General features: G+C 45.6%; 2 protein-coding genes across 7 annotated transcripts; one reads left to right on the top strand and one right to left on the bottom strand.

Moving 5' to 3' along the window:
* Positions 1 to 27,956: 27,956 nt before the first annotated feature.
* Positions 27,957 to 115,253, top strand: ACAN (aggrecan). Of its 6 annotated transcripts, XM_082198233.1 has the most exons (20): positions 27,957 to 28,332; positions 57,678 to 57,756; positions 68,886 to 68,962; positions 70,055 to 70,441; positions 71,589 to 71,763; positions 73,194 to 73,321; positions 76,381 to 76,674; positions 77,971 to 78,453; positions 79,272 to 79,446; positions 82,120 to 82,247; positions 85,591 to 85,884; positions 86,980 to 87,159; positions 88,047 to 90,494; positions 91,101 to 91,214; positions 98,591 to 98,704; positions 105,637 to 105,795; positions 106,601 to 106,683; positions 107,957 to 108,101; positions 110,769 to 110,951; positions 113,753 to 115,253. In XM_082198233.1, the coding sequence occupies exons 3-20, from the start codon at positions 68,893 to 68,895 to the stop codon at positions 113,839 to 113,841; spliced, it is 5,649 nt and encodes a 1,882-aa protein (XP_082054359.1). In that variant the 5' UTR covers positions 27,957 to 28,332; positions 57,678 to 57,756; positions 68,886 to 68,892; the 3' UTR covers positions 113,842 to 115,253. The 6 variants fall into 6 exon arrangements, with proteins under 6 accessions (XP_082054359.1, XP_082054360.1, XP_082054357.1 ...); XM_082198234.1 differs by lacking the exon at positions 57,678 to 57,756 and having other exon boundaries at positions 70,058 to 70,441; XM_082198231.1 differs by lacking the exon at positions 57,678 to 57,756.
* Positions 115,254 to 120,381: 5,128 nt separating this feature from the next.
* Positions 120,382 to 135,769, bottom strand: HAPLN3 (hyaluronan and proteoglycan link protein 3). The gene is made up of 4 exons (XM_082198755.1): positions 135,551 to 135,769; positions 133,315 to 133,683; positions 126,079 to 126,381; positions 120,382 to 121,997 (listed from the first exon to the last, which is right to left on the bottom strand). The coding sequence occupies exons 1-4, from the start codon at positions 135,705 to 135,707 to the stop codon at positions 121,717 to 121,719; spliced, it is 1,110 nt and encodes a 369-aa protein (XP_082054881.1). The 5' UTR covers positions 135,708 to 135,769; the 3' UTR covers positions 120,382 to 121,716.
* Between the last annotated feature and the right edge of the window lie 8,410 nt (positions 135,770 to 144,179).

Genomic DNA, 144,179 nt, shown 5'->3' with positions numbered 1-144,179 from the left:
TCTGCTTCACCATCTGTGGAGCTGCCTCTCTCCCTGCTGGGCCCTTCTCCAGCATCATTTGAGAGCCTTCCCTCCGCCTCTAGCTCTGATGTCAGTTCCCTGACATGAGGTTTTCTGCTTCACCTGCCACAATAAATTGACTGGCCTTGGGAGTTCTGCACCTTGGGACTGTGATGGGGGGCCATTTGCTCCTCTGCCACAGGGGGCAAACTGTCTTAGGCAGTTGCTATGTGATCCCTTTAACACTGGATGTGAACTCAGGATCTCCTGCATACAAAGCATGTGCTCTACCACTGAAAGGATTAGAAGAGGCATAAGGCTGTTTGGGGGTGAGGAATGACTCTGCAAGAGAGAGACCCACAACCTATAAATGAAATATTTTGGGGCCAAAAGAGGTTGATTGTGCATTGGCTACTTAGCAGGAAGAAATGGCTGTTTATTTGTATTTAGTGTTGTACCTTAGATCCCGAACGCCTTGGTACTTGAACGTTTTGGCTCCCGAATGCCGCAAACCCAGAAGTGAGTGTTCCGGTTTGCGAAAGTTCTTTGGAGCTTTAACATTCTGCACCCAATCAGAAGCCACACTTTGGTTTCCAAACATTTTGGAAGTTGAACGGACTTGCGGAACTAATTCCATTTGACTTCCAAAGTACAACTGTATTGTATATATTTTTAATTTTTATATATGGATGTTTTATGATGGCCTATACAGTGGTACCTTGGGTTACATATGCTTCAGGTTACATACGCTTCAGGTTACAGACTCTGCTAACCCAGAAATAGTACCTGGGGTTAAGAACTTTGCTTCAGGATGAGAACAGAAATCGTGCTCTGGCGACGCAGCGGCAGCAGGAGGCCCCATTGGCTAAAGTGGTGCTTCAGGTTAAGAACAGTTTCAGGTTAAGAACGGACCTCTGGAATGAATTAAGTATGTAACCAGAGGTACCACTGTACTTGTAATGCCTAATAAAGGTTTGGCAAAGTGGAAGTAGAATTAGATTGTGCATTGGAAAGTGTTGGGCAGCAAACAGCTCTTGCAGTCATCAGAGTGCAGGGAGGGTGTCCTAAAGCTGTACAGCAGAAGTTCACTGTTAAGCAAGCAGGCCAGGACTTCCTGTTCTTCTCTGAAATGGGTGTCCCAGGAATTGCGGTTTCCCTGCCAGGTTCTTGTGGACATCAGCTTCCTGGCTCAGGTACCTGAGACAAGACATCCAGAACTGCTATCCACCCCACTCTGAAGACGAAGAGCGGCTGAACCATTGAGATCAGCACATTTTGCACTTCCTTGAGAAATTGTTTCTATGTAAATACAACCACACTCTTCATTAGGAGGATTGATGGCAAGAGCTTGAACCTTGACGTCTGATCACTGAGGCCCAGCTATCTCGAATGAAAACCCAGAGGCACACTATGAAACTAAAAAAAAAGTTAATGTTGAATTTTCCCTCTGCTTGCTCAAGATACAGGCAGCAGTGTCGCTGGCAGGTCCCCCAAGGCACGGCTGGCCCAATGCATTTTGCTGCTTGAGGCAAATCAGAAAATGGTGTTCCCTGTGCTCTTTCCAGTGGCAGAGCTGCCTGAGGCAACTGGAGGTGGCCTGTGTGCTAAAGATGACAAGGAAGAAAAAAGGAGATCAGAGAAGAGCAGGCAGCAGCAGAGTGACCTTCTTGCTCAGGGGGTGACTGGGATGGCAGTGGCAGAGGCTCCTATCCGCAGCCAGAGGAGGAGTGGCAAAGGCATGTGAGCAGGGCCAGATTTACCGTATTTTTCGCTCTATAAGACACACTTTTTCCCTCCTAAAAGTAAGGTGAAATGTGTGTGCGTCTTATGGAGCGAATGCAGGCTGCACAGCTATCCCAGAAGCCAGAACAGCAAGAGGGATCGCTGCGCTCCCTCTTGCTGTTCTAGCTTCTGGCTTAGCCGTGCTCTGTCTCTTCCCCCACCTCCCAGAAAAGTGACGGGCTGCCCTTCTCCCTCCTCAGGGAAAAGCCTGTAAGCACCGCACACACGCTCCACGCGGCTCATGAAAGGGAGCGCAAGGCAGAGCCTGGGATGCATACAGGCTCTGCTCAGCGCTCCCTTTAAAGAATATTTTTCCCCCTTGCATTCCCCATCTAAAAATTAGGTGCGTCTTATGGTCAGGTGCGTCTTATGGAGCGAAAAATACAGTAGATGAAGAGAGGCCCTAGGCTACTCCACTTGTGAGACCCCTCCTCGTCCCCCACCCTCACAACTCGAAGAAAATGGAAGAGTGTTAGAAACAAAACTGAGCAAAGGCAAGGATGATGACGGGTATTTAAAATTCTGCAATTCACAATTTCTCCTCTAAAGGACATAAGATATTATTGTTAAATACCATGGTGACTTTTAAAAGTTGCATAAAATTAACACTGAAAAACTTTTGCAATAACTGAACTTTTTAAACCTTTTGTGGAATAAGCATTATTTTTTAGGAAAATGAAGTTGTAATGTTATTCTTAAAAAAACAACTGTGGAGCTACACTGCTCTGCGTAGCTCCTGCCCTGTCATTTGATAGGGTGCCCACTTGCCCTCCTTCTTGACATGGAATGCTCTCTGTTGGAGTCTCCAGGTCCAGTACAAAGGCCATAAGAAGGGAGAGCAGGGACCTTGAAGTTCCCAACAGCTGTTAAGCAAGCAAGCAAGCACACAGGTCACCTTTGTCACAGTCAGGACGCCAATGTCCTGGCCAGGCCTGCACCCAATCTTGTTTTTGTACAATCTTGTTTGTTCTCAGTAACCAAAATTATATTATCAACATAAACAAGCAGAAAAGTTGTTTTCCTTCATTTGCAAGGAATCGTACAAAACAAAGTGGCACTAATAAAAAAAAGTTCCAGGGTGGCAACAGAAAGCAAACTAAAAATGTTTTTGCAGTTCATCAAAACTATCCAGCAATATCAAGTTATAGGAAAACTGGTGCTATTAACAGTAATCCTTCTAGTTGGTAATTGGTTTGGCAACTTCCATGCACATGATGTGCGATGCTAATTATTTCCCCAAAGAGTTAAATGATAACTATTCAGAGGCATCTACAGTTGCAAATGGCAACAAAATATCTGTGAAAGGAAGAGGAGCAGGTTTGCTCAAGTGTGTTGCAGGTAGAAATACTGTTTGTAATGAAGTGAGTGCATTAGTTTACTTGCTCGAATTAACAAATGAGAAAGTTTTGAGAATTTAAATTCTAGATTAAAATTGATTACTTAACTGAGAAGGGGATTGTAACAAATACTCTGGGGCCTAATTTGAATAGTAGAGTGCCTGGAATCTGGTGGGCAATCTCATCCTTTATTTCCACACTGTGGCTGCAGACCAAATCACCTGTCAGGAGAGTTATGAGATTCAGGTGAGGGTCAGATGCCTTGTCAATCCCAGCAGGTATATAAGAGGATGGCCACCTTTGCCCTGGCCAGACATTAGCACTAGATTTAGACATTAGCACCCCTAGATTTAGAGGCCCGAGTTGCCTTGCCCTTGCATGAAGTCTTGGGTTTGCAATTTGGGGAGAAGGGAGACTGCCCACTGGAGAGTGGGTGGGCTGGCGAGGCCCCCTAGATTTAAAGGCCCTAGGCTTCAGCCTACTTAGCCTATACATAAAACCAGCACTACACATGAGGATGCTCCTCCCTTTCCAGATTTGCTGTGCCTTAAAGCTGTCCCCAGCCTACCATCTGAGGTGACTGCCTCAGCGGGGCTAATGGGCGGGTTGGCACTAGTTCAAGGATACATTCCAGTCAGGTGAAAGCACTTGAGAAATCTATGCAGCAGGGCTCTGAGGGAGTAGCCTCTGAAGATTTTTTGAGGGCCAGATTAGAGAGGCCTGGAGGGCCACACTTGGACCCCACACCTGAGGTCTCTTACTTCTGACATGAGGGAGACCACAAAGTAGGGCCACATTCAGGCCCCAGGCCTAAGTTCCCCACCCCTGGATTAGAGAATATGGCCCAGCCCCTAACAATAGCTTACATGTCCTGATATGGAACCAGTCATGCCCTCCACCCAGCCCAGTTGGTTAACATACCCTCCAACATTTCTCCCATGAAAATAGGGGTGTCCCATTCCATAATGATAGATTTGCTATTTACACCCCATACATCATATTGGGTTGCCCCAGCCATGCAGAGCAGCTTCCAACATATATAAAAACATAATAAAACATTAAACATCAAAAAACCCTTCCCTATACAGGATTGCCTTCAGATGGAACAGGGGTTGGATAACTCCATACCCTCCAACATTTCTCCAATGGAAATAGGGACACCCTAAGGAAAAGCGGGACATTCTGGGATCCAATCAGAAACCGGGACGGCTTCTCTAAATCAGGATGTCCCTGGAAAATAGGGACACCTGGAGGGTCTGGGTTAGAGTGTAGAGTGCTGATATGCCAAGGTTGCAGGTTTGATCCCCATACGGGACAGCTGCAGATTCCTGCATTGGACTAGATGATCGTCAGGGTCCTTTACAATTCTACAGCTCCGGGTTTGGGAAGTGGTGTACAAATTCACCTCAGACAGATCCTGCAGGACGTATGTTTGAGGATGTATGAGGTCCAGCTCCGAGGGCCTTCTGGTGGTTCCCTCGCTGCGAGGTTACAGGGAACCAGGCAGAGGGCCTTCTTGGTAGTGGCACCCTCCCATCAGATGTCAAGGAAATAAACAGCTATCTGACTTTTAGAAAACACCTGAAGGCTGCCCTGTTTAGGGAAGTTTTTAATGTTTGATGTTTTAGCGTGTTTTTCATATTCTGTTGGGAGCTGCCCAGAGTGGCTGGGGAAACCCAGCCAGATGGGTGGGTATAAATAATAAAATCATTATTATTATTAAAGAGAGAGAAAGCTGACACCCAACTTACTGTGAAGCAGCAAAGCGGAGCTGCTGAGAGGCCAGAAGCAAGCACGTAAAAAAATATCCAATGAGTTGGCATTGCTCTTACTTTTCGAACTCCACTTTTGCTCTTTGGGAATCTTTTCCTTGTTTCTGCCAAGACTCCTACCTCAAAACTCCAGACATGAAAGCAAACTATGTGGCTTGGAGGGAGAAGTGGGGATGCAGACACTACAGCGACCCAAGTGTCTGATGTTCATGCACACAGTCTCACCCTAAAACATACCAGGAGACCAGAGATGGACAGGAGAAGAACCTCTTTGTTAGCAGAGAAGAAGTATTAGCGACATCAAGGCCAGTGAGTCCCACAGAGTGTGCTAGTTTGCCATCATGTACTGCAGTGGGGGCTGTTCTATGGGGTGCAGACTAGAGGGTGACACTATCGGCTTCTGGCTCTGGCCTGGTGGAACGCTCTGTCTCATGAGACCAGGGCTCTGCAGGATCTGATTTCTTTCTGCAGGGCCTGTAACACAGAGTTGTTCCGTCAGGCCTTTGGCTTGGAATCAACTTGATCCCCTCCCCCTCTTTCCTTTTTCCTTTCTCCTTCTGTGATGGAATTCCTATTTGGGGACTTCCCTGGCTTTTTTTCTGGCCGACGTAGGACCAGTCTGGATAGTTGGCCTTGGTGAAGATTTGAGGTTTTCATCCCCAAAAAGTTTTTGATTTGAGTTTCTACTGAAATGAGGCTTCGTTTTAATGTATTTTAATTTTGTTTTTAAGTTGTATTTTAATCAATTGTTTTTATACCTGGTGTTAGCCGCCCTGAGCCCAGTCTTGGCTGGGGAGGGTGGGGTATAAATAAAAATTATTATTATTATTCCTCCTCCTTCGTAGTCTCAGTGTTGCCCCTTGTAGAAATCAGCAGGGAGGAGAATGGGGTCAAAATGAGAAATAGTAGATTCCACCTGTCGTTGGCTGCAGCGCCCCCTACTGTTGGGCTCCCTGCCTTCCATCATATCAGTCCCAATGGACATCAGCCACCGCTGCTGAAGCCCACAGGCAGAGAAGAGTATATCTGGTACCTCACTGATGCGAGGGACAATCCTCTGTTCTTTGCACACAATCGTGATGGAGGCCTCTTGCAAAAAGCAACCCCCTAATACCCAGCAGATGTATTGGGCCAATGCTGTGGTCCATTCTGGCTCAGTTCATCTCAGCACCTGGAAGACCTACCTCACTCCCTTGAAGGGTTCCTTTCTTGCAGCCTGAACACCACGCATTGTCCTTCTCCTCCAACCACTTGCAGTCTGGAGTCTTTCTCCCAGTTGCTGACGCTAAAAAAAACAGGCTTTTCCTTGTTCATTCTCTTGCAATTTCCAGTAAAGCGCTCTTCGCACAATCTCTCTGCGGCTGTTATAATTATGTGCGAAATCATTCTCCCCCATAAGGAAAGGAAAACAAAATCAACATACTAGAAGCCTTTCTCTTGGCAGGGCCTGGGGGACTGAGCAAAGAGAAAGAAAGAAGGAAAACCAAAGAAAGATGCATTGCAGCCTGAGCTGGATCTGGACTAGCTCAATAATGACAGAGCTTTGTATGCTAAAGGTTCCAGGTTTAATCCCTGGCATTTGCAGATAGGGCTGAGAAAGACCCCCCTGTGTGAAACCCTGGAGAGCCATTGCCAACCAATCAACTAGATGGACCAATGGTGTGCTTTAATACAGTACTGGGTTCCTCCTTACAATGAGAGAGCTACAATTATTATTCCCATATTGGCCTGAATATAAGTCGCATTTTTTTTCAAATTCTGACTTAAATTCGCGACCTTACAAAAATTGGCTTTTATAATATCTGTAGGATTTTCTTCTACATTTGCCATTTATGGGTGTGGTTGGCTGCAGAATTTTAAGGGAGCGGCTTATATTTGAGTATTGTCTTTTTTTCTTCCCCCCACCCCTTGAACTTTAAAGGGGTGGCTTATTTGCAGGTGCGGCTTATATTCAGGCCAACACATTATCATCATCATCATCATCATCATTATCCAACTCTTCCTTCCCCAAAGAACCCAGGGCAGCAAATGGATTACAATATAAAAAGAAACAATGCTAAAACAGATTAAAATATCCTAAGAACAATTGCAAACATCTAGAACAGTGGTAAGCAAGGTTTACCTTGCCTGGGCCAGTTCACTCCAGCGGAGATCCCTCTGTGGGATGGATCGCATGTGTGTGTGTAATTGTGCCTGCCTGTGATTTCCGGCATCTGCGTCTGAGCAAACATGATTTCCAGTGCCGCGGAAGCAGGTTCCTGCACTGTGCTGGTTTAGCACAGCATGCGGGGACTCACTGAGCAGGTGGCTCGGTTCAGGGGTGGCTCGTGGGCCACTTGTGGGCCATGGGCCTTAGGTTGCCGACCCCTGGTCTAGAAGCAGCTACAAGTAAAAACATATTTCCAAACAGTGATCTCAAGATTGCCAAGAGCAACACTCCTCAGCCACGCAAGGCTTGAGCAAACAGGGATGTTTTCAAATTCCTTATAGACAGGAACACCTCACTAGGAAGGGCATTTCACAACCAGGGAACCACCACTGAAAAGGCCCTGCCATCGTTTGGCACCAACCAAACAGCGGCCATCATATTTTACACAATATTTTTATTTCTATATTCCACATTCTACAGATGATGGATTTTTCCGTTCCTAATAAATAGGTTCATTTGGGACATCAAGTCATAAAGAGACACCAAGATATAAAGAGAATCACCGAGTCATAAAGAGAAGGATCTCTTAGGCATCTGGTTGGGTCACGTCAAGGACGCTTGTTAGCATCTATGCCACCTTCACAATTTCAGGTTTCCCAGAAGCTTTCGTATGGCCATTGTGGGAAGCAGGAGGCAGGACATGATGGAACTTTGATTTGATCCTGCAGAGCACTTCTTGTGTTCTTACTTATTTTGCTTGGCTGCTATGATTCAGTAATGAACTGTCCATTATCTAAGACTATAAGAAGATAAGAAGTGAGAGTTGGACCATAAAGAAGGCTGATCGCTGAAGAATTGATGCTTTTGAATTATGGTGCTGGAGGAGACTCTTGAGAGTCCCATGGACTGCAAGAAGATCAAACCTCTCCATTCTGAAGGAAATCAGCCCTGAGTGCTCACTGGAAGGACAGATCCTGAAGCTGAGGCTCCAATACTTTGGCCACCTCATGAGAAGAGAAGACTCCCTGGAAGAGACCCTGATGTTGGGAAAGATGGAGGGCACAAGGAGAAGGGGACAACAGAGGACAAGATGGTTGGACAGTGTTCTCAAAGCTACGAACATGAGTTTGACCAGGCTGCGGGAGGCAGTGGAAGACAGGAGTGCCTGGCGTGCTCTGGTCCATGGGGTCACGAAGAGTCGGACACGACTAAATGACTAAATAACAAGAAGAAGAAGAAGAAGATAAGCAGAGCCTGCTGGATCAGGCCAATGGCCCATCTCGTCCAGCATCCTATTCTCACTGTGGCCAACCAGATGCCTGTAGGAAGCACACAAGCAAATCCTGAGCACAGCTACACTCTATGCTCCTGCAGTTTTCATTAACTGGCATTCAAAAGCACATAGCCATCAATGGCTAAGAGTCATTGATAGCCTTGTCCTCCATGAATTTGTTGAATCCTCTTTCAAAGCCATCCAAGCGGGTGGCCATCACCAGATCTTGTAGCGATTTCATAGTCAATTCCATAATTTAAGTATGGGCTGCCTGAGTAAGCACTTTCTCTTGAAAGTCCAGAACCTTCCAACATTCTGCTCTCGACAGTCAACCTGTGGCAGCGCACCTGCCATTGTGATAGCCTGTGGTCTGGAAGACATCGCCTGACCCTGGAAGGGTCCACTTGATTAGTAGGGGAACTGGTGGGTAGATGTTCCTGCTTTGCGGACAGGGAAGGTGAGACTAGATGATCTATTTCAGGTTTCTCCCAGCTCTCCGAGCCTATGAATCAGCATCCTCAGAATTCTTCTGGCGTAGTTCATTTGGTGAAGAGCTGCAGTTTGCAGGACCTATCCCTGTTCACAAATATTGACATTGCAGTCGGTGAGTCCAGTGCTAGGAATAACATTTCTAAGGCTGGCTTTAATCTGACAAGCCTTTCAGTTAGTTGAGTAGCAAGAAGAAGAAAAATCAGTTCCACTCCCCACTCAACTCATTACATCAGCCGTTTGGACATGAGGGTGAAGAACTTCTGATACCAAAATTCTCCCTCAGGCAATTCTTAAAGGGCTCAGATAAATCTTGTTGAGTTTGAACTATACGGTGTAGTTCAGACTTTCCCAAACTGGTACCTTCATAAGAAAAGCTCTGCTGTATTTGGCCAAAGATCCACCTAGTCCACCATCAGTTATCTCAGTGGCCATGGGAAGCCCACAAGCAGGACTTGAGTGCAATCGCTCTCTTCCATTTGTGATTCTCTGCAGTTGTTATTCAGAGGCAATCCTAAACTGAACTGAACTGCGTGGGCTAGCTGCTTCTCTCCCTCAGTCCCCAGGCAGCCAGGCCAGGCTGGGCCACCGATACCACTGGAAACTGAGATCCAGCGCCGAGGGCCTTCTGGCGGTTCCCTCATTGCGAGAAGCAAGGTTACAGGGAACCAGGCAGAGGGCCTTCTCGGTAGTGGCGCCCTCCCTGTGGAATGCCCTCCCATCAGATGTGAAGGATATAAGCAGCTATCTTCTCTTTAAAAGACATCTGAAGGCAGCCCTGTTAAAGGAAGTTTTTAATAGTTAATGCTGTATTGTTTTTAACACTTGATTGGAAGCCGCCCAGAGTGGCTGGGGAAACTCAGCCAGATGGGCGGGGTATAAATAAATTATTATTATTATTATTATTATTATTATTATTATTATTATTATTATGACTACATTCAGTCTCTACTGAGTATGTGTTCTGATTTGATTTCAGGCCAGTTATACAACTTTGCACTTCCTCATCACTTTCCTAACTGCAAAAAAATTAATAAATAAATTCACACCATACATTTAAAGCACATTTAACACTTGTGGCTTCCCCCAAAATAACCATGAGAACCGTAGTTTATGCCTTTCAGAGCTACAGTTCCCAAGACCATTAAGAAACCACTGTTCCCATTATTATTCGAGAGAACCCATGTGCTTTAAATGTATGGTCTGGATGTGCCTTAGGGCAATTGATGACTTCAGTCCACTTTAACTGAGCAAACCTAAATCTCCTACGTTCCCTTTAATCCCTTCAGCAAAAGAATGACAGCCTGGAGTCACCCTCAGCGTGCCTGTGTAGACAACACCATATTCATGTGAATATGTAAAGCTTTGCAGAGTAGCAAGGAAATAACAAGAGACACCTGGGGAGTGGAGGGCTTTATTATTAGGACATTATTCATCTGTTTTCTGACCATTTGTGTGTATGTCCCGATCTTATAGTCTTGGTGGAAAAGCAAATGTTCTGTGTGCCAAGTGACACATTCTAGGCTTGGGTCAGAATTCCATTAAAATATTCCACTAAACATATTGGGAGGGGCAGATCCTGTAGCCAGTGGTCCCTTCTACAGTGAAATGAATAAGGCAAAAGATGATGGAGGGAGGGAGGGAATATACTAAGAATATACCCAACGCGGGAGGTAAGTGAGGCATCTGGCTTCTTCTCCCTCTAGCTGTGTCATGGTCTGGAAATGTGTTGGACCACTACACTTTCAGGGATCATTTCTATAGCGTCAACCTGGAAAAGCGTGCTCAAAAACTGTACTCAAAATGGTCCACCTAGTCTAGCATTCTGTTCTTACAGTGGCCAACTGGATGTTTGCAGAAAACCTTCAAGCAGAACCCAACACACAAGCCCTCTTGGCCTCCTGCTGTTTCTAGCAACTGGTATTCAGAAGCATACCACCACCGACGGTGGACGCAGAAGATAGCAATCACCACTAGTCAGTCGTAGCCTTGTCCTCCATGAATTTCTCTAACCCTCTTTTAAAACCTTACAAGTTGGTGGCCCTCACTGCCTCGTGTGGGAGCAGGCTCTTTAGTTTTAACTATGCAAAAGGTGAAGAAGTACTTTCCTTTGCCTGACCTGAATCTTCTAGCAAAATCTCTTGGGGAAGGTAGCAACAAGATATCTGAGGGAAGCTTATTTTGTGGGGGGGAAGCCATATCTCTAATCTTCCATGGAAACATGTGGTGTTCAAATGCAGCCACTATAGTAAATTGCAACATTTTCCTGGCCAACTGTAAAAGTAAAAGGACCCCTGACCATTAGGTCCAGTCGCGGATGACTCTGGGGTTGTGGCGCTCATCTTGCTTTATTGGCCGGGGGACCCGGTGTTTACTTCCGGGTCATATGGCCAGCATGACTGAGCCACTTCTGGCGAACCAGAGCAGCGCACGGAAACGCCGTTTACCTTTCCGCCGCAGTGGTACTTATTTATCTACTTGCACTCGAAGTGCTTTTGAACTGCTAGGTTGGCAGGAGCTGGGACAGAGCAACAGGAGCTCACCCCATCACAGGGATTCGAACCGCTGACCTTCTGATCAGGAAGCCCTAGGCTATGTGCTTTAGACCACAGCGCCACCTGCGTCCCTCTGGCCAACTGTACTATAGCTTAATTTATGCCAGTGGCCTGGGTAACACCAAACTGTAAGGAACCAATCCTCCCATGAAGAACCACGAATGAAGTAGGGGTATGATTTTGCATGGTTTTCCATTCCACCTTGTACTCATCGCATGCAGCACTGATTCTGTTACACCACAGTTTGTCTTCTGCCAAAAATGACATTATGTGTCTTGCTGGCCTCTGTGGTTCAATTACATAAATTACACAGTGACTTTCTCATTACAGTGGTACCTCTACTTACAGACATGATCCGTTCCGGGGTGCCATTTGCACCCTGAAAAGTCCGTAAGTAGAGCGCCACTTCTGCATGTGCACATGATGCAATAGAGCGCTCCTGAGCATGCGTGAAGCACGCAGAACACTTCTGCGCGTGGCGAAACCCGGAAGTACAGTGGTACCTCAGGTTAAGTACTTAATTCGTTCCGGAGGTCCGTTCTTAACCTGAAACTGTTCTTAACCTGAAGCACCACTTTAGCTAATGGGGTCTCCTGTTGCTGCCGCGCCGCCGGAGCACGATTTCTGTTCTCATCCTGAAGCAAAGTTCTTAACCCGAGGTACTATTTCTGGGTTAGCGGAGTCTGTAACCTAAAGTGTATGTAACCTGAAGCATATGTAACCCGAGGTACCACTGTATACACTTCTGGGTTTGCCAGGTTTGCAACCCGAAAATCCACAACATGAACCTAACGCAACTAGAGGTATGACTCTACATTATTCCACCTCACCCTCTGAGAATTTGTCACTTGGTCCGTCCCTGCTCTGCCCTCTTCATACCACTTCTGGTTCTGGGAGACCAGCTTCTCCTCCTCCCCAGCATCCACTTCTGCCTCTCATTCTGGACTGCTCTCTGTCACAGACTTCCTGCTCACTTGAATCATGTTGCCGGTCCAGCTTCAAACACCTCCTCTTCCCAGTCTTCTCTCTCTTCTCCTTGTCACCCTCCAGTCCCCCGGGTGTGAGCCTTCTCCCCTTGGGGGTTCCCCAGCAATGCAGTTCTCCAGCCAAGAAATGTGTACAAAGAGGGACATTTGATCATGGGGGGGGGGGGGGCGGGGCAGGGGAGGCTGCCTAAATCCAGTTGCTAGTCATCATCATTGTTGGTCCCTCCAGATCTGTGGACCAAAATGCCAATCGCCCATGGCTGTTGGCCATGCTGGCTGGGGTTGATGGGAAATGTAGTCCACAACATCTGGAAGACACCATGTTGGGAGTGGCTGCCAAGACCACATAACACTGGTCCTGAAAGACCTACATTGGCTTCCTCTTTTTTTAATATAATTTTTATTAACAAGCCAATCAAATCACATCACATTAATTCCAAATTGCACAGCCGAATTTTTAAATTTTTGTTGGGGGTACCAGCCTCCATGGTAGAGATGGTATTGTCGGCCATCTTACAATGCACCCCTAGCGCCGCCGCCCCCCCGACCTACATTGGCTTCCAATACATTTCCGAGCACAATTCAAAGTGTTAGTGCTGACCTTTAAAGCCCCAAATGGCCTTGGCCCAGTGTACCTGAAGGAGCGTCTCCAACCCCATCGTTCTGCCTGGACACTGAGGTCCAGCTCTGAGGGCCCTCTGGTGGTTCCATCACTGCGAGAAGTGAAGCTACAGGGAACCAGGCAGAGGGCCTTCTCAGTGGTGGCGCCCACCCTGTGGAATGCCCTCCCACCAGATGTCAAGGAAATAAACAACTATCTGACTTTTAGAAGATATCTGAAGGCAGCCCTGTTTAGGGAAGCTTTTAAAGTTTGATGTTGTTGCTTTTTTATTATTTTTATTGGTGTTCTGTTGGGAGCCACCCAGAGTGGCTGAGGAAACCCAGCCAGATGGGAGGGGTATAAATAATAAATTATTATTATTATTATTATTATTATTATTATTATTATTATTATTCCTACTCTGGCCCATAACTGATCATGTGCTGCCTCTAGATTGGATTATGGGGAAAGGGAAATGAATTGCCACACTCATGGATGTTCCTGATCACCCAAACCTTTTCATCACAGCCAGGTTTAACATCATATGTGTCATCCAAAAGTACTTGTCAGTTGACAAATTAGCCTACCCAAATTGACCTTATATAGACCAGGAACTATGTGTACTTGAGAAGCAATTCAGAAGTCTACTCCCCTCCCCCCCAAACCCCCCTGTAAATATCAGCTACCCACTCAGAGACCAATGGAGAAGAATTTCCTTTCCACCCTTTCATTTTTCTGTTCTGTTGTGCTGAACTTGTTCCTCACTATGTTTGGATACACTGGAGGGAACTTGTGGTTATATGGGGAGGTAGGAAAGGGAATGTCCCACTTCCTGTTTCATTCCTGTGTCACCATGTCGGAAAGGGACAGATAACAACATGAGGTATGCAACCACTTTAAGCAATGTTCTTCAGCTGAAAAATAAGTAAATAAATGACTCCCACCACATGATCCACTGATCTAACGATCTGCTGGCCTGCTATTCATTCTGTGTCCATCATACTGGTTTTGAATCCTTACAAAAAATGAAAAACTCTCCAGATGGAATTTCTTTCCAGACATTGGGGTTCCAATCTTTCCCCCTGAAATGGTGGGATAGTTTTTTGGGGTGTGGAGTGGGGAATGAGGGGGGCAACTGGGGGACACACTGTATGCTTTGCATTCCTTTTTAAAGGAGAAGGGAAGGGAAGTGAATTGAACTGTTACCTGCTTGGCAGGGGGTTGGACTCGATGGCCCTTGTGGTCTATTCCAACTCTATGATTCTATGATTCTATGAACTGCTCTCCCTCCTTCAGTTTCTCCCTCCAGGCTATGTACACACCAGACACGACTTCCCTCAAGGAAGCGTGGAAACCGTAGTTTCCTAAGAGTGCTGGGAAACATAGTTCTATGAGGAGTAAATAGAATTCTTTGGGGAAAGGCATGTGCTTTAAATGTTCTTTAAATGCATGGTGCATAGACAGTCAGAGACAGTGTGAGCTACCTGCTACTGTCTGGTTGGCCACTATGAGAACAGAATGAGGGACTATATTTGCCATCTGTCTGATATAATAGGGCTTTTTCTATGTTTTTTAAATGCTGACTTCTTCCCAAGGGATGAACAGCTGGTTTCTTGAAGATGGACTTCTGGCAAGTGATGGGCTGCACCTCACAATGGTTGGGAGAAATGTTTTTGCCAAAAATCTCAGAAACCTCATCAGGAGGGCTTTAAACTGACTAATGTGGGGGAGGGAGACAGTGCTCCTGAAGGTAGGAGTCTATCAATTAATGAAGATGATCATCCAAATGTCATAGACCAAGTGGAGCAAACAGCATGCGGACCTAGTGGAGGGAGGAAAAAATCCTTAAATAAGAGACACGGGGGAATGATTAATGGACTTCAATGTCTGTACACTAATGCGCAAAGCATGGGAAATAAACAAGATGAGCTTGAGCTCTTGGTACAGCAAACTAAATATGACATAATAGGCATCACTGAAACCTGGTGGGATAAGTCCCACGATTGGAATGTAATAATGGGGGGATACAATCTATTTCAGAGAAACAGACCAGACAAGAAAGGAGGAGGAGTGGCGTTATATGTCAGGGGTGTGTATACCTGTGAAGAGATCCAAGATTTAGAACCTCAAAGCCAAAGTGAGAGCATTTGGGTCAAAATTAAGGGAGAGAAGAATAACAGAGACCTCATTGTGGGAGTTTACTATAGATCCCCAAGCCAAACGGAGGACATAGATGATGCCTTCCTGGAACAGATGGCCAAGCATGCAAAAGGAAGGGACATAGTAGTAATGGGGGACTTCAATTACCCGGATATTTGTTGGACGTCAAACTCAGCCAAGAGCATAAGGTCAAACAGATTCCTCACTGGCCTTGCAGACAACTTCATTGTCCAGAAAGTGGGAGAAGCAACAAGAGGAACAGCCATTTTAGACCTGGTCCTAACCAATGTTGATGACCTGGTTAGTGGGGTAGATGTGGAAGGATCATTAGGCGCGAGTGATCATGCTCTTCTGAAGTTTACTATACATCGGAAAGTAGCAGCCAAGCATACTAGGACTCAATTTCTTGACTTTAAGAAAGCCGACTTCATAAAACTTAGGGAAGTGCTGGGTGAGATCCCATGGACAGCAATACTAAAAGGAAAGGGAGTTCATGATGGCTGGGAGTTTGTTAAGAGGGAGATACTAAAAGCACAACGTCAGGCAATACCAATGAGACGGAAACATGGAAGGTGCCTAAAGAAGCCAGGGTGGCTATCTAAAGAACTTTTAACTGAATTAAGATTAAAAAAGGATGTGTACAAAAAATGGAAAAGGGGGGAAACCACCAAAGAGGAATTCAAACAAATAGCCAGCACATGTAGACACAAAGTCAGAAAAGCTAAAGCACAGAATGAACTCAGGCTTGCTAGAGAGGTTAAAAGCAACAAAAAAGGCTTTTATGGGTATGTTCGTAGCAAAAGGAAGAACAAAGAAACAGTGGGGTCACTCAGAGGAGAAGATGGTGAAATGCAAACAGGGGACACAGAAAGGGCTGAACTCCTCAATGCCTTCTTTGCCTCAGTCTTCTCCGATAAAGAAAACAATGCCCGACCTGAAGAATTTGGAGCAAATGATTCAGCAAAGGAAACACAGCCCAGAATAACTAAGGAGATAGTACAAGAATATTTGGCTAGATTAGATGTATTCAAGTCTCCAGGGCCAGATGAACTGCATCCAAGAGTATTAAAAGAACTGGCAGATGTGATCTCAGAACCACTGGCAGTCATCTTTGAGAATTCCTGGAGAACAGGCGAAGTCCCGGCAGACTGGAGGAGGGCAAATGTTGTCCCTATTTTCAAAAAGGGGAAAAGAGAGGACCCAAATAATTACCGCCCAGTCAGTCTGACATCAATACCAGGGAAGATTCTGGAGCAGATCATTAAGCAAACAGCCTGTGAGCACCTAGAAAGGAATGCTGTGATCACCAATAGTCAGCATGGATTTCTGAAAAATAAGTCATGTCAGACTAACCTGATCTCATTTTTTGACAGAATTACAAGCCTGGTAGATGAAGGGAATGGGACGCGGGTGGCGCTGTGGGTTAAAGCCTCAGCGCCTAGGGCTTGCCGATCGAAAGGTCGGCAGTTCAAATCCCCGCGGCGGGGTGCGCTCCCGCCGCTCGGTCCCAGCGCCTGCCAACCTAGCAGTTCGAAAGCACCCCCGGGTGCAAGTAGATAAATAGGTACCGCTCACCAGCGGGAAGGTAAACGGCGTTCCGTGTGCTGCGCTGGCTCGCCAGATGCAGCTTTGTCACGCTGGCCACGTGACCCGGAAGTGTCTCCGGACAGCGCTGGCCCCCGGCCAATAGATGTGAGATGGGCGCACAAACCCCAGAGTCTGTCAAGACTGGCCCGTTCGGGCAGGGGTACCTTTACCTTTACCTTTAGATGAAGGGAACGCAGTGGATGTAGCCTACCTTGATTTCAGCAAGGCATTTGACAAGGTGCCCCATGATATTCTTGTAAAGAAGCTGGTAAAATGTGGTCTTGACTATGCTACCACTCAGTGGATTTGTAACTGGCTGACTGACCGAACCCAAAGGGTGCTCATCAATGGTTCCTCTTCATCCTGGAGAAGAGTGACTAGTGGGGTGCCACAGGGTTCTGTCTTGGGCCCAGTCTTATTCAACATCTTTATCAACGACTTGGATGATGGACTCAAGGGCATCCTGATCAAATTTGCAGATGACACCAAACTGGGAGGGGTGGCTAACACCCCAGAGGACAGGATCACACTTCAAAACGACCTTGACAGATTAGAGAACTGGGCAAAAACAAACAAGATGAATTTTAACAGGGAGAAATGTAAAGTATTGCACTTGGGCAAAAAAAATGAGAGGCACAAATACAAGATGGGTGACACCTGGCTTGAGAGCAGTACATGTGAAAAGGATCTAGGAGTCTTGGTTGACCACAAACTTGACATGAGCCAACAGTGTGACGCGGCAGCTAAAAAAGCCAATGCAATTCTGGGCTGTATCAATAGGAGTATAGCATCTAGATCAAGGGAAGTAATAGTGCCACTGTATTCTGCTCTGGTCAGACCACACCTGGAGTACTGTGTCCAGTTCTGGGCACCACAATTCAAGAAGGACACTGACAAACTGGAACGTGTCCAGAAGAGGGCAACCAAAATGGTCAAAGGCCTGGAAACGTTGCCTTATGAGGAACGGCTAAGGGAGCTGGGCATGTTTAGCCTGGAGAAGAGGAGGTTAAGGGGTGATATGATAGCCATGTTCAAATATATAAAAGGATGTCACATAGAGGAGGGAGAAAGGTTGTTTTCTGCTGCTCCAGAGAAGCGGACACGGAGCAATGGATCCAAACTACAAGAAAGAAGATTCCACCTAAACATTAGGAAGAACTTCCTGACAGTAAGAGCTGTTTGACAGTGGAATTTGCTGCCAAGGAGTGTGGTGGAGTCTCCTTCTTTGGAGGTCTTTAAGCAGAGGCTTGACAACCATATGTCAGGAGTGCTCTGATGGTGTTTCCTGCTTGGCAGGGGGTTGGACTCAATGGCCCTTGTGGTCTCTTCCAACTCTATGATTCTATGATTCTATGGTCTCTTCAGTCCTGTCATTTGAAAAAAACAAAAAACTTTCTAAGCCTATTTGTTTCAGGTAACAGTTTTTGGAAGAAGGAAAAGATTTGTCCTGGCTGGATCTTCTTTAAAATATTGTTGAGGGTGGTTTTTTTTGGGGGGAGGGGTGTCATAGAAGCATAGAATTGTAGCATTGGAAGGGACCCAGAGGATCATCTAGTCCAAGCCCCTGCAATGCACTAATATGCATCGTTTCCTGCTTGGCAGGGGCTTGGACTCGATGGCCCTTGTGGTCTCTTCCAACTCTATGATTCTATGCAGCTTTCCCTTAAGGGGATCAAACTTCAACCTCGGCATTAATAGCACCATGCTCTAACCCAGTCTGGATTATATTCATGGGTTCCTTCCAGGTCTGTAATCCTGCATCTGAGGTTAGAATATATACCAGGATACCCATGAGAAGAGTTTGGCCTTGGCTGGGCAGATAAATACCTTCATTTACATGTCTAAAGAAGTTGCTCTGTTGCCGGAGAGACTAATGGGTGGGTCTTTTCCCATCTCACCTGAATGGCTTGTCATTCTAGAGAAGAGAATTACAGGTGGGGAAGAGGCTATGTGTGTCAGTTTTAGCTGAAGCTGGAAACTGGAGACACCGATGCATGTTTTGCTGTGAGCCTAATGGAGAAGCAGTATCTGTTGGGATGTTAATGCTGTGAGCCCTTCCATCCTATGCTCAGGCTGTATATATGCTTAAATAAAACTATGTATCCCCAAAGACATAGCAGCCTCCATTGATCCTCATTCCAAGAAAACCAAACCCTGGGTAAGCACAGGTTTTCCTGGAGTCTCCTGCCATTTGGAGATTATGGCATGTACCACTGTTATTTATTTTTAAAAACCTGATTGATTTATTTTTCAGATCCAATACAATGCTACATTACAAGTCGTATGCAATGTTTGTAATACTTGGAGCAGACCTACTGAAATGAATTGATGCAACTCCCCTAGGTTGATTTATTTCAATGGGTTTACTATGAGTTAGGGGTCAGCAAACGTTTTTGGCAGGGGGCCAGTCCACTGTACCTCAGACATTGTGGGGGGCCGGACTATATTTTGAAGAGAAAAAATGAACGAATTCCTATGCTCCACAAATAACCCAGAGATGCATTTTAAATAAAAGGACACATTCTACTCATGTAAAAACACGCTGATTCCTGGACCATCTGCGGGCCGGATTTAGAAGGCGATTTGGCCGGATCCGGCCCCCAGGCCTTAGTTTGCCTACCCATTGTTAGAACTTAGTTGGAGACAACCCTATGAAATTTTATGTCGGCATTCTTGTTTGTTGCCTTGAGAGGGCTTCTCTCCTGCCTCATCCTGGGAAGGCGGTCTATAAATACAGCGGTACCTAGGGTTACGTACTTAATTTGTTCTGGAGGTCTGTTCTTAACCTGAAACTGAAGCACCACTTTAGCTAATGGGGCCTCCCGCTGCTTCCGGGCCACCGGAGCACGATTTCTGATCTCATCCTGAAGCAAAGTTCTTAACCTGAGGTACTATTTCTGGGTTAGCGGAGTCTGTAACCTGAAGCGTCTGTAACCTGAAGCGTATGTAAATAAATATAAAATATATAAGAACGGAGTAGACATGTGATGGAACAATGCCTCTGTTGAGCTACCTTCAGCCCTCACTTCGTAGCTATGGAGAGAAGCATTTCATGGGCACAAATATCCAATACAGCAAACGCTCTTCACCTGAGGTAATCCCACCATTCATCTCCAAGGTCAACAGAGAGCTGTTTATACAGTGCTGAACTAGGAAGAAAATTCTGGGAGAAAAGTCAACAAGGGAGATGTCGTGTGTCCGCCTGCACAAAAGACACCATTTTCTCCTACTTACCTGGTTCATCTAGTGACGGGGCAAACATAAAATTAGCCCTGTTTTCATTTGTTCATTAGTGCCAGTCTTTGCGCTCTCTCTCTTTCTGAGTTTTCAAACCTATGAGCCAAAATAAAGACAAGGGAGCAGCTTGATGAAGAGGTGAACCACAGTGACCCCTCAGAAAACCGCTCTCTGATTAGCTGCTCCTACATTCAGGGAGCCTGGCTGTGGACTTACCTAGCAACAGTGGTGGACAGTGACAAACAGCCATTTTTGATTTCCCACAGTACCCCTAAAGATAGCATGACTCTGAAGCATTGTGGGAAACAAGGACTCACACAGGAGTTTCTAGGCAGGTGTTGATGCTAGTAGGCACTGCCAGGACCTCAGCATCTGCCCAAGGATTCCAGGTGCTAAAACCAGGCCTATGTTCAGCCCAAAGGAGTGTCACATCCACAAAATAGTGGGATGCAGCATTGACAAGGTGGATGTGAGATCTAGTAGGGCCTAGTGGTCAGTCTGTCTCTGGCCTATGCCGCTTCAGATATAGGTAGCTGCGCTACTTTGGAGAACAGCGCTTATTAGATGGGGCCTTCTGTTGGAAGGGTTGTCTGATACTAGTCCAGATTAAAGATAAAGAACTATAAGAAGGGAAAGCTCGGAGGTGGAGCTTGAAGTTGCCCATCAATTGTTAGCCATATCTAGAAAGCAGACAGAGCAGCTGTACAGGTCTCCTGGTCTTTTCTGTTATGGTGATATGAAAAAATACTGAGAACCTGATTGATGTTGTGCTTAGAATGTTGTTATTTATATCTCTCAACCACTGAAACCACCAAGAGCTCTTCTATAATGCTTTTTTAAAAAGGCTCTATGCCAGTGTCTGGCATATGCCTGTATGGAAAGGTGTGTCTTCAGCTGGTGCCTAAATTGCATAAGTATTGGTACCAGCAATTTTTCAGAAGCAATAAAAAGACACAGAAACATTTTTCCAAATAGAATAATGGGAATACCTAGAGAAGAAGCAAATGTTGGCCTGCAATTGTTCTGGGCTTGGAATTATAGTAAAGAATAATGTTTAATATTGGCATAGCATTTCTGAGTGTTTGATGCACGTCATGTGAATTTTGTAGTTGTAACCCCTTAAACCACAGAACCTAGGGCTTGCCGATCAGAAGGTTGGCGGTTTGAATCCCCGCAATGGAGTGAGCTCCCGTTGCTTGGTTCCTGCTCCTGCCAACCTAGCAGGAAGGTAAACGGCATTTCCATGCTCTGCTCTGGTTTGCCAGAAGCGGCTTAGTCATACTGGCCACATAGCCCGGAAGCGGTACGCTGGCTCACTCGGCCAATAAAGCGAGATGAGCATCACAACCCAAGAGTCGGCCATGACTGGACCTAATGGTCAGGGGTCCCTTTACCTTTACCTTTAACCCCTTATGAAAGCCTTGCAAGATAAGTGGGATCACAGGAAACAGGGGAAGCTGTCTTATATCATTGATCCATCTAGCTCAGGACTGCCTGCACTGACTGGCAGAGGTTTTCCCGGGTTTCAGATAGCAGTCTCTCTCCAAACCATACTTGGAGATTCCAGGGATCTTCTGCATGCCCTACCACTGAGCTGAGGCCTTTATTATTCCCTATATTGCAAATGGGAAGGACTGGGGCTGAAGCGAGCAGCATCATACCACTTGAAACAGTCATGGCTTCCCCTAAAGAATCCTGGGAGCTGTAGTTTGATGCAGAGTGTTGCTAGAAGATCTCTATTCCCCTCACAGAACTACAATTTCTAGAGTGGTTCAACAACCAATCCCTCATCCCATGGAATTCTGGGAATTGTGAGGGGCCCTCCTAACAACTCTCAGTACCCTTAAGGGACTACAGTTCCCAGGATTCTTTGGGGGAAGCCATGACTGTTTCAAGTGATGGGGCATTGCATTAACTGGGACGTGAGAGAGTGTGTGGTTTGCCTCGGGCCACCTTGCGAGTTCACAACAGAGGCAATGCTTGAACCAAGGATCCGAACCAGAGCTCAGACGCTTTGCTGCAGCAGTCACCAAGCTGTGTCTTGCTTTTTCCTCCTGAACAGAACCTGATGAGTAACTGGAAAGATACAGAGAGAAAATGAGGGACAGGGGGCTGGGAACAGCTTCTAAATAAACCCCGCTCTGTGTAAGCAAGGCCCATCCTTCCTGGAAGCCTCCGCTTTTATTTTTGCCAGGTGATGAATAAGCCACAATATTGGGGTGGTGGTAGAGAGGGAGGTGGGAGGTGGGGAGGGGAGAGGACTGTGGCTGTTTACAACTAACCTTGTAAGAGATGCCCAGTCTACGCAAGGAGAAGGAGCCTCATTCAGAGCCAGCCGCTGCAGGTTAAATAGGTGCATTGTCCCGGGGGCAGCAGGCTTGGGCCAAAGCAAGGCTACCAAGCTGAGGCTCCAAACTGCCAGGCAGCTAAAAGGGGAGGGATTCGGCCGCTCCCAAATATGTGCATGAAGCTATTGCTTGTGAAATGAAGAACAGGGAGAAATTTGGGTTTTGGGTTGGGCTCTTGGGATGCAAGGACAGAAGAAGAGATGTGTTGGATCAGGACAACGGCCCATTGCAGGGGGAGCCAATGTGTTGCCCTCTGGACCCCAACTTCCAGCAGCCCCAGTCAACGCAGCCTGTGCTCAGGGGTAGTGGAAGCTTCTAGAAGGAACCACGTTGGTTACCCATGGTCCAGCTCAGCTAACAGTAGAGAAGCAGAAGCCACCCAGATGCCTTTAAGCTGCCCATCAGTAGGCATGAAGGCAATGGTCCTCCTGTGTCATTGCTACCCAGCACTATTCTATAGTCATACTAGGAGCTTCCAAATAGCCATTGCTAGCCTTTTCTCCATGAATTTGTCTAACCATTCCCCTTTAAACCCATCTAAAATAGTGGTGGCCCTAACTATACCTATTGCCAGTGAATTCCATACATTATGCTGTTACAAAAGTTGGGTGACTCTCCTTCTCTCTGCCGAGTGGTAACAAGATTTCAGGGGGTTCGGTACTCATCCAGGGTCTGTGTTCCTTTGGAGAATTGAGACACAGCAGAGACTGCTGCAGCTTTAAGAAGTATGGTTTATTCACCTATTTACATCTTCATTCTGTATGGAGGGAGTCCAGATCTTACAGCATAGTCATTTCAAGAGTGGCTCTTCCCTCACAGCAATGCAGCTAGCCTTCAGCCAGCCTGCCCAAGATGGATCCCAGTCATTCTTCTTCTTCTTCCTCTTCCTCTCCTCCTCCTCCTCCTCCTCCTCCGCCTCCTCCTTTCTCTCCAAGGCAAAATATTCCTCTCAAATGGCCCATTAACCCCATTAATACATTTGCTGCTCTTCAAAAGGCCAGCCAGGCTGGTTTGCATAAACCAGCCCTGGGATTCCCTGTCCAGCACAACTCTGCAGCTTGTAGTTTCATCCATATCCCAATTAATCTAAATCCTACCATTTATTAATTTCTAGGGCATAGCCCCCGCCCCAAATGATAACAATGCACTGACGCACAAGTTCTTTTCAATTCGTGAAACTGTTCAGATGGGCAAGGTCTGCAGAATATTTGGAGGTCTGGGAATTGTGGCTCTGGGGGGAGGGTCTCCTAACAATCCCCAGCATGCTTAAAAAACTACTGTTAGAGTGGTACAAAAGTGCTTTAAATGTGTGGTGTGGACATGAGCCAAGTCTCTGTCAAAATCCCGGCAGTTACAGTTCCCAGACTGTCTTCAAGGGCAGCCCTACACAAAGACCATTTTAGTAATCTAAAGTAGCAGTAATCAGGGTGGGCATGAAGCTAGGACATGGCCAGGTGTGGGGTTTTTTTAGAAGAGGCAACAGCTGAAACACCAGCTGGCACTGAATAAAAGCCCTGCTGCTGCCACTTGGACATCTGGTACCAATGCTGATTTCAGGAGTAACTCCTTCCTTCCCCTCCCCAAACTTGTGAATGTGATCTTTGAGGGGAATGCAATTCAACAGAGAACAGATTGTATATGGGCACTCAGATCAACAGAACCCCAGCCAAGAGCATTTCACTGGCTGGACAGGGGTGGGTGAATCTGTCCATTTCGGCTTCTGTCCATTTCTCATTCCTAAATTCCTCTCTCTAAATTTCTGCATCAGTTTGCAGCAGATGTTTTCTAAAGCCCTCGTGAAAATTTGTCAGCATTTTAGTGCAAGTTTCTCTGAACATATCCGTCTTTCTATGCAGTTGGACCCATGTTTGCAAGCAGTTTCTCCCAATACAATGCATTTTTATACGTTGTTTTCATTAATATATGCATTTTATTATTATTTTTTCATTAGTTGGCTGGAGAACCACCTCACAACATTTACATTCATCCTGAAGCAAAGTTCTTAACCCGAGGTAATATTTCTGGGTTAGCGGAGTCTGTAACCCAAAGCGTATGTAACCTGAAGCATATGTAACCCGAGGTACCACTGTACTGTTTTTATCGAGTGCTTTTGTTTAGAAAAGCCTATCCAGACATGTAGAATATTGATGAGTTTTTATTTGGTTTCTTAGCTCACTGATGATTTTAAATATGTTTTGAATGTGTTTAATAGTTGCTTTTCACTGATAATTTTATTGTTTCCTTCCCTTGGTAAAGCACTTGGAGGTTTCATGACAATCAAGCAGTATATAAACCTTGTGAATTAAATAAATTGGATCCAAAAATCAAAACAAGAGGGAAGAGCAGAGTGTCAACAAACTGCTAATGTCTGTTCAGAACAAATTATACTTTGCATCCAGAAAGTTCAGCCCTCGACATCTTCAGTGAAAGGGGTCAGGTAGCATGTGAAAGACCCTCTGTCTGAGACCCTTGAGAGCTCCTGTGAATCATTATAGTCAATACTGGTCTTGACAGAGAAATACTCTAACCTGCTTTAAGGCAGTTTCCCCCATGTCCCTGTATTGAAACTCTGCAGTTCTTGGTGGCTCTGTTTTACAATATTTTTATTTTCTGTTTTACAATTTAAAATACTCATTTTACATCCTTAAGATATCAGTGACTTCCCTTCTCTTTCCATTGTTCATTTTACATATAATAAATCCCTGCATATTTAACAAAAACTATACCGGCGGGAAGGTAAACGGTGTTTCCGTGCGCTGCTCTGCTTTGCCAGAAGCGGCTTAGTCATGCTGGCCACATGACCCGGAAGCTGTACGCTAGCTCCCTTGGCCGATAAAGCGAGATGAGCGCCACAACCCCAGAGTCAGTCACGACTGGACCTAATGGTCAGGGGTCCCTTTACCTTTTTATACCATTCAGTATTCCATTATTACATCCCTCAAAACTTGTTTACAGTGTTGTACTGTATTTATCTTAATGCTGCCAGCGTTTTCAGCTGTACACAATTATTTCCCATAAATTCAATAAATGTTTTGCAATCTTCTTTAAATGTGTGCTCTTCTGGTTCTCTTATTCTGTATGTTAAGTCTGCAAGCTGTGCATATTCTGTCAACTTAAGTTGCCATTCCTCTTTGGTTGGGACCTCGCTCGTTTTCTATTTTTTGGCTAACAAAACATGGGCCACAGTAGTAGCCCATAACCTTTTTTGACACCTGGGAATTTCAGTCTGAATTATCCCCAACAGAAAGGACTCTGGTTTGGGGGGGGGATTACTTTTAAACATTTTTTTCAATTCATTATGGATCATTTCCCAATACTCTTTTACCCTTTTACAAGTCCGCCACATATGAAAAAACGTGCACATTTAACTACTTAAAATGCACGAACATATTTATTTCAACTGAAATGAACAGTGGTCCTTCCCGTTGCTTCTCACTGAAGCATTTGTTGCCACTTTTCCATCCATCACAAGTACAGTGGTGCCTCGCAAGACGAAAAGAATCCGTTCTGTGATTCTCTTCGTCTAGCGGTTTTTTCGTCTTGCGAAGCAAGCCCATTGACTGATTAGCGCTATTAGCGGCTTTTAGCGGCTTTTAGCGGCTTATCTGCTGATCGGATCAGCTGATAAGCGGCTTAGCGGCTTAGAAAAAAGGGGGGAAGGAAAAAAACCAGTAGGAACTTGCAAGACATTGTCGTCTTGCGAAGCAAGCCCATAGGAAATTCGTTTTGCGAAGCACCTCCAAAACAGAAAACTCTTTCGTCTAGCGGGTTTTCCGTCTTGCGAGGCATTCGTCTTGCGGGGCACCACTGTACGGCGCTTCCAACCATATTCATTCATTGATTCATTTGTTTTAGAAAATAGTAACTGCAAAGGTATAGAACAGGGATAGTACTCTTTATCTGCCCCTCAGAACTCTCCCCAGGCCACAGCCCTCACTGGCCCTGCCTCACACACGCCCCCAAATGTTTTTGCCTGGCTGGAATGTGTCCTTGAACTCTAATAAAGAACATTGATAGACAAATATATTACAAAAGTCATGCGCCGCCCCCACTCTCTGCAAGATTCATGGGGGTTCCAGGCACTCTTCCAGGATCTGTGTTCCTTTGGAGAACTGAGACACGGCAGAGACTGTCGTAGCTTTTAGAAATATGGTTTGTTCACCTATTTACACCTTCAGTCTGCATGGAGGGGGTCCAGATCTTACGGCATGGTCATTTCAAGAGGGGTTTGCACCCCACGGCAGTGCAGCCCTGGAGTCCAAGCCATCTCTCCCAGCCAGCCTTCAGCCAGACTGCCCAAGATGGACCCCAGTCTCTCTTCTTCCTTCCTCTTTCCAGAACACCCTTCTAAAAGCTCTCTTTTCCTATCACCTCACACCCAATTACCCTGGCACCCCACTCTCTGTTCACATCTCATGGCAAAGGGGGCAGGCGAAGACAGTTCCCGTGCATTGCCAATGACCAGGTGGTTTTGCATAGGCTGGCTCAAGAATTCCCTGTGGCTTGTATTTCTCCCTTCCCACATCCCAAATAATCAAAATCCTAACACTTATTAATTTCTAGGGTTTCAGGGGAAGTTCCCGCTCACAAATCCATCACAATATACATGGCACCAATTCTTCTTGCTCCCTTCTCGCTGCATCTTCCTAGCAAGGTACCATTTCCCACTAAGTTCTGTTCAGGACCAGCACACGACAGGACAAACTGAATGGTAACCTCAGCAGAAGTGCCTATGGGCTTGGCCAGTGTCTTCCCACTGGAGAGGCAGTGTGGTGTAGTGGTGAGAGTGTCAGACTAAGACCTGGGAGACCGGGGTTCAAATCCCCACTCTGCCATGAAGGTCACTGAATGACCTTGAACCAGCTCACAGCCTCTCAGCCTAATCAACCTCACAGGTTATTGTGGGGATTAAATGGAGGCGGGGATAGAACAATTTAAGCCACCTTGAACTCCTTGTGGGGACAGAGGGAGGTGAGGTATAAATGCAATAAATGAATACTAATTAATATTCTGTGTCTGTGTAGCCGGACGCCTGCCAATTGCACCCTAACTGGAATCCTCTGAACTTTCCTCTCTTCTGCCTGTCTTGCATGCTTTGGGTGACCCCCTACGGAAGATGCTCCAAATATTTATCCTGACAGCTCCCTTAGCCAGCCTGCAGCATTATTGACTGCATTGCAGGCACCCTCGCCCTCATTTTCACCCACTCGTCTTGCTGAGAGATTTTAATTAGATATATCTCGATTCTCTCTCCCCCCATCCCCATTTTTGCACAAGTCCTGCTTCTCTCTTTAACCTCATTCCTTATATTCTTCCTTACTTTCAACCACTTGTGGTACATAGTTTGGCTGCTCTCTCTCTCCCTCCAAACGGCTGTTTTGTTTTGTTAAAAAATAAAATAAAACCCCCAATTTCCCGTTCTCCCTATTCAGGACTTTTGGTCATCCTTTCTTTTTCTTCTGCCCCCCCATTCCCCCCCCAAAGAGGTTTGGCTTCTCTTTTTTCTCTTACAGCCCTCCTTTTGCTGACTCCCACCACCCTCCTCTTCCCCACCCAAGCTCCTGTCTTATTTTTCATGGATGCCTGCCTACCTTGACTCAAACTTTTCATAGGAGGATTCAGTGCCTTTAGCAATCTGCCAGCTATAGCAAGAGGTATCTAAGGAGGGACAGGAGGAGCCTGGAAGTCTCTTTTCACAGCCAGTAGCAGCTCAACGTGGGCTGTTGCTTAAAATCTCTCACCCCCACCCCTTCGCTCTTTTGATTTTTTTTCCTCCTTCCAAAAAATCAACCTTGCTGCTGCTGCTGCTTTTGCTGCCACTGCATGAAAGGAACCTGACGTACCAATAATTTTGATTTCTTCTTGGGAGGTTAATAAACCAGGGAGGGGGGAAAGATCTATCCACAAAACAAAAGCAGGAAATCTCATCTGGAGGCTGTGAAGGGGATCTACAAGGGATCGCCGGACGTTGTAACCTCTTTCTTAACACACAAGAATCCTTATTGCTTTGTTAGGTGTATGGGACTTAAATTCTTGAAGCACTGAATTTGTTGAAGGTAAGCATGTATTTTTCCTTTTTTGCTGTTAAGTATTTTATTTTTAACCAAGGTGGGATGGATTGGATGTTTCCCCCTAGAAGCCCGAGGCAGTGGTACCTTTGAATGGCATATGCTTGGAGCATTGAACAGTGTTGAAGGTTTCATGCCATGCTTGTAGAATTCCTGGAGGGCTCTCGCTGACCACATCCTTGGCCAGATGAGCTGTCAGTCTGATTCAATGGATTATGTATGTGCAGGAATGCAAGAATATGGGTTGGTTTCGACACCCAACTTGTTGTAAAAAGTTGCACCCCAGAAAAGTTTGCTCATGTCAGAGAAGCGTGTGCATGTGCGATGCCCACTGTTGCCAAGCAACCAAGAAAAAAATCAGACTCTGCCAGCAACTCAGTCTGTTGAAATTTCAAGGAAATAGATCTATAGTCCGAAGAAGGGCATTGCCTAGTTTGCTTGCTAAAACAATAATAATAACAACAGACTCTGATTATAATGAAAGAATAGCTGGTGCACAAGACGTAGAGTAGGGTTAGGGGTCAACCGCCCAGCCCTCTCCCCAATAAATTATGCCATCTGAATACAGACGGCACTTTAGTGGAAAATTTATTCTGCAAGCCTCTTGTTTTCCATCAGAAAAAGTTTCTGTCATTGTCCCTCCCTACTCTACCCCAGACAAATATCATCTTATTTTTATTTATACCATGCCATGATCATACTTACAGCACCTTGTAGAGTTACATGGAATAGCAGCATAGATGGGTTCCTGTCTGCAAGGAGCTTACAATCCACATAAATCAGAATGAGGGGGAAATGAGGAGAGAATGAATGCTGACAAATGTAATCGATGATTCTGAAATCCATTCATAAAGCAGGATTCAACTATTTGTTTTTGATCATGAAACAACAGCATTTGTACATCTCCATCTTTTCAAATCTTCAGCTTGCCTCACGAAATTTGCTTCCGTGGCTTTGGCTAAATTCAGTGAGAACAAATTGTATCCAGTCTATTTTTGCTCTGTGTTAGTTCATTCAGATGTGTTCATTCATAAATCTGTTCTCTCCTGCCTCCTCATCATTCTGTAATTTTTATTTTTTTAAAAACAGCAACACAGAAACAAATCTGCATTTTGTATGCATTTTACTCTAAAAATGCATTTCTTGTATATGTTTTATTTCCAAAAAGCACTTTATATACAGCATGGAATTTTTTTTTTTTGGGGGGGGGGTTGAGCCGAGAATTGTATAACAAAATTCAGAGAAATGTGAAAAGCCAATGACAACTATATTCTAATATGCCTATTAGTTTAGGAAGTCCACATCAGAACAGTTTGCTTAAAAATGTAGACCAAGTTAAAGCGTCAAGCATTTGTATATGGAATAGCAGTGCACAACGACTATGGGGTGAATTTACCATAGCTCGGCCTAAGTTTAGAATTGGGCTGCAATCCTAACCATATCTACACAAGAGGAGGAAATCCTATTGAAATCAATGGGGTTTACTCCCCGTTTAAGTGGGTTTAGGATTACAGCTTCAGCTTATCACATAGGCACTTCTCACTCTTTCTTCCATGGAGTTGTGAGTGGCGCGCATGGACTCTTCCTAATTTTTCCTCACAAGAGCTCTGCGAGGTAGGCCACCCTGAGAGATAGGGATTGATCCATTGTCATCAAGTGAGTTTCGTGGCTCAGAGCCCGTGTCCTCAGCCCACTTCCCAAGCCCACACTGCCTGCCTTGGTCAATGATGACTCATAAAGCAAAGCACTGATACCAAACAGCAAAATTACAGATTTGCTAATAATGTATTTGCAAACCGTTCTGCAAAACTGGAAATTACAGAGCTCACCGCTGTTGAGCAAGATTCAAAAATCGCTATGCTGCAAAACCAAGAATTATCGGATGTGTTTGCACTTTGATGTCACCTCCTGGTATAATCTGTCTGTGACTTCCATTATATGTGAGGGTGATTGTGTAGTTAAAGAGGCTGTAATTACCATAGGATTGTGTGGCTGGTGAGCTCAACACTAGTACAAATGATGGATGAATGGCTGCAGGAAAGGAGGGGGGAGTATGTTTGTCCTACATTCTAAAATAAAACTTAAAAAAAAATCAATAGACTTGGGCAGCTAACAGGGATTTGTTGCTGTTGAAATATGGTTTGTTGCAAGGTCTACAGTGACTTGGCATTCTTTTAAAGTCCAGGGATCTGCTTAGAATCTCTAAATACCCGCCTTCCTTTTGAATGAATGCACAGAAAGTGCAATTTTTCCAAGCTGCGGTTTCACGATGAAAAGAAAGTGTCGTTTCTACATGGAGACTGCTTTTTTTCTTCTTTCAACCCCTTCATTACTCATGGAAGTTTGCATTTTCAACCTGATGCCAAAACCTCACATTTTCCCCCTACCCTATCCAGTTAGAAAGTTTCTTTTCTCTATGGCTCTATTAGTCTTATTTGTTTTTTTAAAAAAACGTCTTAGACTTCTTCCAACAGTGGTAACACTCAGAAGGAACATAATCTGTTTTTTTTTTAATGGTTAAAGCAAATTGCTCACTACTACAAGTCAGTCCAAATTGACTGTGTAAATCGTAAAGACGAGTAGGAAAAGTTATCAGGTGCTTTTAAAAAAGCAATTGTTAAATCCATCAGCATTGCCCACTAGTGCTTTGAAACGATTATTGGGAGGGTAACAGCAATTTAGCCAAATGGTGTTATTTACTAAGAAATTGTATATCACTGGAATGAGGAGGAAGCATAGAGAGATCCCTTAAGGTCTTTGGCCCCTGTGCATATAGATTGAATTCCCCCTTCCCACTTTCAGGTTTGTCTTAATAGATAGGAGGCAACTCTGTGGCAGTAGAGGCAGGTCCCACTGCTATCGCAACGTTGTCCCAAAATGCCTGGGAGAAAATGCACTGAAGAACCTTGAGGAACCTGTAAAATGAACCAACACAGTTACCTTTCTAGGAGTATGCAATAGCCAAGTGTATCTATGGGAGAAAAGTCATAGTCTGTGCTAATAAATATCATTGGGATGCACTTAAGAAGAGGGCCAGTGTGGAGCAGTGGTTAGAGTGCCAGACTAGAACCTGGAAAACTAGAGTTCAGATCCTTCCTCAGACATGAAGCTTGCTGGGTGACCTTGGGCCAGTCACTGTCTCTCAGCCTAACGTACCTTACAGGATTAAACAGTGGTAGGAGGACTATATACCCTCCTTAATTAAAGACTTAAATTTTGATCTGCTACTTCAGTGACCATAATGCCTTGGGAGGAAGTGGACAGGTTTTGCACCAGCCCTGAAACAGCAATGAAAAAGATACTTACCAGTGTCACTGAGGTAGGATATTGTTTGTTGCGTCCTTACTACAGAGGACAAGCATAAGTTGTGAGTCTTTTGACTGGCTCTTCTGAAAGTGGTCCATGAGACCAAAGAAGAAGAAGAAGTCGTGGGTCATGTATATGGGGCCTAAACTTTATTTCACAAAGAGACTGGATGTGTACAAAATAAGGATTTAGTTTTTGGCCTTGTTGGGTCACACAACCCAGCCAATACGCAGCGCCGGATTCTTAAAGAAAAATGAATAGTTTTTGTTACATACAAGAACATGTAGACACTGGGGTTGAGGGGGTGGGACAGGTATGTAAAAGAAGACTTATTCACACCTCCATTTGCCCTGCCATTTTGCCCCAGGAACACTTATGGTATAGCACCGAATCAGAACAAATGGCAATCCATTTTTCAACAGATTGCTGTTTGTTCTGATTTAACGCTAAAGAGTGCGTTTTCTGGGGGAAAGCAGCACAGCAAAGGCAAAACCACTCAGACCTGTGCTTTCTAGGCATGAGACAAGTGGAAGTACGGACAAGCCCAAAGAAATGGTGGAATAAAATAATAACAATAAACCAGCGGAGCAAATTTCACTTTTTCTTCATTGAAGCATCAGGTTCTGGTGAAAACAGTACACTGAGGACTTTGCATTGGCCCTGCCAGATCTCTTCCTACTCCTTCCCCTGGCTTGTCTAATTTTCCAAATTTCCAATCTCCTAATTTATATTGGCTCCTCCCACATTTTGCCCTTGCTCGGCCCCCTGATGCAACAATCCTTCAGGCTCTGAAGCTAGACCTTTGCCTTGGCTTTTCCCTTCCTGGACCCACCCACTAGATCCACCCCTTGATCTCCCCTCAAGAACCACCCCCCTTACTGCCCCTGCTTTGCACCTTCCTTGAGTGTTTTATGCCTTGCTGAAATGTATCCTTGAACTCTAATAATGCTTCTTGCCTAGGCAGAGGATAGAGACAGGCAGTGCTTTCTTCTGGTGGTACACAACAATATGCAGTAGTATCATCTGGGGTGGGGAGAGGGAAGGAGGTGGGAGGGCTCTCAGACCCCATCAGAGCATGACGCCTCCTTCCCCAAGCCTGGGAAGTGTTTGCTCAGCTTAGGGGAGGAGGCACGATGCTCTGACAGGATCCTGGAGCCCTGCTGCCACCTCCCAAGCCAGGCAGGGAAGGCCTCTTCACCTGGGCAGCAATGGGAGCCAGCATGGTGTAGTGGTTAAGAGTGGTGGACTCATAATCTGGTGAACTGGGTTCGCTTCCCCGCTCCTCCACTTGCAGCTGCTGGGTGACCTTGGGCTAGTCACACTTCTTTGAAGTCTTGCAGCCCCACTTACCTCACAAAGTGTTTGTTGTGGGGGAGGAGGGGAAAGGAGATTGTTAGCCACTTTGAGACTCTTTAAAGGTAAAGGTAAAGCGACCCCTGACCATTAGGTCCAGTCATGGCCAACTCTGGGGTTGCGGCACTCATCTCGCTTTATTGGCCGAGAGAGCCGGCGTACAGCTTCCAGGTCATGTGGCCAGCATGACTAAGCTGCTTCTGGCTAACCAGAGCAGTGCACGGAAACGCCGTTTACCTTCCCGCTGGAGCGGTACCTATTTATCTACTTGCACTTTGATGTGCTTTCAAACTGCTAGGTTGGCGGGAGCAGGGACCGAGCAACGGGAGCTCACCCCATTGCAGGGATTCGAACTGCCGACCTTCTGATTGGCAAGTCCTAGGCTCTGTGGTTTAACCCACAGTGAGACTCCTTAGGGTAGTGATAAAGTGGGTTATCAAATCCAAACTCCTCTTCTTCTTCTTCAATGCCCTGGCAGGTGGGTGGTCAGGCAGGGGAGTGTCAAGCAGCTCACCTGCCTTCACCACCCAGCCTTGGCATCAGGCCACGCCCCTCCCACATGTGCTGGCCTCGCCCCCTGCTTGCTGGTGAGTACTAGCCCATTTTTTCTAGAAAAAACCCCACTGGGGACAGGTATGTGTGTAGAAACTAGACTACTGTATAAAAGTAAAAATCGCTTTCATTGCTCTGCTCACTTTTGCCTCCAGCCAGTGTCCACCTCTGGCATGTGGCCCCCAGAAGGTTGTGCACATGGTAATGTGGCCCTCAGACTGAAAAAGGATCCCTGTTGCTGTCTTACAGAGACTTCTGGGAGATGTAGAAGAGCAGGAGTATCTATAAGAGAATACACTACATTAGATCAAAACCTAAGCCCACTCTTACATTATTATTTTTCTAAAATGCATATTTATATAAATGAACTGGATCCTTAAAATCGTATTTAATCTGGACTTCAAATCTGGAGGGTCACCAAACAGCTCATGCACTTAATAGCCGTCATCTCTGGAGAAGGTTTGACATAGAAGTGTAGCCTCTGCTTCCCCTATCTCCTTGCTCCTGTTGTCACTGGATGCTTCAGCAGTTGTAGCTGAATCAGAATTATGATGAGGAACCTCTGCATCTCCATACTCAAGCTGGTACCCGAGGTGGGACCTTTTGCAGATGTTCAACATTTCTAATTACAACACTCCCATTTTCAGGGTTCATATGCTCAAAGGAAGCGTGCAATCTGCTCCTAAGAATCACATGGTGCTCATGTCTACAGGTTGGCTGAAATTTATCACCTGCAATAGTACTAGCAATGTTGACCAGGTTGTGGGGCACCTGAACTACATCTCCCATTGGACCTAGCAAGCATGGTCAATGGCCAGTGGAGATAGGAGTTGTAGTTCACCAATGTCTGAAGTGCCAATGGTTCCCCAGAATGGAAGCAGGCCCACAACTCTGATGCTGTGTCCTTTAGCCCTTTGTTTTGCATCACTATATTGTTTCACCTTGTCCTGGTTCTGCTGGTGAGCACAGGAAGTTTGGTGCATGGATGGGCACATCTGTCAGTTTGGAGAACATCTCAGTTCCTCATTTTTCCAGTCTTCCATTCTCCACATCAGTGTGTGATTGACTGATTGATTGATTGATTGATTTTTGATCAGCATTTTAGTGCAGATTTCTCCTAATACATACTTTTTTTCCTTTGCAATTTTGCAAGGCAGTTTCCCCTGGTATGATATATTTTTGTATGGTTTTTTTTTTTTTTTTTACTAATATATGCATTTACATGCACACTTTACTTGGCTGGAGAACTGCATTGCAAAAACCTGGAGAAGTGCCAGCTTTATAGGATGACTCTGCTTCGGTTTGTGTGTTGCTTTAGAAAGTGCAGATTAGGTAGGTTTGCCTTCAAATGAAAACTTAATCAAATTTCACCCTGACCCTAGTTTGGTATGAATCTGACAAGAAAAATGCAATCTGGGAAATGTCTCCTCTGAAATTCTGCATGAAGTAGGTCAATAGGCCATAAAGATCTTTAATAATTCTATTTTCCAATTCTGCCTTTCACAGTGAGCTGCTTGTAGGGTTTTCTTCAAACAGCAAAGGAACACCCAACCCAGATCCAGTCCCAAATCAATTTGAGGCATGGGGCAAATGTTCAATTGGGGTTTTGAGAGGGGCAGTGGCGTAGCGTGGGGGGTGCAGGGGGGGCCGGCCGCACTGGGCCAACATCTGGGGGGGCGCTCGCACTCGCAGCTCTCTGCCCCTACCTGGCTCGAGTGCTAAAATCCACGGGTTAGGGGGCGCAAATTACTTGCCTTGCCCCGGGTACTGACAACCCACGCTACGCCACTGGAGAGGGGGATGGAGATGCTCTACCTCCTTCCTTGCAGGGAACGTGCTTGTGAATTATCACCTGCATCCTGCAGGATTGACTCCTTTGCTTACCAGCTAGTGAGTGGAAGTCTCAGTCCTGCTGGAGTCTGCTTCCCCAGCCCATTCCCTGTGGTGGAACATGCTGGGGCTGCCTGCCTCTCATTCCTGCCTGACATTCTGCCCCTTGACAGCCCCAGATCACTCTGGGTAGTCCAATGTGGGGTGATTTGAGGCTGTTTCCACCCAACTCAGGAAAAGCCTGGAGCCCCTCCCCCCCATTTGAGCCTGATTCAGTTCAAGATTTGGGCTTTGGCCAAATCTGGTACACAGCCCTAATCATCAGTGACTTGAGCACAAAGGTTTGGAGTACATGTCTCATGCATCAATGCCTAGTTTGGTCCAAGGATGGTGTGCTAACTGAAGAGGTCATGTTGGTTGATCATCATGTGAAGGTTGGGTCCATCCATAATCAGCACGTTCCTGATATAGCGTTCCACATCAGAACCCATATTTGGCCAATAAAACTTTGCACATAGAAGTTGTTTGGTCCATAGAACCCCATGATGCATCTTATCATGAGCCACCTTCAATCAATTGCATATCTTAGATTCAGGTATAGCAGCTGCAGCAGGCATAACAACCCGCTCACCTCTTGACAGAACATCCTCATGGACGGGAATTTTGCCAGAGGCAAAATTGGTTATTTAATAAGATGTATACACCACCAACCACAAAATCCTCCAAGCAGTTTACATGCTTGAAAGGGTGCATCTAGGTGGGCACTGTCTGTGTGATCAGTTGCCAGATTGAATAATATGTTTCAACGTAGCGAGAAATACATCCTACTGATATCTTTTCTTCCAAGAGATAGTGCCTTGAACCACAAAATACACATGTTGACAGCCTTAACAAGGAGTTTCACCCCATTTCAGAGAGTGTAAGATGTAATAATAAAATCAACTGTGTTGGGCTTCCTAAAGCTGTGTTTGTTAGTACAAGCATAGTGTTGTCATCTCCCAGTGAGATGCTGAGTTCAAGATGGTAAGACATTGTTTTTAGTTGGTTGAAGCAGGTGTATGAGTACTTTGTGATCAGTCAGCAACACAAAATGATGTCCCTCAGAAGCAAGCATTGCAATGTTTTATGAACCATACATGCCACCGAGTTTTATGTTCATTCTGTGAATACCGCTTCTCTGAAGTAGAAAGGGGAGCAGCTGGCATTTACTACAGGTTTACAAGATTCAGCTGGTTAAGTCTGTAGCAAAATGACTCTTAGTCCAACAGCACTGTCCCTCAGTGTTTGGTACAGTGGTACCTCGGGTTACATACGCTTCAGGTTACATACACTTCAGGTTACAGACTCCGCTAAACCAGAAATAGTGCTTCAGGTTAAGAACTTTGTTTCAGGATGAGAACAGAAATCGTGCTTCGGCAGCGCGGCAGCAGCAGCAGGCCCCATTAGCTAAAGTGGTGCTTCAGGTTAAGAACAGTTTCAGGTTAAGTACGGACCTCTGGAACGAATAAAGTACTTAACCTGAGGTACCACTGTACATGAAGGTTATAATAGACAAGACAATGGTCCTAGGTTGGTGCAATTTTCAGGTGCTGAAAAGCACTGTCACTGTAGAACAGTTCAAGAAAAGCCCATTTTAGTCCAGAAAGTGGTTCTGAGATACCTACATAATTGGAGAGTGGGGGGGGGGGAGAGAGAGAGAGAGAGAGAGAGAGAGAGAGAGAGAGAGAGAGAGTCAGAAATTGCCTGGAAGGAACACAGAAATTTCAGATTCTTAGGTTTTGGAGTCTTTAAGAACTAAAGACTCCATTGCAATCTGATTCACTGACTCTCCCTTCTGAAAAATATGTACAACAAAAGCAGTCTTCTAGGCAAGTAGATGTTCCCCATGACCAACATACAACAGTATTTTTCTATGAGAACTGTGCTTCCCAGTAACCCATAAACATGAATGGATGGAGCTGAGCATAAGTGGTTTTTGTTGTTGTTATTTGTGGGCAACAGCCTTAATTGTGTGGTAAAGTTTGGCACTAACAAAATTCACTCCCAGTATCAAACACCATCTCTGACTGCTTCCTGTTAACTTCCACACTTCCTTTCCCTTTGTAATTCATAAAATAAACCAGGCGCTCTTCCTCCTCCTCATTTTCAGTTGCCAAGGCAGCTCATACAAGTTTGTCCAGGGCCAGCCCTATCATGAGGCAGAGTGGCACAGATGCCTCAGGTGGCAGATGCTGAGAGTCACAAAGTAGGCAGCTGTGTAGCCAAGTGATCTGTCCTGTCAGTCCCTAAGCTAGCCTACTGCCCTTAGGTGCAGTGAAGGATGTTGTCCCATGTTAAAAGGAAATGCCTGTGCTGGTGGTAAGGAAGGCATATTGTCCTTTGCCTCAGGCGGAAAAATGTCTTCGGTTGGCCCATGACTGCAGTTAGTCTGCATCTCTGCCTTTTTTTTTTGTGAGAAATCCAAGTTCGATGTCCACTTTATTATTTGCAATATAAACAAGTAGCATTTGTTGTGCCACACTGCTCTCAGGGGTGGTTCAGTTATCATTAACATTATCATTATTATTACCTACCCTTCAGCCTAAGGTCCCAGGGTGGGTTACAACAATTAAAACACAACATTAATATTTTAAAAAAACAATTTTATGTAAAATTTAAAACAACAAGCTACAAATGTCCAGTTTGGTTCTCTCTCTTTCTCATTTTTAAAATTCAATTCTCCACATTTCTTCAGCAATTTCTTTTTCAAAAAAATCCTCTTGAAATTCTACAGCATTCTCTTAATAAATACATTTTTGTATGCGGTTATGACTTTAAATGCAAACCACATTTAATTTCTCCCCCGTCCCGAGTGGCAGCCAAGATTATCAGAGCTTGTCTGATTTGTATCCTGGGGTGTAGCATCCCTTGTGATTGCTACATTGCTGAGTGACACAATTAATGGACATATCTGCAGTCACCACACATAGCAGCCATTAGGCAACTTTATTCTTGAACCCTTTCATACAACCTGGCCATAGTAATTGCCTTCACTGGTGGTTGCTCATCCTGCTGCAGAAATTTATAATGTAATCTTTTGTGGATGCATTTTCCCACCACCTGATTCCTAAATCGTATAAGCTTCCAATTCTCTCTGCTACCATGATTTAGCTAGTTATCATAGGCATATATAGATTTGCCCAGAGCTTGTATTAGGTGTCCAAATTTAAATATTTCAACCACAACATTTGTGTAGTGAACTACTTACTGAGGCAGCTCTAGATTGTGCAAATTGGAGGCGGGGGAAGTCAGTTGTAGTCAATCTCCCAGAAACTGTGAGAGTGTTGCCCTTCTGAAAGCATCATTTTTCTTGTCCAGTTTGGCAGTGATTTTATAAAATGTCAAAGAGCCCATCGATAACTTATACTCAGTATATAGTCATACAGGATATAGTCATTAGATTCTGGAGCAGCATGACCTCAGTGAGCCATGAGGACACAGTGTTCCTGAATTCCAGCTTTGTCACCAAGTTGTAGTGTCTCTTTGAGGCTTCTCTAAAAATGACATCTAAGGCCACATGAAAGGAACTTTTGGCCTTCTAGATGCTGCTGAACTACACCTCCCATCAGCCCCAACAAGTGTGGCCAATGGCCAGGGATGATAGGATTTGTTGTTGAGCAACATCTGGAGGGCCAAAGGTCCCCCCTTGGCCATGCTTCTTGGTGCTGATGGAAGCTGTAGTTCAACAACATCTGGAGGACCATAGGTTTACCACCACTACCTTAGACAGTGCATTGTTTTGACATTTTTATTCCTGTAATGCTTCTTCTAATCTCTAGCGCTTTTGTAGCCACCACCACCTGTTCCCTCCTTCCTTTTACTTCTTGTGTCCCTTACAGCATCAGTGGGGAGCTTCCAACCCTTAGCCATAATTAGACCCACAAGGCCTTTGCCTGCAAGTGTTTTGGGGGCAAACTACAAATGCAAGTAGATAAATGGGTACCGCTCTGGAGGAAAGGTAAACAGCATTTCCATGTGCTGCTCTGGTTCATCAGAAGCGGCTTAGTCATGCTGGACACATGACCTGGAAGCTGTACACCGGCTCCCTCGGCCAATAAAGCGAGATGAGCGCCGCAACCCCAGAGTCGGCCACGACTGGACCTAATGGTCAGGGGTCCCTTTACCTTTACCTTTATACCCTCCTGTCAGTCACCTGATCTCAAATGACATTAGCTGTGAAGAACCATTGCCTCCAATCTAAGCACTGTGTTAACTTTGGAGATAAGGGGCGGTGCCCAGTGGTCTCTGTGTGCTAGTGCAAAGGCTCTTGAGCTAGCAGAAGAATGAGTTTTGAGGAATCCAATGCAACAGTTGTGCTAGCAGACACTTGTGGTGTAACATAATCTATTGCACAACAGAGCTACAAGCAAATTGCTTATGCGTTCTCTTGTGCAACTAATGTTCTGCTGGCACCAAAGCATTTTGCCAAAAGAACAAGTCAAAGTCACTTAGCGCTACATTCGATACAACCCAGTGGGTCTTTGATCTTAGAACTCAGCACCAGAGTGCTAAGATCAATAACCTTCTGTTATTTGTGTCATTTTCACTCACACCAAGATTAGCTGCCTCATTATACATTGCTGAAGGTTCTCCCCACCTGTTCTATGCTTTTTGGTTTACTCCTCAATAGTCTCTCCCATTTATTTCAAAGCCAATAGGGTGTTAAGGAAACATATATTTGAATAATGCTGGCTGTTCAGAGCATACCTCACAAGCTTCAGTGTGTGAAATAACATGATGCCCATAACATAGTGCTCTAGTGTGCACACACACACACACTCACTCACACATGCATGGATACTAGAGTCAACACACATACATTACTCACTCAAGCATTTAAACTCTAGAGCAGAGGTGCAGAGCTGGATTTGGCCAGCCGGTCAAAAACTTATCTTCCCCACTCATTGTGGGCCAAGTTGAATAGGTTGCCATTTTCTCTCCATGTGATTTGAAATCAAAGCAGGTGGACAAAGGCACAACATTGCACTTTGCAAGTCCCACAGACAGGTGATCATAGGTTATTAGGAAGCCCTGGGCAGAGCACTTTAGAAGCCCCGATGATCACCTGATTGGTGGGTAGGGAAGGAGAAAAAAATTAGGATCAGTACACATTTAAAGTCTACTTTGTCAAATCCACACCATGCAAAACGAAACACGGTGATCCTTCAAAATTCACACCAACCTGAATTTTGCGTTGCAGTTCTCCACCCAACCAATGTTTACCAAAAACATGCTTATATTAGGGGGAAGTGTGCATAAAAATGAAGATAAGGGTGGAAAGGAAATACAAAAATGCATTGGGAGAGATTGCATTGCAAAAAATGTGTATGTTAGTCAAAACAGCATATAGGAATGTGGTTTTTATGGGAGAAATTCACACTAAAATGCTGGTGAATCTTCTTGAGGATCTTTTTTTTTAAAAAAATCTGCTAATTGATGTGAAAGTGTAGAAAATTGAATTTAACATTGGGGAAATTAGAAACTGACAGATCCTTCCAGCCTTAATAGAGGGGCTTGAAACACACTGTGTATGGGGCCTTACACAGGTATTGGCAGGTGCTGTTCATCAGTGCTGTCTGCAAACCCTCTTTCAGCCAACACCTGGCATTAGGGATAGAGCAGGTGGGCCTGGCTTAGCCAGCATGGTCTAAGCCAATATGGATTAGAGGTTCCCCACAGCTGCTCTGAAGAAAGGTAACTTATAGGAAGCTGCCTCGTACTGAGTCAGGCCTTTAGTCTACCTAGCTGAGTATTGTCTAGTGACGGACAGTGGCTCTCCAAGTTTCAGGGAGGGTTCTTTCCTAACCCTAACCAGAGATGCTAGGGATTGAACCTGGGATTGAACCTGGGAACCTAGGGATTGAATCTGCAAAGCAGATACTCTGCCACTGAAACACAAGAAACTCATATTCATAAGGCTAACCAGACATCACAAAACAGCCAAAACAGGAGCAGTGATGAGAAAGGATGCAGGTGGCGCTGTGGGGACGCAGGTGGCGCTGTGGGTTAAACCACTGAGCCTAGGGCTTGCCGATCAGATGGTCGGCGGTTTGAATCCCCGCAACGGGGTGAGCTCCCGTTGCTCAGTCCCTGCTCCTGCCAACCTAGCAGTTCAAAGTGCAAGTAGATAAATAGGTACCGCTCCAGCGGGAAGGTAAAAGGTGTTTCCGTGCGCTGCTCTGGTTTGCCAGAGGCGGCTTAGTCATGCTGGCCACATGACCTGAAAGCTGTACACTAGCTCCCTTGGCCAATAAAGCGAGATGAGCGCCGCAACCCCAGAGTCAGCCATGACTGGACCTAATGGTCAGGGGTCCCTTTACCTTTACCTTATGTTATATAAAGCAGTAGGTATAAGGTGGGAATAAAAACAGCATGGAAGTGAGGGTGGGGAGTCAACAATTTTCAGAAAAACATGTACTGAAATATAAGTAAATTTGTAAAACCTGTGAAATCAATTTAAAAAAATTATGTCCAAAACAGGAGCGATGGCTTACTAGAAAATTGACTGTAAAAAGAAGTATGTATTCTATTTAGGCATTCAGAGAATGCATGCAACAAAGTATAGACAGGGTATTGTGGGAGTGTGTGCCAGCCCCACTGCAACATCCCTGTTCCCACTGACCAGGGCCACCCCAATACATTTTGGAACTTGAGGGGGAATCCTATAATGGTGCCCCCTTCCCACCAGGAAAGAAGGGGTCAGGGAAGATCTCTACATCAGGAACTAGGTGTTGGGGGAGATCAACATTGGTATCTGCTGCCCCATAGACCCTGCTGTCTGAGGCAGTGATGTCACCTTGCCTCATGTGTGGGCCGGTCCTGCCACAACCTTCTTGCATTTAGCGGGGCAGCCTGAAAGCGGGGGTTCTTCTTGGCATGTTCAGCTGGTCAAACTAAGAATACCCTGCTGCAATCAGGACCCAGATTGTGGAGAGAATTGTAAGCTAGTTTACTCAAACGCATGAAGAAAGTTCCTTCAGACCTGCTACCTTGATGTGCAGAATTCAGAGGCAGAGCCATCAATGTACACGAGACTTTCCAGTGATGTAAATCAAAACACCAGTCCCTGCCCCCATGCTCAATCTGACACTCTCCAGTTGCTTTGAATGGCCCAGCTACCCACCATCCCTGAAAACTGTCCATCCTGCTTCGGAGAAGATACCAGGTTGGGCAGGGCTGGTCAAAACAGTGGGAGAAAAACCACAACAAAGAGTGATGTGATTAGTACCACTCTAGGTTTCTCTGCTTCTCAGTCGGGGCTGGAGCAGAAGGCTGAGAGCCCCAGTAGGTAGAGCCCGAGCCAATGGCAGACAGAACCAACTTAATCTAGAATCATAGAATTGTAGCATTGGAAGGGACCCCAAGGGGCAACACTGAAACGAAGGAGAAGGACTGGTTGTAAGTAAGAAAGCAGGCAGGTGCAGGCTGGCTGGCTGAGGAGAGGATGAGGCAGGTGAGCCAGTGACCCATTTGCTCTCATGCAACTGCCTCTACTGTCTGTTCCTATATCCCATTCCTCTCCTCCCCCATTTTTTTTTTTTCATGCCCCTGTGATCTCCCAGCCTTGGTCCAGTATACTTGAAGGAGCGTCTCCACCTCCATCGTTCTGCCCGGACACTGAGGTCCAGCTCCGAGGGCCTTCTGGTGGTTCCCTCACTGTGAGAAGCCAAGTTACAGGGAACCGGGCAGAGGGACTTCTCGGTAGTGGCACCCGCTGTGGAACGCCCTCCCACTAGATGTCAAAGACAAAAATAACTACCAAACTTTTAGAAGACATCTAAAGGCAGCCCTGCTTAGGGAAGCTTTTAATGTTTTATAGGTTACTGTATTTTAGTGTTTTGTTGGAAGCCGCCCAGAGTGGCTGGGGAAACCCAGCGAGATGGGCGGGGTATAAATAATAAATTATTATTATTATTATTATTATTATTATTATTATTATTATTATTATTATTATTTCAAATCCTGGGGGAACCAAAATACCACTGGGCAAACCCGAGCAAAACATTTGCATTTATCCCAGCCTCTATTATTTGCCCATTTCACGTGAGCCATACAGTGTAGGTTTCCTTGGTGCAATGGTGTGTGTGTGTTTTATTACTGGCACAGTCCCACCTAGATTTCTCGAGAAGAGGCACATTTGTATGCAGCCACCGTCAGCTTCTGAAGCACCTCCATACCGTTTCGAAAATAAACAGGAGCTTTCATAGGCTATGAATGAGACATCTTTTCTGTCCTGGTGCTCTAACCTGCCCATTCCCTTGTTACATTGCAGAAAGGTGCCTGGCCACCGCAAAGTGCCACCATCCCCAAAATCTGTCGCCTCCCTCTCCCTCCTCCTCCTCCTCCCGCCAGTCCCTCCACCACTCAGCTCCCGTGCACCAGACAAACCGGTCACTGTGTGTGTGTACCCTTCGCGGCCAGCTTCTCAGCAAGCAGCAACAAAAGCTGTGTTCATTGCAAGGCCTGGACCACATACGGTGCCAGCTTTCAGCTTCTGCAGAGCAGCTCTGAACATTCAAGGTCCTTTAAAAAGAGCAAGAGTTGGGGCCGGAGCAGGGGTTAAGGAGAGAGAGAGAGAGAGAGAGAGAGAGAGAGAGAGAGAGAGAGAGAGAGAAGGTGGAATGAGAAAGAGAGTTGTTATATATTAAATTAACTTGAGCACCATGTAACAACGGAAACTGCACAGTTTGCTTTTTAAGAACTCACTGCCTCCTTGTGCAAGACCAGAACAGATCGCCCTGTGTGTGTACGAGCCTGAAGTTCTTCGGTCTTCCATCCATCTGTGTGTACAAGGGGGAGTGGGTGTGAGTGGCTGCCTCTGCCTTTCCCTCTCAATGGGCTTACAGTGTGAGATGTATAGAAGCTTTTTTGTTGGGTTCAGGAATAGATGGGCCTTTTTATTTTATAATGGGAACTATCCACCTCTCTCTCTCTCTCTCTGAGTGTGTGTGTGTGTACACACACACACTGGTGCAATACATATGTTTGTGCGTGCAAAGTGTTTTCTCAACATAATATGATCACATCCCTTTCAGGTTCAGGTTCAAAGGGGGTACAGGGAATTCAGAGTAAGATTGAGATGGCTTCTAACACAATTCACCCCCGCTACACACATGTACACTTTACTTTAAATCTCTGTGCAATGTAGGGTTGTTGTCAACAGACCACAGATTGAAGGGTGGCGGGGCTCAATCCACCCACTGTTTATTTAGCTTTGGACCAAAGCCAAAGGAACCATTTGTGCGGTGGGCTCCACCTCCCAGGACCCAATTCAACCTGGGCTCCACCCCTATCTCTACCCACATACTGGAACTTTTGATTTCAAGAATGAGCAACTCTGATTTGATCCACCCCAAGACTCAGCAAGAGGTATATTCAAGCTTCTCTCTTATTTTGCAATGCCAAAATATGCCAGTAGTCCTCGTGTCTGTCAGGAGAACAAGGGAAATTGTGTTTTCCAGTGTTCCTGGCACCTTGCTTGTGGCTATAGGTCCTGACGAAGGGCGGGGGGGGGGGGTAAAAAACCCCTTCTTCATCAATCTTTATCCAATAGCTGTCTAAACAGTCGGAGAAAGGAGAACTGAGTCCTGGACTTAAATTCCAGAATATTATATTTTTTCGGTCCTGTGGCTGTGTTAGATGCTAACATGATTATAGCACAAAAATGTTAAGTTTTCTCTTAATCTGGAATTGTTCACGCTCATCCTCCACATGCTGTTTTCATCCTAGATTGAGTCTAGGTGTGCATTCATACACCTCATTGCCAGGTCAAGCTTACACCTGTTTTCAAATGGACATACTTCAGCGTAATGCAGAATCAATCTGCAGTGAGCTTTACTATTCAGAATGAAACCAGTTTCACAAGAAACACATTTTAGGGACAAAAAAAATATGCAATAGATCTAGATTGTGCGAGGACAAGCATTCAGTCTTCGTGGATTCTAGAATAAAATTTTATGTGTACACAGCCTATATTTTCCTTCCCAGCTGTTTAGAACTCACTCTATAGAAAAATCCATAAGGGGAGAGGGAATGTTACATCAGAATGGAAACCCGGCTGGATCCTTAGGAGAGGCCAATGAGCAGGAGAGAGTTTGTCATATGCTCATACTTCATAGATCTGCATTTCACGCACATGTTCTTCCATCCGCAGGAGTCATCCCTGCTTGTTATTAGATGTCTTCTAAACACTGCATTAGTCAGAGAAGCCTTTCAGACCTGAGATTCTTTGCCAACCAGCTTGTACTGAATTACTTGAGGTTTTTAGTGTTTTTGCTGTGTGCCTCCTTGTGATATTTTTATATGAAATTATGGTTTATAAATGTTTAAATAAAAAATAAATAAATGGAAAGGAATTCAAAGACATCCACGAGGAGGCAGTGGCGTAGCGTGGGTTGCCACGCCCGGGGCTGTGGGGAGGGCAGGGAGTGGGAGGGAGGAAAACAGACAGAGTATATATTGTAGGCACAGAGATAAAAAGAGTCATTATGTTGTCTAGAGAGGTCAGTTCCTGGTTCACAGGAAGCACGATGGAAGTGCAGCACCAGATATTGAGGCAGCACCAGGTGTTGAAATTTTGCGCCCCTAACAATGTTGCACCAGGGGCAACTGCCCCTGTGCCCCCCCCATGCTACGCCACTGCAAGGAGGGGAATGAAGGACTGGATAATTTTTATTAGCATTACTCAAATGTATATGACTTTCTTGCAAAAAATTAATGATGAAATAGTAAAGCTCTCACAGAGCAAGCTTGGACCCCAACTGCACAATACATTTAAAGCAGTACCATGCCATTTTAAAGTCATAGCTTTAAAGAATCATGAGAACTGTTGTTTGTTAAAGGTGCTGAGAGTTGTTAGGAGACCACACTTCCTCTCACAGAGCTAGTTTTCAGAGTGGTTCATCAATCAATCTCTATTCCCTAGAAACTCTAGAAACTGAAGATCTCTGGCATCATCTTCCCTCTCAAAAAAAATAAAAATATGAATGTTGGGGACTGTAGTTTATCCACCACAGTGCTGCACATCCCAGCACTCTTAACAAACTACAGTTCCCATGATTCTTTTAGTGGTGAGGAAATGTGCTTTCAAGTATGATGTGCGTCTTTTAGAGGCGGACTTGTAGTGGGTCAAGGCAACATGATCTGTGTCTCAGGGAGGTTGTGAGTTTGATAGGCCTGCCTTGTGAGACTTGACACATCTCAACATGCATGGCAGAACTAAAGTTGCCTTAAGGACTTTGGAGGGGGGTGTCTGGTAGATGAGCGATTTGAAGAGGTGTGGGATTTTGGTGACAAAGGAGGCATAGAGAGCCTCCAAGGGCAGGGCATTTTCTATCCATCCAAGCTGGTGCCAGTGCAAGGAAGGCAAACAGAGAACTATTTGTGAGTCAGAAAGGCCTGCCTGCCTGCCTGCCACAGACAAGATGTTTGTGTGGCAGGAAACTAATGAGAGACCGAACATTGGCTTTTAACTTGAGGTGTGGCCATTTAAACCTGTTCCGTTCATCTGGCGTGTGGTCTTGTTTAAAATGCAAATGTGACTCATTCTGCTCTTTACTCAGGAACATGCTGACTGGAAAATAACTATTTTTGAAAAAACTGAAATAAGTGTTGCCAAGCTAATCAGCCTTTGTGCAAGGTGCTAGCATGTGATATGGTTCACATAGCCACCGCCATCTTGCTTTGTGAAGTAGTGAAGCCTGTGACGATGGTTACAGTCTGGTTTCATTGATATTGTCCTATAAAAATAGGAGGTTATCGTCAGGGCCGTCTTTAGCAGATGCGGCGCTGGGGTGCAAATATCTGCTCAGCGCCCCCAAATTACCACGGATGGGGGGCGAAGCTTCACACTGCCAGCCATGGGAGGGGGTGCACAACTCTCCCCCATGCCACTATGGTTGGCGGGGCACAGCTGGCAGGCATGCAGGGAAAGGGGAGGCCACCAGCAAAGCCCCACAGCTCCCTCACTCGCTGGGGCACCCCCTGAGAGGCCAGTGCCCTGGCGCAACGCACCACTAAGCCGTATGGGAAAGATGGCTCTGGTTAACATCATGCGGTCCCTAGGGGAGGACTTCTGGGGCCTCATCAGAATCCAGTTTTTTTGTGAAGTCAGGGCAGGGCAGGGGGGCAAAAGAGAAGGTGGGTTTTAAAACAGTGGATTTCAACAACAGCAGAGGTTTGAGTAATGTAGGGCTAGAAGGGGAAAGAGGAGGTACTGGGGGCTTGAAAGAGCTGTGAGGGGTGTTGGTGAGCAATGTGAGCAGGGGCAGCAGCCTCTGGTGTGTGGAACAACACTGATGAGAAGCACTGGCCCCAAAGGTCCATGCTCTGGCTTCTTCTCACGCCAGCATCTTGGGATGCTTTTGATGAGAGGCCCCAGGCCAAATGGGATGAGTTGATGCTGTGGCTTCCTATCACACCAGCATCAGTCCTTGGGGCATCCCTGATGAGAAGCCCCAGGTCAAATGAGATGAGTCCATGCTCTCCAGGGCTCTGGACAGAGGTCTCTACCAGCCCGGAGATGCCAGTGGTTGAACCTTGGACCTTCTGCATGCAAAACAGAAGCTCTACCATTGATTGTATGGTTGTATGTTGTGACCCACCATAAGCTCATCTATGCTGAAGGTATAAATGAATCACTGAAATAAAAATGCCAGTCTGGAGGCCAGCCTTCACCAAACTAGTGCCCTCTAGATGCTATAGATTACAAATTCCATCTGCCTCAGCCAGTACAGCTCATAGCCCCTCTTGCAGAACTACAGTTCCCAGAGTTCCATGGGGTGGGGAGAAAAAGGCTAGTTAACCAGTCCTCTTTAGAAGGAAGGATTGCATTTGGGAGAAATTTTAAGATAATCAAGCAACTCATTCATCACATGGGCCATACAAGATGATAGTATTACACCAGAAGCAAGTAAAGATTTATTAGGCCAGAGGTAGGGGGATAAGGTTTGTTAGCTCATCCTAAGTTGTTACCTTGGGATGATTATACTGGCACAACTACTGATATGATATGGACATGGGAAATTAACAGCACACTAAAAATATCAAGATTACCTTTTGTTTTGGAAGGTTCTCTCCTTGTTTGCTTTTCTTTCACTTTTGCTAAAACTTGGGCACTTCAGCTACAGAAGCTGATGGTTAGAGCCCTGCTCAGGAATGCTAAAAGTGGGGAGGAAGCTGGGGCACACTTCCAATGCCCCCACCTGTGCCATCTCCATGTCAAACAGTCCCACATTGAGAAGGAAGGTTTGAAAGGAAATTTGAAGGGTGTTCATAGCTGAAAGTGCTTAGAATATCCCCCATGATCAGAAACCGTACTGTATCAGTGCTCCTGGTCACAGCAAGGATTCTAAGCACCTTACAATCTGCTTTCACATTTTCCCTCTCGGTGTGGGAAAGTTTGAAGTCTAGCCAGAGCTCAGTGAGGTATTGGGGGGGGGGGGGTATCTGTATGTATACACATTTGCCTACCCTCTTTAAACCCACATGCATTCACCCAAACATCTGAAGAAGACTTAAAGGTAAAGGTAAAGGGACTCCAGACCGTTAGGTCCAGTCGTGGCCGACTCTGGGGTTGTGGTGCTCATCTCGCTTTATTGGCCGAGGGAGCCAGCGTACAGCTTCCGGGTCATGTGGCCAGCATGACTAAGCCGCTTCTGGCGAACCAGAGCAGCGCACAGAAACGCCATTTACCTTCCCGCCGGAGCGATACCTATTTATCTACTTGCACTTTGACGTGCTTTCAAACTGCTAGGTTGGCAGGAGCAGGGACTGAGCAACGGGAGCTCACCCCGTCATGGGGATTCGAACCACCAACCTTCTGATCGGCAAGTCCTAGGCTCTGTGGTTTAACCCACAGCGCCACCCACGTCCCCGAAGAAGACTTATTTCCTCCAAAAATCTGAACACATCTTTTCAAGATGTGAAATCTGTCTGGATATTATAACTGAGCAAGTCAGTTTACCAGCCAAATTTTTCATGGTCCAGCCCTGCTTCTGTCCTCCTGATCTGTGAAAACAGATGAAGACCTTGAGGTAGGAGATGAGACCTGCCATCTGAAGAGAGAATCAAGGCACTCCATTTCTACAATCAGGCATGGCATCAATATATTCAGCATCTGTCGGCAGTTTCCAAGGCCCCAAAAACCAGAATGGTCCCACTGGCACCTGCCTTGCTGCCTGCAAGCCACAATTTTAATATCCCACAATGTCCTTGACATAGTGCCTTTCCAGGAAATTTCCAGTGTGGTCCCACCACTGCTGCGCTGTGAAACTTATGTATGTATGTATGTATGTATGTATGTATGTATGTGTGCCCTCTGCACACAAGAAGATCCTTTGCCAAAGGTCTTCCTTGAATCCCTGTATGTATCTATTGTGACTCATTCACAAACAAAGCTTAGTACCTGATGAAATCCAGAGGTGGGCAAACTGTGATCTTCAGCCAGGTCCGGATTTAGGTTTGATGAGTCCCTAAGCTACTGAAGGTAATGGGGCCCTTTATATGTCCAGCTGTCCTTTGTCAACAACAAATTGTCACTGTTTTTTGTGTTGAATATATATCTATGTGGGGCTACCTTTGAAAGTGACCCAGAAACTACAACTAATCCAGAATGTGGCAGCTAGACTGGTGACTGGGAGCAGTCGCCGAGGCCGCATAACACCGGTCTTGAAAGATCTATATTGGTTCCCAGTACGTTTCTGAGCACAATTCAAAGTGTTAGTGCTGACCTTTAAAGCCCTAAACGGCCTTGGTCCAGTATACCTAAAGGAGTGTCTCCACCCCCATTGTTCTGCCCGGACACTGAGGTCCAGCGCCAAGAGCCTTCTGGCAGTTCCCTTACTGCGAGAAGCCAAGTTAGAGGGAACCAGGCAGAAGGCCTTCTCAGTAGTGGCGTCTTCCCTGTGGAACGCCCTCCCATCAGATGTCAAGGAAATAAACAACTATCTGACTTTTATAAGATATCTGAAGGCAGCCCTGTTTAGGGAAGTTTTTAATGTTTGATGTTGTTGCTTTTTTATTATTGTTATTGGTATTCTGTTGGGAGCTGCCCAGAGTTGCTGGGGAAACCCAGCCAGATGGGAGGGGTATAAATAATAAATTATTATTAATATTATTATTATTACTCCTACTCTGGCCCATAACAGATCATGTGCTGCCTCCAGCTTGGATTATTAACAAACAAATCAACAGGGAATGGTATATCTATTGTCTACACTTTCAATTCATAGTTTTTTTCACAGTTCGTTTACATTTGGTGAGAGACACTTTTGTCATAGACATCTTGCAGTGGGGGGAAAGAGAGATGGGGGTGCTGATATTTTGTTCTATTGCCTATTATTAGTGTAGGGATTTGTGTCAGCATCACGTGGGTAGGTCCTTTATGTTTTTATTTATTTTTATTGAGCGTTTTACTTTTTTCATGGAAAAACTTCTAGGATGGCGTCATTGAGGTTCAGCCACGTGTGCATGTGTTGTTTACATTTTTTAAAAAAATGTTTTTCACCGTGTCCCATTTGTCTACAGCATCTAGTCCAGTTGGATTGCTCTAGCTGGATCATAATAAAACAAGATTCACTTTGTAATGTTTTGGAGTTTCCTGGGAAAGATTGGTTGTTAAACCACACTGTAAATGTTATTATTTGGCAAAAGTCATATCGTAACACTTTAAATGTATCGTGTGAATGTGGCTGTCAAAGAAGGAGCCTTGAGTTTATGACTAGGTTACCTTAGTAGTCAGAAGCACATGGCTGGGGAAATTTTGGCCTTCCAGATGTTGCTGAACTCCAGTTCCATCGGCTGCAGCCAGCATAACCAGCGGTCATTGTTGATGGGAGTTATAGTCCATCAACATCTGGAGGGTACTTATTGCAGATGCATAGAAGAATTATGTGGTGGTTTAAACCTCTTTCTGGGTAATCTGATGGCTAAATGTGTGAGAGATCATTGAAATGCTTCCACTGCTGGGAATTAATTTTTTTAAACAAAATCAATTCTGCTTAAAAGTTGGCATTGAACTGAAATGTTATCAATTGCAGACTTTTTATTGTTCCTTTTTCACATTGTTTGGATTGTCATTTTGCTATTATTAGCTTCTTATTTGGGAAGTAAAAACAGGACACGAAAGCTAAAATGAAATGAAATAAGATCAGGCTGTAAGTGAGTTTACTGAATGTACCAGCTACACTGAGGGAATCTTTAAAGCAGTTGCTCCTGATGTGCTTTTCCTTTTCCTTCAACTTCCTCCCTTCTCTTCTTTTGCAATTCAATCACTGTCAGGCCAGCAATGAAAGGCTTTCCCTAAAGTCTTTGTTGTACCTGATAGATGGGTCTCTTCATACCTGACCCAGAACAAGCACTTGTAAACTATCTCACTTTGGCCTTTTGTCTTCGCTGTGCTTGAGCAATTTGGCTCTGTTGAAATAAACCACTGTAGATAATAGGGAGGGAAATTAGGGAAGATTTGTTTGCAGATTTGTTTTGCACTTGGAGTTCTGCCCCCAAAAAGAGAGGAACAGGCTTAACCAAAGGTAGTTATTTATTGATGGGATCAGCTGACTGAAAAGGACACCATTTTGATTGAGCGCAGTTGCTTGAATGCATTAGTTAGAGCAGTCTTGCATGGTTTTTGACTTTTCAAGCTTTGAACACAAGTCTACCAGGCTCAGAGGCCTTATACTGCAAAATGGGGTGGGGAAGGTGGACAGATTGTCACTTTGCCTCCCACAATACATAAATGGAGGTTGCATTTCATACTCTCCAACATTTCTCTGATGAAAATTGGGACATCCCATTCCTTAATGATAATTTTACTACCCCACACATCTTACTGGGGTGCCCCAGCCACTCTTGGTAGCTTCCAACATATATAAAAACCTAATAAAACATTAAACACTAAAAATCTTCCCAATACAGGATCGCCTTCAGACAGCTCGGGGGTCAGATAACTCCATACCTCCCAAGATTTCTCCAGTGAAACTAGGCACATCCTAAGGAAAAGTGAGACATTCCGGGATCAAATCAGAAACAAGGATGGCTTCTCTAAATCAGGGACATCCCATGAAAATACTTGGAGGGTCTGGCATTTGGCTTGATGCTCCAAGTGCAGGACTGAATTAGAGGTAGGAATGGGTGAATCTGTCAGTTTTGGTTTCCCATGATTCCAGTCCTAAATTCAGTTCTCCACATTTCCATAACAGTCTGCAAATTCCCTTTTTTAAAAAAATCCCTCATGAAACTTTAAAAGCGTTTTAGTGCAATTTTCTCCAATATTTTTATACTGTTGTAAACCACCGGGATATGTATTTTATGATGTAGCAGTATATATATATTTATAAATAAGCAATGTGTGTATTTTTGCAAGCAATTTTCCCTAATGTGGTGCATTTTTGTATGTTATTTTCAGTAACATTTCCATTTTTATGGACACTTAACCTCAGTACGGGACACGGGTGGTGCTGTGGGTTAAACCACAGAGCCTAGGACTTGCCGATCAGAAGGTCAGTGGTTCGAATCCCCGTGACAGGGTGAGCTCCCGTTGCTCGGTCCCTGCTCCTGCCAACCTAGCAGTTCGAAAGCACGAAGTGCAAGTAGATAAATAGGTACCGCTCCAGTGGGAAGGTAAATGGCATTTCCGTATGCATCTCTGGTTTGCCAGAAGCGGCTTAGTCATGCTGGCCACATGACCCGGAAGCTGTATGCCGGCTCCCTCGGCCAATAAAGCGAGATGATTGCCACAACCCCAGAGTCAGTCACGACTGGACCTAATGGTCAGGAATCCCTTTACCTTTAACCTCAGTATATGCACTCCTGTACACATTCCTTGGCTGGGGAATTGCATTGCAAAATTCAGAGAAGTGCAAATTTCAAAGTATGGTTGCGTTTTTGGTTGGTGTATTATTTCAGGAAGTTTGATTTAGGTAGATTAGCCTTTAGATGTGAATGGAATGGAATTTCTCCCCATCTCCAGTTAGAGCTATATATTAATGATCTCAGAGATACCCAGAGAATACCTTGGAGAAGTTCAGTCCTAGATGTTTTCATCTCAAATGGGGTAATGTACCTGAATGACTGATGCGGCAACCTGGAAAAGTACCCTCTGGGCACCTTACCTCTAGGGAATGAAAGCTGGGGATGATTTTAAAAGGGATTTTGAAGATGAAAAAGAGGGGAAATGTGTTGCGATTGGCTCCTGCAGCCAATCGGAAGCAGTGCCTTAGAATTCAAACTTTTGGGAAGTTGAACAGACATCCTGAACAGATTCGACTTCCAAGGTACGTCTGCAGCTCCCTTTGGATGCCATTTGCCATTCATTTCAAGGGGAAGCCCAACTGTCTCCTCCTTATAACTTTAGGTAACTGTGCTAAGTCTCATAGTAACAACTATGGCAATAGTCATCAGAGCCAGCGTTGAGGATAAATCCCTCCCGTGGTGTGTGTTGCATAGGGTGACCTTGAATCTTACTTTATAGAGGACAGCCCAGTATTTGAAAGCACCTTCTGAAGTTCAAATGTGTTTTAGCGCAGAACCACGCCATATATTCAACATATATGATTTCCCCCATAGGATCCTGGGAACTGCAGTTCCCCCCCTCACAGGCCGGAAACTATAGTTCCCAGGATTCTTTGGGTAAAGTTGCATGTTTCATGAATGTGTTAGCTGTGCTTTAAAATGTATTGTGTGGATCTTTCCTTGGATTAAGGCTGGATCTATACAGATTTTAAAAAACGCAATAGAAAATAATGCTATAAAAGCTCTTAATGGAAAATCCCATTGGATGATGGATTACTGCTCCACAGCACCATCTGGTGTTGCATGTTTATAATGCAGTTGTAACGATATAATGGACAAGTGTAGCTAAGTCCCAAGATAGGACCTTGAAGCTGCCCATTAGCCACACCTGAGCAGCATGAGCAGCAAACTGAGCAGGTAGGGATACATAACACTTGGGCACGGCCACCTTCCCTGCTCTGGCTTAGTATATTTAAATGACCGTAATTTTTCTACATATTTAAATTGTCAGGGTTGGAGTCAGGCATAGGACAGTGACAAGAACAATAAATCATCCGAGGCCAGTGAAGTTAGCTCTTTATTCAAGGAAACTACCACAGTTCAGTCCTAGTGGTCTCAGCAACTCTTTCTAGGAGGTCTTCCCTAAGGAAGCCGTTGCGAGGACTGAAAGTCCCCGCTTTCCCAGTGCCCTAGGACTCTTCCTCTCCAGGGTCTTCCCCACACAGTCTGAGGTTGTGTTTGTGCACAACCCCCCTCTGCTCTGCCTGTTTCATTTCTCTGTGAGTTTTAGGGGACCAGGGGGAGGGGAACTGGTCACAGCAGGAGGGGGAGACTCCCTGGATTCTTCAGCACCCTGCTTCTACTCTGCCTCTGCCTCAGACTCCGAGTCTGAACTGCTCTCTGCCACAGCCTCTTCCTGCTCACTAAACCATGCCACCTCTCCTGCTGCTGACACCTCCTCCTCCTGATCCAGCCACTTAATTTCAACTGCAGTGCTATCCCAGCTCTCTGAGTGTTAAAACCTGCCATGTCCTAACTAGGCAAACTGCTTGATTAGAAAGCTCTTTAAAAACCCATTTGGCTCTCCGCCCAAACTGCAGCCTTTGCATTTGGCATCTGCAGAAGGGTTTGTTTTCTTAGCTGATTCTCTCTTGGCGCTATTTGGACGTCGCCCATGTATCTTGGGGTGATTGTGCTGCCGAGACTCAGAAGCAGGAGGACTTGGATTCGGGCTTGCCTTGCCAGCGTTCAGCCCATCTCTGAGAGATTCTCCTTTCTTTCTCTTCCCCTGCTTTTTTTGTTTGCAGGATGGTTGCCAAGGATGGAACACTTCCCATTTAAATGGCTGCTTAGCTCAGGAGTCACCAAAGTGTGTCCGCCAGTATCTACTACAGCATTCGCAAAAGGTTTCAGTAAATAGCCCCTCCAAAATCGACAATTCATGTGAGGCTGCCTGTTCTTCTTCCTCAGTTCCTGCATTGAGTTGGAACAAACTAGTTTCATAGGATCATCTATTTATGAAGAGCTCTCCATACTTTGCCATGACAAAGGTTTCAGATTCAATCCCTGGTGTTGCCAGCAGTGGCACAGTGGCAAATTCGGAAGTGCAGGGTCCTTCATGATAGTCACAGCCACAACCTCGTTAAGATTATACAACCGTCTAAAATTTTACAATAAACTTACAATTATACAACAACAATAATTAGGGATATTTAGCAATGGTCAATGCAGATCTCCTGGTGTCGCCTTTCAGCTAGATCTAATATTTTCCGTGCACATACATGGGGAAATGGTTTGGAGTGCTCTAATAGTTTCTTTTCGAGTGACTTTAGTTATGTTCTCCATGAAGTCCCATTGCATATCATACTCTTGAAACTGAAGCATCTTGTGTTTCCTTTGGAGCATACAGTGGTTAAAAAGCTCCCAGTTCCTGCTGATTGGGTAACTCTAGGATACTGGAGTATCCTAGATACCTCAGTAGGGACTCTGCTGCAGAAATAGTAATGGGTGTTTGATACCACCACCACTGCATGAATGGATCTTAGTTATTTCAAAGCTCTTGGGTAGAAGAGCTGGAGAAATCTTTATACAATCTTGGACAAGTAGCTTACCTATAACCTGGCTCATTCTAAGGCAGCATTGTACATCGGCCTTATGCCAGAGTTTAAAGAGATGATCTCCCCAGTACTGGATTAAAGTTCATGTATAGTGAGCTACAGAGTAGAAGCCCTGTGACATATTCAAGGTCCTTGTGGAGTATTTTTGTTTGAATGGCCTTCATCGTATCCCCAGTGGTGGAGCTTCATGCTCGGGCATTAGGGGGTGGAGAGCCGGCAGGGGCGGGGCTAGTGCACATCCTGGGGGTGTGGCGTGCTGCCCGCAGGGGTGTGGCATCCAGCACGGGTGGAAGAGCAGCCACGATGGCACCCCACCGGGATCACGTTGCTGGGAGCAGTGTGCTCCCCCCACACTCCTCGTCCTCCGCCAGTGCATATCCCTGGCCCTGTATTCTTTTAAACTTCTCCATATCCCAAAGAAGCTTTCCAAAAATGCTTATTGAACTTCATGCTCAGGGCCAATCTGCTGCATCAGATCAACAGAGGAATAGACTACTGAGGAAACCTGGTGGCGCAGTTAACCAAATGGACATCAATTGCAGCAGCATTTTGAGGGATGAAAATGCTCCAGATGCACACCCACCAATTATGGGATAGGGATACTTTGCCTTCTTGTTATGCCCCTCTTCACATACCAAGAATGAGTGTGGAATACCCACCCCTTCCTGCTACAAATATGCAACCTGTCACGCATTGCCGAAAGCTGTTGCCTGCCTTCTAAGCAGTCTGTTCATTTACTCTGTGGTAGTTTGTCCTGTGATGGAACTATGAGAGTGCTTGTTCTTTTGGCTACAGATATATTAGAAAAACAATATTTGTTTCCTTCACCCCACTCTGCAATATTGCTATCAGAAACCTCAGCATCTGAAACTGCAAGCTGAGACAGATTATATCTCTGTGTAAATTACTGAAAATTATTTCTAAATTTGCACCTAGACATACACATTAGCAGCTGTAAATTTCATGCCACCCAGGGCCCTCTTAGGAGCCGACACAAAACAGAACACCCTGGTGCTACAATCCAAATAACAATCTTCCTCCGTTTTGGTGATGCTGCATAAGCAATGATATGTGTAAAGCCACGATCACATTTCAAGTATCTGGGTTTATTTTTGTCTATGTATTAAAGAGCAGCTGCTGGGTAGAAGATGGGGAGGGAATAAAGATCAGGCCATAGGGACTACTTTTCCAGAATCTATGCACCAAACCACCCCATCACAAAGCTGCTCTTTATCACAGGAGACAAGCATTACCTTCTTCCAGTGCCATGATATTGTTTCTTGGTTGGTGGGAGAGCATCATTATGACATGCACACAGATTCAGCAGATGAAGCAAAAGGCTTATTTCCTCTCCTGCGTCAAGCCTAGAGGGATGTGTTGGCTGCCAGCTATGTCACCCACAGCACCGGTTAACTCTGCTTGGTCTCGCGTCTTACCGCTGAGCACCATAATGGCCTTCAATAACACAGAACGTTGTGTTTTGTCTTTCGGCATCTGCGTACATTCCTTTTCCCGGCAACCTAGGAAAGCTAAGGCAGATGCTTCCATAGAACCATGCATCCAGATTGCCCTGCCTGCTTGCTGCCTTGAAAGGACTCTACCTTCTCTCTCCCTCTTTTCTTGAAGGACCCTGCTAACCTCTAGTCTGAAGCAGCTAGCCTTGGAGACTTAATGGAGATTCAGACCTGCTGACTTCTAGTTCCAGGTAACCAACCAGCTGCCATTTGGTTTTGTAAGTTTCTGGGAATGGCATAATAAACCTGGCATCGAAGTGGGAGGAGGAAGGAAGCAAATAATGAAGATAGGGTTTGGGTTAACCCTTACTGTGCTAATTCACCTTGCTGGGTCACTTTAGAAACCCACCAGTTAGGTAGTTTTAGACTCTGGGTTTATGGGTCTTATGGACGGTTTGCCTCCAGAAAATTGTATTGGTTTGTTTACTTCAAAATGTGGTAAACCAGCCCTGCTGATCTCATTCTCCTGAGAAGGACCTTGAACCTCTTGCCCCCAAATTCTACATTAACAGCAAGTACCGCTGGTATCCACTTGATGGGGAAATAATTTCTCGAGCTGGTTTTAAGGCAACAGGCCATACAGTATTGCTTTCTTTCTTATTTGTTTATTCATTTTTTAAAACTGAATGGCACACTCATGGAGATGTTTAAAGGAGGGGAAAGATCCTTGAGTTTTCAGCAGCTGCACTCCAGCCTAATGTTATAAAAAGAAACATGGTCTCTTGTGTGAGATAACTTTTGATGGACATTAGGGTATTTAAAATGTGTGTGTGTTGTCACAGAGAGAGAGAGGAGCGCTTGGTTGTCATGAATATTATAGTAGAAAGAGAAACCCCCCTGGGCTAAAAACCTGTCTCCTTGACATTGTTTATAGCAGAACAAGAGCTCCTCAGAGTACTAATTGCTTTAATAGTGTAAGCAAACTCCTTCAGTTACTTGAGGAAATCTCCCTGTTGAGATAAAGGTCTTGTTGAAGCTAGCATAACACAGTAGCTGAACCTGCAGTAGTTTTACTCATTTACCTGGGAGCAGTGCTTTTTTCTGTAAAATTTTTTAGGGGTACTCTCATTTTCCTACTCATATTGAAATACGGCCCCTCAATGAGGCCAAACTTAGATTCACAAAATGTTTAGGGGGTATGCGTACCCCTGCATACCAGCAGGAAAAAAGCACTGCCTGGGAGCAAGTCCTATCGAACTCAGCAGGGCTTACTTCTGAGTAGGCAGGTGTCAGCTTGCATTGGAAGAGTCTTGCACTCCGACTTGGGAAGCCTCTCTTTTGAATCTTGGGTCTCTGCCGTGAACTTACTATGTAGCCTTAGGTAAGGCACAAATACAGTCAGCCTCCAGTCCTCATCTGCACTATAGTATAACCCACATCTGTACTCACTTCACAGGGTCATAGTGAGGACTGCAGCAATGTGTCTGAAGTGCTCTGATCCCTCTGAAGCAGGGGTGTAGGGGCCTGTCACCTTCCAGATGTTGTTGGACTCAACACCCATCAGCCAGCAGAGCCACCAGTCAAGGCTGATGGGCGTTGTAGTCCATCCACATCTGGAGGGCAGCAGTTCCCCATCCCTGCTCTCAAGTAGTGTATAAAAGCTAAGCTGTTAATGATGTTACTGAGCACAGGGGGCACTGAGGAGAAAGACTGAACATACCAAAGCCAGGCTTCCCCTTTCTAATCTGATTTTCATATTGGACAGCACTCAAGAATTTTCAACAGTTGCTCTGCAAGGAGAAATTGAGCAGGTGGAAACTTTTCCTATCACTGCACCTGTGGTGGTGATAAAACTTCACCTACTGATTTTCTGCCTGTTGTGTGTCTGTACCCATTAAAGCAAAAGGGATGTGGGTGGCGCTGTTGGTTAAACCACAGAGCCTGGGACTTGACAATCGGCGGTTCGAATCCCCGCAACAGGGTGAGCTCCTGTTGCTCAGTCCCAGCTCCTGCCAACCTAGCTGTTCGAAAGCACGTCAAAGTGCAAGTAGATAAATAGGTACCCCTCCGGCGGGAAGGTAAACGGTGTTTCCGTGCACTGCTCTGGTTCGCCAGAAGCGGCTTAGTCATGCTGGCCACATGACCCGGAAGCTGTACGCCGGCTCCCTCGGCCAGTAAAGCAAGATGAGCGCCGCAACCCCAGAGTCGGTCACAACTGGACCTAATGGTCAGGGGTCGCTTTACCTTACCTTTACCCATTAAAGCAGGGATGGGGAACTCCTAGTGTTGTTGGACCACAACTCCCATCATCCCTGACTATGGGCCATGCATGAAGTATGGTTTGTTAAGGCTGCTGAGAGGATACCACCTACTACCCTCACAGAGCTATATTTATCAGAGTGACTTAGCAATTAATCCCTCTTCCCAGGGAACTCTGAGACGGTCTTTGAAGGGACCAGGAGATCTCCTAACAACTCTCAGCACCCATAAAATTGTATGAGCCGTGCAGGGGAATTTTCTCCTTTATATGCTCGTTTTCTGAGGGCAAGGGTTTTTGCACACAGATATGTGACCCACACACAGGGAAGCCCCGCTCCAAACATTTAAAGCACACCCATCGCACATTGGAAGCACATGGCTTTCAGTTCTCAGTACCCTTAAACTACAGTTCCCAAGATTCACTGGGGAAAGTTATGTGCTTTAAATGTGTGGCGTGGATCTGTCCACACACATACCTGCAACCTGAAATGGTACAGTCCAGGAAAAGCTTGACCACTGCATCCTGCTATATAAACATGGCTCTCAGAGAGAGAAAAAGCAGACCCTCTTGTACGGTGAGCGCCAAGAGGATATATTTTCTTTTTCCATGTGCCCAAAAGGGAAAGCTGTTCCAAGCAAAATGTCTGGGTCTGAGGAGTTTCCACCATAGCGGTTGATCAGGTTCTTGTTGAGACTAGCACTGTGTGCAAATGGTCTCTCGAAACTCTCTTCACTCTATCGTAGTCTGAGAAATTAGAAAGGGTGAAGCATTTCATTGAATCTTTCTAGAGCAGTGGTTCCCAACTTTTTTTGGCCATGTCCCACCTAAAAGGTAAAGGTACCCCTGCCCGTACGGGCCAGTCTTGCCAGACTCTAGGGTTTTGCGCTCATCTCACCCTATAGGCCAGGAGCCAGCGCTGTCCGCAGACACTTCCGGGTCACGTGGCTAGTGTGACAAGCTGCATCTGGCGAGCCAGCGCAGCACACGGAATGCCGTTTACCTTCCCGCTGGTAAGCGGTCCCTATTTATCTACTTGCACCCGGGGGTGCTTTCAAACTGCTAGGTTGGCAGGCGCTGGGACCGAACGACAGGAGCGCACCCCACCGCGGGGATTCGAACCACTGACCATGCGATCGGCAAGTCCTAGGCGCTGAGGTTTTACCCACAGCGCCACCCGCGTCTCCTCACCTAAGCATCTCTAAAATCCTGATGCCCCCACCCCCATGACATATAATTCTTATTATTCAAAAAGTGGACTCCTATTCACGTGGAGGAAGCCTAAAAGGCCATTAACAATTGTTAATAACTCATTCTCGAATTGCCCCCCTTAAAAACCAAATTGCCCCCCTGTGGGGCGTTTGCCCCACGTTGGGAACCATAGCTCGAGAGAGAGGAGAAATTCTCCAGCAGTTTCTCAAGTGTGAGGATCACCATGAACAGTGACAAGAATGCAAAGGTGTTTTTCTTTTTTGCTGCCACTGCAAATGAGGCCAGTAGCAAATGTGCCTTCTGCCTGGCTGCAATTTTATCTCTTCCAAAAGAGAAGTGTCTCACAAGGGGAGGTGGAGCCACTGGACCAACTTCCTGGCTGCTTGGTCATTGTTGCCTACTGTAGTGGTTGGGAGTTACTCGTGCGTAAACTGTCCCCGTTTAGAAGCTTGGCTGCCTGGGTTAAACCGTCTTGACCGCACAGCCCATCTCAGCGTGGCTGCCTCAGTCGCTAGCAGAATCTGTCTGTGGGCATTTCTTAAACCTTTGCCAGCATAAAAGCTGTTTGACACCCAATCGTCTCCGCCTCTCACTGCATGGGAGTCTCCTGCGCAAGGAGGGCGTGGGTAGTGGAGGACCAGTGCTCTCCCCACTGACTTCCAAGGAAGAATCCCGGAGCCCTTCCACCTCTTCTCCCATTTGCTCTCCTGGATCCTTGGTGTTACGCTGATTTCCTTCCCCCTCTATCAAGCTGCGTCTCCCCCTAGTGCTGGTACCTTCCCCTGCAGAATCGGAGAGCCTCTCCTTCTCCTGTTGCTCTGATGTCAGTTCCCTGACACCTACCAAAGGGAGAGCAGGAGCTCAGCGTGGGGAGGTTAGTGTTGCCCAAACGCACTACCCTCTCTCATAACACTAGCACTCATGCACAGTGACACTATGTTGCCCCTAGGTACGGTGGAGGCATCATGCGTATGTGGAACGCCCTCCCATCAGATGTCAAAGAGATAAACAACTACCTGACATTTAGAAGACATCTGAAGGCAGCCCTGTTCAGGGAAGTTTTTAATGTGTGACATTTTAATGTATTTTTAATCTTTGTTGGAAGCCGCCCAGAGTGGCTGGGGAGGCCCAGGTGGGCGGGGTACAAATAATAATAATAATATTTTTTTATATAAAATTTTTATTGGGTTTTCACATTTTTTATAGACAAACAAACAGAAAATCAAACAGACAAAGAAAACACAAAAACAAAAAACAAAAAAGATATAAAGTTTCAAAAAAACAGTTATTTTCATAACCCTGGTCTCTGACTTCCCCCCACCCCCTCCATTGCATCCCTATTCCCAAAGTTGTATCAGCAAATTGTCATTTCCCAAAATCCTAACCTTCTCAATAATAGCCCTTTTAAAAAGGAAAACAATTATTTTAAGTTGGACCTCAGTTCCCTTCCATCGATTTCCCATTTTGTCTTTAATATTGGTCATATTGATTAATTTCCCTTGTCCTGAGTGTTGTTAAAATTACATCCTTCCCTCCCTCCCATCCCCGATTTGCGTCCCTTCTCAATATATGTCCAAAATATCAGTTCTTAGCCTGGGTTCCTCACGTCCGAGGCTCTCCAATCTCTCACAGTCCCTCTCCGCCGGTCTTGTTGGTAATCCTTTGTGTCGGTCATCAAATCTCGAAAGAGTTCTATCACAATCCATCCATAGTCTCTTAGGTATAACTGCTGCGGAATTTCCACAAGGCATAGATCTTTCAAATCGTAGTCAGAGTCAAAGTCAAAGTGGAGGCCCCAATTGTATTTCTTTATTTTAAATTCTTGCAATCCATAAGCTTCCAGGGCCTCCGCTTTCATCCTTTGCATCTTTCGTAGATTTGTAATCCAATAGTCTCCTTGCTTGTATTCCACAGATGTCGTCTGGCTAGTATTTTCCAACTTTACTTTCTCTTTCTCTTGTTTTGTCTCCTTTTCTTTAATTATCATTTCAGGTTCAGCTGTGGGTTCTTTCTCATTCCAATCCTCCTTACAATCAGCAGAACTGTTTGTTTCAGGAGTCAAGGTCATCATATGTTTACTCATTTCCGAGATATGCTCTTGTAAAGTTCCCACCAAATTGAACATCCTTTCGATTTCCGCCAGTATCTTTCCATCCACAGCCATTGTAATTCCACAGAATTCCCCCTAGAGGGAATCTGATTACTTAACGTTGTTTTCTCCAACAGTCCTCTTTCTTATTTTTGTTACTTTGTTTTCAACAATTTAAATTCAATTGTAACACCTTTTATTCCAGAGGGATCTTACGTAGCAGTTTTTTCCTGTAGACTGTATATTTGACAGCTTTGACAGCTGTCAGATTCTATGCCTACAGGCTCCAAAATAGGACGCTCCCGGGCCCGGGGGGGAGGGTTGTTTGCAAAAGAAGAAACCTCCAAAACTCCACTCTCCTGCACAAAATTGCCTTATTTTTCCCCAATCTTGGAAGTTACTGTCCTTTTAAAACTCACCCTTTACAGGGTAGGCTCTCCAGCTTAGTTCTTACATCGTTGCTTTAGCTCGTCTGCAAGGGGGGGGGGTGCGGACTTCCTTTTAGCACACACCCCGGTCGTCTCAGATTCAAAGAGGAAATTCTTAAAGTCCAATTCCAATCTACTCACGGGTTGTTTTTTCAGCCGAATTTCAAGGAAGGAAGTCAGCGCTCTCCGGTCATGGCTCACGGCTTCGCTCAGCGGAGGTAGCGATGGACTCTCAGTGCCACGCCACCCCCCGTATCCCCTCCGCAGCCTTTAAAAAGGCTCTTTGCGAATCAGGGGGGTGCTTAAGGCACCCACCGAGTCTTCAGTCCGCAGGCTTCCGCGCCTGCGGTTTTAAGGGTCCCCGTGTCGCCGGCACGGCAAAGACCCATCCCCCGCTGAGCCGATTCCCTCCGGAGCTCGGAGGGAATCCGCCATTCCCAGATCGCGCCAACCCCGGAAGTCCACAAAAAATAATAATAATAATAATAATTATTATTATTATTATTATTATTATTATTTACGTCCTGCACACTTCACACAATGTCACAAACATCTCCGAATGCTCCCCAGGCCGGTGCAGCCTTCTGCGACATTGCACTGGGGCCCCTCAATATTGGGAGGGCTGAGCCCCCTTCAAACAATTATTGAGAGTTCAGAAGACAACCCCTAGAGTTGGCGCACCTGCTCACTGACTAGCAATGAAGCTGAATGTTGGAAAATTCACAACCGATAAAAGAAAGAAGTGCATAGTTAAGCTATAGAAATTGGATGGCTTAAAAAGAAGTCATGGGGGATGAGACTATCAATGGCTACCAGCCATAGTGGCTATGCTCTGCCTTGAGGGCCAGAAACTGTAATGTTTCCGGCCAGTGGGTTGCAAGCTGACCTTTGCTGAATCACACTATCATCTTTTCTTTCGTATATATTTTTTATTAAATTTTCTGTTTTCCAATTTAAGATACTCATTTTTACATCCTTAAGATACCAATGACTTCCCTTCTTCTCTTCCCATGGTTCATTTTACATATCATACATCCCTGCATATTTTACAAAAACTATACCATTCAGTATTCCATTATTGCATCCATCAAAGCTTATTTACCCTGCTGAATTTATCTTAATGCTGCCAGCGTTTTCAGCTGTACACCATTTCCCCCCATATATTCAATAAATGTTTTCCAGTCTTCTCTAAACATATGTTCTACTTGTTCTCTTATCCTATATGTTAAGTCCGCAAGCTGTGCATATTCTCTCAACTTCAGCTGCCATTCTACTTTAGTTGGGACCTCACTCGTTTTCCATTTGGGGGCTAACAAATCATGGGCCGCCATAGTAGCATACATAAATAACCACCATCTTCTTCCTACTGTGCTCTCTAGCTTTTAGGCCCAGCTTCCAGCTTTTGGCTCCATTTGTATAGTTGCCTCAGAGGCACCTGCTTCCTTCACCCATTGACACAGCTACCTGGTGGTGGTGGTATTGCTAATCTGGTTGCAGTAGAGGCTACTCCATTAAAGCAAATGGAGCACTGCCCCACAAACCCCCAGGCAACCCTAAGCCAGTCCAGAGCTGCCTGCCTTCTTACTTACAAGCAGCCAGGAGAGAGCACAGCCTATCAGCTTCCTCCTCTTCACCTTAGTGCCGCCATTGGAGAACACAAGACAGAGGAGAATGGGTTGACTCTGCCTGTCATTGGCTATTGCACCACCTGCTGTTGGTCTCCCTGTCTTCTGCCCTACCGGTCCGAAAGGGCACCACCCACTGCTGATTGGCTCCAGGCAGCTGCCATTTAAGTTCCAGTACTGTTTCAAAGCAGCACTATATCACAGGTGCTAGAGGAATTAACGTGGTAGCCAGGGTCAGCCCAAGACTTTTGGGCACCTGAGGCAAGACGTGCTTCCCCACACAGATCCGGGCCCATGCTCCGGTGGAGAGGTAGGAGCATACCATCAGAGCTGGTTTGCTTCATGTTACCTCATTGGTGTGCCAGCTATGTTATGGCAGCAAACTAGCTTAGGGGCTGCAGGGCAGACCACATGGCACACCTTTCTAGACACTTTCCACCCCTCAGAATTTGCCGCCTGAAGCAGCTGCCTCACTCTGCCTCATGATAGGAAGCTACCAGACTTAGTGCCAGAAAAAAAATTAAAGGAGGTCCTGGAAATGTGCTTGGCTACCCAAGAGCCTTTCTGGAGCGATGGGGTCCTGGCAAATGCCAAAGGGTATCACATGGTGATGCCAGGACTGTTGCGTTTAAGAAAGAAAGAAAGAAAAACAGAAGGAGAGAAGGCGAATGACTGGGTGGAAATGAGGACAAGGGATCCTTTGCACAAAAACAGCTGGGTAATAGGCCTGAACAGCTTGTTAACATTAATTGCAGCTTACTGAAAGTAATCGCAGTTTACTGCACCTTTGGGGGCAAACAGTAGCTCTGGTGGGGGTGATTTTTCTAGCAGGAAACCAGCGCAAGGAACAATACGGATCAGAAGTGTGACGCTGTATAAAGGCACTGCTGGCTGCTTTTGGTTCAAAACAAAAGTGAATTTGTTAGACATACACGCACAATGTACTTTGGCTCACAAAGTCCTCCTGTCCTGTCCTCTTTTGGCAATTGATGATCCAGAGAGAAATGGAGAAAGATAGGCCTATTCAGAAAATCGATTTATATGCTGGGTCCTGGGTGCTTGAAGATGACAGCTCTAAGCTATGTTTTCTTTCAAGAGTGAAACACTAGCTCCCATTGCAGCAGACGTGAGGTGCACCCAGTGAAGACCTGTTCTCTTTGTGGGGCTTTCAGATTTTCCAAAATCTGGCTGTTCTTTCCAATGTAAGGTGCACATTTACTTGGACGGAAATCCCTTTGCATTCGTTTGTATAAAACTAAGACACCTTCAGTGCATCCGTGCGTTCAGCTAATTCCCTGCTTTTGCCCTTCAGTGCACACATACCTCTACCTAATGGGGCTGACATAAATAATTCTGCCAGCTCCTCCTTCTTAGAATATAACTTAGGAAACAGGTTGGTCCAAACATATCCTTATTTCAGACCCTCCAAGTGTCCCTATTTTCCAGGGACATCCCTGATTTAGAGAAGCCATCCCAGTTCCTGATTTGATCACGGGATGTTCCACTTTTCCTAAGGATGTCCCTATTTCATTGGCGGGTAAGGAGTTATCTGACGCTCGAGCTGTCTGAAGGCAATCCTGTATAAGGAGGGGTTTTTTAAAATATTTAATGTTTTATAATGTTTTTATATATGTTGGAAGCTGCCTAGAGTGGCTGGGGCAACCCAGTAAGATGAATAGTAAAATTATCGTTATGGAATGGGACGTCCCTATTTTTAGTGGAGAAATGTTGAAGAGCATGTTATTTTGTTTCAGTTAATTTGATGACCAAGGAATTGTGGCAATTAAAACAAAAAATAATAAGGACGGGAGAGGAGGAGAGCACCATCCCAAGTAGCTAAATGTATAAAGGAGTTTCAGTCTTGGGGTGGTTTGGAAGCCGGTCAGAATGGAATAAATTTCTTATTTTTGCTACAGCTGAGAAAACACACACACAAAAAGTCACAGAAGTATATTTATTTCTGTATTTGGGTTCCAGCGTTTGCCTTATTTAAGAAGGGAGGGGGAGAGAGAGATGTAAAATGAGTTCCTCCCCTGCCTAAAAACTCTCCCCTCCCATTTCCTGAAGCAAGCTGGATTTTGAACAGAAAAAGTCTCATTTCTAGGAAGGCATCTTGTGAAAACAATCAGGGATTTGTTCACAGAAGTGTGCACCAAATCACAGAACCCAAATGAGCTCCTCCACATTTCCTGCGTTATGTTAGAGCCCTGTTTGGGCAGGACTCCCCAAGCATCAGATCTCTGTTCTGGCCCATCGTGTGGTTGAGGGGTCACAAAATGAAAATGATTGGCGGTTGGTCCAAGTCTGATAAACCAATGTCCATTTTTATGCCATGTTTATTTACTTACAGTAAAAGGCGAGGCACCTCAGACTCAGGAGCCAAATGTGGCCCTCCACACCTTTCAGTGTGGCCCTTGGGACTATTCCCAGGACACCCTCTTCCCCAGCCACGCCCCCTCTTATCAGACCAAACCCTTCTCCAGCTCTGCTTTCCACCCTCAAGTCGTTTTCCCATCTAGAATATGTTTTTGAACACTGATCATGCATCTTGCCTACCTGAATGGAGGAAAGAGAGCAGTGTGTCATTTTGTGTAGAAAATGGTCTGCATTCCTGACTACCAGCACCCAATTTTGCAAGGGGTGATGATGGCTGCTTGCTTAGAAGGATTCCAGAAAGAATGATAATATGAACGCCAGTTGCTTGGGAATACAAGAGGGGGGAGTCTATTGCACTCACAGCCTGCTTGCAGTCTTCGTAGAGGCACTGCACAAAACACAATGCAGGAATTGATGGGCTTTTGGTTTGATCCTGCAGGATTTTTCTTAGGTCCTTATGGTGCTCAGATGCAGAAAAATAGTTGACTAAGAGGTCACAATAGAGGGGTGTTTTGGTTTGTTTTTCAATTAGTATAGAGAGAATGGGCTCACAATTTTTCTCCTTGTCTCATAATACTAGGCGGATCACCCAATGAAAGTGATAGGACCAAGAGCATAGGAACAGAATAAGAGCTTGCTGGATCAGGCCCAAGGCCAATCCTTTTTTCCACAGTAGCCAACCAGGTGCCTAGAAAAAGAAGGCCACTTTGCTGAATCTTCTCTGAATATCATCCACTATTTTCATGTGTTGGCCACCACTTTCTCTCCAGTTTGTTATGTTTTTCTATATGCTGCAGCTTTACCAGAATTGGTTCCAGGATGTTTTTGTGGTTGTTGTTTTTACATCATCATGATAGATTGTATCCAGCTAAGTTCTATTTGGAGTACAGCCACTGAAATTAATGAGCCTTAGTTATTCACATACGTTCATTTCAATGGGATTACTCTGTGTAGGCCAGCATGGTATAGCGGTTAGCATTTCAGTGTAGGACCTTGCAAATCAGGGTTCATCCTCACTCAGCCATAAAGAACAATGGGTGGCCTTAGACCAGTCACTGTCTCTCAGCCTAACCTATTACGCAGGGTTATGTAGGAATAAAATGCAGAGGGGGTGAACCAAGTTTGCTGCCCCGAGCTCCTTGGAGGAAAGGTAGAAACAACAGCAACACTGGATACAACCTAATTAACATTACTAATTAATAATATACCACTCAGTGAAGGTTCTTCTCCCCCATTGTCATTTCCAGAAGATTGCCTCTGGTTGAACCAATGCTTGCCCCACACCTCTCGCAAATACAGGAGCCACTCTCACTTCTTGCCACCTTCATTCCACAAAAGATGGTGCTGTCCATTTCTCTCTAACACAGCTCTTTTGTCTTTGTGCTTCTTTCAGGAAAACAATGACCACTTTTCTACTAGCCTTTGTGTGTTTGCGAATCATCACTGCAGCTGTCGCTGTGGAAGTCTTAGGTATGTGAGACCTCCGGAGCCATCCTTAAAATATATGAAGTTTTGTGTGTGGAGAGTGTTAGGCCTTCCTGTGAACAGTATCCCGTTCTCACAGCGGCCAGCCAGTTGCATGTGGCAAACCCACAAACAGGACCCAAGAACAAGAGCACTCTCCCTTCCCCTAGTATTCAGAAGCATTACTGCTTCCAAACATGGAGGCAGAATCTAGCTACCAGTGGTGTGAGGTCTATGGACATGGGGCACTAGGCTAGTCCCTTACATGTTCCCAGTAGATTAGAATATTAAAGCCTAGCACCTCCTTCCCAAAGCCTGGGAAGCTTCTTCCTGGCTTAGGGAGGGAGGCACCAGAGCCGTCTTTCCCACTGGGTTTACTGGCGCATTGCGCCAGGGCACCAGCCTCTCAGGGGTGCCCCAGTGAGTGGGGGAGCTTTGCTGGTGGCCTCCCCTTTCCCTCCTGCACGTCTGCCAGCTGCGCCCCATCAGCCATATGGCTGGCAGACGTACAGCTACCTTCCCAAGCCTCCGCGGGAGGAGAGCGATCCCCACAGAGGCTTAGGATGGAAGCTGCGCCCCGCCAACTATATGGCTGGCTGATGTGCAGCTGCCTTCCTAAGCCCCCACGGGAGGAGAGCAATCCCCACAGAGGTTGGGAAAAGGTTGACAACTCTGGGAAATGGGGGGGGCGTCAGAGGTAGCTTTGCACCACAGCACCAGATATGCTTAAGACAGCCCTGGGAGGTGTGATGCTATGACTGAGTCCAGGACCTCCCACCATCTTCCCAAAGCCTCCCAGTTTTGGGAATGAGGCAGCAGGACTCTAGTATCCTGTCCAAGGCCTGGCGCCCCCTTCCCAGAGCCCAGAAGTTTCTACCCGGCTTAGGGAGGTGCGATGTTCATGTGTGCAACATCAGGACATTGTGATGTCGCACGCATGATGTCGGGGGCCCCATCGCCTATGTAAGCTGGTGCCTCTAGCCCTAACGATGCCCCTATGAAAGATTTCACCGCATGCCACCGATAGCCACCATGCCTAGCAATGGATGAATGCTGCTGATTTCTCCCTCTCTCACCTCCTCATCTTCTTGGAACCAGCAGATCATGGTGCCACACTGAGTGTGAGCATACCTTTACGCTCCCCCCTGCGCATTCCCCTGGGAAACACCCTGACCATCCCCTGTTACTACATCGACACATTGGAACACGTCACCACGTCTCCATTCACTCCGCCTCTGACTCCGCGGATCAAATGGAGCAAGCTTTCGGGCGGCAAAGAGGTTGTCTTGCTGGTGGCCATGGATGGGCACGTGAGAATCAACACTGCATACCAGGAGGTGGTCTCTTTGCCCAATTACCCAGCCATACCCACTGATGCCACGCTGGAAATCAAGACACTTCGCTCCAACGATACCGGGGTCTATCGCTGCGAGGTGATACATGGCATTGAGGATAGCCAGGACACTGTAGAGGTGAAGGTAAAAGGTAAGGTTGCATCTTTTCCTGTTGCTGCCGCTATGGCTGACCTTTTTGAGTTGGGTTCTCCAGATGGCCATGCACTTCACACAAGGAGTGGTTGGCAGGGCAAGCTAGCAGGGCTTACCAGACCTTCCACCACTGGCATCGCTGCAGCTTACCTGGAGACAGTGAGTTTGGTGCGGCCCACCGCCACCAACGGCTGTTAGATGCAAGAGAAGTTGGCAACCATGGAAGTTTGCTTCTAATTGCAAGAGTGGGGGGATTTTGACAGGCCCATGACATTGTCGGAGACTGGGCAGCAGAGGAATGGTGGAGACCTCCTCCCCATCCTGACCCTTACCAGGGAGGAAGAAGAGGAAGACAGTATAGATTTACAACAGGGGGTTGAGGGAGGTCGCAGCTCAGAGGCTGATGAAGGGGGAAGTTGGGAAATCATGGGAGAGCAACACCCGGCTGAAACATTGTCATTAGAAAGCTTTCCAGGCCCTCCATACCCCAGAACCCGGAAAGCCTTAAAAGTAGGAGAGCAAAGAACTCAAAGACAGAGGACACTGCTCAGCACCCGTAGAGGAGATGATGAGAATGAAGAATGAGAAAGTGGGAAAGACAACGGGTGCAGAAATTTTAAAAAGGCTGTAAGAAACTTTTCCTTGTCTCTATAATTCCTGGGCAACCAGCCGGGCGCCGCTGACAGCATCCTGACAGACATGGGGCAAAACATTTAACTGCATTCTGTGCTTGCCATGGTAGTAATCCTGCTCACCTATCAATTGGTGTTAAAGGTGGGGGGGTGGGCAAATAGACTGATCAAATGGACTTACCCATTTAATGTCACCACCATGGTCACCACCATGGTACCTTTCCCCTGCCCGTCCTGAAATTTGACTTGAAAGAAACATTGTGTTGTATCCAATGAGAATAAGTTGCGGTGTGTGCTTGGTTGCAGCGTGTGTGTTTGTGTGCGGTGCCCGCAACACTTTCAGACCTGCAGGGACCCAGAAGCAAGCACACAGGCAACTCTAGATTCTCTGCAGTATCACTCCAGTTCCTGAAAATCCTAAGTCGCTGCCCTCTGCCTCACTTATATTTTAAACTCAACTGGTTTGGGTTATTTACTGATGCATGTGTGTATGTTGGTGAATGTGTTTTCCAGGCATCGTGTTCCATTACAGAGCCATCTCCACCCGGTACACTTTGGACTTTGAGAAGGCTAAGCAGGCCTGCATCCAGAACAGTGCTGTCATTGCAACTCCAGAACAGCTTCAGGCTGCCTATGACGATGGCTTTGACCAGTGTGATGCTGGATGGTTGGCTGATCAGACAGTCAGGTGAGTGCTGGCAGGGAATTATATGAACAAACCACAGGGGAGAAATTGGTCATTGGGGAAAATTCAGGTTATCATGGACAAGGAATCAGAAAAGGGTCAGAGGTCAATGTGACTAGGGGCTGTTCCACACCGGTTTTTGCTTCTTGCAGCTGTATTCTGCAACATGGCATTGGGTATATTGTTGATTTTCCTGCTCTTTTTGTACTGCAGTACCTGTTGGGTTATGGAACTGTAGCTTTTTGACCCATATACCCTCATGTTATATCAGATTTCATTCACACCAGCGGACATCACAACTAACGTCACTGGACGTCGTTATTCTTCCATCTTTTCTGCACATGCGTGCTCCTTTTCCCTCATAATTCCCCCCTGAAAACAGCAAGGAAGAACTGCATGTGGGAATGCCACCCCAATTTTCATCACTTTGCTCCTGCAATTTCCCAGGTTAATGGAACATCCCCCCCCCCAATCAGATCAAGGGATACACATTGGCCTTCTCTCTCAAATTTCATATAGATGCTAAAGAGGTTTGGAGTGGTGATGACTGACCAGGAACAAGACCTGGGGGTTGTAGTGGGTGACTCAGTGAAGATATTGACCAAGTGTGTGGCAGCTGTGAAGATGGAGAAGTCCATGTGAGGGACTGGAAATTAAACAGCCAATATCACAATGCTGTTACACAACTTTATGTTGTAACCACACTTGGAATACCGTGTACACTTCTGGCCATCCTCACCTCCACAAGGAAGTTGTAGAACTGTAGCAAGTTCAGAAAACAGTAATCAAAATGATCGAGGGGCTGGAGCAACTCCCTATGCGAAACAGTTGCAACATTTGAAGGTTTTTTGTTTAGAGAAAAAGCAATTGAGTGGGTACGCTATGGAGGTGTCTAAGATCACGCATGGCATAGGGGAAGTGAATAGGGAGGTGGTTTTCTCCCCCCTCTCTCATACTTTTACATCCTGGGGATTCAGCATAGATAATATAATTTACTTCTTCATGCAACACAGTCGAACTATGGAAACTGCTCCCACAGGGTGCAATGATGGCTACCAACTTGGATGGCTTTAGAGGAGGATTAGACAAATCTATGAGGTCAACACTGTCTATGGCTTGGCTACTTACCCTGATGCCTATGTTCTACCTCTACTGCTGGCGGTAGTATATCAAGTGGGGACAGCTGCTGTTGCATTCAGGTTCTGCTTCCAGGCTTCCCATGAGCATCTGTGAGGATGCTGGACTAGATGGGCTTTTGACCCAGCTGCTAGGCTCTCCATACAAGCATAGGTGTATATCCAAATTCTGCTTAGGTTCCCTTTGCTCTTCAAGATACTACCTCCATCCCAGCACCATACAGTAAACAGTATTTCTCCACCCCACCCCCAGGCAACACAGTCTTCTTTTTCTCACTGAATCTCTCACTGAATCAGGTACCCAATGCACCATCCCCGGGAAGGTTGTTATGGTGACAAGGATGAGTTTCCTGGAGTGAGAACATACGGTGTTCGTGAGACGGATGAGACGTACGATGTGTATTGTTATGCAGAAGAAATGGAAGGTAATTGTTTCTTACTTATTTAACACTTATTCACGCCATTTGCCACCTCAAGGTACCCATGACAGTTGGTGGTCTGTGGCCCTCTTGTGGTGCAGCAGACCCCTGGGTGACTTTACATTCACGAGTTAGCTTCTCCAAGTGCTCAAGGATATCTTTTTGAATAAAATATACGTCCAATCTTATCTGCCCCAGTGGTGGTGAACCTCCAGGCCTTGGAACAAACTTCACCTGTCACGTCTCCCCATTTAGACCACAAAGCCATTTTCAGGACTACCTGCCCCACATCTGATGTCATATGTGATGCCCGGTGTCAGGCAGGTAAAGGTGGCTGCAGGCGGGAGGAGGATTAAACTCCCCAAGGAAACTGGCTGACCTTGCAGATTGTAGGGTTGGACCCCGTTGCCCAGGCATCAGCTGAGTTGAGTCTCGCTTGGTTCAGTCTCGCATCAGCCAGTTCAAATGACAACTCTTAACTATATAAATCTCTTTGGCTTTCATCCAGTATCTTCAAACTATCTTTCCTATTCATGACATGCTTGCCATTTTGAATCTCCTCACCTCTGTTCTCTTTGACCCCTTGACCTTGTGAACTATCTAAGAAAAGGCCAAGATCACTGTGTAAAAAGGAAAAGATGCAAACCTTCGGCTAATCCTTGGTTTAAGTACTTTAGATTACTGCAGTTTGTGGGAGAGCTTCTCCTGCAAATTCCAAAGATTTCAGAAGCCACAGTAACTCAGATCAAGGCCTTCAGTGTGGCTGTCCCTGTTTTGTGGAATAGCAATCCTGTCAAGACACGACAGGTGCCCACTACCTCCACTTTCCAGAAACAATTGAAGACATTTTTGTCCCAATAGGCTTTCCCAGCTAGTTTTTTTTTTTTATAATAATTTTTATTGCATTTTTTCCAAGTTACAGAAAGAACAAAAGAATAGACAGAATAGAAAGGAAAAAAAAGAGAAAAAGAACAGAAAATCACAACCATTTCAACAACTTATTTCAAATTTCCATTGGACTTCCCCGCATCTCCCACATAATGCATTCTTGATAATAAAGTTATCAGCAAATTATACCCTTATTTCGTGTGTTTCTTTATATTTTCAGTTGCAATTTAAGTTTAAATCTCTTATTCTCCATTTACTCTAAAAATATAACATAATGTCGTTTTTACCCATTTAAACTTTGATTCTTTCATGAATGTTATCAATTTCATAGATAATTAAATTTCATTGCTGGGGCTAACGTTCCAAATCATACGGCAACTTATAATTCATACAACTTATAATACTTTTGCAGATAGTCTTTAAATTTTTTCCAGTCCTCCTCCATTGCTTCTTCTCCCAAGTCTCGGATCCTTGCAGTCATCTCGGCTAGTTCCATGTAGTTCATCAATTGCGTCTGCCAATCCTCCAGTGTGGGCAAATCTTGGGTCTTCCAATGCTTAGCGATAAGAATTCTTGCTGCTGTTGTAGCATACATAAAGAAAGTTCTATCCTTTTTTAACACCTTCTGGCCGACAATGCCCAGAAGGAAGGCCTCTGGTTTCTTGGGAAAGGTGTACTTGAACACCTTTTTTAACTCGTTATAGATCATTTCCCAGAAGGCCTTCAATCTTGGACAAGTCCACCAGAGGTGAAAGAATGTCCCTTCAGCCTCCTTGCATTTCCAACATTTATTATCAGACAAATGGTATATCTTAGCAAGCTTAACTGGGGTCATGTACCACCTGTATACCATTTTCATAATGTTTTCTTTCAAGGCATTACATGCCGTAAACTTCATACCGGTGGTCCATAACCTTTCCCAGTCCTCAGACATAATATTGTAACCAATGTCTTGAGCCCATTTTATCATGGCTGATTTAACTGTCTCATCCTGAGTATTCCATTTAAGCAGCAAGTTGTACATTCTCGATAATACCTTGGTCTTTGGTTCTAACAACTCTGTCTCAAGTTTCGATTTTTCCACCTGGAATCCTGTTTTTTTATCTAGCTTGAAAACCTCATTAATTTGGGCATAGTGTAGCCAATTTTGCACCTTATCCTTTAATTTTTCAAAGCTCTGCAACCTCCAATTACCTCCAATGTTTTCTATTATTTCCCAATATTTCGGCCAGTATGCCTCCATATTGGGTGTTTTCCGAGCTTTGGCCTCTATTGGTGAAATCCACCTCGGAGTTTTACTTTCCAATAAGTCTTTGTATTTTTTCCAGACCATATATATTGCTTTTCTGACAATATGGTTTTTAAACATTCCATGTGTTTTCCCCTTGTCATACCACAAATACGCATGCCAACCTAACGAATTATTGAAGCCTTCCAGATCTAGGACATCAGTGTTTTCCAATAAAAACCAATCTTTCATCCAGCAGAAGGCCGCAGCTTCGTAATATAACCTTAAGTCTGGCAGGGCAAACCCCCCTCTCTCCTTTGCATCGGTTAGTATTTTAAACTTTATTCGGGGCTTTTTGCCCTGCCAGACAAACCTAGACATATCCCTCTGCCACTTTCCAAAACATTCCACTCTGTCCACAATCTGCAAGGCTTGAAACAAAAACAACATCTTTGGCAAAACGTTCATTTTTATAGCTGCAATTCGACCTAACAAGGATAATTTCAATCTTGACCAAATTTCTAGATCTTTTTTGACTTCTAACCAACATTTTTCATAGTTGTCTTTAAATAGATTCAAATTCTTAGAAGACAGATTGACCCCCAGGTATTTCACTTTTTTAACAATGTTTAGTTCTGTTTCCTTCTGAAACCCCTCTGTTTCAGTAACTGTCAAGTTTTTCCCTAACACCTTAGTTTTTTGTTTGTTCAGCTTAAAACCCGCCACCCGACCAAATTTCTGAATCAATTCCAAAACTCTTTTTGTACTAGGTTCTGGCTCCTGTAATAGTTAAACCGGTCTTGACCATGAGTGTCCAATTGTTAGGGTTTGGGCTCTTGTTGTTTTTGTGCTTTTAACTATCTTGTGTGTAAATTGCCTTGAGACAGTGGTTTAGGGGGCAATTAATGAATGAATTGTAATAAATAAAAATTGCTATGTGTGATTGCAGGGAAAGTCTTCTACGCCACCTCCCCGGAGAAATTCAGCTTCCCAGAAGCTGCAGAGAAATGCCACCGCCTTGGCGCTCGTTTGGCAACGACGGGAGAACTGTACTTGGCCTGGAAGGATGGGATGGATGTCTGCAGCGCTGGCTGGCTGGCAGACCGCAGCGTCCGGTACCCCATCAACAAGGCACGGCCCACCTGTGGCGGCGGCCTGGTCGGGGTGCGCACCGTGTACCTCCACGTCAACCAGACAGGGTATCCTCACCCCCATTCCCGCTATGATGCCATCTGCTACGCTGGTGAGTGCTGGGTCCCAAGTTATTTCTTCGTCCTTTCCTAGATGCAAGAGTACAGAAGCGTGAGAGTCATCAGCCAATGTCCAATAGTAGTCAGTGGGTTATCTAACCTCCTGTCACCATCAGAACTTGCACCTTTACTGGGTGGCAGAGGTGATAGGGCTGGGAGAGACACCCATTGTCAGGGACTGGGCTGAGGGGAAAGGGACTGAGGAGGAATGGTAGAGGCCGGCCACCCTCACCTTGAACCTTTTAGAGAAGAGGAAAGCAGTATTATTATTATTATTAATAATAATAATATTTATGCCCTTCCCTCCTCGGCCAGAGCCGGGCTCAGGGTGGCTAACACCAGTAAAATTACAGTAAAAACATAATGGGGGGGGACAATTTAAAATACAGGTTAAAATGCAATTTAAAATGCAGCCTCATTTTAAAAGTAGCCCATAGATCAAAACCATAAAGGGAGGGTCAGACTGAGTCCAAACCAAAGGCCAGGCGGAACAGCTCTGTCTTGCAAGCCCTGTGGAAAGATGTCAAGTCCCGCAGGGCGCTAGTCTCTTGTGACAGAGCATTCCACCAAGTCGGAGCCAGTACTGAAAAGGCCCTGGCCCTAGTTGAGACCAATCTAACCATCTTGCAACTTGGGACCTCCAAAATGTTGTCATTTGTGGACCTTAAGGTCCTCCACAGGGCATACCAGGAGAGGTGGTCCCATAGGCAGTCCTATTTTGAGTTACAGCAGTGGTTTGAGGAAGGTCACAGCTCAGAGACAGGTGAACAGAAGAGTTGGGAGGACAGAAGGGGGAGACAGAGCAGCCAGCTGACATGTTATCACTGGAAAGCATTCCCGACCCCCCTTCTCCCAAAACCCATTGTGCATTGAAAGTGGAACAGCAAAGGACTCAAAGACAATTAGCCCCTGGTGGCCACCATAAGGGGAAGTGCTGTTACTAGGAAGGGGGGAGGAGCTCAGCTGGAGCAGCGCCATTAATCTAAGAGGCAGCATACATGAGCCTCTCACTGTGAATACTGAATGAAGACTCAGTAAGAGCTTCCTTGTCTACTTCCTTGGCCGTCTGCTGTGAGCAGGGGAGGATCAGAATTCACTCACCCATGGAGAGCCATTGCTAGTCAGTGTGGACAATACTGAGTTAGATCTGTCCACCATGTAAATTTCCTATAAACCCCCCTGATGTAGCATTGTTTCAGGACTTTGGGGGACCTAAGGCTGTAGCCTGGCAATGCTTTGTATTCTTCCATTGCATTCATATCCCATGAATCCTCACTCTTTCACCCTAGGTCGCGACTTGGACACAATCATCCATGAGAACTTCACCGGCGAGATAATTGATGAACTGGGCAGTGGCTTCACCATCCAGACAGTCACTGAGACAGATGTTGAGCTGGAATTCGCACGCAACACCACCGAGGAGGAGGCCCGAGGCAGCATTGCCACCTTGGAGCCAATAGACTTTACCGCCTCGGAGGTGGACGAAGGCTTCACAGCAATACCAGATCTCTTTGTTACTAGCTTCGTTGAAGAGGCAGAGAACAGGACAGATGTGGGGATCTGGGAGGGTCTAGAAAACGCCACCTTCTCGCTCCTAGATGCTCTTCCCACCACTGATACCCTGGAGGTGAGCTCGGTGGAAGACAGCTTGTGGGCTACCGTCATGCCAGGAGTAGACTCCACCTTGTCATTTACCGGGGAAGATCAAATTGTGCCGGGAACAGCTGCTCCTGATATTGGCCTCATTCCTGGGCAACCCATTTCTCCCACAGGTATGTGGCAATGCCTAGTGCTATATGCAAATGCAAGGTAACAAAATCCACCTGATTCAGTAGCCCAGTGCGGTCCACAACAAATCACATAAGAATCTAAGAAGAGCCTCCTGGATCCAGCAAAGTCCCACCCACTCCAGCATTCTGTTCTCACTGTGGCCAACCTGAAACCCGCAAGAGGGACCCGATCACACCTAGAAATGGACAAGTCTGGCAATTCCAGTTTCCCATTTTCCCAATCCGGTGTTCACCTCTCCAGATTTCTCCATCAGCTAAGAAACCTCCAAAAAAAAAATGATCTCATGAAAATTTGTCAGCATTTTAGTTGCATTTTTCTGAATATACGCGTTTTTGCACGCAATTGCCCCTTATCTAATGCAAATTTTGTATATTGATTTCACTGAGACACACATTATTATGCATACTTTCCCCTATTGTATGAATTTTGGGGCACATTATTGGGTTGGAGCGCTTCATCGCAAAATTCAGAGGTGTGAATTTCAAAGAATAGCTGCATTCTGCTTTCCATATGGTTTTAAGAAGTGCAGATTGGGTAGATTCGCATCAAAAGGAAAAAGCTAACTGAATTTCTCCTACATCCCTAATCACAAATATTTCAAGGAAAACAGGACGGAGCCAAAACCAGTGACATACACTCATCCTCCAGAGGGAACTGCTTTTAGAGTCAGTTTCAGTTCTCCGGAAACACATATTGAAATTGCAGAAATATTAGCACATCCCTAGGGGAAATGCAATGCAAGTGTTGATGGGTTCATGCCACTTGCCCCTTCAGTTGTTTTTTTCTTTTCCTTCAACAGGTGTCATCTTTCATTACCGGCCATCCACCAACAGGTATTCCCTGACTTTTGTCAAAGCTCAGCAAGCTTGCCTGGATAATAATGCTGTGATTGCCACTCCCGAACAGCTGCAGGCAGCCTATGAGAATGGTTACGACCAGTGTGATGCTGGCTGGCTGAGAGACCAGACGGTCAGGTAAGGACAGATGATGACTCGGCAAGGCCAGTGGGAAGGTTAATGAGCAGGGTATTTTTAGCCTGCAGGGTACATGATGAAGTGGTGGGATGGATGCCATCTTCAAGCATTTGAAGAGCTGTTGCGTTGATGATGGAGCCAATTTGTTCCATTGCTCCAGAGAATAAGGATCTGACTTCAAGCATTTGAAGAGCTGTTGCGCTGATGATGGAGCCAATTTGTTCCATTGCTCCAGAGAATAAGGATCTGACTTCAAGCATTTGAAGAGCTGTTGCGTTGATGATGGAGCCAATCTGTTCCATTGCTCCAGAGAATAAGGATCTGAATTAGTGAGTTCAAATTACAAGAAAGAGGGTTTCAGCTAAAGCAGGGGTAGGGAACCTTGGGTCTTCCAGATGCTGCTAAACTATAACTCTTGCCTTCCTTGACCTCTGGCCATATTAGCTGGACTTTATGAGAGCTGGAGTCCAAGAACATCTGGAGATGAACAAGGTCTATGTCTCTGACTTGATGAGAATTGGAGTCCAATAGCATCTGGAAGGCAATGGGGTGGTGGCTCCACCCACCTGTCAACATGGCACAAGGTGGGGGGGCAGCTCAGAATCCAGCCGGATAGCAAGCTCCTTTGCTCTCCCCTAAGTACTATAACTTACAGAGAGCTGGTGTGACATAAGTGACTAATATTTTGCAAATCCCAGAGCAAATTGCATGCAGCTGCCAGTCTCAGTGTCAGTATTTGATCAGATGATTCTTCCAAGACTGGAATGGTTCTTGTAAGATGATGTTTGCTGTGCCACAGGCGTGCATCTTTAAAAAACAAAAAAGGATTCTATTTTCTTTAGACCTATTGTTTCTTCTCATATGCAGATATAACAACAACAACAATAATAATTTATTACTTATACCCCATCCATCTGGTCGGGGCTTCCCAGCCACTCTGGGTGGCTCCCGACAGAATATTTAAAACACGGTAAAACATCAAACATTAAAAACTTCCCTAAACAGGGCTGTCTTCAGGTGTTTTCTAAAAGCCAGGTAGTTGTTTATTTCCTTCACATCTGATGGGAGGGCATTCCACAGGTTTAAGTTTTTAATGAAACTAAAATACAGACAATTAATAAATGGATGTTCATTTAACTGAGTGGCATTGCTGGTGATCTCATTTCTACTATTGCTACTATCTCTACCATCAATGTATTGATCTACATTGGGGGAAGGCTGTGGCTCAGTGGGAGAGCATCTGCTTTGCATAGAGAAGGACCCAGGTTCAATCCCTGACATCTCCAGGTTGGGCAAGGAATATCTCCTACCTGAAATCCTGGAGAGCTACTGCCAGGCACTTTGGACAACACTGAGCAACATGTTCTGCCTTGCTATGAATCAACTTCCTATGGCCACTACTGAGAAGGTGATGTTTCTCATGTGGCCAATCTAACTGAGCTTACAGTCATGCCTGTGCAATTGTCGCATCCGTTCTGCATTGGTAGGAGACATTTCTTTAGTGTGGCTTTATCTGTACTTCGGATCTCCTTGCCTATTGGCAACTAAGCAGGTGCCCTTGGTGAAAGTTTTTAGGCACCTGTGGCCCTCAAGGCCTTTTTTGCAGCCCTCGGCAACATTTGACACCCTCCAGCCCTTGCACTGCCTTCCCAAAGTTGGGTAATCAAGGAGATGGTTTTTGGGAAGGAGGTTGTGAGGGCCCTAGCACAGTCCTCCTGTCTCCTTCCCAAAGTCTGATTTGCACTTTCCCAGCCTTGGGAAAGAGGAAGGAGGGCTCTAGGACCTTGCCAGAGCCTTGCTCCTCACTTAGCGGGCTTTGGGAAAGCAGTGTGGAGGCTGGGGAGGGGGGTGCCAAATTTTGGCCTCGCTCTGCCCCACACATGCCAAGGCTGCTTCCAAAGTACTCCAAAGTACTCTTGCAACTCCCTTTGTATGAAAAGTTGGGCTGCCCTGTTTTAGACACCTGCTGAAAACCTTTTAGTTTTGTTTTGCCAAGCATACCTAGAAATATAATGAGTTACCCTATATTTGTTTCAAAAGTGTTGTTGAGTTTCTATTTCCTTTTAACGGTGGTGGTTTCATGCATATTTGTTTGTAATTGGTTTGTGGATCTTGTTGTTGTTGTTTAGTCGTTTAGTCGTGTCCGACTCTTCGTGACCCCATGGACCAGAGCACGCCAGGCACTCCTGTCTTCCACTGCCTCCTGCAGTTTGGTCAAACTCATGCTTGTAGCTTTGAGAACACAGTCCCACCATCTCATCCTCTGTCGTCCCCTTCTCCTTGTGCCCTCCATCTTTCCCAACATCAGGATCTTTTCCAGGGAGTCTTCTCTTCTCATGAGGTGGCCAAAGTATTGGAGCCTCAGCTTCACAATCTGTCCTTCCAGTGAGCACTCAGGACTGATTTCCTTAAGAATGGAGAGGTTTGATCTTCTTGCAGTCCATGGGACTCTCAAGAGTCTCCTCCAGCACCATGATTCAAAAGCATCAATTCTTCAGCGATCAGCCTTCTTTATGGTCCAGCTCTCACTTGTGGATCTTAGCTGTGTTTTATTTACAGCTTTATTTTGCACACCACGCAGAGAGCTCTTTGATCAAGGGATTCACACATCTTCTAAATAGATAGATGTGTGAGATCTTGGGTAAAAAAATAACAAATGTCTTTAATGGCCAGGTACCCTATTGTGGTTCCGCGGAGCAAATGTGAAGGAGACAAAGACGACATCCCAGGTGTACGGACATATGGCATGCGCCCAGCATCCGAGATGTTTGATGTCTACTGCTATATTGACAGACTGAATGGTAAGTTTTCTTCCATAATTCCTGGGTTGGAGGTAGGGGAGTACAGTGCATTTGAATGTATTCATGCACCAGACACAGTGCCGGATTTACGTATAAGCTAAACAAGCTATAGTTTAGGGTCCCACTCTCTTGGGGGGGGGGCCCACAAAAATTTAAAGGGGAAAAATTGGATGTATATTTCCAAAATATAAGATAAAAAACAAAATTAAAGAGTGCTTGTAGACTGATGATCAGGCAGCATAGACTAAGGGTGTGAGTCTTATGCCTACTGATTGATTTTATGTAATACATAATTTATTTATTTTGATCCCATTATAAAACTACTGTAGAAAAATATTCATCTTTATTATTTAGTAGGCCTATATTATTATTTACTAGTACGTATAGTTCCCTATTACCCCCACTTGCTACTATAATACTATATATAAATATTATAACTATTTAACACAAAAAACAGCAACAATTTGTTGTTGACAAAGGGCAGCTGGAGATATAAAGGGCCCCATTACCTTCAGTAGCTTAGGGCCTCATCAAACCTAAATCCGGCCCTGGCCAGACATGTTAATATTCTGGTCGCCTCACCTCAAAAAGGATATTGTAGAGTTAGAAAAGGTTTAGAAAAGAGCAACCAAACTGATCAAGGAGACGACGCGCCCCCTATGAAGAAATGCTACAGCGTCTGGGACTTTTTAGTTTAGAGAAAAGGCAAGTAGGAGGTGACACGGTAGAAGTTTATAAAATCACACCTGGCATGGAGAAAGTGGTTGGAGAGAAACATTTTCCTCCCTCTCCCATGGCACTCATAAACATCCAATGGAACTGAATGCTGGAAGATTCAGGGCAAGCAAAAGAAAGTACCTTTTCATGCAGCACATCGTTAAACTATGGAACTCACTGCTACAGGAGACCACCAACCTAGATGGCTTTTTGGAAAGAATTAGACCAATTCATGGAGGAGTGAACTATCTTTTTTAAAAAATAATTTTTATTTACAGGCCAATCACATCACATTATCCATATCACATTGATTCCAAATTATACAGCCAAATTTTAAATTTTGTTGGGGGTACCCATACATCAAGCTCAGCTCGAGTCCAAAACAGCATCACTTATCTCACTGCATTAATTAGACAGTTCTGTCCAGTTTGATCCGGATAGTCCTTTATTACTTCCTTTCTCTTCTTGTTGTTATCATAAATTCCTTTCTTTGCGATCTCTGGTGATTTTCAGAAGCAGGTTAAAAGCTGGCATTCTATGTGGATTTTGTACTCTTCCAAAAATCATATCGATCCGGGACAGCCTCTGTACAATGCTTCCATAAACAAAATTAATCTCCGATCTGTCCTTTATTTTTCTCAGGCTTACCAAATAAATCAAATGAGTCTGGGGGTTCTGTCAGGTCAAACTTGCATTCCAGCATTCCTTCTCATTCAAACAATCCTGATTCTCCTCCCCTAGTCCTTCTTCCTCCGGCAAACCTGTCATGGCGAGACGCCATTTTTTAACTGCGTCATAAAAAATTTCCTCTTTTCTCACCGTTCTCCAGTCTTCTTTCCTGTTATACTCCGTCCCACATAGTTCTTAAAATCCTGCCTGTGATTCATAGAAACGCGACAATCTTGTTTCTATCTGGGGTGAAGGGTTATTAATGTCACATCATGCAGGGGGGGGAGTTTTTTCCTCCACCCCCCCTTTGTTCCAAACATACAGTCTCCTTATGGTAATTCATCAGAAGATTTACTTATCCGTCCATCACTCCTGGTCGCAGAGATCCATTAATCAGCAGTCTTATCAGTCGAGCTTTACTTGATGTATGTGCTTTCAGCTTCATTTCCAAACGTATGTTTCCAATTATAATTCCAAGCTGCAGCAACCAGCACGCGCTGATTGGAATCAGCGTCAGGAAGATCTGACTTCACCGAAGGCCTGTGCCAAGTGTTCAGCACCCCCATCACTCGTTTCAGGGGGTGCATTGTGAACACCGCTGGCAGGACAGTGTCCCCCCGCATCCTAGGGCGATTAGGAAGGCTGCATACTTCCCATAGCAGCCCCTTAGTACCTTGTATGGGTCAGAGAGATGTTATTGTCGGCCATCTTCCAACGCGCCACCTGGTGGCCCCCTGGAGGAGGAGCGGACTATCGATGGCTGCTGGCCATGATGGCTATTTCTGCTTCTACAGTCAAGAGCTGAATACAAGTTTCCAGAAACCGTAGGAAAGGAGAGTGGTCTTGTGCTCACATCCTGCTTCTGGTTTTCCACAGGCATCTGGTTGGCCGCTGTGAGAACAGGAGCCTGGCCCATTGGCCTGATCCACCAGGGCTCTTATTATGTTCTTATATTCATGGGAAACAAATCTGAGTCAAAACGAGGAGCGTAAGATGCCATTGTTTCTGCTCTGCCCTGAATAAGTCACATGCAACGCTCTTTCCATTCCATGGCAGTCCATCAAGTGATTTAACCATTTTTAACAATCAGCTTGGTTTGCCAAGCTGTTAGACTATTCCAAAATGGCAAAACTGACTGGAAAGCTCAGGGATCACGAAGACAAAAACTTCAAGAAAGAATGGGGGGGGATTTATAATTTACTTAGCAGACCACTGTAAGCAGATGAAAACATTAGCAGGATTTTAATCTAACTTGCAGTGTAACAAATACTATGGACAATATGGATAGATACAAAATATAAACTATGAAATTATATGCAGTTGAAAATGTTGGCAGTAGGACCCATGGAGGGGATGGGAAAGTCTTGAGATTCAGAGAAATCTTTCTATATGGATATGTATTTGGTTTTGTTATAAATTTATATTTTAAAATAAAATAAAAATGATTAAAAATACAACAATTTTTAACAATCAAACCTTCTTCCTAGGGAACCCTGGGGAACCTTTCTGAGGGGAATAGGGGTCTCCTAGAATTCTCAGTACCTTTGCCTATATTTCCCAGGATTTTGAAGGAAGCCATGACTGTTTAAATTGGAATGACAATACTTTAAATGTTGGTGGGACCAGCATTAGTAATCTCACTGTCCCCCATGGTGAAATTTCATCACTTACATAATTTGCGTATTTAATTACAAAAATTATTTTCTCATTACATTGATCCACCCACATATTTTGGTGCAGAGGAAACGCAATGCAAATTTGGAGGAATGTAATCAATCAAGTCCCATTTGCAGACTGAAGGCAAAGGTGAACAGCAATCATATTTGCTGGATTAATTTATGTTCCACACATGGGACGAATAAGGGAATGTCAGCAATTTCCACCCCCCACTTCCATTTCCATAGGCCCTCTCCAATATATCTAGCCAAAACTCACACGCTTACTATTTTATCCCTAGGTGAGGTCTTCTTCGCAACACAACCAGACCAGTTCACCTTACAGGAAGCTCAAGAATACTGTCAGAGCCAGAATGCTACACTGGCTTCAACTGGTCAACTCTATGCAGCCTGGAAGCTGGGTTTGGATAACTGCCGGGCTGGCTGGCTGGCTGATGGCAGCCTTCGATATCCCATTGTTCACCCACGTCCTGCGTGTGGTGGGGAGAAGCCTGGTGTGAGGACCACCTACCTGTACCCCAATCAGACGGGATTCCCTGATCCTCAGTCAAGGCACCACGCTTTTTGTTTCAGAGGTACTGTCTGGGAGAGTGCTGTTGTGGTCAGGTCATGCTCACAGGCTCTGTGAGAACAGGATACTGGAGCAGATGGGCTTTGAGCTAGCAGGCTCTTCTGATGTTCTTGTGTCTCTGTGACTCATCACAGAAAGTTTTTCAAGCACTACAGGGCCAGAATAATATCACATAATGTATTCCAGAAGAGAGGAACGGTGTGAATTGTTTTAAAATGGGGAAACTGTAAGCCACTTTGAGTCCAAGCCTGGGGAAAAGGCAGGATTTTAATATTGATAGTGACATTGGTATTGATCTTGTTAATAGTTTTATTATTTGTACCCTGCCCATCTGACTGGGTCGCTCCAGCCACTCTGGGTGGCTTCCAGCGTATCCAGAAGTATAATAAAACACCAGACATTAAGAACTTCCTTATACAGTGGTACCTCAGGTTACATATGCTTCAGGTTACATATGCTTCAGGTTACAGACTCCGCTAACCCAGAAATAATACCTTGGGTTAAGAACTTTGCTTCAGGATGAGAACTGAAATCGTGCTTGGGCGGTGCAACGCCAGCGGGAGGCCCCATTAGCTAAAGTGGTACCTTAGGTTAAGAACAGTTTCAGGTTAAGAACAGACCTCCGGAACAAATTAAGTACTTAACCCAAAGTACCACTGTACAGGGTTGCCTTCAGATGTCTTCTAAAGGTTGTATAGTTACATATCTCCTTAACATCTGATGGGAAGGTGTTCCACAGGGAAGGTGCCACTGCCAAGAAGACCCTCTGCCTGGTTCCCTGTAACCTCACTTCTTGCAGTGAGGAAACCACCAGAAGGCCCTCGGAACTAGATCTCAGTGTCTGGGCTAATGATGAAATAGTAAAAATAAAAATAAAAAACAACATCATCATCAACAACAAACAATGTAAGACTTTTAGCTGAGGAAATGAAATATGGGGGTCATGATAGACTAATGAGAATTACATTGAGTTGGGCATTATCCATTCAGAATTGAGGGTGTTCCAAAAATTCTCCCCACACTAAACAGGGTAGATGTAAGACATCTGAGACAGACAGGACACTTTTGGATATTCACTGTGATGTTTTTTGTCTTTCAGCTCAACCATCTCAGTATGAGGGCATAGAGGAAGAGCTCATTGCAGCCCAGCTAGTTCCTGGGGTCGAGGAAGTCCCTTCCGGGGAGGAAACAACTGTGGAAATGGAGTTTGCCACTGATTCTGTAAATCAGACCGAGTGGGGAACAGAAGTATTTCCAACAAACATATCATTGTTGTCTGGTATGTTGGGCTCCATGGTTATAACTTTGCAGCCCTATTCAGAGGTGGCTCTAACCGTGTGTTTCCTATGTGTGATGGACATTATGATGCATGTAGACCAAGGGTGGGAAACGTATGGTCTCCAGATGTTGCTGGCCTATTAGCCATGCAGACTGGGACTGGTGGGAGTTGGAGTCAACAACATCTGGAAAACAAGTCCTATGAAGAATGGTTGAAGGAACCAGGGGAGAAGACAAAATTGAGGAGACATGATAGGGCTGTTCAAATACCCAGAGGAACAGGGCAAAAATTTCTTCCCTGATGCCCCAGAGAACAAGACTAGATCCAAAGAACTTAATTTACAGGGTGGTAGATTTAGAATAGGGGGGGTGTCTCCAAAGCGTAGCCACACTTAAAGGCCCAATTCTGACATCGTATAGAACAGACCTGCTGACAGGATGCCTTTTCCTGCAGAATACAGCAATAGGTGTGGCACATAGGGGATGAGACGATCTTCTAGGTATTCTGGGTATCCTGATCACAGGCTGCATAAGGCTTTGTATGGCAGTACCAGCACCTAGAAGTTTGACCAGTGGCTGTAATCTAATCTGCCAATGACTAGCACATAGTCAACAGTGGAACACAAGGTATCTGCAGTGAAAAGGATCCAGTAGCAGGCAGTGGGTGAGACCTTCTGCTTGAATTCCTGGGCTGCCATAGCTAGTGAGAGATGATAATGGACAATTGATATTGAAAAGAGTTCAGACTGATGTTTCACTTTATATCATGTGAGACAATATAGTGTCCTTGAACAAGATTTGTTTAATGTTCTCTCTCTCTCTCTCTCTCTCTCTCTCTCTCTCTCTCTCTTTCTTTCTTTCTTTGTCCCACACACTTCTTTTTTTAAGTGATTCCATCAGCTGTTGCGCCTATTGATGCCATACCTAGTGAGACAAGTGTAGAAGCTCCAATCACACAAACATCTGCTTCTGGGTGGACATCTGGAGCTCCAGATACAAGTGGAATGTATGAACCTAGTGGAGAACCCTCTGGATTTGGAGAAAGCGGGTTTCCTTCTGGAGCCACAGATTTCAGCGGACTCCCTTCTGGTGAGAGTGGCCTACCATCAGGAGACATAAGTGGCCTGTCTTCCGGTGTTATTGAAGTCAGCATTTTACCTTCTGGAGATGAAGAACTGACATCAGGGATTGGCTCAGGAATCCAAGAGCGAGTACCTGGACTTCAAGAAGGCAAAGGGGTTCCAGAAATCAGTGGGTTGCCTTCTGGATTCAGTGGAGATGGTTCTGGTGTGGACTTTTTCAGTGGCTTACCATCTGGAGAGTATGATTACAGTGGTCTCCCATCTGGATTTCCTACCGTGTCCCTTGTCAATGCCACATTGGTGGAAGTTGTCACCACAGCAACGGACAAGGAAGTTGAAGGGAAAGGAACAATTGGTGTCAGTGGAGATGGAGACTTATCAGGGTTGCCCTCTCCTGGATGGGACATGAGTGGCATAACCAGTGGGTTACCCTCAGGATTTGATGTCAGTGGAATACCTGACATCAGTGGGTTTTCCTCAGGACTTGATATCAGTGGGGAGCTGCCTAGGATACCTGATTTCAGTGGATTACCATCCGGACTTGACGCTAGTGGACAACCATCTGGCCTACCAGATATTAGTGGGTTGTCCTCAGGAATTGACTTCAGTGGGGAACATTTCAGGATACCTGATATAAGTGGCTTTGTGGACTTAAGTGGCCAAGCTTCCGGTACTGATGGAAGTGGCGAGCCTTCAGGGGTTACCTTCATAGATGCCAATTTGTTTGAAGTGACAACTCCTTCAGCTAAAGAAGAAGAAGGCAAAGGATTTGTAGAAATGAGTGGGTTGTCTTCAGGAGATGAAGATCTATCAGGCACAGTGTCTGGAATGTTAGATGTGAGTGGTCAGCCTTCTGGCCAAATAGACTTCAGTGGGTGGACTTCAGGATCTCATGAAATTAGTGGACTTCCAAGTGGACTAACAGACATTAGTGGTGAAAGTTCTGGTGTTGGTCTCACCAGTGGCTTGTCATCTGGAATTTATGATTACAGTGGGCTCACATCTGGGTTTCCCACGGTCTCCCTTGTGGATACCACTTTGGTGGAAGTTGTAACACAGCCATCAGTTGCCCAGGAATTTGGAGAAGGGACATCTGGGGTATTAGAAATCAGTGGGTTTCCTTCAGGAGATAGGGAGGCATCTGGAGAACCATACGATGTGACAACAGTTAGCGGCTATCCATCAGGAACAACTGACATCAGTGGAACATCATCGGGTGTTCCTTATTTCAGTGGAGAAATTGCTGGTGTCACTGACCTAAGTGGAGAGTCTTCAACTGTAGCTGGTACTAGTGGTGATGCCTCTGGAATCCCAGAAATCACCTTAGTAACTTCTGATCTGATAGAAGCTGTGACAAGCCCTGCAGTTTCACAGGAAATGGCTGGAGGAACAGAGGCAACGCATCCCCATTTTTCAGAATCAAGTGGGGAAACCTCCACGACTGGTGGAGAGACTTCTGCATATCATGAAAGTACCATAAGCCCACCTGAATATCATGATATTAGTGGTGAAACATCCACATTTCATGAAGCCGGTGTAGAAACCTCTACAATTCATGAAACCAGTGGTGAGATATCCACATTTCATGAACCTGGTGTAGAATCCTCAACTGTTCATGAAACCAGTGGTGAGATATCCACGTTTCATGAAGCTGGTGTAGAATCCTCAACTGTTCATGAAACCAGTGGTGAGATATCCACGTTTCATGAAGCTGGTGTAGAATCCTCAACTGTTCATGAAACCAGTGGTGAGATATCCAGGTTTCATGAAGCCGGTGTAGAAACTTCCACCATTCATGAAACAAGTGGTGAAGCATCAGCATTACCAGACAGCCACCATGAAATGCCAACCCTTTATGAAACGGGTAGTAAAACATCAGCATTGCCTGAAAGCCACACAGAAACATCTGGAGTACCTTATTTCAGCGGACTGCCCTCTGAGGCACTTGAAGAAAGAAGCCAGATTCATGGGGATAGTTCTGGGCCACCCCCTGACCCTGCCTCTGAGGTTCCAGAGAAAGCTCTGCTGCCAGATAGTCTACCAGGAACCAGTGAACCAGATGCTGAATTAACTGCGCACTCCAAGCATCTAGAAGAAGGCCAGGGTGAAACAGAGGCCTATACACACAAAATACCAGGTTCAGAAACAGAAGGTGCAGCTTTTCCAGAGGTTCCACCAACACCTCCGACTGCCACTGATGTCCTGCCTGAAGTTTCACCAGAGGTTACAGATGAGACTGAATCTACTACACAAGGTACAGTTAAAAATATGCAGTGGAACCCCCAATAGCCAGCCTTGGTTATTTGAATCTCTAGAATGCTCACACTCCCTGAGGGGGAATCTACACACATATTTTTAAAAATTGTGAAAATGCATTTTTAAAAGTGTTTTTAAAAATACATTGAATTTTCCATAAGGCTCACCATCGCCATCTAGTATCACATTGTATATTGCACTTAAAACACACTTCACATGTTTTATTTGCAGCTGTATAGCTGAGCCCTGAGTCTCTCCCAGACCATCCTTTATCATACTGCCTTTCATCAATAGAACCTCATTCCTGTTCATCTAAATCAGTGGTCAGGAACCTATTTCAAACTGAGGGCCACATAGTCTTTCTGGGAATTTCTTTTGGGGGGAGGTGAGAGCATGACTGAAGGCAAATGTGAGTGAAGAAATGAATGTTACTTTTGTAAACAGGAAAGAGGATGTAGACAAAAGTAGAACTAGTTGGCTTCGCCTGTCATTGGTTCTACTGCCACCTACTGTTAGCCTCCCTGCCTTCCACCCTACCAGTTCCAAAGGGCACCAGCCACCATGGGAAGGGATCATTAATGCTTATCTCCTTTCATGGTTGCAGTTATGCCCAAGACATGTGAAGAGAAACCATGTGGTGCTGGAACCTGCCAAGAACAAGATGGAAGCATCACTTGCGTTTGCCCACCTGGGTATATGGGTGATCGCTGTGACATAGGTAAGTCCTAACTTCTTCTTAATATGGAGGTTGAGATGGTAATATGCACCCCACCAAGAAAATGTTATTGCAAAACTGTGTTGCTTGTTGGGCATGTTGAGCAAATATCCCAGGTTCTGAGCACGGAGGCAGAACCAAGAAACAGAAGAACAGATAGGCTACCCACAATGCACTATTGTTACGTTCCTTTGTTCAAGCACACATGGAACTACAGATCTGCTCTACTGATCCGCAATTCAATAAACAACGAATGCAGCTCAATGCAAACGGATAATCAAAATTGATGGCTGTCAAGCATCAACCCTGCAACAGCTGGTATACGTAACCGCACTGGGAAGAGAGTTTCCCACCCAGTGAAGCATTACAACCCCAGGAAGGAGGCATCATTCATAGTCCTAGCTGCAGGGCAAGTGGGGCTGGTCTCACTCAGCCCAAGATGGAACACACACACCTTTGTGAACAGCAGCATTGCTTAAAGTGGTGTCACTGTGCTTTAAATGTATGGTGTGAATGTGGTTTCTGCCTCTGTCTATTGTCCTGCATACTAACAGTAGCAGGGTTACCATATTTCAAAAAGTGACCGTCCGGGCAGAAAAGTTGCTGAGCTTTTTTGGGCAAAGTGGTTGAGCTTTATTTTTTTTGGGGGGGGTTGCCATATATCCGGATTTTCCCGAACATGTCAGCGATTTCTGCCTGGGCACTGTTTCCGACTGCCATATTCCGGCTATGTTCAGGAAATTCTGGACATATGGCAACCTTAAACAGTAGTAGTCCTTTACACCCAATACACGAGGGGTTAAAAAAAGAAGAAGAAATTTTCCTTTCCTCTTGTCCTTTCCCACTAAACACAGAAGCCCCTTTCGCTCTTGGGCATGAGGGCCATAAATAAATAAAGCCAGAATTGTATTTCCTTGTGAGGAAGGAAGCTCTTATTCTGAAATGTTTCCCAGCAGTCCAGGACTATTCACTGAAAACCATGTCCTTCTGGAATGTAACTCACAAGATAGTGTCCATCAGACCAGGAAAAGTCATCCTTACCCATTCTGTCTCTAAAGCCAAACCATTGGTAGTATTGAACATTGTCTACAAAGGAGAGAGGAAGAGGGAGGGGATATCTCTCTATCATCTATCTATCTATCTATCATCTATCTATCTATCATCTATCTACCTATCATCCATCTATCTATCTATCATCTCCATCCATCTTGGGTCTCCAGCTGTTTTTGGACTACAACTCCCATCACCCCTAGCTAGCAGGACCAGTGGTCAAGGATGATGAAATTGTAGTCCAAAAACAGTTGGAGACCCAAGTTTGGGAAACCCATGGCTGCTTAAAGTGGTATCATAGTCTGTGATTGACCTACAATTTTGGGGCCTTGAAGCTTGAACTGTTATGGGGTGGGGGTGGGGAGCTTCACAACCAGCAACGAGGTCTGAATAACCACTTTTATCTTTTTCAATGGGGCTGTTCCACAACAGATCACCACTTTAAAAAAACAACAACAAAAAACTGCTACATCTCAGATTTTGATTAAAATCGCTGTACATGTCAAAATTATCTCACATGTCAAAGTCACTGGTGTGAATAAAAATTTCCTATCCCTTTAGTTTTCAAATTCCTGCAACATACCACCTAAAGAACTTCTGTGCTACTGACGCTCAAACTTTGGGATTGGGACACAACAAAAAATTAGTCAATTTGAATTGTGTGACTCAAATTGGATGTACTAGCCCCTCCCCCACCCCCACCCCCACCCCCCCAAAAAAGCAGCATGGACTAAAGTCGTTTCTGGGAGCCCTCCCGGGCCCTGAAGCTTAATCTTCTTTAGTTTTATAGTAGATCCACCCTGATCATAGTGCTTTGAATGTATGGTCTGCATGTGGTCTCCAAAGGAGGTACTTCTTCACACAGTGAATAGTTAAACTATCCAATTTGCTACCATGAGATGGATCAATGGCCTCAACTTAGCTGGCTTTGAAAGGGGATGAGTCAAATTCATGGAGGATAAAGCTATCGATGCTTACCACCAAGATACCTCTCTCCATGTGGAACAATCCGGATGCTACAATCTTCATCTGAGGCCCTTCTCCATCTGCCCCCACCACAGGAGATCCAAAGGGTGGCAACACAAAAACGGGCCTTTTCAGTGGTGGCTTCCCACTTGTAGAAACACTGTCCTCAGGGAGGCTCTCCAGGCATCTTTTATATATTTCTAAACACCTGGCAAAATTTTGCCTTTTTACAGAGGCTTTTGGCTCTTAATCTGAAGGGTTTTCAAGTATTTACAGCCTCTTTCAGTGCAGCAGGATCTGTAAGATCTTTGTATAGAGGTGGGGGTCTTTCGTTTCTTTTATTGATTGTGTTTGTTGGAATCAGTTTCAGTATTTCTGTTGTGTCTGTAAGTTGCTTTGAGTCATTTCCATTATCATGGCTATGTGCTACATAGGGACTCGGGTGACGCTGTGGTCTAAACCACTGAGCCTCTTGGGCTTGCCGAACAGAAGGTTGGCGGTTCAGATCCCTGTGGCGGAGTGAGCTCCCCTTGCTCTGTCCCAGCTTCTGCCAACCTAGCAGTACAAAAGCACACCAGTGCAAGTAAATAAATAGGTACCACTGTGGCAGGAAGGTAAACGCCGTTTCCGTGCGCTCTGGTTTCCGTCACGGTGTCCCATTGCGCCAGAAGTGGTTTAGACATACTGGCCACATGATCCAGAAAGCTGTCTGTGGACAAACACAGGCTCCCTCGGCCTGAAAGCGAGATGAGCACCGCAACCCCATAGTCACCTTTGACTGGACTTAACCATCCAGGGGTTCTTTACCTTTTGCTACACCTTCATGGTCTGGGGTGATATGCCTCTGAACACTAGTTGCTGAGAATCACAAGTGAGGAAGAGTATTATTGTACTTAGGTTCTGCTTGTGGGCTCCCTGTAGGCACCCAGTTGGCCACCGTGGGAAGAGGATGTCCAACTAGATGGGCCTTTGGTCTTATCTAGGAAAATCCTTTCTTATGTTCTTCCAGCGCCATCTACTGTTGCTCCTCCTTGCCTTTGCCATCACCTGCTCTCTTGCCAGGTAAAAAGCCAGGAAGCAGGTAGGCCGAGGCAGCAGCTGCTGCTGCTGCTCCTTTATCTCACCATTGTTGCCAGTCCCTTGCTTATATCTTCTGGGCCAGAGGAAGAGATAAAGCAAGCAAGCAAGCAAGAGACAGAAGTGAAGAGGAGCAGAAGCAGGTTCAGGGAATTTGCAGCAGTCACACCCTTCTGGGGTGTGGAGCTCAGCAAATGCTGAACCGTGCTGACTCCCAGTGCTGACCTGCTCTCTGCTGCTAGGTCTTTTTAGAGTAAGCACTTTACATCACTATACCTTGGAGGGGTTTTCCGATAAGAGAAGAAGTGGCAAAATAATGTTTCTCAGGAAAGTGCTAGAGAACCACATTCTCTGACAGCTAGGAATGTGTGAATCTGTCAATTACATATTCTCTCGGTATCTCATTTTTTCCAATCGTAAGTTCTCCACATTTCCACAGCATTTTGCAATTTTAAGAAAAAAAGGTTCTCATGAAAATTCATCACCACTTTGCTGCAAATTTACCCAAATATACGAATTTTTGTATGCAAATTTTGCCTGATGTACACATTTCCTAATATTTATATTTCCCCTGATGCTGTGCATTTTTTACTCATATCTGCATTTTTTGTGCACACTTTACGTGACCATGTGCATTTTTGTACACATTACTTGGCTGGAGAACTGCATGGCAAAATTCGGAGAAGTGCAATCTTCAGAGATCCCTGAGTCTCAATTCTCATTGTTTTGGACAGTGCGAGTTAGGTAGATTTGCCTTTAAATGTGAACTGAATTATCCCCCCCTCCATTCCTCTGTTTTTTCTAAGATTATAGAAACTTCTTGCAGTGGTGTAGCGTGGGGGGTGCCAGGGGTGCCGGCCGCACCGGGCGCAACATCTGGGGGGGCGCGAGTCCAGAGGGAAGGGACAAGTTCCTTCCTCCGCTGGGCTCCCGCCGCCACCGCCAGCCTTGCGCCCTAGCGCGCGCCCCCCCCCGCCGCCGCTGCGGCTGCGCTCCACTCACTGCTCGCAGGAGGAGCAGCCGCTGCAGCAGCGCCACCACCGACGCCTGGCCGGGCACGGGCAGCCGCCGCACCCCGCCGCCGCCGCCATCCCCTCGGCCCAGCCACAGGCGGCAGCTGCTTCTGCCGACTGGGAGGGAGGAGAGCTCCGAGGGGCCTCGCTGCACCCTGCGCACCCCAAAACCCTCTGAGAGGAAGCCGGCGGGCGGGCGAGGGTCTCCTGGCAGAAGGGGGCGCCGCTGGCTCTGGCTCTTGGCGCAAGTCTCAGCCGCGGGGGGGGCGAGGACGGAGCACGGCTGGAAGCCCCCGGACCCGGCCGGGAGGAGGAGAGGCGCTCGCCAAGCCCGGATCTGGAGCTCCACCTACAGCCCAAGGAGAGGAGGGGGCTTCGGCTGCCTCGGCCCGCGGGGGCTCCGCAAATAATAAATTTAATAAATTCCTGCTGAGCCTTTGGGGGGGGTCCTTGACTCCTTCGCTCACCCCCAGCCCCAGTGGCGTAGCGTGGGGGTGCAGGGGGGCCGGCCGCAACATCTGGGGGGGGGCGCTCGCACTCGAGTGCTAAAATCCATGGGTTAGGGGGCGCAAATTACTTGCCTTGCCCTGGGTGCTGACAACCCACGCTACGCCACTGACTTCTTGCAAACAAACCAAACTAAACGAAGACTGGATATAATCTCACCTCCCTGTAACCTTTGCACAAGCAAATCAATAAATAGTTCATCAGCTGGAGCACTTATTCCCTGACAGCCAGTCTATGCATACTTCAGAATCCCATGGTGAAGTTTTTTCAGATGCGAGGAGAAATGGCATGATTGCCTGTTCACTGTCAAAGAAAAGGGGAGAAAACCTCCATAAATTACTTGTGCAAAAGCCATTTTTTGTTTTCTTAGCAGATACAAGTGAGAAAGGAGATGTGGATGTGGGGTGCAGAGAAATTTTTGATTAAATTTTAGATGGGTTTTCTATAACATACAGGCCTTTTTAATGCTGTTAATTTCCTATGCTGTTCCTTTATTTTCTTTAGCTCATCCACACTTCCTTTTGTGCTGCAATTTCCAGGAAGAGGTCCATGCTTTATTATACCTTTCATGTCTGAGCATTTGTTTGTTTGCTTTGTTCTCAGCGCTTTCCCCAGGAAAACCTGCGTTTCACCACTGAATCGGAGAAAATGACAATCTGCAGAAAACCTGATTGCCGTTTCCTCCGATTCAGCAGTGAACGCGGGGAAAACACACTGAGGCAAAAAAGCAAAAAACAAAGCTTGGATATGGATCTTTAAAGCCCCAACCTGTGCCTAGAAATGCAACACAAAAGGAAGTCTGGATGAGTCCAAAGTTGGAAATAAGGATGTGGCTGGTTATCTTCTCTTATCGTTTGGCTTGTGAAATGAATGTGTGATGACGACCAGTGTCTAAGGCTCTGGATAAAGATGGAACAACTAGAAGCAGACAAAGGCCCCCTCTAGGCTGTCAGTATTTTGTAGAAGAAACTCAAGAGCACACTGGGAAATTTAGGCTTGCGCAATTAAAGTGGATTGAAGCCTACTGCTACCCTGGGGCAACAGATCCACGTTAAAAAAAGAAAAAGAAACAGACTTTTTGCAGTTGTGGGATGAATGGCTGACTAGTGGGAAGACATATAAACACACCACGAGCAAATTAGGATGAATGGCCAGTACAGAAGAGTGGCTCAGGAACAAGGTGCTGCTGAGAACATGCTCAGAGACCAAGAACTTGCTTTCAGTACCAGAACTAGAGTTGCTGCATGGATCCATTCACACATACGCCTACTTCTGTTTGCTCCCAAACTTTCTCAATTTCAGCAGTCAAATTTTGGAAAGGAGTTGAAAGGCTTTTTTTTGTCACTCTTATTAAACCACTGGAAGTTGCCAATCCTCGCTGAGCTACTGCAAGTTACCCAGAGAATGTCCCAGTAGATCCTGATTTGCCTCCCACCCTCTCCTGGTTTAGACATGCTTCCTTTCTGCTGGAGAACTCTTTCATCTGCTCATAGAATCATGAAATTGTAGAGCTGGAAGGGACTATGAGGGTCACCTAGTCCAAAGCAGGAATCTTTTGTCCAATTCAGGGCTCAAACCCACAACCTGGAGGTTGTCTCAGGCTCTACCGAATGATAGCTAGGTGACCTGAGGGGTGAGAAAGCCACAAGCGGAGATGTCCAAATGAAGCAGACAACAGAAAGTCATGGCAATAATTGATTTTGCAGGGTGTGCTAAAAAGACTTGGAAAAACTGGGGCTCCTTTTCATTGATTGATAACCTGAAACACCAAGACCTATAGAGCTTACCAGTTTGGGATTGGGCAAAGCTAAGATTGTGGGGGTTTTCTGCTCTAGGTGAATTAAGATCTTGCCTCCTGCCATTGCACGTTGAGGAACATAACAATATCATATCATCATCATCATTTACCTGTCCTTCACCTTAAGGTCCCCAGGGTTACAACAATTAAAACAAAATATTAAAAACAGTTTAAAACAACTTGCAAACACAGAAACATGGTGGGTCCTAACAAAACAAATCTTAAGTGTCAACAGGCAGGGTAAAGAGGGGGCACTTTCAACATTTGCTGTATAACGAAGGTGCCAGAGAAACCACTCTTCCTGTCCTTTAGGACCGTTACATAACCATATCACCCTCCTCTGAATTTCCAGCATTTGTTATATAAAATAAAAAGTCTATGGAATTAGAGGGCTGTTGGTTTTTTACTTGTGGGCCTAAAGGAGAAAAACGTCAGTGGCTCACTAATACAATTAAATAACTTTGCAAACATATGAAGCTCCCTTTCCTGAATTTGATCCAAAGGTTCGCTTTTCCATTTAAGTCCTCTCATCACAAAAATGTCCCACAATTTTCTTTTATCCCCTCTCCTTTACGAGCACGTCTATGTCCTGGGTAGCCCATCACAATCTTATGCATCTTGAGTGCCTCCCCATCAAAGTACTAAGCTGCCTTCCTTTCTCCCAAATGCAAGCAGTCGTTTGCCTCTATGGATGATCTGTCATCCCTGTTGGTAAGCAAAAGGGAAGCCCTCCTATCACATCCTAGCCTGCCCTTCCCATTCCCCGTTCCTCTTCTGCTTCTTTGGCGGTGACCGTTCTAAGGTGAAAGCTGGTGCCCGCTTCCGAGTTTTACCCATTGCCTCTCCAAACCATCCATTCATTCATTCTTCCTGCCCTGCCCTGCAAGACAAGCAAGGAAAGCCTTTCTCCTGCTGATGGACCTCTTTCCAGAGCCTGAGTCCTAATGGCAGCCCTTGATTTCTTGCAGACATTGATGAGTGCAACTCCAGCCCCTGTCTGAATGGAGCTACCTGCGTCGATGGCATCCACACTTTCAAATGCTTATGCCTTCCCAGCTACGGAGGGGACCTCTGTGACGTTGGTACGCTCTGCCTGCCTGGCTTCAGCTAACCGTACTAACAGCATCCCTTCTCTCTCCCCTGGGTTGGGAGGTGTGGGGAGACATCCTCTCTGTCACACACACACACACACACACACACACACCCATCCCATCCCATCCCATCCTCATCTAACTCTTTAATAACTGTAATAAAAAAACCCCCACTAGAAACTGCAACAGAACATTATGGAGTGCTGCTGATGTTCAGGACTCTAGCTTCTCCACCTCCACTCAGTGTTTTCTCATTGCCCTGCCAAATATCTAATATGCATACCATGACCACCGAACATGCTCAGACCTCTCTGAGCTAGCCTGGGATTCCCTCCCACTAGAGGTTTTTTTGGCCGGTTTTTCTTTGCTCATATGTCTGCAAACTTTGGTGTTTCCCCTAAGCCTGCTAATGGATCTCTTTTGCGAGCTCATGCTGGTGTCATTTTTCGCTACGCACCTAATCGACAGCACCTGAAACTTGCATGTTAGTAATAGAAGGAATTGTTCATTTTTGCCACAAGGAAATCTGGTTTCTTTGATTACCAGCCTATATTTATCTTGTGTGTGGCAAGGAATTTCCATAGGTAGTTTCTGTCTTTCCCTTTTTTATAACTCTTAAGACTCCTGGGTATTCTCTTGGTCACACTTAGAAACCGAAGGAAGCCTTCGTTGGGCAGTTCCCAATATTCTTTCTCTTGGTCACATTCTTAAATGTCCAAGCTTACGTCACCCTTCCAGCATTGTTCCAAAAACACAGGGTGGGATTATGGAGGCCTGACTCAAACCTACTGGACCCTACTGAAACGTGTAGAAGAAAGAAAAGGAGGCTGAAATCTGAGGTGCAATTGGGGAAAGGTTAAATATGTTGCCTTACCTCTGCAGCTTTAATCCCCTTGGTTATGTTGTCTAAATGTATCCCTTCACTTTCTTCCTATGAATGAATGGATTCACTTCTAGTGGGCAGAAGTGGGGGGGGGAGTGCTACATTAAGGGAGACGGCCCTACCATTAGGCTGAGTGAGATGACTGCTTCAGGAGACAAATGCTATTTGTGGCAGTAGCAGTAGGCCGTTTGTCCTTCATCCTTCTGCTGGTTGACAAAACTGTATGTGGCACAAGGGCCGGCTGTGCATCCCCCTAACTAGCCTTCAGCATTACCTTTTTTTGGGTGGGGCGGCACTTCCACACCATCACTTTTCAGATGGAATTCAATCACATATCAGCAAATTAGGTAAAGGGACCCCTGACCACTAGGTCCAGTCATGGCCGACTCTGGGGTTGCAGCACTCATCTCGCTTTATTGGCCGAGGGAGCCGGCGTACAGCTTCTGGGTCATGTGGCCAGCATGACTAAGCCACTTCTGGTGAACCAGAGCAGCACAGGGAAACGCTGTTTACCTTCCCACCAGAGTGGTACCTATTTATCTACTTACACTTTGACATGCTTTCAAACTGCTAGGTTGGCAGGAGCAGGGACTGAGCAACGGGAGCTCACCCCGTCGCGGGGATTCGAACCGCCAACCTTCTGATCGGCAAGCCCTAGGCTCTGTGGTTTAACCCACAGCACCACCCGTGTCCCAGCAAATTATGGTTGCAAAATTATGTTTGAGTGGGTGGTCTTGTGCAACAAACTCCCACAATGACTGCATTCTTTGGGATGGGGAAATGCCCTGGGATGATATTTGCTTTGATGCAGCCACATCCAATCCTCCAGACAAACAGAATCAGAATGAATGCTCCTTAAACAGGCAACCCCATCTAGCCTCCTTGCAAGCAAAGCAGGGTGAATGCCCAGTAAATGGGTCACCTGGAAGCTCCCTCAAACAAAGCCAACCAGTTTTCTCTACTGTTTTCATAATGGTATAAATTCTGGTTATTCCTACCATCACCACCGCCCCAGTTTGTTTATAAGTTCCATACTTTAGCTTTTCCTCATGGGGAATACTCCAGCAGCAAGGAAAACATGATACCAGTCCATGTGCCAACACGGATGAGTTTCTTGTTGGGGAGAAAGAAGGAATATTTCTTTTCGAGCTGGGCTATGGAACTTCCCTTAGGAGCCTCAAGTAAAAGCATCCATCCCATCTTCTCACTAATAGGCAGGCAGGATGAATTCACATCTGATGCCTCCTACATCTTTCTTCCTCCCACCCACATTACTTGCAGAACAAGCTGAGAGCAACAAAAAACCAAGCAGGGTTTTTGCCTGTTTACCTTGGCAAACAGGGCCAGAAAAGAAATGGACTGTGTACAACAAGGAGGGAGATGCTTTCTTAACCCAAGGGCCACATTTCCTTCTGGGAAATCTTCTGAGGGGCCGTGTGGAAGTTGTGGGTGGGACCAGGGACAAAAGTGGGAGGAACATTGAATATAAATGTTACCTTTGTACATTCAGGTTAGCACATTCAGTATCTTCCTTCCAGGCAAGCAAGAAATATTAGGAGAGTTCGAGAACATGTCAGGCAACTCTGGGGTTGAGGCGCTCATCTCGCTTTACTGGCCAAGGGAGCCGGCGTACAGCTTCCGGGTCATGTGGCCAGCATGACTAAGCCGCTTCTGGCGAACCAGAGCAGTGCGCGGAAACGCCATTTACCTTTCTGCTGGAGCGGTATCTATTTACAGTGGTACCTCGCAAGACGAATGCCTCGCAAGACAAAAAACTCGCTAGACGAAAGGTTTTTTTGTTTTTTGAGCTGCTTCACAAGACGATTTTCCCTATGGGCTTGCTTTGCAAGACGGAAACGTCTTGCAAGTTTGTTTCCTTTTTCTTAACACCGTTAATACAGTTGCAACTTGACTTCGAGGAGCAACTCATAGAACGCGGTGTGGTAGCCTTTTTTGAGGTTTTTAAAGACTTTGGTGATTTTTGAAGCTTTTCCAAAACTTTCCTGACACCGTGCTTCGCAAAATGAAAAAAATCACAAGACGACAAAACTCATGGAACGAATTAATTTCGTCTTGCAAGGCACCACTGTATCTACTTGCACTTTGATGTGCTTTCGAACTCCTAGGTTGGCAGGAGCAGGGACTGAGCAAGGGGAGCTCACCCCATTGCAGGGATTCAAACCACCAACCTTCTGATGGGCAAGCCCTAGGCTCTGTGGTTTAGACTACATAATCTACTGATTATGGTATGTGGTTTAGACCAGCATAATCTACTGAGATCTACCTTCTGATCAGCAAGCCCTAGGCTCTGTGGTTTAGACCACAAAATCTACTGATTATGTGGTTTAGACCAGCATAATCTACTGAGGAGGGTCCTACTTCTTACAATATGCTCCATGGATTTCCACTGCCCTGTTAGGCATATTTAAATCAGCCTAAAGTTCTGCTCCAACTCACTGTGTCCTAGATGCCATCTGCACCACACATTTAAAGCAGTATCATATCACTTTAAACAGTCATGGCTTCCACCAAACGACCCTGGGGACTGCAGTGGATTAAGGGTCATGAAAGCAGGTTCACCTACCTAACCCAGTTTCTAGTATTACAAAACAGAGAGAAAAAGCTATCTCCATTGGTGTTCTACATATAATTCGTAATTTTGTAATTTCCCCCTTTCTTATTCATCATTTTTCTAATCTACAAAAAAGCCCCTAACACTTTTGCTTTCCTCATAATGAACATTCTCCAACTTTTGATCATCGGAGTGATCCAACACAACACAAAACATATTTACGTTTATAACAAAGCTAGATATGTATTATCTGTTGACCACAGCTTCAAGCCATGGCTGTTTAAAGTGGTATCGCAGTGCTTTAAACGTATGGTGTGAATCTGGCCCCAATTATTATTTTTTTAGGGCCTAACACAGTCTTGAAGCGATTTCTTTACCTGCTCACAATTTATCTCAGAAAACTTCCCTGCTCCCTCAAGCTCAGCTTCTTGGAATACAAGTGACTGACCATGTTGCCCTGTCTCCATTTTGGCAGTCTTAAAAGGCTCTTCCATTCTCCCCTTGTCTCTTTGGCACACTGTGGTGTCCTTTAATGGGCTTTTGAAATTTTGCTCAGCTCTGTAGGGAGCCTCCTCAACAGGGAAGTCAATAACTCTTCTTGTCTGAGAGGACAACTGTGCATCACAGCAAAGTGCGACATAGGCGTCTACACGGCGGGCAGAAGACATTTTCTTCTCTGAGGTGGAGCAGCAAATGGGCTCCCCTTCCAAGTCAACATACATAATACCCAAAGCTGGTCAAGTTATTTTGGCACCTAAGCAGATGAGAGAGAAAATCCCACAAGCGCCTCTCTTCCCTGCCTGGCAGTGAAAATGCAACAATAATAAATTAAATAGCTAACCTTTAGCTGTCCTTCCACAACGCCCAAAATCAGCTGCCTGAGGGTAACTGGCTCGTTCTGCCCATGTGGCCAGAAATTGCAGTTGCTTTCAGGAGTGAAACCCTGCTCAGAGATTTGCATGGGGCTGCCATTTTGTCATTAGGCAAAGTTCAAGGTTTTTGCTATCTGCATATAAAGCGCTTAACAGTTTGGGACTAGTTTGTTTGTTTCTTTTATTATTTATTTGATTTACAGTGGTGCCTCAGGTTACATACGTTTCAGGTTACATACGCTTCAGGTTACACACTCTGCTAACCCAGAAATAGTGCTTCAGGTTAAGAACTTTGCTTCAGGATAAGAACAGAAATCGGGCTCCGGCGGCATGGCAGCAGCAGGAGGCCCCATTAGCTAAAGTGGTGCTTCAGGTTAAGAACAGTTTCAGGTTAAGAACGGACCTCTGGAACGAATTAAGTACTTAACCCGAGGTACCACTGTATTGAATTTATATACCACCCTATACCCAGGGGTCTCACAGAATAAAATCAAGGGGATTACCTTATTCCAAATACCCTCACTTGACTCCTTTGATCTGCAGAACTGGCACTATTAGAGGTGCCACATAATACTTGTTCCACACTTGTGAAGTCTTTTAGTATAGCAGCACCTAAACTTCGGAACTCCCCGCATATTGACATCAGTCAGGCGCATTTGCCATAACCTTTTCAGACCTTGTTGAAAACGGACCATTCTTCAGGCAAACCTACCTAGAAACATAGAAGCTGCTACGTGCTGTAATCATCTTCTATTTTTAGTTTAGCTGTTTATTTTAATTTTAGCTTAGTTTAACTGTTTATTTTAATTATTTTTTATTTTTTAATATTTTTTTAATACATGATTTTTAACATTGTCGTTCTTTGACCATTTTGGCTTTGTTCTGTTTCTGAAAAACTACTTAGAGGTTCTATTTACAATGAAGTGATACATAATTTTGTTAAATAAATAAATAGGTGTGCACATATTTTTAAAGCATATGCAGTTATTTGATATATGCGTGCACGTATTTAAAAGCATTTCTAAGCCACTTAATATCTGAAAATCCCTAAGTGGTATACAAAAATAACATAAAAGCAATAAATCAGCATTATTTAAAAAGAAACAGGTAGAAGCAGATACAGGTAAAATCAGAAATCTAGTAAGAGCAGGATCCAATCTTATGAGTCAAAAGGATGCATCTTTTCAAGATACCTGAAGCAACTGTTGGATGTTGCTTCTTGTAGGTCAGAGAGAAGACCATTCCACAGTGGCAAAAAATGCTTGTTTTAGTTCCCTGCCCTGTGATATTCTGTAGGGTATGATGCTGTGAGTAATATTATACATCTCTACAAGGGCAGGCAGTATTTTTTCTTCTTCTTCTTCTTCTTCTTCTTCTTCTTCTTCTTCTTCTTCTTCTTCTAGTTTTTATTTACACTTTTCAAGTTCATACATTTCATTAGTTTTACAATCTACTTAACATTTCAAAGTTTGACTTCCTTTCCTCTCTTTCTGCGGTTCCTTAAATTTATTTTTCAATATCTTCTGCATCTCCAAATTCATTTCATTTGCTAATTTAATTATCAACTTTAAATACATATACTCTTATGAAACTGCAGGTTATTACAATAATCCTGCCAATGTTTCTATCTGTTTGCAATTTATCTGCAAAATATTCAATAAACCAATTTCCGTTCTTTTATAAAAAGTTTGTTATGATTTCTTCTTCTTCTTCTGGTAAGTTTCACCATTTCTGCATATTCCATAAGTTTCTGTATCCATTCTTCCTTTGCTGGGACTTCTGCTTCTTTCCACTTTTGGGTAAGCAGCATTCTTGCCACTGTAAATAAATTTCTGTACAATTTAGGTAGTTCTGTCCCTATAATTCCCGAAAGAAAAGCTTCTGCTTTTTTTTACAAATGTTATTTTGAAAATCCTTTTCAATTCATTGTATATCATTTCCCAGTAAGGTGTAACCTTACTACAAGACCACCACATATGTTAAAAAGAACCTTCTTTCTCTTTATATTTCCAACACTTGTTTGATTTACTGTATTTTTCACTCCATAAGATGCACCAGACCATAAGGCGCACCTAGGTTTGGGGGGAGGAAAACAAGAAAAAATGATTCTGAATCCCAGAAGCCAGAACAGCAAGAGGGATCTGGCTTCTGGGATACCGTGTGGCTGTTCTGGCTTCTGGGATAACCGCGCCAAGCCTCTTCAGGGCAGCGGGATGAAGGCTCCCGCTGCCCGAAAAGGCTGTGCATGGCTAAGGCAGAAGCCAGGACAGGCGTGTCGCTGAAGGGGCGCTGCGTAGCCCTCCCTCTCTGCACAGCGCCATTCGCTCCATAAGACGCACCCACATTTCCCCTTACCTTTTAGGAGGGAAAAGGTGTGTCTTGTGGAGTGAAAAATACGGTAGATTTATATATTTTGTCACTTTACTCGGTGTTAGATACCGACAATACATCATTTTCATATAATTTCCTCTTAAACTATAACATGCTGTAAATTTTATATCCATATAGGGCAGGCATTATTTCAGGTAACCTGGTCCTGAGTTGTTCAAGAACCTTTGCTTCTTGTTCACATGCATTCCCTCTTATTTCTCTCCAGATCTGGCAGAATGTGAAGCAGGCTGGACCAAATTCCAAGGCAACTGTTACAAGCACTTTGAAGAAAAGCACACATGGGTGGATGCTGAGAACCTCTGCCGAGACCATCAGTCTCACCTGAGCAGTATCATCACTCCCGAAGAGCAGGAGTTTGTGAACAGTAAGTGTGGTGATTTGAGGAGTATGCAGGGCCAGAGATCCAGGTTGCACTTTCCAAACAGGTGGCATTGGCTGATCAAGAAACTACAAATTCCTATTGAGTTTAGAAGTAGAATCAAAACGTTGCAATTTGCAGTCATCCCAGATTGGTTGTGGAGGAGTTGTGGGGTAGTGGTGTAGTCAATTAATGCATTAGTAGTAGAATTATACTGGGCCACCCATCCATCATTCCATTTTATTTGTCATTTTATGATGCTTCCCCAGTGTTGTCATATTATTGCGGGTGGCGCTGTGGTCAAGACCACTGAGTCTCCTGGGCTTGCTGATCGGAAGGTCGGCAGGTTCGAATCCCCGTGGTGGGGTGAGCTCCCGTTGCTCTGTCCCAGCTCCTGCCAATCTAGCAGTTTGAAAGCATGCCAGGGCAAGTAGATAAATAGGTACCACTGTGGCAGGAAGGTAAATGGCATTCCCATGCAGTCTGGTTTCCATCACAGTGTGCCGTTGTGCCAGAAGTGGTTTAGTCCTGCTGGCCACATGACCCGGAAAGCTGTCTGTGGACAAACGCCAGCACCCTCGGCCTGAAAGAGAGATGAGTGCCACAACCCCATAGTTGCCTTTGACTGGACTTAACTGTCCAGGGGTCCTTTACCTTTTTACCTTACCTGTCTGGAAGAGCACCCAGGCACAACAAAAGCAGAGCAAAAGGAAAGGGTGGAACATTTGTGGTGTAAAAATTTGCAGGATTTCAGCAGGACGTTACAGGCTAACTTTCTAATCTTTATGCTCTCTCTGTCTCTCCTTTCTAGACAACGCTCAAGACTACCAGTGGATTGGCCTTAGTGACAGAGCAGTTGAGGATGACTTCCGCTGGTCTGATGGACACTCCCTTGTGAGTTACATTCCAGAAGGACATGGTTTTCAGTGAATGATCCTGGGCTCCGGCGAAACATTTCAGCATAAGAGCTTCCTTCCTCACAAGGAAATACAATTCTTGGCTTTATTTATTTTTGCCCCTTGTGCCCAAGAGTGAAAGGGGCTTCTTTGTTTAGTGGGAAAGGACAAGAGACAGAGGCAACATTATCACAACACATTTAAAGCACTCTGATACCACTTTAAACAGTCATGGCTTCCCCAACTGGTAATTGTAGTTTAAGGGATTCTGACAGTTGTTAGGAGACCTCTGTTCTCCTCGCTGAGCTCCAATTCCCAGAGTTCTCTGCAAAGAAAGATTGGTTGTTAAACCACTCTGGGAACTGGAGCTCTGTGAGGGGAATAGAAGTCTCCTAACAACAAACTACAGCTCCCAGAATTCTTTGAAGGAAGTCCTGACTGTTTGAAGTGGTATCATAGTGCTTTAGATACATGGTGTGCTTGTGACCAGAGTTAAGGCTGGCTGCAGGTTTGATTGGGGCTTTGACCACTTGCCCTTCAGAGCTGCCAAGTGTCCCATAAGGAGTTGGGCATATACAAGTATAAGCCAGGCATAGGCAACCTCAGCCCTCCAGATCTTTTGGGACTACAATTACCATCATCCCTGACCACTGGTCCTGTTAGCTAGGGATCATGGGAGTTGTAGTCCCAAAACATCTGGAGAGCCAAGGTTGCCTATGCCTGCAATAAGTGGTAGTGGCTGGTGCTCATTGTGACTAGTAGGGTGGAAGGCAGGGAGGCCACCAGTAGGTGGAGCTGGAGCCAGCACGAGGCAACGCTAGAGACAATAGAAGGTGCAGCAACTAATCTTCATTTTGTCCCCTTCCCTTCTACAAGGAGCAACATCAAAACTAAGGGTAAGGAACCTGGCAGGCAGTGCCAGCCTCTGGAATGGTAATAAGAAAGCAGGCAGGTGGGTCTGGCTAAAGCCAGACAGAGGCTGGTGTAGCAGTGCCTCATTTGCCTGGCCGGGCCAGATTCCACTGCCTGCAGAGCAAATAACGACTGAAGGAGTGGGTGTGAATTTAGAGCAGAAAAGTCTGGGGACAATAAGCCCCTCACTTTTCAGGATTATGGTCCCACCCTCACTTGGGGGACCCTGCAAAAACAAAAATGGGTGATCTGATGGCCATTTTCTCCACCATTGGGTCTTATTAGACCCTAAGGAAAAGCCTCCCCAACTGTCTTCGCTGTCTAAGTTCCAACACCAGCTTCGTTCTCATCTCTCGCAGCAATACGAGAACTGGCGGCCCAACCAACCCGATAATTTCTTTGCCAAAGGAGAAGATTGTGTTGTAATGATCTGGCATGAGAAGGGAGAGTGGAACGACGTCCCCTGCAACTACCATCTCCCATTCACGTGCAAGAAAGGAACAGGTAAGGCTGGATTCCTGGCAGCGAGCGCCCTATGGGACAAGGAAGGACGAGATAGCAACTCCTCCCAAGGGCATTTGTACAGGTGTGGAGAAACCTTTGGCCATCCAGAGGTTGCTGAACTCCAATTTCCAACAGTTCCCCAGCAAACATGGCCAATGACCAAGGGTGACGGGAGTTGTAATTCCACAACATCTAGGGAGCCAAAGGTTCGCCGCACCTGCAGTCATGTGTGTGACTTGGGAGATCTGCAAGTCTACCGTGTGAAAGAATTTTAGTAATTAAATCAGGTATGGGAAACGTGTTTCCAACCCCAGATGCAATTAGATTTCAGCTTCCATCAGCCCCTTTGAAGCAATTTTAAGGCTAATTTCCAAGGGGGGTGGGCCATCAGTCTAGCAACATCAGCCACATGTTCCCCTTTCCTGAATTACCGTATTTTTCACTCTATTAGATGCACCGGACCATAAGACGCACCTAGTTTTTAGGTGAGGAAAACAAGAAATAAAAAAGCAGCGCAAAGCATCCTGAGCATCTTCCACAAAAGCCAGGGATAGCCACGCGAAGCCTCCACAGGGCAGCGAGATGAAGGCTGCCCTGCAGAGGCTTCCCGCGGCTAAGCCAGAAGATAGAACAGCTAGAGGGAGTGCTGCACTGCACTCCCTCTAGCTGTTCTGGCTTTTGGATAGCCCCGTAAAGCCTCCGCAGGGCATGGGGATGAAGGCTCCCCATGCCCTGCGGAGCCTTCCCGCGGCTAAGCCAGAAGCCAAGACAGCCAGCGGGATTGCAGCACAGCGATCCCGCTCACTGTCCTGGCTTCTTGCTTGGCTGCGCACAGCCTCTCCCAGGCAAGGGGAGCCTTTATCCCCTGCCCGTGAAAGGCTGTGCTTGGCTAAGGCTCCCCCAAGAGCAGCGCTCCCTTTAAAGAGCACGGAGTGTGTGTGCGGCTCTTTAAAGGGAGCGCAGAGCCTCCCGCCTGCATCCGCTCCATAAGACGCACACACATTTCCCCCTTACTTTTTAGGAGGGGAAAGGTGCATCTTATAGAGCGAGAAATACGGTAAATTTTCCTCATAGGGTCAGTGACTCACACAAGAGAAGTCGGGGGGCAGGAAACGTATTGTGCGATTGGACCATTCAGTCCCTCAAATGGCAGAAATCTGCCAGGGCTTTCTTTTCTTGGATAAAGCTGCTCTAGGTGGAAGTGACCTACTCAGAGTTAAAGTGTGTTTTGTGTTGGAGAACTGCATTGCAAAATTCATAGGTGTGTGAATTTCAAAGTTCGGCTGAGTTCCACTTTGCACGTTGTTTCAGGAAGTGAAAATTAAGTAGTTTACCTTTAAATGTGGCCTGAATCAGATTCCCCCCACTTCTCTAGATGCTAGTTAACTAGTTGTTTATAGCTCTAATCCTGCCTGCCACATTAAAAAAAGAGATGGCCCTCTGCAGCCACTAAGCCTGGCTCATGGACCAGGCAACAGAAGGCTCTTAGCAACCTTGGCGTCTGAAGGTCTCATAGACCAAACAGCGGACAAAGGCTTCAGTATGGAATCCCTATTCCTGCATGGAACCAAAAGTCAGAGCAAGAATAAATTTTCAGAGAATCTGCTCCTGAGCCCAATAAGTGCAGAGAACACCAACGGCATTTTAAGGACGGGACCAGCATCTCATACTTGCAAATCCCCCAAGATCTCTGTTTCTAACCTAGTTCCCCAACCCCATTTTGTAAAAAAATATTGAAGCACACTTTTTTCCTGAACCAAACTTCAACGTTTGCTTCACTCTTAACCTTCAAAAAGATGTGCTTTCAGGTTGTGTAAGCAGAAGAACTCTCTGCACTCAGAACATCCTCCTGCACTGCTAAGTGAGCAGGGATGGAGGAGGAGCTCAATTCTGTGTGCCTCTAAAGGAGAATTTACCAAATTTGCAGTTTTCAAAAGAACGTGGGAGCCAAAGCGCAGCCATCCTTTGAAATTTGCACTTACTGTACCTGAATTCTGCAATTTACTTCTCCAGCCAAGTAATGTGCATAAATATAAACACACATATATTTGTGAAAAGGACATACAAAAGCGTGTTAAATTAGGGGGATATTGTTTTGCAGAAATGTGTAAGCTATTTGTATGCAAGATTGCATACAAAATTTTTGTGTGTGTGTGTGTGTGTGTGTGTGTGTATTAGAAGAAATTTGCACTAGAATGTGCATAAATTTACATTAGGGCTGTGAAAAATGGACACAATTAAATGTGGAGAAACTGAACTTAAAACTGGAAAAACGAGAAAAACGAGTGACTGTTCTGTATATGACTCCTGACTGTAAGGAGACAGGTACTGAGTGGCCTCGACAGATGTCCTTCTCTGAACTCAGGTGACTGATTCTGCTGCATATCTGTATCAAGAGTGTCTGAATGTTACAATCACACCAATGGAGAGGCAGAGCAGAATTAGACAATCAAATTGGATGCTGATGGTGTAAAGTGAAAACCAGAGCAGTAAATCATACAGAGACACAGCAGGCATCCTATCAACCGGTTAGCAATCTGGTGTCACACATTAATATAATATTAAAAGTTCTTGTGATGATAGAAGAATAAGGTTAGGAGCATCACACCAGCCACTGAGCTGCTTTGTGCTGAAAGCAACTTTGAAGGCTTTCTTTTCCTCCACCAGTTTCCTGTGGAGACCCACCCGTGGTTGAGAACGCCAGGCACTTTGGAAAGAAGAAAGACCGCTACGAGATCAACTCCATGGTGCGGTACCAGTGCAATCAGGGCTACATTCAGCGTCATCTGCCCACCATCCGGTGTCAACCCAACGGGCACTGGGAAGAGCCACGGATAGCCTGTATTGATCGTATGTAGTGGTCTATCTTATTTGTACTGCGAAGCAATATCCTGATTTGGTATAAGACAGCTTCCTGTGTTTCTGTGTAACCTCCATGCAAGTTTTCTGCGAATGTATCACCACAAATGCTCAATAGTAAGTCCCAAAACTCCCAGGGACAGAGAGTTTGGAAGAGTTTATCCAGCTCCCATTTGAGTTAGACAGATGGCGTGTGTATGCAGTCCATCGACCTTTGCCAGCCAGTAGTTGACCCACACTTTCCAGGGGAAATTTCCCATCGCTTTTCTCATTGGACTTTTTGTGGTTAGAAAAGCGATGAGATAATCGCACTAGAAAGATGTAGGGTGATGACCAAATTTTGTGCAAATGCACAGCTATACTGGAAAGGCCTTCATGAATGCAGTGCCTACACCGGACCAGAATGCTCTCTGGTACACCAAAGTATTATTCCCTAGCTTCTTCTTCCTAATTATGAATGATCAGACAGTTCACACCCACAGCAAGGGAGAGGCTGGCTGAAGCTTCCTCATGTGTGACACTGATGCTCTTAGTTAAAGCTCAGTCTGACAAGGACTCCAGGTCTATCCCTCTCCCAGGCAGAGCTGGCTCACAAGGGCCAGCTGGATATTCAGCTTGGGGGACGCTTAATTCCATAGCGATGCCAACAGCTGGCAAGTCCTTCTTGGCCAACATGCTGTGCTCAGCAGATTCTCTGTAAGTCTTTGAGTTCTCTGGCTTGTGAACGGACAGAGGGCAGGGATAAGATTTGCAGGGGTAGAGGAGAGGCAGCTAGACGGCAGCTCCCATGCCACCCTTTCAATTGGCTAATAAAAGGTTTGGGAATCAACTTAATTATGGGTTTTCCTATAAGGATCCTGACTAGGGATGGGGGAGAAATTCAGTTTGCATTTTAATGGTGACCTCCCTAATTCACACTTCCTGACACGATACACAAATCAAAACCACTGAACTTTGAAATCCACACCTCTCCTAATGATACGATGCAGTTCACCAACCAAGTAATGAGTAGGAAAAAGTGCATGTTAGGCTAAATGTGCATAAAAATGTGCCTTTTCCTGAAGATATGCAAAAAATGCATTATATAGCGAGAAAATGGCTTGCAGAAAAATGTGTGTATTAAGACAGAATTGCATGCAAAATATAAGAGAAATGCTGGGCATTTTCATGATGACTTTTTAAAAAAAATCACAAACTGTTGGGGAAATCTGGAAACCAAACTTCAGATGGGGGAGATGAGAACTGAAATTTACAGATTCACCCATCCCTCTTCCTGAATGTAAAGTATTTGGGGAAAAGAAATACTAAATAGATCCAGGATTGGGGGCATGTTTGGAAAATATAGGCTTGTAGCCAATTAAGTCTTACTCCAAGTAGGCCCATTGAAATGAATGTGCCTAAGTTGGTTATGTTGTTTAACTTTAATGGGTCTGCTCTGAGTTGGGCTGGCACTGAATACAACCAATAACCTTCCCTTCTCCAGATTTAACCTACACACCACCTCTGACCCTTGGGCTGTCTGGGGGCACTCTTGCATTGGTTGAAAATACCAACATCCCACCATCAGAGGTAGCCAGATGTTGTTGACTACAATGCCCACCATCCCTGACCATTGGCCATGCTGATTTGGACTGATGGGAGTTGGAGTTCACCAACATCTGGAGGGTATCACATTGGCTACCCATGACATGGGTGGCGCTGTGGTCTAAACCACTGAGCCTCTTGGGCTTGCTGGTCAGAAGGTCAGCGGTTCAAATCCCCATGACAGAGTGAGCTCCTGTTGCTCTGTCCCAGCTCTGGCCAACTTAGCAGTTTGAAAGCACACCAGTGCAAGTAGATTAATAGGTACCACTGCAGCAGGAAGGTAAACGGCATTTCCATGTGCTCTGGCACTCATCCCGGTGTTCCATTGCACCAGAAATGGTTTAGTCCTGCTGGCCACATGACCCAGAAAGCTTTCTGTGGGCAAACACTGGCTCTTTCGGCCTGAAAGTGAGATGAGCACTGCAACTCCATAGTCGCCTTTGAGTGGACTTAACCGTCCAGGGGTCATTTACCTTTACCTTTTACAGGTGTGGCTCAGCTGACTCTTAGCTCTGTGAACACTTTGTGCCAGCAAATCAGAAGGCTAAAAAAAAAGGCCATCTGGAGGAGCCCATTGTCAATGAAGTAGCTTGCTTTAAAAAAAAAATTGTCACAGGGCAGAGGTTGTTTTGAATTTTGTATCAGGCACCAACGTCTCTTGGGCTAATTTTTTTTCCTGGATTCCTCCTCCGCAAAGAGAAAGCTCTCTTCTCCAGCTATGGCTCCTTGAACAGGGAGCAATGTAAGAGAGTCTGCCTCATGGGCTGGCGATGTCTCGGCCTATCAACCGTTACTGGAAAGGGCAGACTTTATTCCCTCACCCCACGCCACACCACGACGGACAGTAGCAGAGTTGTCTGTGGCACCCTCAAATCTCTTTCCCCTTAGTGTTAGGTGGAAGGGACAGAGCCTGCGACAAAGTGTCCTAGAGGGGGGCGAACCCACCCAGCCGGTTCATTGGGTCCCAGAGCACCAGAGGTGAGAGAAGGCCCGATTGTGCTATGGTGAGAATGCTGGCGCCATGGCACGTTCAGCACGGCCAGCCGGAGAAACAACACGCTACAGCCTCGGCAGTGTTTTTCCAGAGAGCAAGAGGGAGAGAGGCGTTTGGTCAAGCCAGCTGAGGACAAACAGGGCCTCTGTAACCTCCATCCCTAGGTAACAAGGTGCCTTTTCTTCTTCTCCTCCTTCTTCTTCCCCTCCCACAGCCTCCACCTACAAGCACAGACTACATAAGAGGAGCGCAAGGACTCGATCAAGGACCAATGGAGGAATGGCGCAGAGACCCACCCATTAAAGAAGAGACAGAGAGAGGAGATAAGAGAGAGAGAGAGAGAGATTTTATGGAACAGTTATATTAACAGATTCGATTTCTTCTTGTTGCTTTTTTGTTGTTGTTATATAAGGGGAAAAATATATTAAAGAAAAATCCACCTTGTGCATATGTAAAAAGAGAGAGACAGAGAGAGAAACTTTTGCAAAACAGCAAAGCAAAAGCTTTTTGCTTTTTTTTTACTAACCGTCTGGATCCAATTATCTTTGTGCCTTTTCGGGGAAGGGGATGGAGAGGGTCGCAAGAGGGTGAGGGTTAAGTTAAATAATAAAGAAGATTTGCTATTTTTTTGTGGGGGAGGTCCTGGTTTTATTCACAGGCCATGTAATTATTTAATCTGCAGGGTGGACAAGACTCTCTCTTTTTCTTTTTCTTTTTCTTTTGTAAGCTGTTGTGTTTCTCCTTCCCTGCCCCACTCTGCTTCTTCCCACTCTTGCAGCTTGCCTTGTAGGGTTCAGAGGAAGCCACTGGGAATGTGTAAATCGAGAGAGAGAGAGAGAGAGAGACAGAGAAAGAGATCAAATGGGCTGAATCTTTTCAATGAGAAAGGAATGAAAAAGAGGTTTTCCGCCTCTCCCAGGGAGGTGGGGGAAACAGCCATTGCTCGTTTGGAAATGTCAATTCTTTTAAATAAATGCAAAATGTAAAATAATGTGTGGAGGCTGAAATTAACCAGAACATCAGACCAGCCAGAGTGGCATTCATATAAAGAACAAAGGGCAGAGTTAAAAGCTGGACCTCTGAGGCTGTGTTAGTTCTTGTCAGTTTCCAGCTACTCTCGGCCAATTTCTCCTCCCCTCCAATTTTATTTTATTTTATCTCTAAAGTTGTGTGAAGGAAATGAGAGAGTAAATGACTGGAGCAACAAAATTCAGGTCTTGTTACTGACAATCGGCAAGCCAGCTTCATATATACACCTATGAATCAACCTTAGTGGGTCGTTCCAGAGATTCCCCCTCAAGTCCCAACATACTGAATGCACAGAGGCAATATCTGTTTTCAGCCGCTGTGTGAATGAATGTAACCACTTTGTAAGCTGCTCGTCTGTATCATCCTGTCAGGTGTTGATCATTGGGCCACACTCTTTGTTCCCCAGAATTTTGTTGAAAGAAAAGTGTAGTTGAAACAATACTTGACAAGAAGTTACAGAGGTGCAACTTGTGGTCAGTTACCATGTTGGTCAGTGGTCATCTGTATTAGCTTCCTAGCTCAAGTCAAATGCTGTTGCAAAGTTCTTAAGCAGGGCACAGGAAGCTGTCGTCCCCAGGTGGGCCATAGGTCCATCAAGCACAGCAATGTCTATATCAGAGTTACCCAAACTTGGGTCTCTAGCTGTTTTGGGTGCTATGATTCCCATCATCCCTGACCACTGGTCCAGCTAGTTCAACAGCAGCTGGAGACCCAAGTTTGGGAAACTCTGGTACAAGCATAGAATCATAGAGCTGAAAGGGACCCTAAGGATCATCTTGATCCAACCCCCTGTCCCATAAAGGGATTGAGCTTGCAACCTTGACATTATCAGCACCATGCTCTAACCAACTGAGCTATCCAGGCTGGTTTACACTGACTGGCAGGAACAGCTTTTGAAGATTTCAGCCCAGGGCTTTCCCCAGCCCTACATGGAGATGTGAGGGATTGAAACTGGGGCCTTCTGCACTCAAAGCATATGTTCTCCCACTGAGCCATGGCCCTTCAGTTCAAAGCATGATAGCATCCTCAGCATTGGTAACCAAAGATAGACTTCCTCTGCCTATTGAGGCTCCCCCTCGTTTTTAGCTACCATGATTGTCATCTGCCCCATAAAACTGTCTAATCTAATAAAAAAGTGGGGGAAATAACACCCAAAGCTTTTAGTCAAATTTATTCTGGATGATGAGCAGGTCCATGAATTATATGCATCTCTTCATGCAAATATGTGGGGCAGTATCCAGTGCAAAGCTAAATTAAAGCCAATTAGTGACCAACTTGTTCCTCTGGAGAAATGTTTTGTCCCAGCAGGACGTTGTGTTGTGCGAGAGAATGCACCAGCAAGTGGCTGGTAGCTTTGCTGCACAATAGATTGTGCAATCTGTTGCACAATTGAGTTTCTGGTTGTGCAACTGTTTCCTGCAGTGGAAGACATACAGAGTTGGAAGGGACACCATCTAGTCCAACCCCATGCAGCACAGGAATCCTTTGCCCAATGTGGGGCTCAAATCCACGACCCTGAGATTAAGAGTCTTATGCTCGGCTATCTGAGCTAACCCGGTTGTGCTGAATTAAAGCTCGCCCTTGCACTGGGACCGAGAACACGGGATACAGACAATGGCTACTTCACATTTAACCCCTGTCTCTAAGCAGCTCAAGGGACATGGGTGGCACTGTGGGTTAAACCACAGAGCCTAGGACTTGCCGATCAGAAGGTCGGCGGTTCGAATCCCCGTGACGGGGTGAGCTCCCGTTGCTCGGTCCCTGCTCCTGCCAACCTAGCAGTTCAAAAGCACGTCAAAGTGCAAGTAGATAAATAGGTACCACTCCGGCGGGAAGGTAAACGGCATTTCCGTGCGCTGTTCTGGCTCGCCAGAAGCGGCTTAGTCATGCTGGCCACATGACCCGGAAGCCGTACGCCGGCTCCCTTGGCCAATAAAGTGAGATGAGCACCGCAACCCCAGAGTCGGTCACGACTGGACCTAATAGTCAGGGGTCCCTTTACCTTTACTAAGCAGCTCAGGATAGCAGACGAGGGTCCATGCCGTTTTATCCTCACAACAACCTTGTGAGGTGGCTTTCACTTCCCTCTGTTTGTTCCGAATCTGCTGCCAGTCATTTCATTGGCTTATTTCCCCTGTCAGAGTAATGCTTGAATTATGCAGAGGGGGGCAGGAAGGTTGTGGCGTCCTTCATGAAGTCTACAAAGTCCATCCTTGAATTTCTCTACTTTTAGCCAAATCGCAATACAAACATCCCACCCCGCTTGCCATAGCTTTCTAAAAACAACAACAACAACAAAACAGGTGTTCAGGAGCTGGCACAAAACGGTAAGGGGGCTGAGCCCCCTCTGGCCTGCGTATAATTTGAGCCACAGAGTCACTCAGCTGACAACATCATGGGTTTGTTTCTTCGGCCGTCTTCTCCCTGCTTTCCTGAGTGCATCTTAAAGATGCAAGTAGAGGACATAGAAATATATCTATAACGCAACTTCATAAGCCTGTGTCCCCCCACCATGGCTGTTTCCTACCCCCCCCCCAGGACATATGGAAAAGCAGCTCCCATCCTGAGATGGCGCTCTCTCAAGGGGGACTGTGCCGGGCACCAGAGTTCCCTGCACCTATTTATATATATATTTTAAAAAGCATAATGGTAATAATTATTGAAAACAAAGAGAAAACTGGTCATTTTTACAATAATTTAAATGGACTCGCCAATGTCTCAAGGATGCTGGTAGGAGCCTGGCTTTTGATGTGTGTTCTGTTTTCAAAGTGGGGGGGTGGGAATGGCCTGGGGGTGGGGGGATGTGGAATGAAGCAAAGAAGAGCTTGCCTGATTTTTTTTGTTTTCTGTAAAAAGCAAAAAAAAAAAGAGGTAGGAGGAAACCCAACCCAGAATATTTTCTTCTTCCTTTTTCCCTCCTTTTTTTTTCCAGGGGTGGGGGGTGTTTAACTCTTATGCATAAAATGCAAGATTCAAAATTAAAACAGCTATCGGCGCTGTTGTGAACCCTGTAAAATAAAAGTTTGTTGTATTTTACCCTTGTGGAGGTGCCGGTTGCATGCTGTGTGTGTGTGTGTGTGTGTTCTGTGTGTGCGCATTTGGGAACACTTTTGCACACATCGTCGCAGATCAGAAGCCACGTTACAGATCAAAGGGGTTATGTCAAAAGCACACTGGTGGAGTTTAGGGACTGTAAAGAAAGTTATGTGCTGATCAGGCCAAGGCAAAGGCATCCAGTATAGACTACAATCACTCCCAGCCTCAAGCAATGCAGGGCTGCTCTGCAGGAAAACAGGAAGCTGCCTTTCGTCAGGTCAGAATAATTCTCCACTGAGCTCAGTACTGCCTACTCGGACTGGCAGCTGCTCTCCAGGTTCCCAGGAAGATGTGCTTCATGTGACTTCCTTCCTGGGGCTTTTTAACCCCTTACATGAGGGATCAGGCACATGTAGCTAGACTACAACTCACACCATTCCAGACCACTGGGCATGCTGGCTGGGAGTCTGATAGGAGTTGTGTTTAGTTGTATTGCTTTTTAAACCTATTTTAGTTGTTTTATTGCATATCATCTCAAAATTTATATGAAAGGTGATTCATAAATGCATAAGCAAATAAATGTGAAATGAATAAGTAACTGGAGGTGTCAGGGAATAATCTTAGATCCTCCTTCAGGCAAAATAAGCGATCTGCTGCTGAGATATGACCCTGTATTGAGATGGGCAAACATACAGGCATATTGTCTGTTCAAGCACGGCAGATGTCATAAGTACAGTGGTATCTCAGGTTACGTATGCTTCAGGTTACAGACTCCGCTAACCCAGAAATAGTGCTTCAGGGTAAGAACTTTGCTTCAGAATGAGAACAGAAATCGTACTCCGGTGGCACGGCGGCAGCAGGAGGCCCCATTACCTAAAGTGGTGCTTCAGGTTAAGAACAGTTTCAGGTTAAGTATAGACCTCCGGAATGAATTAAGTACTTAACCTGAGGTACCACTGTACTGTCATAAGCAGTTCAGTTGGGCCTTTGCTGTTTCCCCAACTTTTGTAACTGCCCAAAGCAGTCTCCTGCTATCTTTTGGGGGGACAAATTTTATTCAGTGTACATTTAATGGCACTCCTACCAAATTTGCAGCTTCCAAAGCAACGAAGAAAGCTATCCCTCAAAATCTGCATGAATTTTGCAATGCCGGTCTCCAGTCAAGCAGTGTGTCCAAAAATGTATACACTAGGGTAATACATGCTTTAAAAGGCATATATTAGTGACAGTAACATAGAGACGTGCATTGTATTGTGGGAAATTGCTTTGCAAAATTACATAGAAAAATGTGGGTATTAGGAGAAATTCACAGAAATTCGCAGTAAAATGCTGGTGAATTTTCATGAGGATGTTTTTTTTTCTTTTTAATTCAAACTAATGTGATAATTGAAAAAGGAGAAACAGAGAGAAACCAAAATTGACAGATTCCTGCATTCCTAGCTATGTCAGAAAGGAAACTGTTAGGTTAGCAGAAGCTGGGACAGAGCAACGGGAGCTCACCCCATCACGGGGATTCGAACCGTCAACCTTATGATCAGCAAGCACAAGAGGCTCAGTGGTGTAGACCACAGCACCACCTGTGTCCCAGTGCAAGTACAGTGGTACCTCGGGTTACATACGCTTCAGGTTACAGACTCAGCTAACCCAGAAATAGTACCTCGGGTTAAGAACTTTGCTTCAGGATGAGAACAGAAATTGTGCTCCGGTGGCGCGGCAGCAGCGGGAGGCCCCGTTAGCTAAAGTGGTGCTTCAGGTTAAGAACAGTTTCAGGTTAAGAATGGACCTCCGGAATGAATTAAGTACTTAACCCAAGGTACCACTGTAGATAAATAGGTACTGCTGCAGGGGGAAGGTAAACAGCATTTCTGTGCGCTCTGGTTTCTGTCACGGTATTCCGTCACACAAAAGGCAGTTTAGTCATGCTGGCCACATGACCACATGCTGGCCAAATGCAAGATGAGTGCCACAACCCCAGAGTCGCCTTTGACTGGACTTAACTGTCCAGGGGTCCTTTACCTTTTTTTACCTTACCATAAAGGAAACATGCATCTCAGCTATCTCAACTGCCTCTTTCGGGGTTCCATCAGAGTCTATGGCCCATGTGCGCCACATGAATGAACAAAAAGAGCAGTGTGCCCATTGGGTTGTCTGCCTTAAGCATCATTGTGTCTTTGCACAGCTCATTACTTACATGTCTCTGTCAGGCTTGCTTCATTATTAACAGAGAAGGAGGAGGCAAACAAACCGCGGCAAACTTTTTAGAATTCATTACATGAGTTGGGAGCTGGATTTTAATTAAATATTTAAGCAGAGAGTTCTTTGATATGCTGTGCAAAGGTAAGCATGGGCTTTTGATTAAATTGTTGGCGCCTACATGAATGCAATTCATTCAGGGCGCCTTCCACCAGGCCCGTAGCCTCTCTCGCGTGCATGTGCACCCACACACCCACACTGCTATTTCCTTCCTGTTCTTCCTCCCCCCGCCCCATTCCTTGATACATTTCGCTTTTCAAAAACCCCTTTCTATCCCAGATGCTCGTTCTCTCCCTCTCGCCCTCGCCCTTTCACACACAGATGCATACATTCACCGGTGTGTGTTATTTCGGCTACGAAAGCTTTCCCTAACAGTAGAAAGAGGACTTCCAGATCTGGCAGCTTCCACTCACCCCCTGAAAAAATTGTTTAGTGTTTGTTGAACAGATCCTCCAAATCAGGGAGCCACTCCCCTACACACACACACACACACAAAGTGCAACAATCTCCCACAAATTCCTTGGGTAGTTTTCTTAAGGGTTTTATTCGCAAACGTCCGAGAAACCCCCAAGTTTGAACAGCAAAACCAAAAGGTGAGGTACACACAAGAATAGAGCACGCAGATGCCAAAGTATGGTAACTTAGAGAGCTTTCCGTAATAGTGGCAAGGTAGTTTCACGTAAGGGTATAAAGGCAGTTCCCTATGTGCCTGTGACGTGGGAGGAGGGCATGGCTAGCCAACAAGAACTAGAACATTCCTACAAAGTGAAGATACACTGCAACGTTTTGCTGCAGGTCCCACTAGTATGCTCTACAGGCCCCCCAAAAAAGGGACAATTGAAATACTATATTCACGCATCCTGCTTTCTTTCTTTGAATAAAAGTAGGCACCAGCATGACCAGCAGGATCAGGACCTTGCTACGGAGGAAGAACCCCTTGCCAGAGGTCCTACTTGTGTGTGTGTGTGTGTGTTTATCTCCAACCTGCAGAGGTAGACTCCTGTGACCCTCCTGATGTTGCTCTGATTCTAGGCATGCTTACTCAGAAGTCAGTCCCTTTCATGGCCCCACCCCTCTTGTCAGGCCCCACCCCTCTCTCTAAGCCACACCTCTTCCCAGCCTTGTTTCACACCCTCGAGTGTTTTTGCCTTGCTGGAATGTGTCACTGAACTCTGATGACATCTCTTGCTTCTCTGGAACGAAGACAGAAAGGGGCATATGTAGAAACAGGTGTACTGTACTGTACAAAGCTATATTTTCCTTCTGGCCCTTCACGGCACTGACAAGAGGTTGCCCAGGGGTGAACATAGCCCTCAGGCTGGAGAGTTTCCCCACCCCATCCTAATCTGTAAACACTGGATTTACTAGGAGGCAAAGCCATTGGGGGGGGGTGAGGAGACCTTATTCTAGTAACTACTGGGAATCTCCCATCGGGACTGGGAATCCTTTGGCAAGATGCAGCGACCTCAGTACAGACCCAGCTGAGCACAAGACAGTTTTGCAATCTCATCCATAGATCTCAGCCTGAGCCCATTCCAGAAATCAGATGACCAGACAGAAAAACAACACTAAAACTCAGGAGGGGTTTCTCTACCACTGGATTAGACGGGCAATGGAAGTGGAAGAATCTTAGAATCAGCACCAAGTCCACTCCAAGGCTATTCTGTGGGGCTGTGCAGCATTCCTCCCCTTTTGTTACAAAAATGTAAATTTAAAAAAAACCAAAGCCCAAGAGACACACAAAAAATAAAACATACAATTAAAACTGCCCCCGAGACTGGCCCTTTAAATAATAAACTATAGGTGGGCAACAGAAGGATATTGTCCATTGGTGCACAGTGTCCATACATTGGCCTTCCTTCAGCTCATCTTGTAACAGTAGACTCCAAACTTGCCAACTTTGGGGAAGCCAAAGCTTCTGACCCCAGGTTCCGGGGGACCACAGTTGGGGCGGGGCGAAGTGATGGGGTAGCGCACACTAGCATCAGCCAACCAGCCGGCATCACAACGGTCCAAATTAGAGAGCTTCCATGCTGAATAAAGTTGGCCCACCTTGGCAATCTCAGCCCCATCGTCCTGGCATGCTTGCTTGGCTTCCTCCAAGGTGAGCTGCTCGCGGCCGGAGAGATAGTAAACCGTTCCTGTTGGGAAGGGGGCAGAGAAAGAGTTATGGAGCAATGCAGGAAAATCCCAAAAGAGATCCACTTACAGATACATGTCCCGCTCTTTTTTTCCTGTTTAGTTTATTCGGGTTATACTGAATGCTAGGTCCTGCTCAGAAATGGCTCGTTGAAGTTAATGAGGATGACCACCCTGGGTTCATTCATTTCAGTGGGTCTAATCTGACTATGTAAGAAGGCTGTTGGGTCAGGCCAATGGTCCATCTAGTCCATCCTCTTCTTGCAATGGCCAAGCAGATGCCACAAGCATGACCCCAAGCACAAAGTCCTCTCCCTTCCTGTGGGTTCCAGCAGCCGGCATTCAGAAGCATTGCTGCTTCCGACTGTGGAGCCAGAGCATATCCAACATGGCTAGTCGCCATCGATAGCCCTGTCCTCCATGAATTTCTTTAGTCCTCTAGGACTAGCATAGGGATGCGGGTGGCACTGTGGGTTAAACCACAGAGTCTAGGGCTTGCTGATCAGAAGGTCGGCGGTTCGAATCCCCACGACGGGGTGAGCTCCCATTGCTCGGTCCCTGCTCCTGCCAACCTAGCAGTTCAAAAGTATAAAGTGCAAGTAGATAAATAAGTACCGCTCCAGCAGGAAGGTAAACGGTGTTTCCATGCGCTGCTCTGGTTTGCCAGAAGCGGCTTAATCCTGCTGACCACATGACCCAGAAGCTGTACGCCAGCTCCCTCGGCCAATAAAGCAAGAAGAGAGCCGCAACCCCAGAGTTGTTCACGACTGGACCTAATAGCCAGGGGTCCCTTTACCTTTACCTTTAGGACTAGCATTGGCTATCACCTTGGGTTTGCAGACCCCAAACAATGGTCATATGGTAAAGCAGGAGTCACCAGTCTTTTGCAAGCCAGAGAAAATGTTGTGGGCGCTATACATGTGCTACAACCATGCATGCACCACACTACACAAAGCACCCCCCCATGCACCACAAGGACATACGCCAGCGTGGCCTAATGGTTAGCATGTTGGACTAGGACCTAGGAGAGCAGGGTTCGAATCTCCACTCACTGGGTGACCTTGGGCCGGCCACCATCTCTTAGCCTAACCTACCTCACAGGGCTGTTGTGAGGATGAAATGGGGAAGAGGGGAACCATGTACACCACCTTGAGATCCTTGGAAAAGTGATATATAAATGTAATAAATAAAAACAAACAAATAAAAATACGCTCTCACTCCTCCTCTTCTTCCCTTCCCTACTCCCTAGTTACCCTTTAGCCTTAGCTTTTTGCTAGCCTAATTGGGGAGTTTAGAAGGATGTTGTTCTTTCTTGGAGACTGCAGTGGTGCCCCGCAAGACGAATGCCTCGCAAGACGGAAAACTCGCTAGACGAAAGAGTTTTCCGTTTTGGAGGTGCTTCGCAAAACGAATCTCCTATGGGCTTGCTTCGCAAGATGAAAATGTCTTGCGAGTTCCTGCGGGGGGGTTTTCCTCCCCCCCCCTTTTTCTAAGCTGCTAAGCCGCTTATCAGCTGATCCGATAAGCCGCTAAAAGCTGCTAAAAGCGCTAATAGCACTAATCCGCTAATCCGTCAATGGGCTTGCTTCGCAAGACGAAAAAACCGCTAGACGAAGAGAATCACAGAACAGATTATTTTCGTTTGCGAGGCACCACTGTATATTGTGGAGAGAAGATTCTGCTTCTTTCAAGCCCATTTATAGCTATGGAGAATCTGATCTCTCCCACGGTAGCTGCCAAGAAGCAGAGAAACAATTAAAAGTTCTTACCACGTAATTTATTAATATTCACAGGAAGAGACGAAGGAATGCAGTCTTCCCTAATAATGGCGAATAAAGTCCCACCCCCTATGTCTCTATTATACGTCACCCCTGCGTTGGCTAATCTGAGCTTTCTGCTTCTGAGCTCTCTGTTCTCCTACTCTCAAAGCCCGCCTGGTCCTGGGAAAGGGGGGATCAGGAATGCTTTCCAGAGACATTGAGTCTGTCAGTGTCAGCTTCATTCCGGAGCTGACAGAGGCTGGGAATCAAAGCAGGCAAAGGGAGATAAGGACACTGGAATGTGAGCTGGAATATGAGAGAGAGGAGGGGCAGCCGAGTGGCATAGCTTCAGAGAACAGAGAGCAGACAGCAGATAGCAAAGATCCAAATACCAATCTTAGCTCAGAGACAGAAGGGGAGAGGCCGAGAATAGTTAGCCCAAAAACTCGAAGGCACGAGAAGGTCAGTGAGAGGAGGGGGAAAGAGCGGAAGCGAAAGGGTTTTTTCCCCTGTTGGAAGAAGAGGAAAGGGCGAAGTTTAGACTCAGCAACTGCAAACTTGGAGTCAGACACGGAGTGAAGGAGCTCCGGAGTGATTTATGTGTGTGAGCAATAAAGCCGGTGCCTCGCGTTTGTGGGAGACCCAAGCCATTACAGTCAGCTGTCTCTCCCCTTGTGCTGCTTCTTCTTGCTGTTCCTTTTCCAAAATTTCCCAGTTTCTCCCCTCTGCAGCCTCTGAACTATGGCCTTCTGCAAACCGCTGTTCTAAATCTATACTGTCCTCCTGTTCTCAGGAAGGTTCAGGAGAGGGGGGGGATGGTACCCACCGTTCCTCCTCAGTCCAGTCCCTGACACGAGGGGGGGGACCCTAAAGGTGTCAGGTCAGCCTCTTTGAGCACATGCCTGCTTGTGAGAGCCATGCTGGTAGCCCGTGCAGGACAGGGTTATCAAGACAACTACAGCACAGAGGAGAAAACACAGCCTAGGGGAACACAAATTGTGCTTTTCACTACCGAAGTCCATGAACAGTTACAGGGAGTTAAATGGAGAATTTAGACTCCAGAACTCATCTTCCCTTTAATGATTGCTCTTTGTAGTATGAATAAAAAGCATACTCAACGCAGCACACAGCATTTACAGTATTTCATTAAAACCCATCAAATGCAAAAGCAAAAGGAAAGCTACCCAAATCCATTAACTACCGTAAAATGAAGCTCAGGGTGAAACAATCAACAGGAGTGAGATGAATTCCAACCCCAGCTGAAAGCCAGGTGACGGTTTTAAAAGCTCAGATGAGAGGGAGCCAACCTAGACTTATCTTGGGTAGGGATTCTGCAGGCTGGGCGCCTCTAAGAGTAGCAGGATGCATAACAAGGTTTGTGATGATGAACTGAATGAGAGGTTTAGCTGTATCTAAAAGGTCCCAAGTTCCACACCAAGGACATCTCCAGCTTGGCCAGAAAGGTCTATTGCCTGTAACTCAGGAGAGCGGCTGCAGGTCAGAGTAAACAGAATCAAGCTAGATGGATCGAGTCCCAATCAGCAGCCTAGAGCAGGCATAGGCAAACTCGGCCCTCCAGATGTTTTTGGGACTATAACTCCCATGATCCCTAGCTAACAGGACCAGTGGCAGGGGATTATGGGAATTGTAGTCCCAAAACATCTGAATGGCCGAGTTTGCCTATGCCTGGCCTAGAGACTGTAGTTTGAACTAACGATAGTCCTCAAAGGCAGTCCCATGCTTGGTGCATCACAGTATTATTATTATTATTATTATTATTATTATTATTATTATTATTAAATTGAATTTATATTTATTGAATTTATATACCGCCCAGGGGTCTCAGGGCAGTTCACAGAATAAATTCAAGATATAAAACCACAAAATACCTAATAAAAATAAAAACAACAACCCAATACCCCCCCCTCAATAAAAAAACATTTTAAAAGGGCAGGGGATCTAAATCAGATCAACCAAAGGCCTGGTTGAAAAGGAATGTTTTTGCCTGGTGGCTAAAGGTGTCTAATGAAGGCACCAGGCAAACTTCCTTGGGGAGAGCATTCCACAGACGGGGAGCCACTGCAGGGAAGGCCCATTTTCGTGATGCCACCTTCCGGACCTCTCGAGGAGGCGGCACACGAAGGAGGGCCTCAGAAGATGGTCTCAGGGTCCGGGCAGGTTCATATGGAAAGAGGCCAGAAAATCAGAAATCGCCAGAGTGGGAACATACGGCCAGGCCAAAGGGGACATGCCCAGCCCCACCATCTTCCCATCCCTCCTTTAAAGTAGCCTGCCTGGTGAACGATGGCAGAGAACAACTCACCTTTCAGAGCAGAAGAGAAACAGAAGACGTCGAAATGATGGAGGTTCTTCTGGCGCTCTCCATAGTTCCGGAGGCCAGGGGCCATGTGCTTCCCTCCACAGGGCTCCCGTGGCACAGTGATGGGGTACTGGGCTGTGCCGTCCGTCAGCCAGCCTGCATTACACCAGTCAAGGCCCTCCATCCAGGACTTAAAGAGCTGCTCAAAGGAGGCCATCATGGCATCCTGGTCCTCGCAGGTCTTCTTGGCCTCATGGAAGTTGAGTTTGTAGCGCCCACGTTGAGGCTGGTAAGGGAACACCACCCCTGGGGAAAATAAAGTTGCTGAGTGAGTACAGGAGGAAGGATCACTTACTGAGGTATGAGGAACCTATGACCTTCAGAAGTTGCTGGACTCCAGGCTCCCATCAGCACCAGCCAGCTAGGCCAACAGTCAGGGGTTGTCAGGGACTGGGCAGAGAAGGAATGGTGGAGACCGCCTACCCATCCTGACCTTTCCAGGGAGGAGGAAGAGGAAGACAGTATAGATTCACAACAGGGGTTTGAGGGAAGTCACAGCTCAGAGGCAGATGAAGAAGAAGAAGAGTTTGGATTTGATATCCCACTTTATCACTACCCGAAGGAGTCTCAAAGCGGCTAACATTCTCCTTTCCCTTCCTTCCCCACAACAAACACTCTGTGAGGTGAGTGGGGCTGAGAGACTTGAAGAAGTTTGACTAGCCCAAGGTCACCCAGCAGCTGCATGTGGAGGAGCGGAGACGCGAACCCGGTTCACCAGATTATGAATCTACCACTCCTAACCACTACACCAAACTGAGGGGGAAAGCTGGGAAATCATGAGAGAACCAGAGCAACACGTGGCTGACATGTTGTCACCAGAAAGCATTCCAGGCGCTCCATATCCCAGAATCTGGCGAGCCTTAAAAGTAGGAGAGCAAAGGGCAGCACCCGTAGAAGTGACAAATGAGGAAGTGGGAGAGGCAGGGGGTGGAGATTCACTCGGGACAATGCCATTATCCAAGAGGCTAGGTTCTAGAGCCTCTCTCTGTAAAGTTTGAAATAAAAAAGGACAGTAAGAAACTTTCCCTTGTCTTTATACTGTCCTGGGCAACCAGCCGGCAGCTGCTGACAGCATCCTGACAGGGATGTTGGGAGCTGCAAGCCTGCAGCATCTGAACTACACATTTATAGCAGTCGTGGATTCCCAGTCATTTGTTAAGGGTGCTGAGAGTTGTTAGGAGGCCCCTGTTGCCTTCTGAGAGCTCCGATCCCCAAAGCAGTTTTAACAACCAGTCCCTCCTGCCAGGAAACTCTGGGAATTGTATCTCTGAGTTTCTGTCCCCAAGAGAGGTGCACACAAGGCCTTTGGCTTCTTGTGAATTGCTGCAAAAGAACATTTAGACAAGTCTAAACAAAAACTGGGACACAAATTTTCATGGCCCTCTATGGTGTCTCATTCACCAAATGTATTGAGTGTTAACTCTGGAAGTATGGTGCTGGAGGAGACTCTTGAGGGTCCCGTGGACTGCAAGAAGATCAAACATCTTAAAAAGCAGAGACATCACCTTGCCGACAAAGGTCCGTATAGTTAAAGCTATGGTTTTCCCAGTAGTGATGTATGGAAGTGAGAGCTGGACCATAAAGAAGGCTGATCGCCGAAGAATCGATGCTTTTGAATTATGGTGCTGGAGGAGACTCTTGAGAGTCCCATGGACTGCAAGAAGATCAAACCTCTCCATTCTTAAGGAAATCAGCCCTGAGTGCTCACTGGAAGGACAGATCCTGAAGCTGAGGCTCCAATACTTTGGCCACCTCATGAGAAGAGAAGACTCCCTGGAAAAGACCCTGATGTTGGGAAAGATGGAAGGCACAAGGAGAAGGGGACGACAGAGGACAAGATGGTTGGACAGTGTTCTCGAAGCTACCAGCATGAGTTTGACCAAATTGCCGGAGGCAGTGGAAGACAGGAGTGCCTGGTGTGCTCTGGTCCATTGGGTCACAAAGAGTCGGACACAATTAAACAACAACAACTGGAAGTGTATGCTCAATTCTGACCAAACTAAACTTACTAGAGCAAAATATAGAGCAGGAGGGGTCTCGATGTGAAATATATTGGTGTTATTTTCAACTCTCCTACCCCACTAGTGAGCTTTATGGATAAAGAGGGATTTGCCCTCATGTAGGGTTGCCATATTTCAAAAAGTGAAAAACCAGACACAAAAGTTGTTGAGTTTTTTGGGTTTTTCCTCCGGGGGGGGTGGGGGGTGGGCAGAGTGATGTTCTGATTTTTTTTGTTCGTTATTTTCAACAGACAAACCTGGATATGTCCAGGAGTTCCCCTATAGCTTCTTGTTTGCCACTATGGGATCTGGGATGCTAAACTAGGTAGGTCTTTGTTCTAATTTGTTGGTTGATTAATCATTATAATAACAAAGCTAAAGTAGGCTTCATTGCGAACCCACACAGTACAATGGTTTTAAAAAGAGAAAACACTCATCTTTCAGTCCATTTAGTCAAACAACATACTGCCTGGCATCACAGAAATATATAATCACAGGATGGGCTCCTCACATGGGGAGGGGGAAAATGCTTAATGTATTCCCACAGAGCCTTTCATCTTGGATGAAAGAAGAAAGAATTTTTTAAAAAAACTGAGAAAAATGACAGGCTACTGGTGACCTCTGGTGGCCAGAAATAGGTATATACTTGGCAGTTCTGGTAACTGCCTCCAGACTTCTTAGAAAATCCCAAGGATTCTACCTGCACAAAGGTGGAGTCCTGTTTATTAGGAAGTGGGAAAAGGACAGTTTCATGGGTGTAGCCGGGGGGCACAAATATTATTGAAAAGCATTGAAAGTACTCAGTTATCTGAGGTCCTGGCCCCCACAGCTAGCAGAAGCCATCCCCACACAATGTCCTATTTACAGGGTATTTTTACCTGTGATTTCCCTAGAAAAACTCAGCAAGTTTGATTTCCTAAAAAAAATCTTTCTCTCCCCCCACCCACTCAAAAAAACCCCAAAAATCCTGGTTACGCTCATGAACAGTTTCATTCATGTTTCCAAATAAAATTTGAGAGAGTGATCCAGAAACATTCAGTTCGCCATCTGCTTTGTGGCTTCTATCTCATGCTGCTGATGGTTAGGAAGATTCATCAAGCATCCATAGTATTAAGTTGTTCGGGCAGTCTACCATCAGAATGTTAAGTGGGGGAGCATCCATCACAACAATAGTGCTGTGTAAGTATGGGATTTCATTTATTTATTTTTCTGAACTATTGATCACCTTCCACATATATGTCCCAAGATTATGTACAAATCATAATAAAAACAGCAAAAAAAAAAAAACCAGTTAAAAAGAGCAAGTGATTTTTTTAACCCCACCCAGGTATTTAGAAAGCTAGTGTATGTTTAAACCTGTTTTTAGCTTATTGTTTATCTTGATTTTTTGAAAGCTTCTAATTATTGTTGCTAACTCTGCTTATGGATAATTTTACTGTATCATTTTTTTTCTGTAAGCCACTTTGAGGTTTGTTTGTTTGGTTGGTTGGTTGGTTGGTTGGTTGTTGTTGCTGTTTTACAATCAAGCAGCGTATAAATTTTATGAAATAAATTAAATATGTAAATAAAAACAAGACAAAGTAGACACCCATGGCTGAGACCAATTCATTCAGCATTTCAGAACAAAACAAAACAAAAGTTTTCAGTTGTTTCCCAGAAAGTACAGCTAGCGAGTGCCGGTTGTTATTTCAACAGGAATGGTATTCCAGAGAACAGGGGCAACCATACTAAAAGCCCAGCACAGAGTTACGGCAGAACAGGCTTCTGAGATCTCTGGCTTTTCCATCCTGTCCTTCTCTCTTTACTTCCTCTCCATCTCCAGTTTGAATCATTTGTCCTACTCTTTTCTGCTAAGAAAGGAAATATATGCCAAACCGCTTAAGTTGCACTATCTAAAATAGTGGTGGGGGACCTTAGTTTCTTTTTCCGTGATACACAGACCATTAACACATTGCAAAATCAGTTGACAATGACAAATGATAGCACAAATTAAAATATACATAATACAGCTTTAAAAACACAAAATTAAAATATTAGACACTGTGTGTGAGAGAGAGGGGGGATGGGGGGAGATCAGATCTCAATTAGAGCAGGAAAAAGTGGGACACGCAAACAAAATATCTGTTTTAAACTGATTGCAGAGAGAGAGAGAATGCATACGTCAAGCAATTGTTAAAGAGGTCTAATGAAGATATCTATATTCAAGAACTTTGCCACTTGATCTGTAACTGCTTCGGGGTCCCAATAAGTCAAAGTGATCTGATGACACACAGAGGAGCAAATAATAGGATATATTAGATTTTCCCAGTCCCTTAAGAAAACTACAATAGAAAAAGTACATGCAAGATAGATGCCCCTTCAGCATTGTTGCAACAGGCAGCATCTGTTGTTCTTTGGGGTTTTATTATATCTGCCATGGAATAGATTAGAGGGGAGAACATTGAGCCTTACCAGAGAGGAAGCTTCCCTGTATTTATGGAAGATTAACCATCCCAGAAGGGATGCAGGTGGCGCTGTGGGTTAAACCACAGAGCCTAGGACTTGCCAATCAGAAAGTCGGCGGTTTGAATCCCCGCGACGGGGTGCGCTCCCGTTGCTCGGTCCCTGCTCCTGCCAACCTAGTAGTTTCAAAGCACATCAAAGTGCAATTAAATAAATAGGTGCCGCTCTGGCGGGAAGGTAAACGGCGTTTCTGTGCGCTGCTCTGGTTCGCCAGAAGCGGCTTAGTCATGCTGGCCACATGTCCCAGAAGCTGTACGCCGGCTCCCTCGGCCAATAAAGTGAGATGAGCGCCGCAACCCCAGAGTCAGTCATGACTGGACCTAATGGTCAGGGGTCCCTTTACCTTTACCTTAACCATCCCAGGCATGGCATTCTGTCTTTACAGCAAGGGTGTGATTTCCCAGTGACTGGGGGGAACAAGTCTTCATGCAGGACCCTAAAGTTCTGGGAGATCAGAGACTTAACCATTGGTTTGGCTCCCTTTAATTCCCTGCTTAGCAGGTATGAGGGTGAAAGAGCAACTGAGCTAATTTTATGCACCACAGCCTTCAACCAAGGTGATTCAAAAGAATCAAACATGGTCTCGGAGATGAATGAACTGGGAGTGAGCACAAAGCAACAACAGAGCCTTAACACCGGCTCACCACAGGGTTGTGTGTTGAGTCCCCTGCTCTACACTATCTATACGTATGACTGTACAGCCATCTACTCCAGCAACAAAATCATCAAGTTTGCTGATGACACTACGGTGGTGGGGCTCATTTCAGGAGGGGATGAGTCCGCCTATCGGGACGAGGTGGAGCGGCTCTGTGTTTGGTGTGGAGAGAACAATCTGGCTCTTAATACGGCTAAGACCAAGGAATTGGTGGTGGATTACAGGGGAAAAAAGGCGGACATTCAGCCCTTGTATATCAACGGGGAACGGGTGGAGAGGGTGGCGGAATTCAGGTTTTTGGGAGTAGCTATTGATCAGGGCATGACTTGGAGCGCACATACCACTGCTCTGGTGAAGAAGGCCCAGCAGAGAATTTATTTCCTCAGACTTTTAAAGAAGAACAATCTGAGTGAGAGACTGCTGGTGTCCTTCTACCGAGGCTCCATAGAGAGCATTCTTACATACTGTATTTGTGCTTGGTTCTCCAGTTGTACAGCTAGGGAGAGGAAGGTGCTCCAGAAGGTCATAACCACAGCCCAAAGGATTATTGGTCATCCTCTCCCATCTTTGGAAGAACTGTACGGTTCCCGTTGTCTTAGGAAAGCAAATAACATCCTGCAGGATTCATCTCACCCGGGACACTGTCTGTTTGCACTACTGCCTTCTGGCAGAAGATATAGAAACATCAAGTCAAAGACAAATAGACTGAAAAACAGTTTCTATCCAAGAGCTGTGGCCCTTTTGAATGCTGTAACTCGTTAGTGTGACCTGGGAGTTTGATGGGTGTGGTGTGGGTGTGGCTGGAATGTGGTTTGTTTGGTTGTTGTTGTTGTCTTGCTTTTGTTGTTTTAAGGGATGGCATCCAATTTCGTTGCACTTTGTGCAATGTTGCACTTGTGTAATGACAATAAAGAATCTATCTATCTATCTATCTAAATGGATGGAATCAATCCACAATAAGCCGTCCCAATGAATTCAAGCCAACTTCCAGTTTAAGAGTAGCTCCAGAAACCCACCTGGGAACCCAAAATATTAGTCTAAGGGAAAAGTTTGAACTTACGATAAGCAAACCAAATTGGTGCCCCAGAAAGAATCTGGGAAACAATTCTGGCTCTATAAAGCCAAGATAGATACTGGAGGGGGGGGAGGAAATCCACCCTTTGTGGCAGAGGAGATGTGAATTTTCGCTCCCACATTTTCTTATGCTTTGATCCAGATGGATATTTCCCATACCCTCCTGCCTATAGCTTCGTAAAACCATACGCCCAGATATTGATACAAACCATTGTCAGCCTGAGGGACTTGTGGACAACCTTAACAGGGGCCACATGCCATTGGTGGGTGGAGCCAGAGGCAAAAGTGGGAGGAGCAACACATATACATTTTAGCTTTGTAGAGCAGCCTACACAGGCACACACTATCTTTCTATCTTCCATAGGTAAAGGGGCCCCTAACCATTAGGTTCAGTCGTGGCCGACTCTGGGGTTGTGGCGCTCATCTCGCTTTATTGGCCGAGGGAGCCAGCATACAGCTTCCGGGTCATGTGGCCAGCATGACTAAGCCGCTTCTGGTGAACCAGAGCAGTGCATGGAAACGCCGTTTACCTTCCCGCTGGAGCGGTACCTATTTATCTACTTGCACTTTGACGTGCTTTCGAACTGCTAGGTTGGCAGGAGCAGGGAATGAGCAATGGGAGCTCACTCCATTGCGGGGATTCAAACCGCCGACCTTCTGATCAGCAAGTCCTAGGCTCTGTGGTTTAACCCACAGCGCCACCCGCATCTATCCTCCATACAGGCAAGCAAAAGGCAAGATTCAAGAACACTCCTGGAAGGCGCAAAGCAGAGCGAGGCAGCGACATGGTCTGGGGAGAGTACTGAGGGCTAGATAGAGAGGCTTGGAGGGCTGGATTTGGCCCCAGGCCTCAGCTTCCTCCCCACCGCGATCCAGAATATTTCAGAATTTAGTTTGAAGTTGGATTATGATTTTTAAAACGGCCACTGAATGCACCGTCCCACTCACCTTGGAGCGCTAGCTCCACAACTGCGCTCTCATCTTCCAGGCCATCTATGACCTCGCAGCGGTACTTGCCAGCGTCGTGCAGGCGCAAGTCATCGATCACCAGGGACGCTTCCTGGTCAGGCGCCTGCTGCAGGGTCGTGCGCCCCCGGAACCCCCCAAAGCTCCGCTGCTTCAACCCAGACGCCACCAGCACATCCTGATCTTTGGTGTTGTCCTCCCGCAGCTTGGACCACTTGACGCGGATCTTCCGCGGGATGTCCAGCTTGGGCACATAATGATAGCGGCAGGGCAGCACGGCGCTGGCACCACGGTAGGCATAGATGGCATCCGGGGAAGTCTCGACCATCAGCCTTACAGCACGGAATTGAACTGCAGGGGTTGAAAAACAGGGTATGAAATACAGTGGTACCTTGGTTCTCAAACGCCTTGGTTCTCAAATGCCGAAAACCCGGTAGTAAGTGTTCCAGTTTCCAAACATTTTTTGGAAGCCAAACGTCAGATTCGGCTGTCGGCTATTGTTTCCGGGGCACCTGCACCAATCAGAAGCTGCACCTTGGTTTTTGAACATTTTGGAAGTCAAACAGACTTCTGGAACAGATTAAGTATGGCACTTTTGAATTTGCTATTTATTTTGCGTTTTTGTTTTTGAGGCGTTTTCTATTACAGTGGTATCTCTAGATGCGAACGGGATCCGTTCCGGAGCCCCGTTCGCATCTAGAAGCAAACGTAAGTAGTGACGGCACGTCTGCGCACGCACGCGTCACTTTTCGCTGCTTCTGCACATGCGCGTGATGTCATTTTGAGCGGCTGCGCATGCGCAAGCGGCGAAACCCAGAAGTAACGCAATCCGTTACTTCCGGGTTGCCGCAGAGCGCAACTCGAACATGCTCATCCCGAAGCACATTCAACCCGAGGTATGACTGTAATTTGTTTTTGTGACTGTATGGAGCCCAGTTCAGCTACTGATTGTGTGATTGTGGAAATGGATAAAAGCCCCCCATCCAAACAATGACTACCATCAGTGCAGGTAAGAAAAAATAATAATTTTAATTTTTATCATCTACAATACTGTCTTATTTGTTTTATAGTATATTACATTGGTTATTGCTTTCATTTTATGGATCAATGATCTCATTAGATAGTAAAATTCATTTCTCCCCTCGCCTTACCCACTTTTTTATTATTCTAAACTAGAATGCCACATGAGCAACGGCATTCACAACCCAAACACCCAAGGTGCCCATTAAGACTGGTAGGGAGGCCAACAGTAGGTGGCGCCAGAGGCAATGCCAAGCAGAGTCAACTCATTCCGGTTTTGCCCTCCCTGCCAAGTGCTACAAAGGCAACACCAAAACTTAAGAAAGGGAAACTGACAGCCAGGGACATGCCCTGGACTGGTTATAAATAATAGGGCAGGAAGATGGACATTGGCTGAGGGCAGAATGAGGCAGCTGGGACAGGGCTCCATTTGCCCCAATGGAGCAGCCGCCTCTGGGATTAGGTTCTCATGGCCTGCTTTCCACATCTGTAAAGGTAAGAACACTCCTGCTGGGTCAGTCAAACAGCCCACTTAGTCCAGCATCCTCACGGTGGCCAACTAGATGTCTATGTCAAGGAGCCTTCACAGCAACTGGCAATCATTGCCTCTACAAGTACGAATAGAATCATACAATTGTAGAGTTGGAAGCGACCAGGATTCAACCCCCCCTGAATGCAAGAATCTTTTGCCCAATGTAGGGCTCAAAGCCATGACCCTGAGATTAAGAGTCTCGTGCTTTGACCATGTTATGTACTGAGTTGAATAGGATCCAAAAAGCGGCAGTCTGATTGGTCCTAGAACAATAGGGTCCAGAATGCAGCAGGCTGATTGGTCCTAGAACAATGCAGCAGTATGATTGGTCCGCAGGAGCCACCCAATCCAGCTCCAGGTGGAAATGAATCCGCAACCTGATTAGCCTATAGGAGAATCCCAGAATTAGCCAATCACGTGCGACCCATTGTGTAAATAATGTATATAAAGCAGATATTTTGGGGAAACTTTCATTCCTCACTACTATGAGCTGAATAAAGAGCATGAAATCCACACTCGACTCTGAGTATATTTCAGACCAACTGAGCTATTCCAGTTCCTGACTTCTACTGGGTCTGCCACAGCCTTCCAGCCCAACCCAGTTCCTTCAAATTCTCCCTCTTCAGGTGCTGTTTTGCTTTGTTTTTCCCCCTTCCCCCTTCTTACCTTCATCGTCAGCCTCTCCCTTGTCACTCATGAACCGGTCATAGTAGAAACCATTGTAGAAAGGGAGGCCGCAGTAGCAGCTGCTCGCCTGCAGCAGCATCACAACCAGCAGGAAAAGCATCACTTGTGGGAGATTGCAGAACAGAAGCCTGTCCATCAAAGGAGGGGAGAGGGGAATTAGCAAACTGGTTAATGCACAGAGACTGTTGTATGTGAGGGAGGCAACTTACACACACACACAAACAGAGAGAGAGAGAGAGAAATAAATTTTTAAAAGACAACACTTGCATAAATTTTGCACATACAAATTTGTACGTATAACTCACAATTTAGAAATAATTAGTGAAATTTGAAACGGGGGGGGGATGACTCTCACCAGAGCAGGATTGATGGCAGCCACAGTAGCTGCCCAATCTAATGTCCAGTTGCTAAATTAGTGAATACCGTGGTACCTCAGGTTAAGTACTTAATTTGTTCCGGAGGTCCGTTCTTAACCTGAAACTGTTCTTAGCCTGAAGCACCACTTTAGCTAATGGGGCCTCCCGCTGCTGCCGTGCTGCCGGAGTCCAATTTCTGATCTCATCCTGAAGCAAAGTTCTTAACCTGAAGCACTATTTCTGGGTTAGCGGAGTCTGTAACCTGAAGCGTATGTAACCTGAAGCGTATGTAACCTGAGGTACCACTGTATACAAAACAACTACAGTTACACGGACTTGCATAGAAGCATGGAATTCTACAACTGGAAGAGTCCAACACCCTGCAATGCAAGAATCCTTTGCCCAATGTGGGGCTCAAACCCACAACTCTGAGTGTCTGGATGCTGTCAGTGGCTGCTTGCCCAGGAAAGTATAAAGACAACGGAAAGTTTCTTACCATCCTTTTTTTATTATTTCAATCTTTCCAGAGAGAGGCTCTAGAACCCAGCCTCTTGGATAATGGCGTTGTCCCGAGTGAATCTCCACCCCTTCCTCATTCCTCATTCTCATCGTCTCCTCTACGGGTGCTGCTAAATGCCCTCTGTCTTTGAGCTCTTTGCTCTCCTACTTTTAAGGCTTGCCAGGTTCTGGGAGATGGAGGGTCTGGAATGCTTTCTAATGACAACGTGTCAGCTGGGTGTTGTTCTGACTCTCCCATGATCCCCCAAATTTCCCCCTCATCTGCCTCTGAGTTGTGACCTCCCTCAAACCCCTGTTGTGAATCTATACTGTCTTCTGTTTCCTCCTTCCTGGAAAGGGTTAGGATTGGGAGCCACCATTCCTTCTCTGCCCAGTCCCTGACACTGAGATTAAGAGTCTCATGCTCTACTGACTGAGTTATCCTCAGGCCTCACTTCACAAGGCTGGAGCATATGTATACACACACACACACACACACACACACACGTTGCAGACCAAAACACACTTTCCAGGGAGTTAGTGCTAGTGAACTCAGCAGAGCTTACTTTTGTGTTTTGTATTTTTTAGTTTTTTTATTGGTTTTTATTAAATATTACAAGAAAATAAAAAGAAAAAAGAAATAGAATCAAAAATCAATGCATAACACTGTAAACACATTTGTCTACGTATTTTCCAACATGCAGACTAGAAAAGAAAAGAGACGAAAGATAAAAGAAAAGAATAAAAGAAAAGGAAAAAGGAAAAAATACTTTTCATAATCAATAATACCAAATTTATACTTCAAACATTACAATATTCTAAAAGACTTCCACTGCATTCACCACACGTCTCTTAGTTTCTAGTTCACCTTTACATCTATTCTTCAGTCACTTCCTTTCCTTGAGTTCTTTCATAGTCCATCAAATCTTTGTGTTCTCTATATTCTTCACAAGGTTAGTCTAAGCACAACCAAACTTTCGTATTTGAACCCTGCTTGTGTAAATATTCATTTAAGCATTCCCATTGTTTCTATACCGTAGTTTTGGATTTGTGCCTTATTAAATCAGTCAATTTTGCTAACTCCAGATACTCCCATAATTTACTTAACCATTCCCTTTTTGTTGGGATATTATTTCCTTTCCAATAACTGGCTACCAATATTCTCGCTGCTGTTGTTACTAGCAGAGCTTACTTGGGAGTAAACACGCTTAACCTTGCACACGGTTAGTCTGAATCACAGAAGTCTGTGCAAGCTCCCCTCTGGCCAACAGAGGGCACTTGATACCCACAAAGTTCCCTGCTTGCTCCTCAGCTCTGGAATTTGACTTCTTGGCCCCCTGCTTAGACAAAAATTTACAACCTATTTGAAACCATCACTGCTGCTGCTTGGAAAAGGAGGGGGCCTTGCAACTCTCCCCTCTTCCAGTCCTCTCCCATCATTGCCACACATACCAGAAAATCCACACACTCAAGCTTTCAAAGAAAGGGTCATATAGCTCAGTGGCAGAACATCTGCTTTGCGAGTGAGAGAGATCCTGGCATCTCCAGGTAGGCCTGGGATATGACTCCCTGCCTGAAAACCTGGAGAGCTGCTGCCAGCCAGTGTCCAGGCATGGCCAAACTTGGCCCTCCAGCTGTTTTGGGACTACAATTCCCATCATCCCTGACCACTGGTCCTGTTAGCTAGGGATGATGGGAGTTGTAGTCCCAAAACAGAGCTACATGGGCCTTTAGTCTGATTCGGTACAAAACAGCTTGCTTTCTTTTTTGTTAGGGCGTTTATTAATTTTCCAATAAAAAACATCCAATTAACATATCAAATCACAATCCAATAAAAAACTAAAATAAAAAAACCAAATTGTCTTCCAAATTATAATCTTGAATTATAATCTTGAAACAGCTTTCAAACTCCCAATTCATCGTATCTAAGGCTGCTGTCTCAGCCACGGACGTTTTGAAGAGATGTTAAACTCTGCAATCATTAACACACACAGCAAGATAGCAAACTCGGGTCGTGAGTTATGATTGCTATGTATTTATCTTTTACAGTGGTACCTCAAGTTACATACGCTTCAGGTTACATACGCTTCAGGTTACAGACTCCGCTAACCCAGAAATAATACCTCGGGTTAAGAACTTTGCTTCAGGATGAGAACAGAAATCGTGCTCCAGCGGTGTGGCAGCAGGAGGCCCCATTAGCTAAAGTGGTGCTTCAGGTTAAGAACAGTTTCAGGTTAAGAACAGACCTCCGGAACGAATTAAGTACGTAACCAGAGGTACCACTGTATTGCATTTATACCCCACCTGGTTCTTCAAGGAGCTTCAAGGTTCTCCTCTTCCCCATTTCATCTTCACAGCAACCCTGGTTAGACCAAGAGATGGTGACTGGCCCAAGGTCACCCAGTGAGGTTCATGGCAGAGTAGGGATCCAAACCCTGGTCTCTCAAGTCCTAGTCTGACACTCTAACCACTACACCACAAAGGGAACTACCGGGAAATTAGGAGGCAGTAGCGGGGTGCTCAGGGGACTCTCCGCCCCTCCATAACTGGCAGAAGTCAAAACATCAGAGAGAAGAAACACCAGCGTGCACCTATAGCAGCAAAACTGGACTCCTTCATCTGCCCCAGCAGCAACAAAACATGTCTCTCCTGCATCCATCTCAAAAGACTCAGCAGGCACTATAATTCTTCAAACCGTATGACTTTACTCCCAAAGTCAAACCGTTTATCTGCCATCGTTTCCCAAGACAGATGCCAACAACAACAAAACAATATTGAGAGTGAAAAATTCTATGGGAGTAATAAAAAAAAACCAAATAGCTCAATGATGTCTGAGCATGCTCAGTGACCACAAACTTCCAAGGGTGAGAGAGGGATGGAAAACCGGGGAGGGGAAATGGAATGGAGTTGACTCCTTCAGAACACTCCACACCGCATTATTTTTATACTGCCGTTAATTATTTCATTGCTTATGCTCCCTTCAACACAAGGTCCCTGGGCAGGCTACAGCAATTTAAAAATGCAATCAGTTTAAAGCAAATATTTTGTTTGCATGTTCCACTTTGTCCTGCTCTAATTTGATCTTCTGTCTGTCTGTCTGTCTGTCTGTCTGTCTGTCTGTCGCTCCACTACTTATTTCTGGAAGGCTGTCCTATTAAATTACTCACTATGAAAGTGTAGTCTAGCAAGTTCATACCCATCACATTTTGAAGACCAGGCAAAAGATTTAAGCAAATCATTCCCTCCATTTCCAATATCCAGAGGTCCAGGCAGGTAATATGTCAATGGAACAGCACTGCAGACAAGGAGATGGTTGGTTGGTTGGTTGTTGGTTGTTGTTGTTGTTTAGTCTTTTAGTTGTGTCCGACTCTTCGTGGCGCCATGGACCAGAGCACAACAGGCACTCCTGTCTTCCACTGCCACTTCCACTCATGCTGGTAGCTTCGAGAACACTATCCAACCATCTCATCTTCTGTCGTCCCCTTCTCCTTGTGCCCTCCATCTTTCCCAACATCAGGGTCTTTTCCAGGGAGTCTTCTCTTCTCATGAGGTGGCCAAAGTATTGGAACCTCAGCTTCGCGATCTGTCCTTCCAGTGAGCACTCAGGGCTGATTTCCTTAAGAATGGAGAGGTTTGATCTTCTTGCAGTCAATGGGACTCTCAAGAGTCTCCTCCAGCACCAGAATTCAAAAGCATCAATTCTTCGGCAATCAGCCTTTATGGTCCAGCTCTCACTTCCATACATCACTACTGGATGATTGTTGGTAAGTTTGGGGAAACCCTGAGATTTGCAGAAGGGCAAAAAAACTATTTTGTGGGGGCGGACACTAAGGAGTGAAACGCCTGAATAAGAGCTGAACATGCAAAGTAGCCACAGAATGCTGACCGTCTGTTGGATGGGGAGGGGGACTGGGAGGGAGGGGAAATGGAATAGTGCATGCTAGAGGAGGGCTTGGGTAGGTGGCATCCTGTGCCGAAACACTCCACACTGCAACATTTTGTTGCTGCTCCTAGTAGTTGTTAACAACTGTGCATTTAACACAGAGTTAATGGAGTTAAGGCAGGCGTACCCAGGCAGGTCAAAAAAAGGTTTTGAATTAAAACTGGTGGCTCTTTTCCACTGATATGCCAAAAGTGGTTTCTTTTCAGGGTGTGGAAAAATGAGAACCAGTAATTTATTTTTATCTAACAAAATTTGAGTACTGCAGAACTGTAAAGGAAACCTCTGAGCGGTTTTCGAAAAACATGAAATAGGCATTAAAATGATCGATGGAAGTTGAAGTGTGTGTGTGTGTGTGTGTGTGTGTGTGTGTGTGTGTGTGTGTGTGTGTATCAAAACATAATTTAAAACTATCTGTAATCTGTAATTACAGATTAAAGCATATGCCTGGGTAAGCTTGCCTAAATAAAAGCATTTTTAGCATGTACCAAAAGGAGTACAGGGAAGGTAGCCGTTTGATGTCAATAGGCAGGGAGTTCCAGAGGGCAGGTAAGACACTGATTCCTTACGAATGTAGAATGAACATTGTGTGGCACTTGCAATAGTGGCAGCCCTGCAGGTGCTTTCAGAAAAGCATGCCCCTCTGTGGGTGGCATTCAACTAAGTTTAACACAGAGAATACCCAATGAAATTAATGGCCATGGCTAAGTTAGCGCCATTCATTTCAATATGTGGTATTCAATGCTGGTCTTACTCAGAACACCCACTGAAGTTAATAGACATGACTAACTTTGATTCATTAATGAGTCTACTTTGAATAGGACTTAGTGGAATGCAACCCGTTCGGTCTAGTCTAAGTAAAACATAGTTGAGTACCACCCTGCAAAACAGTAATGTCATAATGCATGACTACTCAAAAGTAAGTGTCATCAAGTTCAATGGCACTGCTGCTTAACAACATATCCCTGTGCATGCCTACTCAGAAGTATGCCCCGCTGAGTGAAGTAGGAGCTTATTCCTTTGTAAATCGATGCAGGATTGTGCCTAAATCTCTGTTCCGAGCATGCAAAGGTTCTGAAGCAGGGAATGAGATGGCCACCTATCAGGGATGCAGCAGTTTTCCTGCACTGGCAGGGGCTGGTCTCGATGACCTTCAAGGTCTCAACTCTACAATTTCACGTTCAGAACAGGGGATCATGCAGAGAGACAACGGGCAGCCTCCTCTGGGGATGGAAGAGGCACTCCTGAGCCTTTACACATTGGTCCACTGGATGAAGAAATAAGGCAGGATTTCTCCCCGCTTCTGGTGGAGAAAGCAACAGCAAGAGAGCCAGTGTGGTGTAGTGGTTAAGAGCGGTAGTCACGTAATCTGGGAAACCGGGTTCGCGTCTCCGCTCCTCCACATGCAGCTGCTGGGTGACCTTGGGCCAGTCACACTTCTGTGAAGTCTCTCAGCCCCACTCACCTCACAGAGTGATTGTTGTGGGGGAGGAAGGGAAAGGAGAATGTTAGCCGCTTTGAGACTCCTGAAGGGGAGTGAAAGGCGGGATATCAAATCCAAACTCTTCTTCTTCTTCTTCTTCTTCTTCTTCTTCTTCAAAAGACCAGACAAGCCATTCACAGTGAGGTGCAGTTGGCATGCCTGGTGTGTGGATGGATCTGTGTTCCCAGCTCACAGGAGCCTCAATTTATCTGTTTCTCACATCCACACCAGCAGTCCTCCTGTACCCCACTGGTGCACAAGTGTACGCTACAAAATCAGAAGCCGCATCCTGCCCACATTGGGTTTCCAAGTCAAACCTCCATATTTAGAGGATTAGCTGGGACTTGTCTTAAAAGAACAGGACGGGTGATTTTGAAGCACAGTGTGAAATGACTACTAAATTCAGTGAGCATTGTGGCAACTTAAACCTGGCTTAAGGTTATCAAGAAGTCTCCTGGCCAGCAGGAAGCACCACTCAGTTTTTATGTATCGCCTTTTGTATAACCCGAGTGTTGTCTACAACACAATGTTGAGCACCACTGACAGAAATTGTTCTGTTTTCTTGCATTCCCTTGAGTTTGCCTTTTGGCATATAAATTTCCCCCAGCCTTCTGCTTTTATTAAGTTCTCACATTTATATCCCATTTTACCTCTGAGAAGGGACACAGGTGGCGCTGTGGGTTAAACCACAGAGCCTAGGGCTTGCCAATCAGAAGGTTGGTGGTTCAAATCCCCGCGACGGGGTTAGCTCCTGTTGTTCAGTCCCAGCTCCTGCCAACCTAGCAGTTTGAAAGCACATAAAAGTGCAAGTAGATAAATAGGTACCGCTCTGATGGGAAGGTAAACAGCGTTTCCGTGTGCTGCTCTGGTTCGCCAGAAGCGGCTTAGTCATGCTGGCCACATGACCCAGAAGCTGTACGTCAGCTCCCTCGGCCAATAAAGTAAGATGAGTGCCGCAACCCTAGAGTCAGTCACGACTGGACCTAATGCTCAGGGGTCCCTTTACCTTTACCTCTGGGAAGCTTAAGAGTCTCCTCATTTCCATTTATTATTACAACAACCTTGCACGGTTGGTTAAAGTGACTGATCCAAGGGTATGCAGCGAGCTTCCTGGCTGGGCAAAGCTCTGGACCAGGCTCCCCAATCCTAGGATGGCTCTACACACAGCGGGGGGGGGACGCTATAAATACAGTGGTACATCTGGTTGCAAACAGGATCCGTTCCGGAGGCCCGTTTGCAACATGAAAAGAGCGCAACCTGAAGCGCCGTATCTGCACAGGTGCGCGGCACGATTTGTCGCTTGTGTGCATGTGTGAAGCATGATTTAGCACTTCTGCGCATGTGCAAGCAGCAAAACCCGGAAGTAACCCTTTCCAGTACTTCTAGGTTGCCGTGGGACGTAACCTGAAATAACGTAACATGAAGCAAACGTAACATGAGGTATGACTGTAAGTCAGAAATTAAATTGTTACAACAAAAGAAAAAAAACTCTATGTAAAAATCACATAGAATTCTTTTTGCTCTCTGTCGCCATCTGGTGTTGCATGTTTATAACACATTCAAAACGTTGTTTTTACTAATGTAGCTGAGTCCTCAGTCCAACCCTAGAATCATAGAATCATAGAGTTGGAAGAGACCACAAGGGCCATCGAGTCCAACCCCCTGCCAAGCAGGAAACACCATCAGAGCACTCCTGACATATGGTTGTCAAGCCTCTGCTTAAAGTCCTCCAAAGAAGGAGACTCCACCACACTCCTTGGCAGCAAAATCCACTGTCGAACAGCTCTTACTGTCAGGAAGTTCTTCCTAATGTTTAGATGGAATCTTCTTTCTTGTAGTTTGGATCCATTGCTCCGTGTCCACTTCTCTGGAGCAGCAGAGAACTCTGCCCCGAGCCAAATTTGCTCTGCATTTTTTGAAGGGGCAGACACCAAAGAGACCAGGGAAGAGGTGTTTCTGAGAAGCACACAGTGAGGCATGCTACAAAATAAGAAGCCATATCTTGCCCAGGAAGCTGCATGCCTATTGCTCAAGGGTAAATTAAGTGAAACGTGGTACCTGCATATACAAAATCTATACCTTAGATCCAAAGATGCTAATGACAGAGAGTGGATGGGCATGCCCTGCTTGAACAGTTTCTGGAACCATATGGGGCTAGCCACTGTCAGATTACACAGACCTTATCCTGACCCGGCAGAGTAATTCTGATGTTTATATATGCTGTCAATTGAATCATTTATCCCTTCACTCAATCCAACACTTCTTACAATGCCCCCTCTTTGTTCTTCACTGGCTTCTCTTTCATCTCTCTCTTGAGCTTCCTAATTCCCA

Source organism: Podarcis vaucheri (genome assembly GCF_965113315.1).
Source record: "Podarcis vaucheri genome assembly, chromosome: 14".
Lineage (NCBI taxonomy): Eukaryota > Metazoa > Chordata > Lepidosauria > Squamata > Lacertidae > Podarcis > Podarcis vaucheri.
The sequence above is the reverse complement of the archived record's forward strand: the minus strand, read 5'-3'. Positions and strand labels throughout refer to the sequence as shown.

What these genes read in the sequence shown, in the direction of transcription:
- ACAN (XM_082198231.1), top strand. Translation starts at nt 68,893, where the DNA reads ATGACCACTTTTCTACTAGCCTTTGTGTGTTTGCGAATCATCACTGCA. An exon ending in TGATGCCATCTGCTACGCTG is followed by an intron (nt 76,675 to 77,970) that starts GTGAGTGCTGGG and finishes CTTTCACCCTAG; the next exon opens with GTCGCGACTTGGACACAATC. An exon ending in CTGAGAGACCAGACGGTCAG is followed by an intron (nt 79,447 to 82,119) that starts GTAAGGACAGAT and finishes TTTAATGGCCAG; the next exon opens with GTACCCTATTGTGGTTCCGC.
- HAPLN3 (XM_082198755.1), bottom strand. Translation starts at nt 135,707, where the DNA reads ATGGACAGGCTTCTGTTCTGCAATCTCCCACAAGTGATGCTTTTCCTG. An exon ending in GGGAGAGGCTGACGATGAAG is followed by an intron (nt 133,684 to 135,550) that starts GTAAGAAGGGGG and finishes CAACCCCTGCAG; the next exon opens with TTCAATTCCGTGCTGTAAGG. An exon ending in TTTCTCTTCTGCTCTGAAAG is followed by an intron (nt 121,998 to 126,078) that starts GTGAGTTGTTCT and finishes CCTTCCCAACAG; the next exon opens with GAACGGTTTACTATCTCTCC.